At 44.3% G+C, this 143269-nt stretch overlaps 1 protein-coding gene across 1 annotated transcript; it reads left to right on the forward strand.

The window, feature by feature from the left end:
* Window positions 1-39788: 39788 nt before the first annotated feature.
* On the forward strand, window positions 39789-120831 carry LOC129378661 (receptor tyrosine-protein kinase erbB-4-like). The gene is made up of 26 exons (XM_055059051.1): window positions 39789-39863; window positions 45602-45788; window positions 59490-59624; window positions 60843-60908; window positions 62855-62973; window positions 65581-65722; window positions 66096-66209; window positions 67070-67196; window positions 67639-67712; window positions 68203-68293; window positions 68835-69040; window positions 71243-71375; window positions 75620-75713; window positions 78069-78223; window positions 81026-81070; window positions 83488-83620; window positions 90986-91108; window positions 91385-91483; window positions 94700-94882; window positions 105477-105638; window positions 107991-108066; window positions 108182-108328; window positions 110914-111011; window positions 111102-111272; window positions 113185-113470; window positions 113979-120831. The coding sequence occupies exons 1-26, from the start codon at window positions 39789-39791 to the stop codon at window positions 114812-114814; spliced, it is 4077 nt and encodes a 1358-aa protein (XP_054915026.1). The 3' UTR covers window positions 114815-120831.
* The last annotated feature ends 22438 nt before the right edge of the window (window positions 120832-143269 follow it).

Genomic DNA, 143269 nt, shown 5'->3' on the forward strand with positions numbered 1-143269 from the left:
CAAAGGGTTAATATTGTTTGGTTGATCAGTTGACACACTGGTTGCTTGAATGACGCCTTCGTTGCCGCTAAATGCTAAAAAAAAAAAAAACGCCGACTAATCAACAAGTTCTTCTAGTTTTGGCTCCTCAGATCATTAGCAGTTTGTTCTGCTTTCCTCTTCTCACCCAAATGCTTCCTTGACAATTACAGTCATGACTCATCAATACTGACTCGCAATATGTTTGTAAATTTGGTTGTAATAGTGAGCAATTAGCGGCAGATGACTCATGTTTTTTGGTGTGTGTGCGCGCTCTACATTCAGCGTCTTGTGGGTTTTGCGTCACTTCAGCAATATTAGTCAGCGTGTGTGTGTGTGTGTGTGTGTGTTTGGCAGCCAGCTACTGCCTTTAGTGTCAAAAGTGTTTCATTCAGAGCCAGATGAAATCCCTCCCGCCTCCACAGCAGCAATCAGACGACGTGTCGCTGCAGCCGTCGCCGCGGGCTGCCGCGCAAAAGCTCCCTCAGACGCAGGTGGATCTTTGCTGTTTTTATGTTTGCGTGCGTGGAGTCTGAAGTAGGGCGGAGGAGCTTATTACATGTCCCCAAGACTTTCTGTTTTCAACATCAGAACCCCCCCCATCGGGAAAAATCAAAAGAATGAGAATAACTTACAGCACACATTAGAAACTTTTGGAAAACACGAGGGAACGGCAACCAAAAAGAAGCAAGAGGAGCAATTAGCTGCTTTTACAAAAACAATGTAGGTATTGATCTGTTTGCCCTTGGAAATATCAGTAAATATTTACCTGTGTGTAGAGCGTTTCAACAGAAAGTTGGTGAAAACAGAACTTCTGATGCATCAATTAGTTAATATTAAATTCTGACTCTGTAAAAATTGCAAAAGACGAAGCAACACTAAAAGTTCTTTTTCTTCACCAAATTTCAGAGATGGTTGTTTGGAAATGTTTGAGTGTATTAATGTCAGGTACGGTTCATGTGAATTCGCTTGAGGTTGAGCTCGTGGGTAAACGAAAGTTTCAACGCAACATGCAAACAGTAAAGTGGCCATTTTTGTTTTTCCCTAATTAGCTTTTGTCCGTCAGCGGTTTTCCGGGTGCCTCCCTCATCCCACCGGAGTGTGTGAGTGCGGATAAACCTCTACGCTGACAGATGTGTGAGTGTGTGTTTGTATGTCTGAGTGGCTGGCGCGTAATGACCAGTGGCAGGTAGAAAGGTGATGGATTGCCTGATTAGTGGTCTGGCTGGGCTCTCCTTACAGATGGGCTGCTGGATGTGGGCATCTGGCCTTGACATGCACACACACACACACACAGACATGCAGCCACATGCACGCCGCTCACTCTTTCTACACTTGTGCACCCTTATGAGACGTGCATGCACAAATCCAAACATTTCTGTCTTGCTGCACCATCTGCCTGGTGTCTTCCCTTCATCTCCTCCTCGTCCTCCCTTTGCCCTTCTCTTTTAGGGTGCGTGTGTGCGTGTGTATGGGTGTGTGTGAGTGTGTGTGTGTGTGTACGCAAGCTCTTGCTTTGCTCGTTAGTCAGTGTAATTACCAGGGAAAGGGAGCAGATTAGGGTGTTTACGCGCCAAGATGTTTACATGGGCACACACACATGCTGCCCGGATCACCAATACAACGGATTAAAGACACACGCGCACACACACACCGGCAGTGATAACAGTTGAGTGTATATCCATGACTCATGCACACCGGCATTAATGAATGTACTCTCTGATTAATGAGAATTGGATTATGTTTAAAAGTTGCATAAATTAACTTAGAATTGATTGCGAGGCCCACACAAAGAGCTGTGCACAAGTTTTCAACCACATCCTCCTTTGCTTTCAAGTCTTGAACCTTCAGAAGAAAAGATTTCGCCTTTATTGTCCCTCATTTGGGTGCATTTCTGTGCAACAGGATCAAAGTTGCGGCAAATAATATATACATGTATGAAACGAAACAATAAAGATAAAATGCTGGACAGTGACGGCAACATCTCAACATAAATACCGTTTAGTGATCATGTTGCTTGTAATGCTAATAGCAACTAGCCACGGCAACACGTAAGTATCAGCCAATCAGCGCTCTCCGAAGATGAAGAAAATCAGTGCAGTCCTATGTGAAAATGCACATGAACCCTACTGTTAAGCACAACGGAGGCTCTGTCATGCTGTGGGCCCATGTCCAGTTGGGTCAGTTACCTTAACTACTGTGCTTAGAACTCCAGCAGCTTCACTAGATGTTTTCCTCTCCCCTGGCAGCCCCAGAGCATCCTCCGCTCATGAGCAGGTCAGAACTCCAACCAGGTTTTTCCTGCAGGTGAACCGACTCTGGGATTCTCTTTCACCGCAGCCTGCTGCCGTATGTCTCCCATGGGGGTGAAAGACAGTCGAACCCCTCACCCTCCCACGCCCTCCGCCTCCGCTCCACCGAGTCGGTTACGGTGCTCAGCAATGCAGATCCCCACGTTTCACGGCCTCCCTCTCATCTCCGTGCGGGAAGACGATAATGTGATGCGTCGTACGCCTATTCAGGCTCACAGTAATATCATTTGCAGCGTTTTCGTCTCTGCCTTTCGGTCCAAGCTCCATAAAGCTAATCACAGCACTTGGCTCTTGGTTCAGGAAGGGCAAAGGGGGGAGGATGCGAGAGGGCTAAGCAGGGGCTAATGGCATTTTAAGGATTGGGGACCACTCCCATTACTTATTATAATGAAAAACCAATGCGTACAACTTGTGCGAGGCTCAGACTTGTGTATAGAGATAGACGGATGAATGGATGGATGATGGATGGAGTATTTTGCGATTTTATGCAGTTGAAGAACCATCCAGCGCCTTTGACTGTGAAATCTTTCCTCTGGGTGATATCATGCAGAGGACACGGAGCCCTCATTGAGTTAATTAAACCTTGGCGAAATGACATAAAAGAATAAAAGTCTAGGACCGGTCGAGTGACGCTGCTGTAAAAATGCAATTTTCAAGTTATGAAGTTGTTTCATGCACTGAAAAGAGGTTTCATAGGAATTCAAATAAAAATGGTAACAGGCCAGACATCTCATAAAGCGAATGGCTTTTTGAAATCCCGAGCTGGAGAGTCGTTTTCACTGTGCTCGAGACACAAACTCCTGAAATAAAACCATGTTTTTCAAGCCATTTGGCCTTGCTACTACCTCCTTTTTTAATTCAAGACGAGAGCTGACATTTAGGTTTGTAGAAAAAATGCTTCAGACTCCATAAGATTGCATATCCAAAGCTAAAAGATGAAATATAACAATCCCCTTCAGGGGGTGGGGAACGGATAAAGTCACCATTTTGAGGCAATGAATTACAGCAATCACATTATAATAAAGACCAGAAGAGTTTGAGTAATGTCGCTGTGTTCCAGCTGCAGGAATTTATGGGATTTCCTGACCATTTAAGTGCTTATCTGAGGTCAGACACTGATGTTGGATGAGGAGGCCCCTGAGAGTGATGTGTTTTTATGATTTGACCAAAACTAATTGGTACATATTTTTTAAGCAGAAGTCATAAAAGTGTAAAAGGCACCAAAAGATATTAAAATTAGGGCAGAATTTTAGCTTTTGATAAGCCCGAAAAAACATACAGTGGCGTTGTGGGTGTTGGCTTTCTTCCTGCACCACTTTGTTTTGTTTTGAGCATGAAAAATGTGGAAATAAATAGACTTCCAAGCTCATAAAAGCTCTTCTAAGTGACTGAAACACTTCCTCACATGCTTGTATTTCTTTCCACAAACTCCTTCTTTTCCACTTAAGATGTGGAGTTGTGTAAACAATGCGTCAAAAACTGGGTGAAGCGTCCAGAGAGATGAGGGAGCGCAGTGACTCTTCATCTGGCTGTCAGCATCCTCCTCTTTGCCAAATAATACATCTGTGTCCCTCAGTTTTTATCTTTCCACTCTCCAACTGCAGTGCGTCTCCGTTGAGCTTTTTTTTCCCTTCTTCTTCTTTTTTTTTTCTTCCAAGTGACCCCGCTGCAGTTGCTTATACTTTGGTGGTTGTTTGCTTTCGCCAGCTTTGCGCACAGACAGTTCAATAAGTTTCAACAACTTGAAATAAGTAAGAATGACTGGAAAAGATGCTCACCGCTGAGGCTGGATCAGACATTTCAGCCCAATTACTGCGATCCTTGACCTGCGGGATCAGAAAACGGGGAAGCAGCGAAGTGATGAGTGTTTGACATGTCTGACGTCACAGTTCAGATTTACGGTGCATCTCAAATTAGATTTAAATCAATTGGATTTCGAATACAACTTGATCTGCAATCAACCTCGGACAGCACGGCTACTTTTTTGCCCAATTTTTGATTTTAAATATTCTAAAATCATAGCTATGACTTTCATACTTTCCCTTTTTCTTTTCTCATGCAGACCGACAAAAGAAAGTTGTGGTATTTCTTCCCCTATTTATTGAACCCGAAACTATTATTGGATTCAGAAACAATAGATCATTTGACGTCTTTCTATTGTTTTCTTTCCTGCACCTTCCTTCCATTGCACAAGCTATTATTTTTTTCATTAATCGAGTAACATATCTTGCATGTCAAACATATCAGACATGGCAGCTTCATTAAATCCAGCCTGAGAATTATCATCATCCCAGAAACCTACTTCTGTCATGAGCTCACTCAGCTTTTAAGACTGAAGCTAACACCAATTAGCTTCCTTTTCTGAATGTTAAACTTTCCTGGCATGTTGCTGTGCTTTTGGCTACAGCCCAACTACACTTGGCTAAAATTAGCCACAAATGAATGTACAGCTAGCCGCAGTTAGCCAGAGGTAGCTACATGCTCTTGAGTAGATAGCTACACTTGCAGCTGTACATATCGGAACAGTTTAAATAGTCTAGTTTTGGGTACACTTAGCTATGGTGTTAGCGATGCTTCATAGCTAGGTGAAGCTAACTACATTAACCGTTAGCTCCAGTTTACAACACTTTGAGCTACAGGTTAGTTAAAAACTTAGTTTAATTTACAGTTAGCTTCACCTTTAGCTCCATTTATTTGACTCTTTGGTTTATTTTTAGCATTCAGGCACATTTTTTCTTCGTGGCTTGTCTGAATAACTTCATGTTCAAGTACAGACAGATGTAATTACCTACATTTAACTGTAGTTTGAAATGGTAAGCTACAGTTGGCGCCACTGTTAGCTGGAGGCGGCCAAAGTTGGCAAGTCAGAATGTCTGAACACTAAAAAAAAGATTGTAAATTCAACATGCACAGCTGCTCTTGGCCCATTTGTTGGTTTTTAAATATTCTAGCAACATACTTGTGAACTCTTCTGAATCTCATACTTTTCTCACACAGGCCGACTAAAGGAAGTTGCTATAACAACTCGTTTCCAAGGAACCGCCTGTAATGACTGATTCTAGACAGATTGTCAACTTGGACTGCCTTTCTTGTTCAATGTGTTCGTCTTCTCACCACAAGCCTCCTTTCACGTGTTGGTGGCTGCAGATAAAAACACATTCACCTGGCACTATCTGCTGTCTCTGGCAGAAGACCGACGGATTTTGCCCAAACACAGCTGGAGATTTCTGCTGCACCGTCTCAGCTCAACAGTTCAGTGAAGGCTGCTCACACTAGCGTACTATTTCCCAGGCGCATTCACCCTTTACTTCCCTGGTATTGCTCCCATGAATCTGGTTACTATGCAAAAAGGGGTAAAAAATAATGAAAGTGCTACTGTTTTTTATGAAAAATGTTTGTCTGTTGATCCTCAGTGAGAAACTGTTGCTAAATGTTATTGATCCTCCATGTTCTGTGTTTAGACTTTTCTCATCTGTTTGCTAAATCTACGCCGTCTGTAATGGAGATTATGGAATATTTCGAGGGCATAACACTTCCATCCACCCAGCCACTTTGTTTGGGGATTCAAGGTTGCTTTAGAAAAAGGAAAAGTGGATTTATACACTCATCAGAACAACCCTCCCCACCCATTCCTCCTTTAGGAAACTCCGTCTCTATAATTTGTATCCCGGTTCTTCACCCTGACGTTCTTCCATTCTGTTTGCACAGTCCTCGACCTCCGTTGATTGTAAAGGTACATGCATATACCTTGATTTCAAGCTGATCGTTAAGGCTTCAAGCAGATAGTACAGTCAAATTATCCCAAAGGCCAAGGTCGTGAATCAAGGGCCTCTTCTGACAATCAAATCTCGTCAAGCTCTTTGTATTTTTTTTTAACACGGAGAACGTGTGCGTGTTGCAAAAGTTTTGTGGGGGGGAGGGGGGGGAAAGAACATGTCTTAAATTCACCAGATGGGCAGGGCATAGGACCCGCAAATTAAACGCATGCCAATCTCTGCTGGGTATTTCTCATCGTGAAAACACATTTGGCAAGTAGCACCTGCGCGATCAGAGACAGAGAAAACTGGCAGGTCGGAAGGCAAGGATGGCACGGGAGATAACAGGCAGTTGGAAGGGAGAGGTAGAAAAATGAAACATCCGCAGAGCTCGCAGGATGGGCTCTGTGCAGTCATGGATTGATACGTTCACCAGTCCCCGGCTGTGTTGACAGGTGGGTCCAGTGAACCCTTACGGTGTGGTTTTTGCCAAGCGAAGCTTTCAATCCACTGCAGAGCCGCCACGCCAGGCTTCAGCTGTGGAGATGAAGACGAGGGCCAGTGAGTTTGCCCAGTTAAACCTTTTTACAGATAGAGAACACAGACTTTGGACATGATTCAAAGAGCTTAAGGAGTTTCAAAATCTGCCAGGGAGCAGCCGGTAAAACTACTTGCACACATTTGCAAGGACTTCTCCTGAACTTTCGTGAACCCTCGTCCGGTTAAAGCAGAAAAGTGATCTGATCTCAGTGAAGAGAGCAGACTCAATAATTAGCCAGGTTTCTGATGGAGGTGAGAGTTGATGGTGGCATGTTTGTCTTGCATAAAGGGAAGTGATCTCCCAAAGCTTTTTAGACGGCACACCACATTCACCCAGTCGCACTCACAAAGACACGTTCATAAACCGACACATCAGTAGGCAGGCCAGGGTCAGGTGCTTTGCCGAAGGGCACATCCAAACGTGGCAGAAGAGGAAGCTTCTTAGAACACTCCCTGTTTTTAGAACAAGTCTGTACTTCTTCACCTAGTGTGTCTTATTCTTTAGTTGTCTCGATAACCTCTGTTGAGCTAAGTACTACAAGCTGGAAGGGTCAGTTTTATTCAAACGTCTAAGATGGCTGTGAGCACCGTCAAAGAAGCAGAGCTTTCATGCTGCACAAAGTCCTTTATTTTGCATGTTTACAGAAGCTAAAATGTTTTAAGCTGCTAAAAAGCAATGGAGCAAGAGGGTTACTGAAAAAAATTTGATCAATCCGGGCCGCCGGTCAGTCCCTGGTCAATTGCTAAGCCCGACACATACCACCATGTTTTTGCATCAAAAAATGTCCTTTTTTTTCATAGTACAGTTAACTACTACTGTGAACTTATGCTATTTCAAGACGTTGTTGACAATACTTAAACTTGCAACTGGAGAAACCCTAACCCAACTGGAGAAACCCTAACCCAACTGGAGAAACCCTAACCCAACTGGAGAAACCCTAACCCAACTGGAGAAACCCTAACCCTAACCCAACAGGTGAAAAACGGCAAACAAACAAAATCATTCCGTAAAAAAAGAAAAAAATGCTTAAATCCCAATTAGGTAATTAGCCATTGGATCTGAAAATGATATGTAATGCTGATTCCACTTTGAGCTGGCCCAAGGCATAAGTGAACTAAACGGCTGCTTATGGCTCCCCCTTAAGATGACGGATGACCCTAAAACAATTACTGACTGTCCCTGTCGAAATGAGAAGACGTTGACCTTCTGCAGATGCTTTGAGTCCCACCACGACGACTCTCTAAGAATCCGGGCCTTTGTCCTTCTCTTCCTTTTTTTTTTATTGCTCGCTCATGTCTTACCATGAAAAGACACCCTGCTTGCATCTTCACTTTGTATTCTTCTGCATCTGCGAGCGTCCCCCCCCAGAGAAACCAAACAGAGCCTTCCTCCTATGCAAAAACCACTTCATCTCTCTGCGAGCTCATGTGCTCCACACAGCCAGCCACCGGGGGCCTCTCTAAGTCTCTGAGTATCGCAGCCCTCCCTTGATCTTGTTTACTTAGTATTCCATTAGAAGCTAGAAACAAGGTGAAGGATCGAATAAGTTGGTCAAAAAAAGATTGGAAGAAGGAAGAATAACTGCCTCAAACTCCCTTTACAACCTATCCACTTTGCTCTTTGACACTCGAAAGAACTTCCACCCTGTGGTAACTTTTCAAAGGCTGCAGTAATGTCCTTTGAAGCGGCCATCAAAAATAAGTGTTTTTTTCATCCTCTTCTTTTTTTGTCAGGCTGAATCCTCGGAGGGGTTCGATGACTTCTTGTCTGACTTGTGTTGGAAGGGAGGAAGGCAGAAAGACGAGTATTAAAAAAGGGGCCAACGGAGTACAAGGCAGTGTTCTTTATTTATGGACTCTTCCTCTGTTGAGTTCGATTGGTTCTGGAACTGTCATTTCAAAGCCTGAGAGTGCCAAAATGTTCCACTTCATCGTTTGAGTTTCATTTTGGCATCTTCCTGTTTGCATTTGATATTTCGAAGGGGATGTTTTCTACGTTTTCCAAAGCAGACGACACAGACTCTAACGCAGTAAAACTTTGTGTCGCTTCCTGCGGTAGTTCTTAGCACAGCGCCACCACAGGCGTGGAGGTGAACCGTTTTTTTATATTTGCTTGAAAACGTTCCAATTTTTTGTTTGAGTCTCTTGATAATTTTAGTAGTTCTGCTTGTGTTCCATAACTGGCCTACTCAAATTCCTTGCCTCTTGCTCCCATTTTTTCATGTTTTACATATGGAATCTCAACCTGGTCTCTATTATGCTGCATGAAATTCAAAATACAGTGTTCCGCAAGGTTAAATAAGCGATTTTAAGCTTGCTTATAATCAGCAACTGGTGTTTACAAATGATACTTGTGGGAACTTTCACTAATACCATCGAAAATCAGACAGAGAAGAACATTTTATAGATTAAATAAGATTAACGACAGACTTCAGACGTCCAAAACTTGAAGGTTTCTAAAGATAATTACCCACGTGGAGCTAAATTAAATTAGCTAAATTTGGCAGCAGAGAATTATTTATGATAATTACCAGAAATATTTTCTCTGCTGCCAAAGTTCAGGGCAGTTAAAAACAGGTGCAGCTGTTTTGATTACAAAACTGCTGCATTTTCCAAGATAAATAACACAATTTCAGCTGAAATAAAGTAACACTGATAGAAATGCAGACTGAAAAATTAATCGGTTCTTCGTTTTTTCTATTGTTTTGCGTTGTTCGCTCTTCACTTGGTGTAATTGGTTTCAAATATGGAGATTAGAATAGATATACATGAATATTTATGAGCTGAAAGTTAAGTTAGTTGTTACCTTAGTTTAGCATCAAGGATCTTAGGAGGACATTAATGAAGTCCTTTTGCAATAAACGGCCAGTTACCTGAATATATGACTGTACCTTTAACTGACTGGAATCATTTCCATCTTTCATTCTTTCAGTCTGAACTTCTCCCAGATATGTTTTATAGGCTCTTCTTTGAATTGCGTAACTGAAGCAGAAGAAGAGAACATTATTAAAAGTGTAATTACTTGCTGTCTCAGTAAATCACAAGGTGTTTCATCTGCCCGAATCGCTCTGAATGTCACACTGAATACGTCCGCGTCTTTCCCTCCACGTGAGGCGAGTCTTTCTAGGTTAGCTTCGAAGGATGATGAGTTTTTTTTTTTTTAAACTTGCCTTTGTGTTTTATAAAATGAACAGACGCACGGGTGGAATTGGACAGAAAGCGGTGAATTTTCTCATGGACAGAATAAAGCAAAAGGAAAAGCTCCAAAAAAAAAAAAAAAAAAAACAAATATCCAAAAATAACCTAAGAAACCCATTCATCCTTGGATGATTGACCAATCTGTTCAAACATGGTCGCCCTCACAATGAGGCAAATTGGTAAAGCTGGTCTAGGAACTACCAAGACTCAATCCGTCCATGAACTTGATCACCAGTGCCACTCCGGCCTCTAGACCCAGGTTGTGCCAATGAAGAAAAGGAACAAAATGGCCACTTTCAATTTTGTCTTAGTGTTCCAGCTGCCTGCCTGCATACAAAATATGGTCATACTTACAAGGCGCCATTTGTAAAGTCACACAGTAATAATCCAATTATTTGGATTATTTACCATCATGAAGGTTTTGGAGGTCATATTTCCACCATGACATTCTTACATTTACAAGTTTCTCTGTTTCAAACTCAATGTTTGCTAACGTTGGATTGGCAAACTAATTATTTAGCTAGCAAGCTAAAGTTTAGTTTGAAAGCAAGAGATTTAGCTTGTAAGCTAAAAGTTCATTTACGAGTAAATATTTAGTTTTGAAGCGATATTTAGTTTAGCTTGCTTGGTTCGCTTGCTAAATCTTTATCTAGCAATTGAAAATTTAGCATGTTGAAAATGTGTTTGCTAGTTAAATGTTTAGTTTTAAACTGTGACATTTACAAGTGAATGTGTAGCATGTTGAAAATAAGAGATTTCTTTTTTAAAAAATTGGTTCAAATTTTTTTTTTAATGATAGCTGTTTGTAAAGCTGCACACCGCACAGATAAGATAGACATGGGGGTATTCAGTCACAGATATAGGGAACCTAAAAACACTTTACCAACTGTCAAAAATAGCTGTGGCACTGTCATGCTGTGGTATAAAGTAGGATATTGGTAATGGAACAATTAATATGCGTATATGTTAATCATAACTGTGTCTCTGCATCTGATCCAGAAGAGTTTTACCTTCCACCAATCTGTCAAACAGCAGCTGCTCTATCCGTGCACGTTTCCATGTGGGGAAGTTCTGCTTCCAAGAGATGAAATGTCAGAACTGGAGATAGTTTTTTTTTTTTTTTGGCCTCACAAACAGAGTATCATTTCTACTTCACTTACCAGGTTTGCGGGAGAGCCAAATGAGAATGTAAATAGGGGAAACACACACAGCATCAACGCATCTGCATCCTGCCAGTGTGGCTGTGCTCTTCAAATGATTTCAATAGCCTCGCAGCGCTGCATCACTGCTTCTCCAACCAAAGCAACTTTCACAGATGTGATGTTTCGCAGCGGAATGTAATAGCCCGGAGACGGCCGTCGTTTCCGTCGCCTCGTTCCTTCAGACCCGGCGATGTGTTTGCCGTTTTGGCACGACGAGGATCCATTACCGAGAGGAGCGATCTGAACTCCCTTCCATTTATTACCAGCCGATATAATGGCTGATTTATGCCTAAAAAGACAACAATGTACAGTTGGCGTTCGCTCCATCTGCTGCTGCCTACACACACCCCCGCCCCCTAGTACATGAACCCCCACAGACCCCCTCACGCCCCCCGAACTCCTCCAAAGTTGCCAGGAAGAGTTGTGGAAACAAGCGTAGGAGATGGTTCATGTTTGTCTTTTGAACTCCACAGCAGTGAGGGGCTTTCAAACGTTCCCAGGTGCGGATTTTTCTTAGATGCTCGGAGGAAGGGCAGCGAGTTCAGGGAGAGAGAGGGAGAGTTGAAGGAGGAATAGAAAGAAAAGAAAAGTACTGGCAAAAGAAGAGAACTAAAGAGAGGAGCAGCGCAGAAAGAGAGCAGGAGCAGGTTTGTGTAGCCCGCTGGGGGTGAAACGGTAAGCCACTTTCTGTGTTTTGGTGGAAGAGGATTGATTTCCCCTTCGGTGACCTCTGTCTTAGTCACTGCTGTTGCCAAGTGTGGTACAAAAGTGTTTTAGCTGGAGGTGGAAATACGTCGGGCGCTGCGTGCGGATACAATAGTGAGGCGTAAAAGTTGTGCAGATTGGTGGGCCGACAGGTGTGGCCTTTGATCACAGCCCTCCCGAGCCGACTCCACCGGAGCCAACAGAACGTCCAGTTTATTGTCTTCGCCGCAAAAACAAGTCAGCTTGCGGCAGCGTTTTTTGTGAAGTTGTCAGCCTCCATGACATCATGGAGAGAATCCAGCAGATGCACTAAAGCTGGTGAGGAATTGAACTGGCTTTTCCTGGTCTTGGTCACCATTAACTCTACTCCTGATACCACAAACCAGTATTCCTCTTACTGTTTGTTTTAATCAAAGAACTACTGTGAGATGTACGCTGGTGCATTCAGTTGATAGATTGTATATCAATGTGTTGCTAAATTTAATACCTTTAAGGTGTTATTTTGACAGTTATTAAACACCAAGAAGTAGCTTGGGTTGAGAAATTAACAGCGTTTCCAATCATTTTTGCATTTTGCAGTGTACAATCATAAACAACATCCTGAAATATCAGTGAAACTCCAGATATTCAGCCTTAGTCTTGGTTTTGGAAGGTATAGTTTTAGTCTTACTCTTGGTTTAGTCTGGTCTTGCTGTTATTGAAAACTGTTTTAACTTCTTAACTTTCTTAAAGTCCTTCCCTCATACAGAGCATAAATGCATAGTACTTCTATTATAATCTATTATTTATGGCTGAACAAACCGTTCTTTTCGAGATTGATACTTCGATATTGCAATAGCAACACATTTGCATCATATTGGACAGTGGTGTACAGCACACCACCAGTGAACTCTGCAGTAGTGGAGCGAAGCCTCCTTTTCAATTCCTCAGGGATTTAGCTTTTGAGATGTAAATCAGCTGCTCCTAGTTGAGGAAACAATGCGTTGTTGCCCCTGCTACTCATGACAACTGTCTGAAAGCCGGAGGATAGAGCAAAAATCCTCCCAGCTGCTCAGCATCCAAAACAATTATGACCAAAAGTTTTCAATGAGAGCAATTCAGAACTAACGGGACAGAGTTGCATCAGCATGCTGCCACCATAAGGGGCGCTATTTTAGAACAATTGTGGGGACGGAATAGGAAGTTTGCGGCTGCTAAACATAACCTTCCAGAACAGCTTTAGGATTAATTACATTGGAGACTCCGCCCCAGGCTTTCTCGTCCAACACCAGTGTCTGACCTCCTGGATAGACTTCTGGAAGTATAGTGCAAACCTCGCATGAGCACAACAGACGGTGGCGATGCCAGCAGAGGTCGAGGCTGATTTTGCACAACAGAGTGCAGCCCAAACTGTACATGCAGACCAGCTGCAGGGCAAATATATTTTTAGCAAAAATAACGTATTTCCCCTTCCTGCAATTTCTTTTTTCCTCGTCTCATTTTCATTTCCGCTCCCGCGGTGCAGAAACCCGGCATGTTCCCAGACCTCCTTCAACAGGTCGCGTCCCCACGTCGGATCACTGGAACATAAAATTAAAAAAGACTCTTAGCCTTTTGACATCCCTCCTCGGGGCCCCGAAAGTTAATCTGTCCTTTGTTGGATTCAAATTAACTTGACCTCTCCCCGCCCCCCCTGCACCTCCTGAAACCATTTAAACGATACAAGCTGCCCCCAGGACAAACACATGCACTCATCTTTAAGAATAAAGGTGTTAAAGAAGAAGGAGGCAGGATGAGGTCATCACAGGTGAAGGCCAAAGCCTCCCCGGCGGCGGCAGCGAGGAATGAGTGAGAAAGGGAGAAAAAAAGCGGCGGCTGAACGCAGAGCGGGTATAAATCAGCGCGCCGTAAAACCGCAGCAGCACTCCGCCCCACCCTCGTAAATTGGCATCTCCCTGCCAGCCTGCGCTCCGGCGGCCGGCCGGCCTCACACATGCTTTATGACGAGAGGATCAGGCCGCTGAGTGAGCTGAGGCGGGGGGGTCGTATATCTGAGAGGCAGGAAGAGGGGCTCGAGTCGACCGAACTGAAACAAAGAGAAAGTCGAAAGCCCAACAACAACAAAAAAAAAACAGAATAAAATGAGATGAGAAAACTTTTTTACTTTTTACTAAAGAGCATGTGATTCCCCCCACACCTTCTCCTCTCCTCTTCTCTTTCTCGCAGCGCTTCCCATTTTAATGAAGAATAATTGATTCCCTAGAAACTCCTACGACTGCTTTGGTTTAGGTTGTAAACGTCACATTTAATGCCTTCCATATGTTACTGGTGACAAGTATGTTGACGTAGAAATATTTGCTAATTATAAATGAGTCGACTTAAGTAATGGAGCCATTAGCATCAATAGGTGTTGGGGTTTGTTTACAGTACCTGTAAGTGAAAGTTGTAAGTTTTAAATGGTGCTCAAGGGCAGATATACACTGACTGGCTTTAGCATTTAAGCTTGATTTTAAGGACTGTATAGATATTAACTGAATATGAAAAATGTGGAAATTAGGGTTTACTTGCTGTTGTGTCAAAGGGTGAATATGATATGCATGTGCCATAAATAATAAAAAGTTCTGTATTACATTTGGCCCTCTTAGCACAACTAATGTTTCAGCTAGCAGTGTTGAAAAAAGCATCATCCCGTCTGTGTCTTTCCCTCTCAAATCCTATCCTTGGATGTTCTTTCTTTTTTACAATATTCTCCCCAAACAGGTGCTGGCACGCTAAGCAAATGCCTCTAATATGAGACGGCCTTTAATTGAATTCAGTGGCCAATCAATCAGCCATTCACCGTATTGATTGAAGGGAGCGAGACGCTTCATATTTTTCACGACGTGCGGTTTTTTCAGCGTCATCCGCCAGATCGATGCGCCTTTTACTTCTCGAGCGTCTGGAGTGAAAATCCCGGGTTTCCTGCGAGGGGTCCTTTCCTTAACCTCCTCTCCGTACAGAGGAGGGCATTCATTTACCTACAGGGGGCAATTTTGCTCGCGTAAACTGTTCCGCGGCGCCATTCTTCACCCTTTATGGGCCCATTTCATCAAAATCCCTGTTTGAAAATAGATCTGCTCTCACAATCATTTTAAAATTATGAGGCTCCCGCATACAGAAAGCTGTTCCCGTCAGTTTTCCAGCCTTGTGTTCAGGGTCAGTTATGCACCCTCGGAGGCAGATTCAGGGGCAATTTTTATTTTTATTTTTTTCTACTTGCTTGTGTTGTAAAGATTGAAGAGCTGTTGCTGCCTTTCATCTCATGGGTCATGTCAGAACTTGTCGTAGCCTGTAAATCCTTGAAATGCCCTTAAAAGTTTTTAAAAGCTACTACATTGCTGCAGAACTATTGATTTTTCTTCTTTCTATTCTTGTTTTCCGTCTGTTGCAAAGAATTCTGTCAGACTCGCATCTCCCTCCTTTGTAGAACTGCCGTCACTGCATTGACAGTCACCAGACAAGACGGGCTTTGACTAGGCCATACAAATGCATTGCTATGCCGCATGAGCTGAAAGCGCACACAGCCAATCTTTGTCAAAATTGGACGTTTTTTTGGTGAGGTGAACTTTTTAGTTCTGATTTGTCAGATTGCGGCGTGACATTTTTCAGAGTTTTTTCTGTTTTCTCATCCGTAGTGTTTCACCTCATATTTCGTCTTTCTTTTACTCCATCCTCATCGCTTTCCAAACGTTTTCCAATAAAGCTCAAAATCCAACCAAATGAAGAAACATAAAGTCACGATACAAAACCCAGACATGCGCGAATATCTGCAAACTTTCAGGAAAGAAGTGATTTTAATGCCCTTCTCTGCTGCTACTCAGAGCAAGACGGAGAACAGGCACAAGGGGAGGGAAGGGCACATGTGGGCTTTTATGCTAATAATTGTATAAAACTGTTGCATGGCAGCGTTCCCAGTTAGTAAACTGGTCCCTTTGGAGATGACTTTCTGAAACTGCTTCGTGCGCACACTTGTCACATGCGGACTCGGTGTGCGTTTTCCGCGCCGACTGGATCAGTTGATCTTTGCACAGGGCGGAGAAACCCCGAGGGAGTTAGGTTACAACTGTTACAATACATGCAATTACAAGCTGATTAATAAAACATGCACACACTCGCTGCACGGCGCCGTCTCATTATGTTACAGCTGCGGCTGCTGAGTGCAGCGTTTAACAACGGGGCCGATCATTTCCACACCGGTGTGTTCGTTTTGTTGCCGCGAATCATTCAAACTTGTTTGAAATAGTTCGGATTTGAGCGTCCCCACACTAAAATGGACTTCTCCTGAAAACTTGATGTTTCCAGAGGAGCTTGGTGCATCGCTGCCACCTTGTGGTGGTGTTGGCATGTTCAAACGTCGGAGTTTACTTACCTTAACGATTATCACAGCATGCAGCACTGACGGGCACTCTAAGCTATTTTTCGGTGATCCTTTTTTTTTAAAAAAATAAAATAAAATAAAAAAGAAAATCCCCAATCCTGGATCATGTTATGAAGAGAAGAGATTCAGAATCCAAAACGCTTCGATTTTTATATTTTGCGACATTAAAGACACAGGCGTTAATAGAGTTTATATGTGCTTGACTGTTATTTATTTTTTTATTTTACAAACACAAATCTAAAAAGTGCGGCACGCATTTTTGGTAGATTTGGATCTGTTGAGAGAAAAATTGACACCTTCTGCTTAGTAAAGCAGCTCAGTCTCAATGTGAGTGGATGAACTGGTAAACATAAATTCTCTGCTCTTTCCCCCATTGGACTTTGACTAGGCCATTAGACATGTCTATGCTTTGACTGTCGCACTACATTTTCGGGGTGTCTTTCTAGTCTTTTTTCTTTAGGTTTTTTCATTTTTTTTTTGCCCCTATTCCCACAGTATGATGCTGCCAACACCATGTTTCACCACTTGATTTTCTCTCTGACTCATCAAATTAAAACGAACGATGGCAGAGGTGCTCCTGATTTTCTGTCCAGTTTTTTTTTTTTCCACTTAAATCCAACCTACGAATCATTCGTGCATCCTAAAGTCAAAGATCAAACCAGACAGCCTGGAAAAGAACATATTTTGATCCATGAATTTTAATATATATATGTAAGGAGGTCAGTGCTCTTTGCTGTGGGGGAGAAGTTTAAACACCCATGTAGAGTCAAATGATGAGGCAAATCCGATGAGAATTGGTCATGAATTACACAATTCCCATAAAAAGCCCAAGAAAATGTTGTATTTTTTCCAAATTTGAAGCTCTCCTCTGTTGCTCTGTTTGGAACGATGTCCCTTTTAGAGTAAATAATCTCAGTGTGTTCAATTGCATTTGCTTCTGATTTGTCGCCAGCTTCTCCACATTCACTCTCCAGCCTTTCCACTCCGTCTCTTGAGGCTCGGTGACATTCCTGTAACAAGTAGCTTATTGCAGCGTTATTGCCCAAGCATCGGGACACCGCGAGGGGCCTGAGGGCACACGTGACGGCCCTGACAGGTCCCGGGGCTTCTGCCGTCACTGTCAGGGAGCCGGCGGCTCTGTCGGACGCGGTCGTCAACCGGCGGCTCGGCGTCTGTTTGCAGGCGCGTGGCGCGGCGGGGTAGACGTGCGCGGCAGCCTGCAATACATACGCATGCAAAATGAAAACATAATGTTGTTCTTAGCACGGCGTGACAGGAACACACACACGCACCCATACACACACAACTTGGCGAGTCCGTTGAGAGGCCCCTGACAGTTTTGCCCTGAGCTTTCAATCCGTCTCGGGGAGCTCCAAACACCCAGTGCAATTACTCTTTCTTGCTGACTGCACCTGCACAACATAATTGAGAAGGCGACTGAGGCTTTGTCACTTAAGGTAAAGATGTAGAAGTGGGGGGAAGAGGTGCCTCGGCTAAGCTGTGGAACTGCAGAAGTTTGGCGAGTTGGCGTGAGACTCGGAGGGCGTGGAATTAAAAACAAGAGCCCGCTCCTCAGCAGTCGCTAACGACGTTTCAAGGTTCAGCAGAGACCGACGGCAGAAAGCGAGAATGAAATATTAACACCTCATCCGTCGGCGTGAGTCTGACATTAATGCCTCATGAGTCTGCTTTAATGATCAGAGAATTAGTTAAGCTTGCGCTTGGTGCGACTGGGGATCATGTCTGGAAACCAGGGGGTTCTCCTAATGTCTTTGTGTGGCTTTAATAGAACCAGCAGCGGATCATTGTTGGTAATGAGGACACTGACCTGGATCTCATTACTGCTGCTGCCTTTTTTATCTCATTAAATGTGGTAAAGGCTAAAGATGATCTAGCTGGGAGTTGTGACACAGCTTAAGGTTATGTCACTACCTGATTTAAAAGAAGAAGAAGAAGAAGAAGGGGGGGAAAAAGAAACTTGTTGCGTAAGATTGCAGGTTTTTCTCGGTGCTTGTTGTCAATTGACATTTAGGTGGTTTGCTTGGACTGCACCTCAGTTTAAAGGCAATTTTCAGAGTTTCTTTTTCCCCTCTGTTCCACATGAAGAGGATATTGCAGTGATGTTGCCCTGTACTGACACTGAAATGCATTTCTAAATGTATATCTGTTATAGTATCTCTGAAGGGAGAAAATATTACTGGTGTGATGTCAGAAAAACTTGCCCTTTCAACTTTCTGTGGTTAGTTTCCAAACTAAAAGTTGCATTTCCTGGTATTATTTCAACTCAGGTTAGCTTCCATCGTGAGGTGACAATGACAGTTATCGTGTCCAATGACTTGCCACACCAGACAGTGTGTCTCAGACTTGAAATTAATCCAAGTGACCTTTTCGGATTTTGCCGATTTTAGCCAACTGTGTTCAGGATCTCATTCTTTGACCATTGGTGAGGACCGGATCTTAAATATGCTGTTGAGTTCTACCTTGCAGCTCCCGAGTTTTTCCTCTCAAACCACAACTGACTGGAACGGTTTTGCGAATTCAGCAGAACTAAAATCCAGGGAGGAATATATCCCATGACTCGAGATAATGTCAGTACAACATTGTCATGAATGTTGGTGTTCAGCTTTTCCAAAGTCAGCTCTCTCGACACTTTGGCAGTTGTGCCTCAGGGAAGAAGCCGTCACTGTGGAGTTTGAGTCGGTGTTCCAGCCTTCTGGTTCTTTAGTCCAAGTGTTCAAACCGCCTAGGGCAAGATTCTGAACCTGGAGAAAAACTTACTCATAGAGAATAGGAAGAACGCTTGTGAATTTCTCAATAGTACCTGTTAGGCCTCTGTGCATTTACCTCCTCGATTCATTGGTGAAATAAGAGATGTGGAAACACAATATTTAGGAATAGTCACTCTGTAAAAAATGGCTTGGTGAAAATTTGGAACGCACCGTAAGATTAGCGAGAGTTATTACAGAACAGCTTCCAAGAAGGATTGTGATTGTTTGGAAAAAATATTATTTGTCCTCTTTTGCCAGATTTTAAGAGGCCAGACCAATTTCTGGCCAAACGCAGAGGATTAACATCTGGCTAGCCAAGAGTAGCCTAAAAGAAAGCAGATCCTTTCGCATTAGACTGCAGAGTTTCTTGGTTGACTTCCAGAGGTTTATTTTACCACAAAGTTGCTAGGAAATAAGCGTCGTTGCCTGGACTCGTCTCCAAACATAATCTAGCACATATGACTCTGAGCTGTGATGCTTTCTACTGCTAATATGAGTCTTTTTAAGGAACAGACAGCCGATTTCATGTTTCTGTTCTAAGCTCACTGTATCCTGTGTTCAGCATACAGATTTGCAGCATGAGTCAACTTGACTCATAGCGAGAAAATTATTTTGAAACTCCTGTCTTTGGAATCCATCTGTCTCAATAAAAGGGCTGAGTTAACCCCCGGGCCCCTGGGTGACGGCAACCTTACATCCTTCATCCGCTCCTAATTCATATTTGTGCTGCCGATTACTTGACACTGATTCAAACATTTCTTTCGATTTCACCTTGAGCCGTCCATCACTTTAGGATTCCAGTCGGTCTTTCTTTTCTGTCCTTGCTTCCAGCCCAGGCTTCAATTTATTGCGTTTCTGCACACCCAAACCCTGACACTTGATGTTCGCTGAAATGCTAACCAGATGAAAGATAGATTGCATTTATTTCTGCCTTTATATGACTTATCTTGTTGCAGTCTGAAACCATCTGTGTGTCTCTCATCTCTGCCTCTTCTCAGTCGTCTTCCATTTCCGTCTCCATCCATGAAAGCGTGGTAACGGGCGTCCCTTAAAGGCATTCTGAGACTCTTCTTCCAATCTCTTAGTCCTCCCTCTTGGTCTGCCATCCATCTTATTCTCTCTATCATCCGTGCTAACCCTTTCAGAACAGACAAACCTGCCAGAGACACACGCTCCCCTGTCATTTGTCAACAGTGTCAGCTTGGATGGGAAGAAACCTCCGCCCGCTCAGGCTTCTTGATGTCAAATCCCAGCACAGGAGAGTAGGCAGGTGATATCCCCTGTTAGACAGAGAGGAGAGCCCTGCTGCATAATGGAAGTGAAGGGAGATTGTCACATCATGTTAGGAAATGTTCAAAACTCTCCGTTGCCTCGACCGAAAGTCTTTCATAAACGGGGATTCTCAGTTCAAGTCGTGGATTGTCGAGAATACGCCCGAGTGGTAAGAAAGTACATTTCAGGGAACACGCCAAAAAAATGTCTTCTCAACTTTGGACTTTGAGACTATTTATGTTTTTAGATGTTTACCCATGCGAAGTAATTGCCTCTAAACTTTCATCTGTTTCTGGGGAGATTGGTGAATCCTGATCGCGTGAAGCAATAGTCTCATGGGTTTAGTCTTGGACCCGGAAAGCCAGAACCGTTGTGTCTTATCTGACAGAAAATCAGGCCAGATGATGCACACAGCAACTGCTTTTACACACACACACACACACACACACACACACACACACACACACACACACACACACACACACACAAAAAAAAAGGTAGCGGCTCATTTCTTAACTTTGCCAGCGAAGCGTCAAAAGCAATTAAGCCTCGGCATTTGAGGTCCTGCTTTCAAGTCAAATGAGAAGGAGGGAGAGAGGGAGGGAGGACGGGCTGGGGGAGGAAATGAGGAAGGTCAGGATGATGTCTTCACAAAGATGCTGCATGCAGCCAAAAGGAAAACGACCAAACGGGACAATGGCATTGCCGAAAATGTTTGCTTTTCATACAGACTTAATAAGACCAGCTACTTCCTGCAGCTTGTAAAGTCGGAGGTCATAATGTCATGCCTGATGCGTGTACTTTAAGCATTATTCTCTGTATCGCATTTATTTACGTTTTCTTGCACTCCGAAGAGGCGAGGCATTGAACTGACTCAACTGGAGTCCCCTTTTGTAAAGCACTAGGGTCGAAATTGTGATCGATAGGGAAAATGTTGAGATTTCTGTCGCTGGGTTGAGTCGTAACGCTTAAACCCACGAGCACTGCAGCCAAGTTAGCTGTTACGCTAACACTCAGCGAAACAAAACCAGCTGCTATTTCCCAGATGTGATGAAAATCGTTGATCTGAGATGATGCAAGAACAGCTACTCAGAGAAAAATGCAAACCCACGTCACACTTTTGACTTTCAGTAAATGTTTAAGTAATGTTCACTCATTAGCAGCCCAGATGCTCGTGCTACTTCCTGCAGCTTGTAACGTGTCATGTTTGTGTCTTGTTGCCGTTGAGCTGACAGAATTGTGAATCGTTTGCATATTTGCAGATCAATGTTTAGTGAATGACGCAAAAGGCGGCGGAGTCGCTGCTCACTTATTGCAAGGCCTCTTTAAGCAAGATCTGGTTCGAGCGGAATATTTGCTTTGGTCATAAATTCATATGGGCATGTAAAGGTGGGAGTTTAACCTTTTTGCAGTGATTAGATTATTAAGTCACCTTTATTTAAATGATCTCAATGTTTGTTCAGTTCTGCTCTTATTATATGTGTACAATTAATCCCAAAATTAGCTGTAAACTACAGCTTCTCATGGTCTCTCGGCCAGCATAATGTATATGTTTTCTCTAAGCTCAAGCCAACTGTGCAGAGGAGGGAATTACAGACCTCAGAGTTTATTAGCACCCCAATGAGCAATAACCATCACTCACTTAGCACCAAGCGCAATAACCCATTTAATGTCATAATTATTGATCGGGTTTGATAGCCGCACCAAAAGGTCAATTTTTTTTCCCTCCACCTCACTCCGTGAATGTGAAAGCAGGTTGAGCCTCACTGGCTCGGCTGGCTGGTGGCAGAGGTGGAAAAAACAAATAAATGTCTTCAACTAATGCACAATAATAGAAGAAATTGTATCGATATCTGGCTTTATTTGCTGATTCACACTCAGATTTCAGCTATGTGTCTCTCTCCTTTGACATGCTCTATTCGGGGAAAGGCATGTAAACACGTTGCAACAGAGTTGTAAAAAAAAAAAAAGAAAGAAAGAGTGGACAAAATGGAAGGACACCGTCTGATTTCTCTGTCTGCCAGACAGCTGGCGACTCTCTCTGTGGACCCGACTGCCACCGTCCAGCCAAAAATTACAAACCGGCTTAATTATCTTCAGAGCTCAAGAGACCTGCAACCGTGGCTGACAAATATAGCAACTTCAATCGACAGAAGCTAGCACCGGCTGCGTCGAAGAACTTGACAATTTTCTGAAAAAAATAAATAAATAAATGGTGACACTCAGAAATGCGAATAACAAATTTGTAACATGTGCTAATGCTAAATGAAGGCCAGGCTTTAAAATAAATCCTTAAAATATATGTAGCTTCCTCTCTTTCGTGGAAAATGTAGCATCGGCGCTACAGCACCGCTAGCTGACGCGGGAAGCTAGAAAAGCAAGACATTGATTTATTTCACATCATAGCAAAATGTAATTTGCTTTAGCAGTGAAACAGATGAGTACAAAATAAAACTGAATATATATTAAAAGAAATATTTACTTTTCAGTTACGATATAATGATTAAAGAAAATGTTCAAACGCATCTAAGGTCTTAAATAATATTACTCTATGCTTTGGTTCTAACCTCAATCACCTCGACCCATCTTTGGTCGCCGTGCAACTCCTGACTCATCAGATGCTACAGTCAGACACCCCTCCTCCCCCTATTGCTGGGTACAAGGGGCTAAATTATACGCCCCTTTTTAATAAGGCTATGGATTGTTTGAGGAATGACACCGGCACTACTGTTGATTATATCGAAGGCCCCTTGTTTTATATCTTGCGAATGTCAGATTTCTGCTATTTACATCCCTCAGCTCCTGCGTGCCAGCAAATGGTTATTGATTTTGCCAAAGATTAATGGTTGGGGAGTGTGAAATTAAAAAGAAAAAGAATGTGTGTGTGTGGGGGGGGGGTGCTTGAGGAGCGGTATGTAGTAAAGATAGAGAACTTAAAAAGATCTTACAGGCAAAGAAAATAGAAATATCTACAACTAACGTAGCTTTTTGGAACAACATACGATTTTATTAAATCAGCTGGGCGTCCATCTTGGCCTCCAGAGTAAACAAAGTGTTTCTTATTATCGTCCTGGCGCTGCTTTTTTTTTTTATTTATTTTTTTTCTTTCCAAGCGCTTGTCTCCATCGTGGGAGCCGCTTCAGTGCCGTTTGATGCCGTTGCCATGTCTCCATTGAAATGTTTCGCCTACAGCTACAGTCCGTGGTCGAGAGCCAGACTGCAGCTCTGTCTGCGCCAAGGCCTTCATCTCCTCCGTCAGACTTCCTGTTCTGATGCTCCGACCATCCACAAGTTGTCTGGAAAAAAAAAAAATCAGTCGGACCTTCTCGACATCCCGCTGACCTTTGCTTTGTTTTGAAATCAGAGACTCGCTTTATTTCGCAGTCGTGCTGAACAGAGAACACTGATTGACGTCCAAGTCTGAAGCGCAACATGAAAAATTAGCAGAAGCGTGCTTGCACCCGCTGCGCGCTTCACCGGGGCGTCGGTAACAGAGGAAGCTAAAGCGCATAGCTTCATATCAGAAAGAATTAATTGAGCTCTCCTTTCAGCTTCAGTCTTTACTACATTTCAAATTTGTTGGAGGTTTTTTATAGTTCAGGCCAGTTTTTTGTTTTTATAATTCCTCTAAAAGCTAATATTTTGGTATCTCTCAGTATCTGATTCTGTCGGAGCTGATGTTTTTCAGGGTTCCTCTACCCCTTGGAAATTGAGCTTCAGTGTTTTCTCAATACTTCCAGTCCATATTCTCGTGACAACAATAGGAATGGGGGATGGAACATCAATAGTTTATTTCAGCTGGGTGTTGAAGGAGGACCCGGCTCTGCACATTTTCGACAATATCCGTGTTGAATGTGGGGCTGTAAAAAGAAAAAAAAAAAGAAAAGAAAATCAGCTTTATTACCGCAATATCCAAAAGTGTAAAATGAAAAGATGACCGGAGTGGAATGAGGTGTTGGCAGGACAGAAGGAGGGGAGGCGGCCGGTCAGACGGATAGATGAGTGACATGTTAGATTCTCCCCAGACGCAGGCTGTCACCGTTTAGATGGAGGTTCTCATTTGCATCTCTGTGTATGGACTCAGATTCCCAACCCAGAATGATCTAAAAATAACAATAAAATAAAGTCAAACAGTACGCTCGGTGTCCTGACCTCCATCCCGTCTCTGACAGGAAACATTTTAGTCATCAGAGATTTCAAATCTGACTTAGACTTGACCTTCAAAGAAAGGAGAGGGGGCAGAGAATTAAGACTTGGCCAGTACTTCCTGTAAAATTCATAAAAATGTCACTTGGACTTGCTTCTTCTAGAACTTGTTTCGGTCGAGTGCAGCGACGTCCCTCTGCTTTTTCATGATCATTGGCGGATTTTCGCCGCCACGTCTTCGCATCTGTGAGGACGCCGGAGACATCTGCGTGTGCGCGTCTCATTCTCGTCCTGGCATGTCGTGTTTGTGAACACGACTCAAAGCCAACAGCTGTGTTTGGAATAATGGTGACTCCTGCACTCTGCAGAAAAACACACACACACACACACACACACACACACACACACCTCAGAGTGATTTATAAAGTGTAGTTGAGCAAGCTTGAAGAGGCCCAATCAGAGACAGCGACGCTCTCCAGCGTCCTCACATGGAAACGCAGACGCCTTGCAGCGTAAATGTCCTCCAACCTTCCTTCACAATCATTTCTCCCATATGGCTCCTACTAATATTCAGCTCGGAGCCAACACACTGGAACTGACACTCACACACACACACACACCTTATCATGGCGTGTGTGTGTTGAGATCAGAGGCAGTCCTTCTGTGCTACATTAACTGCAAACTTCATTTCCCCACAAAGAGAAGCCACCGGCTGAAAATTGGCTGAGACGAGTCATTAAACCTGTGTCAGACACACACGCATATATACACACACACACACGCGCGCGCGCATCTGCTACACAAATGACCCTGCTTCATACACACGCACGCGTGTGTCAGCGTGCCTGGTGACGTTCCTCACACATCGCTTAAAAATGCCAAAGCGGCTCCAGGTTTTGTTCGGCCGCTGGACGGTTCGGCGGTTTCCGATAAATCAAAGTTCGAGAGCGGTCCCGAACTCCAACCTCCCTCGCTCCAGCTGCTTCTTTAGCAGTTTCCTCCTCTCCATCCTGTCTCTTCTTCTTTATTTTATCAAGCCTCAATCAGCCACTTGTCAGCCTCCCTCATGTCAAACAGCTTCCCGCTTCCCGGCGTGTTTTCTATCTGCCAGGCGTCAATTCCCATCAACGTGTTTAATCAGCAGGCAGTCCAGCTTCCTGAGCTCAACAGGTCTCCAGCAAAGGCCTGTGGTTAAACTTGAAATAGCGATTAGAACAAAATGATCTTTTTGGCACGCAGTCACAAACGCCAACGTGGCATTTGTTTAAGCTGCCCTGGAACTAATAGTGTAAAGGACTGAGATCATGGGCTGTAAACATCCTCAGCTAGAACCAGTTCATCATTTTTTAGGCTATAAATAAAAAGACATGTTTTTTTTTCCATTCGGAAAAACAAATTTTGCCACTTTCCAATTCAAAAATGTCATGAACTGCTTAACTAATGCTTTGATGACTCCGCTGGACATAGTTACGGTACAATCTAATCTGTAATTTTACACATTTTTGATGTTTTGCTTCAGCAAGTTATTCAATATAAGCGAGTCTCCTCACATAGCGGCTTCATATAGGAAGAGCGTTTGCTAAAGTCAGGTAAAGTTAATAGTCGTAGGAACCTTTTTGATTTACTTATCCGTCACAACTCTTACACAACATCAGAAAACGTAAACATAATTCATCCTGGGAATTTACAGTTTTGACGTGTAAGAGTCATAATTCACCGTTAACCGTGTTATTACCAAAGAGCCTCACTGTGTGGCTGAAAGGCTCCCAGACAAGAGTTTAATTTTCAGTATCAGTGCTTTCTGTAATCGGAGGTAATTTGCTGCTTGCGTGTTTCTAATTTTGGGGATGAAAGTCCCGATTCGGGGGCAGCGTGAGCTCCTGTGAGCCTTTAAGCTGCTCCTGCTGCCTCGTCAGAACCCGGCCGCCCGGCGGTGATGGAGACGACGGCGATGAAAGGCGGCGAGTAATTCCAGCTGTTTGAAGCCGGCCCGGTGGGGGGGCTTAGGGGCTGCGAGGGAGGGACGGCGCCGTGGGACCGACCGGAACTTCATTCGGTCAAGAATGACGGCGACAGCAACAAAAAGAGCCAATAAACTGTCGATTTTGAAGCTCGTCTTGCAAAAATGGATCCAGGTGTCTTTTAACCCTTCAACCCCCCTATTTTGAAATATCACAGTGGAGACCAAAGCGTGCAACATTAAGGGAGAAGTTTAGTGGAGTGCAGTAACTGCTGACTTCTTCAACTCCATTATTCTGTTCTCAACTCTATTAAACAGCACGACCCCAAAGTCTGGAGTTTGGACAAATTAGCGCGACTTAAATGGACTCATTTAAATTCATTAGCAGCTGGTTATGTAATAATCGTTAAATGTATTTCCGTGGCTGAATTATCTTGCGGTTTAATAGGACACATAATAATTACTTTGTTTCGAACAGTGCTGCTAGTACTAGCTAAGAAACTTCTTTTAACCCAAACGGAATGTGATTTCAAGAAGAATGTCTTTTTTTTTTCAAATTTTTTCTTGTTACATGGCACAAAATAATCCCAGGAAACCATCATCTTGATTTGATGATGATGGGCCATTTGGCGAAACAACTGGACACCATAGAATGAAGTTTGATTTGGTCACAACGTAACATTGAGGCTCAAGGGCCGCTGGCGTGATGTTGACGCTGCAGCAGACTGAAAGGCTGCTAGCATGTCTGTTAGCAGCAGGCTAACAAACCGCTGTTCATCACAGAAAGTCACGTGTTTCAATACTTCTGCTAATTCTGATTATTGTGGCCGACGAACGCATGTCCATTGCGCTGTATTCAAACGTACTGGTAGAAAGTTTGGTGGAAGGAAAAATGTGCTCACCCAAAGCCAGCTGAGATATTTCTCTGAAAGTGGACAATAAGCACATTTTCTGACATGTTCCTTTAAGAACTGAAACTGGTCAAATACCTGCAAATTATTTGTCATTTCTGCATCAAAGTGAAATAGAAAAAATGTCTATTTAAATGTGTGTGAATTTAAAATGGCAAACTTAGTACAAATGTAACATACAAACCTACTGCATTCACTTGTGAATGGCGATTTTTTCCGAATAAAGTAATCTAGGAGCGTCGGACTTCATGACACAAGTCAGAGACATATGACTTTCTGTGTCATAAAGTCAGTTTCGTAATAATAATAATTAAAAAAAAGTCATTTAATGTCTCCTGTTTCGGTGGGATTTCTGCAATCACGCTCCAGTCACCTTCATCCCAGATCGCACATTATCTCTACAAACCTCCGCAGCAGACGGCGTTGCATCAGAGCGGGGGGAATGCGAGAAGCGTCTGGACGTCTGGATGTCTGGACGTCTGGCCTTTGTGCCACTAAAAACTGATTGCTGCAAACTTCAGCAGGACGCCGGCTGTTTATCGCTCGGACACTCGGGACGTTTTCCCTGCAGTTTAAGTAACAAATAGACTCTTTGAATTAACTCTGCACAAAAGTCACTTCTTTCGAGTTTCTGGGCTGGAACTGAGCCCGGATCTCACATTTTAGTCACCCGGACCCAGAGAGACATCTGCTGGGGGAAAAAAAAAACCTGTCGAGTTCACCGACCCGCACCACACCGAGCTAATGAATGAACCACATGGAACAGGAAGTGATGTCTCTGTATGAGGCGAGCAGGAACAGGAAGTTGGGCAAAGCCGCGTCAGATGGATGTGGACTCTGTGGAAGAGCGCTTACAGTACCGAGAGCCGCAGTGAATGCTAATGTCCCCCACACACAAGGTTGTCTTTCTGTCTTTGTCTTGCTTCATTCTATTTCGATTTATTTCTTTGCTTGGCTTCACCTTGCTGTCTCACCCCAAATCAGTGTGTGTGTCTGATATTGGCTTTTCAGAGCAGCTTTCCCCTCACTTTTCACCTCTCCCCACTGATGTTTTATAAGGACACACAGACAGAAGCCGGCACACACACACACACGCATGCACACACACTCGGTTTTAGGTTTTAATAACAGATTATTACAGAAGCCTGCTAACCTTTCATCTCCGCACACAGATAGAAAAATAAATCCTCATGCACACGCGCGTATTGATCGAGTCTCCTTTCTTTTTGGACTTCCTGTCGTGTTTGGACACGTTCATAACTCGTCTCTCTGTTTGTGTGTGGTCAGCAGATCTCATTTATCACCATTGTCCAGGTCCTATCTTTTTTTTTCTTTTTCTCTATTTCCTGCCTTCCTGTCCCAAACACCCAGCAGCAGCAGCAGCACCGCGGCTCATCGAGCGGACGGAGCCGCTCGTCTTCGCCGAGCCAACGATCCATAAAGCAATATGGGAGTTTATGAGCTTTCAATGTGGTTCAATATGGGACCCAGTTCAGCTTGGCAGTGGCTCTCCTTTCTAACTGAAACAGAGACGACATTCATCAGAACATCTCACACTCTGTTAGGTTAACATTTATGAGGTCATGATTGGGCATTAAAAGGTCGCGAACGAGTGTTTAACAGTTTCCAGGATGTGCCACCGTTTGAACAACTGAGAAAAGATTGATTTTTAAATGTTTTTAAAACTGTCTGTAGGAACCGATTCACCTGAGATCATTAAACTGGTTCAGATTTTGACAGAATTTTGCAAAGTGGCTGAAGCTTTCAGTCAGACTGGAGGAAAAAAGTTCCTCAAGGTCAGTTTTAAAAGTAATATTATTGGAATCTCAAGATTCTGAGCTTTCAATCGATGTATAATATTTATATTCCCATAGAAACAGCATTGCTAAAATGTCATTAGTTAGCCAAAATGGTAAAATTTCCTTGCTTGCTAACTTATTCCACAGAGCATGTTTACACATTGTTAGCAACAGTTAGCTAAAACAATCATGCTAGCCAAAACGCTAACAATTGCTTGACGATTCGTCTGTGAAACTTTAGCTTTCAGCTGAGAATATGTGAAAATATTAGCGAGATGCTAACCTTAGCTTGCATGCTAACATTAACCACCATGATGACGATAATTTGAATGTTAGCATAATAACTATCACTAGGCTAACATCTCACTCTGTCTTGTACGCTACAAACAGTTTGAGCCAAAACTTGCTAATGCTAACAATTGCAGATGAAATAATGGATTTAAGTCATTACAAGATTTACCTCAAAATAATAAGTTTACATGATTTATTCAAGTTTTGTCATTCAGAGATTAATAAAATAAAATAGATATGTGTTATATTAGAATGTATTAAGATGTTTGGTGCAGATTGCAGATTAAAATCAAAGGAGTTTTATCTCAAAACAATCAAAAAATGAATCAAAATTTTTATCAAAATAATGAATATGGCAGAAATACCAATGTAAGCTTTATTAGGATTAAATGATATAGTAAATAATTGAATATGTTAAGATGATGAAATCAAAAAATGTCATTAAAATGGGAAGATTTGAATAATCATAAAAACATGACCGAATTTAAGAAGCCTTTATCTTAATATGATGCCAAAACTGAGTAATCGCAGCAATATTGGAAATATGACATATTATCAAACGTAAACAAGCTCTCCATTGAATTATAATGAAAATAATAGAATATTAATGTGTTGCCTCGAAAATAAATTAAAATATCATAATGATTACATTTAAAGGACGTTTGCTGATGCAGAATGATGTAATAAGTACAACATAATTAAATCATTTCATGTTTAAATCAGCACTAATAGTGAGATAATGAAACTTTAATCACACAAAAAAATCATTCATTAGCTTGAAAATGAAACGATTAAACTTTTATGAAAACAAATACGCGTTGACATATTCAGATATTGAAGTAAATCACTTTTAAATCGCGAGAAACCCAAATCATAATCAGAAGAAAATGATTCATATTGTGAGATAATGACACAGTAGAACTGTCATCATTGCAGACAGGATGAAATAATTCTTTTAAGCTCATTTCATCTAAAACGTTTAATCAAAAGAAAAAGAAATGAAAAAATACAACAATTTTTGTCCTTGTTTTATGCAGCAATAATTGCCTTCAAACATCTGAAACATGTTTTCAATCCGTCCGCTGGGTCAGAACTCGTTCTTTCACAATGAAAGCTTTTAGTTTGGACCGCTTCTCACATTTAATAGAACCGCGAATGAACTTGTTTAAAATGTTTTATTAGTCAACAGAAAACCATCTCAAGGTAAATCTTCACATCTCCGCCTTGTCCCTGCTTCTTCTGTGTCCAGTCTGCCCGGGTACGGAGAACAAGCTGAGCACGCTGTCCGACCTGGACCAGCAGTACCGCACCCTGAGGAAGCTCTACGAGAACTGCGAGGTCGTCGGGGAACCTGGAGATCACCAGCATCGACCGGAGCCGCAACCTGTCCTTCCTGAGGTAGGAGTGTGTGTTCAGTGTGTGTTCAGTGTGTGTTCAGTGTGTGTTCAGTGTGTGTTCGGTGTCGCTGTGAGTGGAACTCTGTGTTCAGCACCATGGACAGAGACAGCTGGCCAGCGGCTCTGACTTCACTATTCTACACACTCATTTAACATTCATATATTTAATAACACACTGAAATGTTAGAGAGCAGATGTTTGCTTAGAGGAATTTTTTTTTTTTTTATCATTTTGTCACATTTTCCATTTTGATTTATTTCGAGTGGTTTATTTAACTTGATTCTTGCAGAATCTGTTATTCTTTTTCCTCAAATGTTTGAATTTGCCTGCAAAACATTTTCAAAATGTTTTTTCTTGCTTTCTACAGTCTGCATCTTATCTTGTTTTGCTCCATATGCTTCATATTAATCTTGTTTCTTGAATTTTGTTTTAGTTGGTGCATTTTCATAGGTTTCATTTTTAATGTTAGGTTATTATTTGAGCAATTTTCCAGCCTCTTTTTTTTTTTTATTTTCCCAAAATGACCAAACAAATTTTCAGACTTGGACAACAATTGTTAAATCTCAGCTTAAAAACATGCTAAGCTAGCATGCTAATGCTAACAAAGAGTTATAGCCTTTCATTTGATGTGTTCTGGTAGTTTTCATGCCTTATTCTATTATTCAGTTCTCCATTTTTATTGCCGCTCGGGTGAAATGGCCCGCGTGTCTCCCAGGACGGTAAACGCCGCGTGACGTCATAGACGCAGAGGGAGGCTCCGCCTTCCTGTGGTCGGGTCTGGGCGTGTTTCTGTTGCATTCGCCACCAGGGCCAAAAGCCTGCTCTCCTCCTCCCCCTCCTGCTGTTTAATGAACTGAGGTGCAGTCTAATTACTGGGCCAGCACTATCAAATGAAGAGCAAAAACAGTCCCATTAGACTCGGCATCATTAGGGAAACAATTAGGCATCTGTGGGATCGTTAAATGAATGTGGAAGAGGTGAGGCGGATCTGGAGCTGCAAACATCCTGCTGGTCACCAGCAACCAGACTGATTCCATCAACATCCTGACGGCTGCAATTAAAGGACGGCTTTTAATAATTCTTCTAAATCAAATGTTAAGGCTAAGAAAAGCAGGCGCACCGTCAGAGCGTCTCCATCTCTCTCTGCGCGGAGGAAAGGACCGGCCTTTAACATCTCAAGTTGCAGTGCAGCGGTTCACTCAAAGTTCAAAATGGAGACCCGTTAAGTCGAACGCATCTCGACACTTCACGGGCCGCCTCCGGACGGAGACGCAGGAGCTCGGGCGGATCTGGACAAACGGAGGGCGGAGGCGGCGCGGAAGGAGCCGGAGGGGCCCCGCTTTTACAGCAGGCGGGGAGGAAAACAGCTGCTGCGCTAAAATTACAATTTTCAGCTACTTTGCCGCCAGGCCTGTGTGTTTTTATCTGCATGGATTTGAATGTTTGAGAGTTTTATGCAGACGGTCTATAGCTCTTCCATCGGTGCACAGCTAGCTTAGCGCTCCACAAAGCCATAAAGCCCTGCTGAGGTTCGCCTCTCTGAGGGGATAGTGTTATTTTAAATCCAGGTAAACACTGCCTGCTCATGAGAGCTCAGCATATTTACAATGCTAATGCTACTGTAAGTGGCTAACAGTCTGGATTGTAGATGTGCAACAATTACTTTTTATTTTATGTTTGAAAAAACATCACCGAAACTTAGCCTGACCAGCCTAGCTAGCATAGCATCAGGCTTTTATTGATTAAAATGTCAACTTTTATTTTGAAGTAAATTCAAATTATTTGCATAAATTCCAACTATTTTTCTATCCTCGGTGCTGATTGGCTGATTCCTCAAAGACTGCAGGTGTTAGCTTCCACTAGTAGGGTTTCCACTGTTAGTATTCATGCATAACAAGCTATATTTGGTGTTTGCAGCATTAAAACAGGCGGCTGTGTGTCTTTAGAAGGCGTCTCTAGTGTTTGTGCCGTCCGTCCGCGTTCACGGACCGACGACGCATCAGTTCACGCGCCCCACGTTTGGAATCGCAATGTTTTCGCCGCATATGAGTCACCGCGCTCTGTCATAATTCACCGTGGGTGTGAAAACGTAAACATTGCATAGTTTGGCTCCAGAGCGGAGACTAAAGACAAGGAAACAGAAGGAAGAGTTGGATACAGTTGGAGTGTGAAGACTGGCGGGCCAACAGGAGGACGACGCCGAAACGTCCTCCTGTGTCTCAGAAACAAGTGATCAAGTTGGACGGCTGCAACCTGCCTCCACCCGCTCGGCTTTCCGGGTGGAGCAGCTCAGAGGAAAGATGAATGACGCAGCTCCGGAGGTGTGTGTTCAGTGTCGACATAAAGACACACACACACACTTTGCTGAAGCTTATCTCCTGCAAACAGCAGCCAGAGGAGACAGGGGGAAAGATGGCGGCTGCAGAACTCTGGTGTTTGATGGCAGAGGAGTTCCTCCGTGGCTGGAGGACCAGAGAAGAAGAGAGAGGCGTCTTAAAGCGACACGTTCCTCACAGCTCCAGGTTTACAGACGGGACTCTGAGAGAAGGAGGTTAAATCCACTGTCTAAAGTTTAGGAATGATGAATACTAAAATAGATTCTCTTCTCTTATCTCTTTATATAAATGTTGCGTCCTGACTTTTTTGCTTCATTCCTTCAATTTATTGTCCTTTCTTCCTTCTTCTCTTTTCTTCCTTCCCTCCATCCTTTCCTGACTCCTTCCTTGTTTCTTTCTGTTTGTAAAATTTCCTTCTTTCTTCCAGTGGAAACATCAGCCACAGATGCTTATTTATGAAATCAAATGAACAAATAAAGGATTTCTTTAGTCCCACATCATGACGCTGCCACTACCACCGACATGTGGTGACAAGTCAGCCTTTGTCTCGACTCACCATGAGATCTTTCTCCAGAAGATGTTCGGCTTGTCCGTGTTGGACGCAACAGTTTTTGGGGTCGTGACCTTTGAGGATGAGCTGCTGGGAGGAATTTGATGATTTCTGGGTTCTTCCTGATTTCCTGCTTCCTCTCCTGTCCTCGCTGGGACGTCCTGAGACCAGCGTTGGTCAGAACGTCTGCTTCTCTTTGACTCGTCGCTCGGCTCATCAGCTCAGTCTGCTCTCTCTTCTGCCAGAGTGGCTCCGTGTCATTTGGTTTCCACTCGGGCAGTAATTCAGGCAGCTCTCTGTCAGACTCGTTTCGCCCGTCTGACCTTCAGTAAAGTTTACCGTTGATCTTTTTTGCTTCAGAAAAGTAGACGAGAAGTGCATCATTCAGCGTTTTGAACTTTGCCAGATTGAGAAAAAAAGGAAGAAAACTCAGAAATGTAAGCTTTAGAGGTATTTCAGAACATAAAGTGTTCAACCAGGGTTCTGCCTGTCCCGGTTCAGTCTCCGCTTTGTGACAGTAAACCGACTCCTTGGTCTTCCTGCCAGCCAGACGTCCTCCCTGCTGGTTTGCCTTCGTCCAGCCAGCAGAGCTTTCACCTGGACGCGCTCCTCTTGAAGCGACGGAGGCCATTGCCCTGCAGACAGAACCGATAGCGCGGCGTAGAGGCGGAGGTCAAGAGCCGCACCCGCTCACCCCCTGTCCTCGCTCTTTATGGATGTTTCACACCAAAGTTCTCCTCGAACGCACAATGTCCTCTCCGGGGCCTCTTCACGCCTCCCCTCTCTCTACACCCCGCGGCGGGGCGGATCGCGGCGTTTCATTAGCCTCTGAACCCGTGGAGGAGCTCATAAAAGGTTGGGACTGTCGGCTGAAATAGGAGGTTGTTAGCGCCCGGCGGCGTCGCCGTAATTACAGCTCTCGACGCGGGAAACGAGCGCCCCGCACGCACCAGCCGGCCAACGCATCACATCCCAGCGCCGCGTCCCTGTGTTGCTGCTCGCGCGCTAATTGTTGGGTAATGACGGCGTCCAAGTCCAAGAAAAGAAAACCATCATCCTCTTTTGTTTTGCTTTTTTTTTACCTGCTGTTTAATTGCAGCTCATCAGTTCTCATGTGAAGCTTTGTTTCCAGAATATCTGAAATATGTTCAAATGAAGATGAGAGTGGACAGTGAAGCCTTTTTTTTCTCTGTTACAGTTGGAATTATAAAAAATTACAATATAAGGCAAACTGAAGCGTTGAAAATGCTGCAAATCTTCCTTTCTCTGATTTGCTTTTTTCAGCAGTTCTGTAAAAGTTGAAGAAATAATTGGATTTCTGTTTTAAAGAAAAACTCAGATTACTGGGGGTTTGCTGAAGTATCTCAGCAAGCTCTAGATCCGGGCTTTGAATAGGCCCAAATGTTTCCATGCTCCTTCCCCATCAGCCGGTCCTGGGTGGATTCCTGGGTCTGCTTTTGGGTCTCGATCGTGCTACAGCTTTAGTTTTTATTCACTGCAGGTCAACAATACAACCAGCCTGCATCATCCAGCATTCACTGTCAATAATGCTGATGTAACTCCTCCTGCTCCTTGTTCTATCAATTTTGCTTTCTCCTGTCCGTCCTACATGGGAATCATATTCACATCCAACCGTCCTCTGGTGGTTTTAGAGAATCTTCACCCATAAATGCAAACAAAATGTCAGTAAAATTCATTTCTCCACTTATATTTGCTTTCCTGTCTGGATTCTTTGCACAAACCACAAACTAAGCCTTTCTAATCATCGGTTTTGTTTCGAACCGACGATTACTAGACAGTGAATGAATATAAAGTGATAACAATAAAGTTATCAAAATAATCTAAAGTGCGCGAGAAGAATTCTATTGGTTTTGAGTTTTAGGATGTAAATATGGAGCCGTGTTTTCCAAAACCTGCGAAAATCAGCTGTCAGTTTTTGGCTTGGGCTTTTGTGGGAGTTGCTGCTCCTCAGTTTGGGGGTTTTGGGGTGTTTTCTACCCTCGGGGAGGTGGACTAGTAGGTGGTACCACCGAGACCCGACTGCTGCTCATTACTGGGCTCCTTCTCGTTTTGCCTGCAGCGCTAGAGAGAGAGATGTTGCTCCTCTGCAGGAAGCAAGAGGAGGAGACACACGTCATGGAAACACACGCGTGTGTGTGTGCGGATCAACAGAAACACTCCCGTATGCAACCTGTGGGTTGGGTGTGTCTGTGCGTGTGTGTGTTGAGGATTGGTTTTTCTGTCTGCTTGATCAAAGCAGACATGGTGCAGAGCAGAGGTCTCTGAGGTGAAATTAAAGCCCTGCTTCTTCCATGGTGGTGGGAGGGTGAGTGTGGGTGAGGGGGGTGTGCACAGGGTGGTGGGGGGAGTGATTACCGTTAAATTAAAAGGTACGGCGATAAAAGCGAACCCCGGCGATTCATCAAAACGATCCCGCGGCACGTCTTTTGCTTATCAAATTGTCGAATATTGTCCGTGACACCGGCGTAGCAGGGGCGTAATTAATGCACTAAATCAATTCCAAATCGCTCGGCGCGGAGAGGCCCTGCTGGGACGCTGTCATTATTGCAAATTATGGTGGCAGATGCACAGGGGCCAGGAGGAACGGGTAGCGCTCTGGCTTCCTGTCCTTTGTTTGTTTCCCTCACCTGCTTCCCGTTAGCTACTGTTCTGCTAGCTTCTTCCTGAAATAAAGACCTGGATACGGTACAAAGCGTCTTAGCGCTACAGCAGAAGCTTCTATAGACTGACTTCCTGAACTACTTTCTCAGTTAAAAATTAGGTGGAGGCTGGAAGGTAAATGAACTTTTTAAGATTTCTAAATCTTATGTCTGTAAGTCGTGCCGGTTAATTGGAAATGTTCTGTGTTCATGGTGAAACTGAGAACTGGACGTGTTGATCGAGTCTGCATCGTCTTTTCAACAAACCGCTCCGGAAAGTTCCAGCTTCCAACCTTCCCTTGAACTGCTGCAGAAGAAACTTTTCTCTGGTTTTCTTGAGCCCCTGAAGACTAGCAGCTGCAGCACTCTTGACGCACAGACGAGGACGAGAACACGCAGCGAGATAATTGAACTCTTGGACGTGAAGCTACATTTCTCCAGTTCGTCGTAACATTTGAGAATATCAATTCAAAGTTGTTTGAATGAATCTTTCTAGATATGTTAAGAACGTGAAATCCTGAAATCTGCCTTGCCCGGAAGCTAAAACATGAAGTTTTCCACATGAAAAGCTGAGAAGGACAAACAATCCCGTATGTAATCTGCAGCTGCAGACGTCTGAAAGGAACAAGGCTTCGGCTCTGAACACAAATAAGTAATAGAGCGTCTCTCATCTCTCTTCCACGGACATTTTCAGACCTCCACATCTCACAGCTCATGAATACTTCCGTTATGAGAGTCGGGAATGTTCGGTTCCGCGTCTGGCTGCGTTCAGATTTTTTTGAAAGCAGCTCATCGTGGCTGCGGGATGTATGCATATTGCATCTTTATGACATCTCCAGAGAGTCTGGGACTCAGTGATTTATAAGACACAATCTGGATGTTTCCCAACGTTCACCTAGCAAGAGACGGACTTGTTCGGCACCGCTCCACTCATTGTTTAAGGGCTTTGTTTGCATATTAAGTCCCACGTTAAGACGATGCCAAAATATGACACATTTTTACTGATCTAAAGTCTTTTATCTTCCATATGGTAATGATCTAAGAAGAAATCTTCAGAGATGTAGACAGTAACTCCCTGACTCCTGTAATGAAGTTGCACCATATAAATGGTCAAATTAACATAGTTTATAACAATCTGTGATCCCGATTGAATAAATAAGCATTAAATTGTGCTTATTTGATCAAGTTATATTCATTTATTCGTCGAGCTCCGGGCGTTTGGCTGTTTCAGCATGTAGGTTTGTCCTTCATCGAATCCTTTCTCCATTTCAAACTCAATTGAATTCAGTGTGGAGGCAAATTCAGAGAACTGCAACGTGCACATGGAAATATGTATTTGAATATCTACAAGAAGGGAAAAATCTGTAATGACAAGATATTCAGCCAGAGCTTGAATATGTAATCTAGCTGATTAAAATAAGACACGACATGACATGGAAAAGTTGTTCTAAGATTATGAAACGCGTCTCGTTATGTCAGTACTTCTCCATTGACTTTAGTTAAGTTGATCTTTTTTAAGGTCACAATCTCTAAAAGCCTGCAACAGTTTGTTGAAATTGTTACACCAATTAATAGCACCAAATAATAACTCATGAGGGAAGTTTCAGAATATTTTTCTCTGCAGAAAACACTTTTTTTTCTCCTTTCTTCCAGTTGACCGCACATTTACATAGATTTATTTGTTGGAATATGTATTAAAATGTAGAAAACTCTCCTAATATGTTCTAATATCATTTTATTTCCTTTTTTTGTTGTTGTTTGTTTTGACAGACCAAAAAATGCTTTCAAAAATCCTTAAACGTCAAAATGAAGACAGTTAAATAATAACACGACGATGAGTCCGCTGCCCTCCGGTGGCCTCCTGTAGGAAGTGACAGCTGGAGGACTCGATCGTCTTCGTGACGTCCTGAAGGGAATGTGATCCTCCTCTTCATCGAGCAAAACCTGCTTTCTCCAGGAAAACGTGACTGATGTCGCTCCGGATCATGAAACGCAGCCCTTCTTGCCTTCCATGTACTTTTTTTTATTTAGCACTAAGACGTAAAGACGCTCACAGCTGAGTTGCATATCTCAAACGTCATAATCTGGAGCGTGACTAAGCCTGGAGAATCAGAGCTTACGCAAATTGTGGGTCATGAAAAGGTAAATGTGAGGAAAATATCCAAGGTAATAAAGTATGGAGATTTTGCCTTACGAATGATGCCAAAATCATTCGCCGGAAACAAAAAAAGATGACCAATGCCTTCCCTTTGCTTTATAAGCACTGGCTTTATAAAGAGACGAGCCTGATCAAATCTGACATGACTAATCAGTCACGCAGCTTTTGTGGTTACCTGCCACAAAGTGGAATTGCTGTTTGCAGATTCTACAGTTTGCTTTTCATTATGAGGGAGGAAAATAGTCGGTAATTGTTGCTGGACTTCTTGTCTGGCGCCGACGTTGCTGAACGTATTCACACATCGTCCTTTGGTCCGAGTTCAGATTTTAGCCGATTTTCCACTCTATGGACTTCAAATAGCATTCATTTATTCATGAACAACAGACCTTGGTGTTTGGGTGTTGCATTGTTAGCTGCATAGTGATTAGCATGTCCAGTGGTTTCCCGGTTGGAGCCAGAACGTTCTCCAATCGGAGGCGACTTCATCCGCAGCATTGAAAAAGCAATATTAACCTCATCTTAAAGCGACTTGGTGCGCTAACATGCATGTTCTCTTTTGTGTGAACGTGTTCAGTGTGTTGGAGGGCAAAGAGTGTTATTGTTTGGAATGAAGGTAACGTCTGTGTAATAGAATAGGAGAATTGTAAGGGTGCGCTGCCCCGCGTGAGGGGAAATGTGATTTATGTCCCCACTGGCCTCTTCTAACACAATCATTAACTGAAACGGCTATTTTGCTTCTATACATTCACATCCTCTCCTCGCTGGAAATTCATGCGTTTTCGTCTCTTTTGCCGTTGACATGAATTTATTATCCAAGCTAAGTCTCGCATTGTCTTCCTTTGGCTGCATCCAACCTCTGCAGAGGGCCCAATCATCAATCACTTGGAAGGGCCATTAAGCACCTTTTCTTCTCCTTGGTGGAGTGAGCTGACATTAGGCCTTACTGGCCCCTGTTTCTCCTCTACACCGACTCTTCGTATCCTTTCGCAGCGCTACACCTCAGAGATGTAGGGGACCGAAACCAGCACTACGTGACCTCGGCAGTGTCGGACATAACGTGGCCCTTGCCTTTTTTTTTTTTTTTTTTCTGTCGACAGTCACTGTCAAGCAAGCAGGAGCCAGCCTGTGGGTGATGTACACAAGCTTTGTCACATAACTGCATTATGTAGGGTCCCCAAAGGCAACAGCATAATGTGATACTCCACTCTGCTGTTGCCGGGTTCCTACAACAGCCTTGCCTCATGAGTTATGCATTAGTGTTTTTATTTTTGTTAGCTGCAGCTCCGAATTCAGACACCGTACGGCTTTGTTTCGGTTTTGTCTCCTAATGTCCTGCAAACCGTCCTCCTCCTCCGCCTGCCTCTCCTCCTCCCTTTGGAAGTTTTTAATTTCACAATCAGGCTCTCGACCATAAATGCGTCTTGACAACGCAGACGGCGATGGTGAAGCGGGCCTATATGAGATTGTCGGGCTGTCGGAGGCGATGAGCGTCAGCGGCGAAAGCCTATGGCAGAGCAGATGCTGGAGGCGCTCCCGTGGATATCGGCCCACATACACACTTCTACACGGCAGCGCTGTCAACCTAAAGTGATCGTCGACGCTAGCTGGGAGTGTTGAAACTAAATCGTGTCCATGTCTTGTATGAGAGGGATCCGGTGAGTTCAGCGGCACGTCGAGTGGCTGCAGTGTGAAACGAGAAGGTTTGAAACACTTCATTGGGCTCGCAAGTCAAAGCCTAACCCTAACCCTAACCCTGAGTTTACATTTTTTGAAATTGAGCAAATCTAAAATTGTGTACATTTTCACTCAAGCTTTTGTGTTTTTATGTGGATTTCAATCCATGGTTCTGTTGATGACCAGGCTTCAGCTGTTGGTCGGATCTCATGTGGCTGATGTTAGCATTAGCATCATGGTCTGACATGGGGCAAAGTTCATCACGGTCCAACTGATGCATTTGAATTATGCACCGTCGGCAGTTTAACAGGAGCTCAGTTGGCATGTGTTTACTTCTGTTCATTTTTATGGTTTCCTGATCTGAAAAACTTTTCGATTTATGAGTGAATAAAAGTAGCCTCCAAAGAAGAAAGTTGGCTGCCGTTAAAAGTTGCCGGTCCAGGATCTCAACCACCTGCAATGCGGCGGGAGTTTAAGCCACTCTGAACAGGAAAAGTCGCATGCAGGTTCACTTCCTCTCACATGTTTGATGTCGTTTTCATTTGAAGTCGGGGAAATCTCCTCCTTATCTCAAGCGCTTTTTTATTTATTTATTTATTTTTTTCTCTTTCTGCGCTTTGTTGATCTCGCACGAATACCTCGGAGCACAATCGGCACAACGTGGCGATCCTTCCTCACGTGAGCCTTTAAAAAAAAAAAAAGAATCTTTGCCGAGCTTCCGGCCGCGCCGACATTTCATCCGTCTGGATATTTATCCGTTTCAAAGTCAACACCTCTTTCTTCTCCTCCTGCTTCGTTTCTCTGGGCGTCTTCAGATCTTGGATGTAGAAACTTCACATGCTCTCTGCAGGCTGGGCCGCTGAACCAAAGACGGTGTGTGTGTGTGTGTGTGTGTGTGTGTGTGTGTGTGTGTGTGTGTGTGTGTGTGTGTGTGTGCGTGTGTGTGTGTTTTCTCACGGAGCTCACTGAACAGAATGTAAACATGTTCCTTCCCGCCCGCTGACTTTACTGCAGCGTGGAGTAGGAGCATGCCGAGGCTTACATGGACCACTGCTCTCTCTTTGACTCACCAGCAAAGGGCTCTATATGGAAATGAGCCATAATGGCCGTAATCTGAGCTCCATCTCTTATATTTTATGCAGCTGTCATCAAAATCATATTTTTTTTTTCTTCTTCTTCCCGTCATGGTGCCATTCCTCTGTCTCTCCGTCTTCTCCCCGTTCTTCCTGACATCCAGCTGACAGGAACAGGTGCCCTATTAAGTATGCTTTAATCTATATCTCCCCTGTGTTCCACCTTCTGTGCAAACTTCATCTCCAAACTTTAGAGGGTTTTTTGCTTTTGATCTCCGGGCGGCGTTGTCATTTCCTGGGTGCCGTTCTGACAAAAAGGTTTCGCGCGACACGGAGATCCAGGCGTTGGAAGAGGAGGAAAATAAAAGCGGATATAAAAAGCTAATATTTAATGCAGATTATAATACCATATGGCTTTAAAGCCGTCGTGGGATACGCAGGCGGGCTGCAGACTTTTAGCCGTCAGTCACAGTGCCTGCGTAAGGTGGATCTTGTAAAGGCAAAGAGAGCTGCTTGTGTTTGAAAGGATTTATCAAGAAGACAAGAAAGCATGTAGAGATGAAATAAAACCTTCCTCTTCGGATTGGTCTCAGCTCTAAAGCCGCGAACACGTTTCCGATTCCTTCAATCCGATCTTTAATATCAGCCAACTTCTCAATTATTAGACGCATGAGATAATAACTCAGCTCCGGTCATATCGTTTATTAAATATTAACTTTAAATAATTTTTGTGGTGCTTATTGCAGAGGAACCCAGACATCATCAGATTGTATTTTTTTGTTTTTTTTATGATCAAGACAAATATCTCATTATTTTCCCCTAACAAATCCGGGACTTCAGAGATCCAGCTGCTTCGACCCAAATCGGCTTAACCGGATCAAAACAAAACAGCCAAGAAGAAGAAATCTGGACACGTCTTGTTTCTTTTTAAGCATATAAATGATTAAGGACCCTCACTGTCATGAGCAAGCGGCGACACAGTGGGAAAAAAATCGAAGCAAACTCCACAGGTTGGCAAAAGCAGGTTGTGCATATTCGTGTCTAAAGTTTCCAGATCAGATATAGAAGAGGCTCTGAGTTGATTCTCGGAAAGACTCCTGGAGGAAAGTGTGTGCGTACCTATTAACTGTGTTTGGCGAGGTTTCCCCCGGGTAACTGCAAAGTAGGCTAAATGAGTAAATTACAATAGACGCACAGGCAATTAGACTGAAAACATCATACACTTTGTTAGATTTGTTAACATAAGTGCCTGGAAGTTATGTTTCAATTACAGCCGGAGGATGCCAAGCACTGGGGGGAGTCGCTTGATGCTTTACGGCTTCAATATTAAACCTGGTTTTATCAACAGCTGCTGAGTTATGGCACTGCTGACTGCAAAAGCAGAGAGAGCCAATCACAATGATCCGTTTTAGAGCATTAAACAGCTGTTGAATGGGAACATGCAGTTCCTCAAAGGGCGTCAACGAATGGCGGGGGGTGGATTTCTTTTCCCGTTTTCGACACACCCTCAGCTGTCCAACAGCTGAGAAAAATGTTTGTCAGCGCTTATTTGTAAACAATATCTTGTTTTCACTATTGTTTCTTGACCAGTGTTAGCATTAACACTTTGGCTCAAATTCTCCTAATCAATATTGACAATTCAAATATATCTGTCTTGTGATTGGATGGAGAGTTTCCTAACATATTTTACAATTTTAGTTTCAGATAATTATGTTGTGCACCTTGTTGGTGCAAATTAGCCCCGTCGCTCTCCTTGCTGGATCTATTGAGCTTTTCTCTTTTTTTTTTTCTTTTTTTTTTTTGTTCTTTTTGAGAGAGGACACACTTCCATCCGCATCTTGTTAAATTTGAGCGCCTGACCCGGCGGAGCCTCACGGCTCCTGCTCTTTTTGAGTTTTCGCCTCCGAGACGGAGCCGGGTCGGCGTGGCAGGAAGGGGAAACGCAGGTGCTGGTGTTCACCTCCCTCCCTCCGGACCTCTCCCTCCTCCTTGTCTCGCACAGGAATGCAGATAAATATTGATCAAGAAAGCTTTCAGGACAGAAAAAACAAAAAATACCGCAATTGAAGGAAATTAAATAGTGTCAAAGTGAAAAGAACGAGGAAAGGCAGGGTAATCCTTTCATTTAATTATATAAATTACAACAGAATATCCTTTCAAAATCTGTTTTTCTCCCTCCTCTCGCTTGCTGCACTCTTCCCTCGCCGCTTCTGCTGGAAAGGCTTTCCTGCGGTTGCTAAGAAACAGAGAAACGTTTTTTGGTTTTTTTTTGTTTGTTTGTGTATTTCTGTGTGTGTGTGTGTGTGTGTGTGTGTGTGGGGTGTTGGATTTTGGCCAGCGGGTCCCGGAGGCTGGAAGGGAGAAGGGGGCAACAGTGGAGGCACTGTGGCGTCTGCCAGCAGCCGAGTGCGGCGCCACAGCTGGGTCGAGTCATGACGCCGCACGCACCTGGGGGGGGCAGACGGGGGGGTCCGGTGGGGAGGGGGGGTCATGGTTCACCCGATGATCGCTAAGCTCGCCGGGACTCGGCAGTAAACATCGGGTCGCGGTCGGGTCGGAGTGATGAAACAGCAGGACTTTGGACCAATCGAGGCACTTCAAGACGATTCTCCAGAGGGAGCAATAAAGACCTTTTTCTGTGCACTTTGTGTTTAGCGGCTGAATCACAAGCTGGAATTAGTTTCAGTAAGTCCTGCAAACAAATGGAACTCGGGGAAACGTATGTGACGGAAGATGATTTTACCAAAGGGTTTATGACAGGCCCCACAATGGAAATCATTTTCCCAATAAGTATGCTAATCAAAGGTTCCTCTGAAATGGATTCTACTGCTCTTTTATTATGTCGCTCTTTCTCTTTCCCAATGATTGACACATTGTAATCTTGCTAATAAGCACCTCCGCTGAATGTTTCCTTCCTATTGTGTTTGTGTTTCAATAGGCCAACTTGGCAGGTGTGCACTGGTGTTTGCTTGGCACTCACCATGGAAGCTAATCTCAGCTACCTGCTATTATCCCAGAATACAAGGCTCCCCCACATGCTGTCAGTCTCCAATAATGTCCCCCAGGGGTCAGCAGCCAATCAAACCCCACATTACTCATTCACTCCTTCCCTCCCAACCAATCATCGACATCATTACTGGCCTGTCTCAGGTCATTAAGAGGAGTCTTGAGGACCTTTTTTTCCACTTCCTACCCTGTCATGGGATGTTTGAAATTCACCTAAAATAGGACTTGAATGGTCATTAAGGACTGACTTGACTTTATGTCCTCTGGAGAATGAATATATCCATCGGTTATTGCCAGACTGCGGAGACAAGAGCTGAAGAGGAGTTCCCCCCCCCCGACCACGGTTCCCTCCTCCAACTCATCTGGGTCTTAAGATATCTGTGACATTAAATCTTTCATGTGAGTTTAGGAGTTACCCCGAGGCCTCTTTCTAGAGACTCTTGTCAAACCTTCTCTCCAGGAAGGCATCCAAAAGGGATTTCTACCAGATACCCGAACTACGGAGGGGTCACAGCTTAAGGGGAGATTTCCAGAGGCAAGCTACCCCCACTAATTAATCTTGAGGGACTTTGAGTTGTTTCTAAACCAGGTGTGACATTTAATCTTTCGAGTGGGTCGCCGATTTCTCCCAAGGTCTCCTAACGCTGGATAATCTGAGGAGGCAAACAGAAAGGTGTCCTTACGAGTCCCCGAAACACTTCCACCGATTCCACTCCTTACTTTTCTCCCAGACGTGTCGAAGGCACAACAGCTGAAGCAGCTTGAACTGAGTTTATCCTCTCAGTAGCTCCGGTCCCTATAGGGCACATTGAAGGTATTCTTACCAGATGACTAAACAGCTTCTGACTTCACATCCAGCCGCTTCCAAAAACAAACGACAAAGGAGCTGACCTGCGTCGAGATACCTTGAAAGTAGAGTAAGCCTCGTTACGAGGGAGCTCATTTGAGATCTAACTATGCTTCTCTCTGTCATGCTATGAATGGAAATGAAGAAACGGCTGAGGAAACCGAGGTAAAAGGTGCTTCGTATTTAATTTTATTTTGCATTTATTCGCTGCGTTTATTTAGTGGTGACCCAAGGTTGAGTACTACCACTCTTCTTGAGAATTCAAATGAGGATATATATATATAAAATAAAAATAAAAACGAGCTCATTTTGCTCCCGCTCCTTCAGGTCGACTCTGCAGCTGAATTAATTTGCCTCATCAAGTCCAAAATCCAGAGATAATCAGCTTGATTTTTTATAGGGACTTCTGAGAAGGTCAGCTGCTACACGAAGAGGCAGACGGTCGAGGTCTTCTGATCTGTAAAGACCGATTGCTTCGACTTGAATCAAAGCCAAATCGTTTTCTCCTTTTTTTGTTTTTGTTCAGCGTGAACAAAATAAACGCCAAGTAAACCACGCGGAGTTTTAATTTGAAGTTTTTAGTAGTTGTCGGAGACTCCTTCACCTGTCCTCTCCTTTCCCGTGCAGTCCATACGAGAAGTGACGGGCTACGTGTTGGTGGCGCTGAACCAGTTCGAGTACCTGCCGCTGGAGAACCTGCGGATCATCCGGGGCACGAAGCTGTACGAGGGCCGCTACGCTCTGGCCATCTTCCTCAACTACAGGCGGGACGGCTTCTACGGCCTGAGGCAGCTGGGCCTGCGCAACCTGACGGGTAACTTCCTTCCTTCTTTCCTTCCTTCCTTCCTTCCTTGTAAAAAACTGTGCAGGAAATGAGTGTTTCAAATCCTCTCTGAGGTGAGAACTAAAGCAAAGGGGAACAAAAAGGAAACGTCTCCGAACAAATCAAACGGATTTGATCGTCTTTGCGATAAATCGGAGGCAGTAACTGTAATATTTAGCCGTTTAAACTCCCCCTCACAATGAATTATGGGCTCTTTTTTAATTTGTGCTTCCAACACATTTTCTTTTTTTTCTTTTTTTTTTTTGTTTTCCTCCCACACACATACACACACACATGCACACACACACACACACACCAGCAGATTTATTGCAGCTTTAAAAGCTGTAAGTCACAGAACTGGAACTTTGTAAATAAGCTGCTAAATTAGGAATGTCGGGCTCAATAATGAGAGATTTTCCCCTCAACTTGATTCTTTTCCCTGTCAGAAGAAAAAAGGCTTCGGAGGCACGTCGCGTCAATGTTTTACATAACAGCTGCTGTGTTGGGCTTTGTTTGGGCCATGCGGGAGCGCGACGCTAAACAGTAGCCATTTGTTAAAGGGACATTTAACGGCGGTTCCGTCTGAAACAGGGAGCCGCCTCACGGCGGGATAATTATCGTACTCGGCCGTCTTTTTGTCTTCACCTTGAACGTTTCCAAGAGTTGGACGGACTCCTGGGTTCGGCTCATTTTCTATGATTTACACTGTAAGAAGCGGCTGCAGAACCACACACAGATCAGCACTTAGAAACACTGTAAGATCAAATGATCTGATTTAATTAGTGTAACCACTTAATTGTCATGACAACACCAGTGTTTCCATGGACCCACTGAGTTACATGGAAGTGTTTTGAGGTGACAGTTGTCTGAAAATGAAATGATTAACTGAGGCATTGTATGTGTGTATTCACATTTCATTATAACATAATATCCATCATATATTTATTTATTCTGTGTTTATTAACTATATTTTTGTGTTTTTACTATTTTTTTATTTAGGTTATTTATAAAATTTCACTTATTTATGTATTTTAGCTATATATGTGTGTGTTATAATATTTATTTTTATTTTTATATGTATTCTTTTTCATTGAATTCTTATTTTTTATTTCTTATTACGTAAAAAAGCTGTAAATGTGGAACCAGATGACAAATGGAAACTTGTCCTACTGACTAAAGGAAATAGTTTGGGATCCAAGTCATCTGAACATCTGCTTCTATTTGCTTCATCCAAGTTCCCTCCGTATTGTAATCGAAGGAAACGGGACGCCGTTTATTTATGTATTCATTCGATGTTCCTGCTTGCTGACGATCCTTAGAGAAAAGGGGAAAATCCTTTCTGGTCTCTGAACAGCAGTTACTTTGTCTTTAATCTTGTCGGTTTTTGGAGGAAATGTGCTGGACGCCTTGATGGCTGGAAGAACCACATTCGCTGTCGCGCTTCCAGCACCAACTGAAACCGAAACGCTTTGGCGCGCGCTGCCGCGGCCAGGCGGCAAACATCCCGTCCAACACGCACGTCGCCCGAACCGCCGCCAAAGAACAAAGAGGAAGGCGTCGGAAACGGCCGCTTTCTGTCCGAGGTACTCCACTGTATTTGTCATGATTTGTCTTTTTTAAAAAACAGACGCATTGCTGCGTGTTTCTATTCAAAGCCAGCTGCCACATGGAAGAGAACAGCCATCGGTGCAGAAAAAGTTTCCCAGCAGGAATTTACTGCAGGCCCGTGTCGTATTGACTCTGCAGCGCCGCTTTGGAGATTGATGGTCGGGGAGCAAACAGTGATCCATATTAGGCCCCAGATTTATTGTGATAAGCAGCGTTTTATGGAGTCTGAATGCCGTGATAAGGCACTCCTGAGAGCTGTAAGGACGTGTCGACATCCAGCAGGGGATTTTAGGCGGGGCTGGGATGGGGGCGCCTGTTTGACAGCCCCAAAGAGGCAAGGAAAGCCTAAATGCACCTTCATCGCTGGATGACTCACCAGCTCTACTCCACAAAAGAAGCAGGAAAATGCTGCTTTTCTCAGCTAAATGAGAGATTTCCCTTATTTTTACCAACCTGGAGGACTCTCAAGGTAAAACCGGCAGGAGGCACGTTTTGCTCAGCAGCTCAGTGGATGTGTAAGTTTAGCATGAGCGCTGCGCCGCACAGCCACAAAGCCTCAGCAAGCATTCGTCTCTCGTCTCTAGTAGGAATGTCTCACTGCGGCTGAAATGGAGAGTAACTTTCCACCAGGAAACTGGAGCGAGTTTCAAGGCAACAATTTAGATTTGTTCAGCTTGAACTCTGGCGCGCACACTTTAGCGCGTCACCACGGAGCTAATTACCCCACGTTGAGCCGCAGCGGGTGCAACAACCATCTGATCTTAAAGGCCATCAGAACCGAGGAAGTGTTGTGTTTGAAACGCTCTGATCCTGCTCCTGACACTTTTTTGTGTTTAATCCTCCTTTTTTTTCCCCCTGTCCATATGGATGCAAACCAAATTGTTTGGCAGATATGCTCCCATATCCCCACGTCCAGCAGTCCTCCCTTGCCCTCTTTTATCATTCCTCTCTTCTTTCATGTAAATTGCTTCCACCCAGGCTCACCGGGGCTGCGGCTTCCTCCCCCGATTGGAAGCTAATCGTGTCGCACTAATTGCGGCATTCGTGTGGGCATTTTCGCAGGTATTTAGGCCAAATTACCAGCAGCAGTTGCCACTGAGATAAATTGATTAATAGACCTCGTTATAATTAACCCCGTGTGCATCTTCATTTGCGAGAGCATGACTATTGATTCCACGGGTCGCACGCGTCTGCCCAGTCAACAGAGAAACCTCAGAATGTCCCTCATTTTAAAAAGAACTAGAGCATCGATGAGGAAAACAAACTTCTTTTTTTTTTCTTTTATTATTGTGTTATAAAAGGATAAAATAAGACAAGAGCTGCAAATTTCAAAATAAACCAATGACACTTTTAATGCTAAGTAGACCATTTTAATGGACTTTTAATGCAACTTTGCATTAAAAGTGTCATTATTTACCGAATAACTCTTTATGACAGCAGTCAGAAACATTCATGAACACTCCACTGTCTTTAGGTCAGCTGCGATGTCATGTTGATGATGGCGTCGCCGCGTCAAAGTGTCGCCAAGTAATCAACGCGCCATCTGTCAAGCGTCCAGGCGGAGGCGTCATACTGCGGCACAAAGCAGCAGCACAAAGCAGTTCCACTTTTTTCAATGGAAAAAGTGGAACAAGATCTGAAATTCCTCAAAATGTCCGACGTCCGTCAGCTCCGAGAGTACAACGTGGGCACAACGCAGCATCTCAAGAGGGTCAATCAATCAGTCAGTCAGTTTTATTTGTGTAGCACGTTTCAGCAACAAGGGAGCTCAAAGTGCTGTACATTGTAAAAATATGAAAGTCAACAACTGAAACGATACGTTTTGTCAAATGCCGTCGTTCCACATCAGAATGTTGATCAATGCTTCACCGATTATGTTTCAAAAGAAGCTCTGAACAGGTGAATGTAAGCCTGGATTTATTTATTCATCGTTTCGGAAGTTGATTAGAAGCTGAATGCTGCTTTTCTATGTATCGTACAAAAAAAATACCTCAGTTAATGAAGCTATGTAATGTCTTGTAACAGGTAGAGTTTGAGGCATTTGATTTCTGAGCCACAAGGGTCCAAACAAGAAATAAAGGGGTGAATGATTGAGTGGAAGTCTAAATATGGAAGGCGTGCTCCTGTGGGAAAGACTGCGCTTTAAGTTAGAGCTATATGTTGGGGAACGTCAAATATGGCGGAGGAAGTCTAGAGGTTGTTTTCAAACATCAACAGCTGGCAGCTCATTTTTTCAGTTCAACAAATAATTCAAGCTATTGCATGAAGCCGAAACTGGTTTAGTGGTTGTGAAGGTTTCACACCATCCAAAACTTTTTATTTCCTCAGATTTTCTTCTCATCATCGTTCAGTCTTGGTGCATCGGCCGTTACGCGGAATAAGCGCGTTATGCAATGCCGGCGACCGAGTCTGAGGAACACGGCGGTGCTTGAGTTTTCACATCAAAGATGGGATCTGCTCTGTCATATTTTTTTTTCTTGAGTGAAGGTTTTTAGTCGAGCAACTTAGCAGCTTTGGCTAAACGCAAGTCGGATTTCAGCCAAGTGGTGCAGCCCGTCAAGTGAAAGTGCAGCTGTTGCACAGATTGCCAGTCAAGCGTCGGACCTTCCCTAATCACTTCTCGACGCGTTTCGCCAGCTGCTTTCAGAAATCACGCAGACTTTCCGGATGGAAGAACGTGGAGGAGCAAAAGGAGTCGCCGTAATTGCGTTTGGAGTTTGTTTAGGCAAAAAAATTCTCCCTCCATTGCCTCTTTACTTAACATAAAGCCCGTGGTGTGATCTCCAGAAAGTGGTGTAATTACAGGAAGATCAAATAGAGCAAAAGCGGCTAATGCTAATACGCACTCTCGATCTGCACCGTTAGAGGAAAGAGGGAGAGAGAAGAGAGTTGGGGCCCATTAATAATGAATCCAGTGTCATCATTAAGGCACCAGATGATTAAAACATATCTCCCAGCTTCAAACGCTGCTTTGCCATCCTAGGAAATGCTGCAGTTGTGAATCTGCAAAGCAAGAGAGCCCTTCAGTCTGCTTGTGAAATAAAGTTTTGCCCTCTTTTTTCTTCTTCTTCTTCTTTCATCTCTTCCAGCTCCTTTTTTTTGGAGGAGCGAAACACCAAAGCGCCAACGTTCCTTTCTGAAAACAAAAATACGGCTCCGGTTCAGCATCCCATAAATCTGCGCAGACGTCTGAATGATATGAACCGTTACACCCAGCTGCTGTAAATTGTCTTTGCCGCAGCTTCTTGAGGCGACTAGGTTATGTCATCTTGATGTAGATAGTTCCAATACAACACCTTTAAAGACTGATCACTACTCAGACTGAAGAGCAGACGTGCTAAATTATCTCTCGTTAATATTCATGCTCAGGACAATGCAAAGCTTCACCTTTGGCTTAATTTCTGCAACCAAGCAGTCATTGCCATGCAGCTCTTGTGCTCAGGCTTATTGTTGTGCTGCAGCGGGAGTCTTTTAAGTCCATTGACAGGGAGAGCTAAGGGGCCCCTGGTTTGTCTCCATTAGGGGCCGTAACGCTCATGGAGGGAGGAATAAATGATCTCTAATGGATCGGAAGCGGTCCTCTGAGGGCGGTATGTCCGCCGCCCTGTACGTTAAGGTTACCCGACTCCGGCTGAGTGAACCGACTCTGCACCTTACATCACCTCAGTTAGCAACTCCGACTTTTGCTCCAATCAATTGTCTGAAATCAGCTCCAAACTCAGCCTTCCGGATCATTCTTCAACACTTTGGGATTCGATACTCTTTGGCAGGAGGAGAATGACTCATCGGGCAGACACAAGCACTCTCAACTAACCTTGATGACGAAATCTCGCCCTGCAGAGTAAAGGGAACTTTTTTCTCCATAAGGGACTACCGGGGTTCAACAGATGTGAAACAGCTTGTGTCCCTAAATCTGCTGACCATTTATTTTGGCTAATGACAAATTTCTTTTCCCAGAAGCAATTCCTTCTTTGACAGGAGCTGTTTCTCCTGCTCACTTTAGACTTGTGCGCCTGCTTTGGTTGCATTTACCCAGAATGCCGTGAAATCAAAACCACTTTTGGTGCATTTATGTTCATTAAACTACCAGGGTCAAAAGTTGACTTTGTCCTTCAGTAAACAGTGCTTGAGACCAGGCCGTCTGATGACTGGAAGTGTCCATTTGACAGTAATTACACTGAGACCGGCTGATTGTTCTGCTCTCGGAGGCATCCACTCATTGGCATTGCCTCCCATCTGCATGATTTAGGGTCCGGATGAAAACAAGAGTCGTCCTCCGGGGTCTCCGGACACCTTGGCTCCGACGCGCATCGACGACGTCTCTCGGCTCTCCGAGTCCCGTCTGCAACTCCGAACACTAATCAAGCACCTCCAGTCCCTATCGCCGATGAATGATGATGTGTGCTGCACATCTGGAGTAGTCATAAACCAGAGATGGCCAAAATGAAAAGACGTGAATTCTTGTTGGAGGGGAGAGGGAAACTCATCAAAAGTCATGTTAAATATTCTGTAGAGCCAGATGGAGGCAATTTAATGTTCCGAGTTGGTTTGTTGGTGTGTGTGTGTGCGCCTGTGTCCTCCAAATTATCCAAGCGTAGGGATGAGTGCAGCAGCTCTTTGCCAGAGAATGACAAATTGCCCATTTAGCCCATTGTAAGTGTCAATTTTAATGCAGAGAGGTTAGGTCTGTTTCAGCACTTGCTAACCATTCTGCAGGGTGAAAATACGGTTTAGCTTGAACTACAACATCCGTGTCAGGGCGGAAGAGTGTGCATGTTTCCGACCCGCAGACAGCAAAACACACACACAGGAAACTTTCTGTCTGCGTGCGAGCGTGTAATAAGAGCTACATTTTGAGTTCTGAGGCCGGCGGCTCAGCAGTTTTCTCCCCCGCCGTCACGGCTCCCCCATGGCTCGTTCGCGGCGCCCTTTAAATTTCAGTTTGATGTCGCAATCTTGAACAATTGTACCCAAACACAATTTCCAGCTCAATCTCTGAGCGGACCCCGGCTCGTCCGCTGTAAAACAGCCTGTCACCACCATTGTGGAAAGAAAGGGGGGGAAAAAAAAGACAAAAAACACAGCGCAGCAATTTCTCGGAGGGTTGTTGACCACAGAGAGTGGCAATTTATTTGATGAGTGAGTTGCTTGACCTGGGGGTCAGAGGGAGCTATTAAAAAATGGAGTAAAAACCTCAAAAAACAAAGATATATATATATATATATATATATATATATATATATATATATATATATATATATATATATATATATATATATATAGGGAAGCGGGCCTATTAGGACAGGAGCCCATCTGGCCCTGTAAATGCGTCGTGTCTCCAGCTCCATTTTCATTCGCCTCCATTATTGAATTTACCGGCTTCTGGTTCGCAGTGATTGCATTTTGTGTCACCCCTAAAAAAAATTAGAGGTGATTAAAGAAATACCCCCTTTGGTGGCAAACCTTTTGCCACCAAAGGTAGAGTGACACCCAGTTCTTTTGTAAACATGGCTGCTCATCAAGAGGTATTCAGATGGAGGTGGTGGCAGGGATTCATTTAGCCTACATTGAAGGTGCTGGTGGTGGGGGGGTGCTGTCTCCACCCTCCCACCGATGCAGCATCCATAATCACCTAAGGTGAATCATTTTTCATTAGGATTCACTGCAAAACAATATTAGTCCAGACTGCTAAATTTAATCTAGCGGCTTTAAAACCCGATTACTGTTATCTGAAGGGCCACGGCGGCCGGCTCTCGGTGGGCGGGGGTAAGTCAGAGAGACGGGGTTGGACCTCCTCCGCTCCGTCGCCCCTCACCCATTTGTCACCCGCCGCAATATCTCCTTGGCTGGCAGGGGTAATAATGGAGAAGAGGGGAAACGGGACTCGGGAGAGCCGCCTCCACGGTGCAGAGGCGGATCCTCTGAAGTCAGAGGATCTCACTTGGAAAAATTGTATCGTTTATAAAAGGGAGCACAAACGGCTTTGGCAGCTTTTTAGCCGAGTGACTAATACGGCGCACCCGACGTTTCCCTCTTAACTTCCTGACTCGCACCGTTAGGAACCCGATTTCATTTTGGTCACCACAACAACGGAGCGTCTCTCCGACGGCGAAGCAGCTCCTGCTTCCTACCTGCGCGCTCGTCACAATCTGCCGCCATTTATCCGGCCGACTCAGCTGCATGCGGGAGGCGAAACACTGATTCATAGAATTTGGGAAGTAATTTTCACTTACGTGAAAATGACTCTCTTTCTCAACAGCCCGCTTTGATGTAAACACATTTGGAGGTGTTGGGGAGGGGGGTTTTCTGCTAGTTAGTAAGGCATCCAGTCACAACAGAAAACTAACTTCTTCTATAAAGTCCTTGGAAGATCTTAACTCACACGGAGTTCATATCCATATTAGTTTCATAAATGTTAAATCCCCTGAGTAAATATATACATATTTTTACTCTATCACTGTTTTTCTTTTTGGGAATATAACATAAAAAAGGAGCAACTTTAGCCCAATAAAAGAGGAGCAATAAAAAATACTGACCTTTAAAGTTTTCTGCAAAATGCAGCAGCAAAAAAAAAAAAAAAAGAGGAATATAATATTCTCGACACTTAAAATGGCCACACATCAGGCGTCATAAATCAGCATTCTGAGGCAGATCTACATCCTACAACATAAGAATGATCCAAAATACACCCAGGCCTAGTCAAAGCACAGGTCTTGATCACTTTGAGATGCTGTACGCTGACTTGAAGCAAGAAACTCCTCAACCAGCTGAAAACGAGGAGGCATTCTGATCTTAGAGATGCCAGATGGTTTTGTTTCAACAATTTAAATTAAGTTAGTTTTTGTTGCTTAGTTAAATCACTGTTTTGCAGGCAAAAAAAAAAGTAAAGCTAATTATAATATGTAAAATGGCTTCGTGTTATCTGCGTCTCTTCAACGCAACAAAAACGTCCTAACGAAGTTGATAACGTTGCCTCAACTCTCATAAAACAGAATCAAAATAGATCTCACACCTTGGTACCAGAACCACCAGCTAGACAACAATATAGTCTGTTCATTTAAATCCACACAAACAGATCACAACAATTTAACTTAGGATAAATCTTCTTTCTTTTGTGTCCATTTTCCTTTTTGGACACTCTTCACCCAAAGATTTCTTCTAGGAACTATCATTGTTTGGAAGGATGTAGAGGTGGGTTTGTCGCCTTCAAAATAAAAGCCACAGATGTACAGAGTTTGTCAGACTCTGTTTCTGATTGTGAGTGGAGGACGCTCACAGAGCGGCACATCTGAGCTGCTTCCTGTTGCCTTTCACTGAGTTCGACTGGAATCAAAGCGACAACAGGAAAGCGGGCGAGAACCGGTGGTTTGAGTGTTTCTGAAGGATGATCCTGATGAAGACGAGCAGGAGGCGGACGCCCCGGGCGCCCTGCGCTTTAGCTGCGAGGAAAGCGGCACGCCCGCCGCTAAGACGAGACAATAAGGGTAAACGCACGGACTCATCAGCGGAGGACAGATCGCAGTCGCAGCCTTATTCATCAGGGTAATTAGGCAGGGGAAGAGATGCGGGACAAGTGGCTAGCAGCACTGATGAAAGCTCATCAGCAGGCTCTGTTCAGAGCCGCGGTCACTGATTGGTGCTTTGGCTATCATTGCCTGGAAACTACTTCAAAATAAAGGACCGTGCTCAGCTGAATGCCTATGAAATGGGCTTAATTGGCTTATGAAGGCAGACGGGCACGGAAATGGTTTTTACTTTCGCTAACAGTCTTTTCCCCATTCTGGGAATGTTGCTGCACAGATGAGTGTTGTGAAGGAAGCTGCTCTTACCTCGTTTGGTTTAACAGTGATAATCAATAAAATGTCAGGACACTCAGACTTCCTACCCTGACCCTCTGCCTTAGAAATCTCTCAATCTGTTCACTTCTAGCGAAACTTTCTTCAAGGATGAAAATATGTATTTTTTTCTGGGTACCGAGTTTCTTTTCAGTTAATTGTAGCATGAATTCAAAAATGCGTTTGGTAGAGAGATAGTTCAAGACTTCTTACGCCTCCCGGAGGAATCAAACAGCAAGTAATTATTTCAGAAATTTAACGACAAAAAAAACCCCTGAAGTATTTCAGAGAATCGGTCTGATCAAGAATCAGACCGATTCTATGCATCTTCCTCAAAATTAAAAATAAAATGAAAAAGCAGGTTAAGGCCAAATGAACGGATTGTTTTTGTATTTAGCTGACACACATAGCTCCATAATCCAAAAGAAATGGCTAAACACCTCATTTTAATACAGTAGGGGTATTAAGTTGATCTTTCTTTTTAAATATTTTGAGGATTTCTCCCAATCCTTGCCCACATCGTGTTCCACCGCACGCCTTGGCTCGTATCTCTGATTCAACCCGACACTTCAACCTCCGCTCGCCAAGAGTCTTACTCCTCCATTACGCTGAGAGCTTCTTCTTCTTTTTCTTTTTTTTTTTTTTTTTCCTTCCAGTGCCAAGAGATCTGTAGCAAAAACGCCACACCAGAAGCAAAACATGACCTGACCATATGGCAGTGGGGCCCTCGGCAGGCTTGCGCGCGCATAAAACGGCTTGGCGGGGGAGCAGAGCGCCCGGCGGCGCCGTGCGGAACATACAGAATACCAGAAACGGGAGATAAAGGCTCCAGATTGGGGCCCACTTGTAAAATGCACCCAAGCTCTGATTGAAACCAAGAACTTTGTGGCAAATTAATGTGAAGCTTGCCCAAAAAAAAAAAAAAAATATTGAAAGAACGCAGCGTCTCGAAGTAAAATTACTAATTATATTGAATTTATTATTTGTTCTCTAAAATAAGTTATTACTCAAAATATTGCTCGACTCAGCAGCCAAACGGTGTCAAGTTCAACTATTCTAGGTCTCGTCATTTTTGCAGTTCATTCAAAAAAATAAAATAAAATATAATCAGAAAACCTTTTTACTTAACATCTTTGAATAATTTGACTTTTGGAGCTGGTGCTCCTCTGACCACAGTTCATTTGTTTTAATTCCAGGTTTTATGATTCAGCTCAATTTTCCCGTTTTGAATTTTGTAACATTTGAACTTTTACACAAACATATTGCCAAATTAGATCAATATCATCATTCAATTGTGTTTAAAATTGATGAAGAATAACATTTGGAATTAGTTGTCTTTTTTTGTGTGACTATTTTATCCATTTAGTTTTTGTGTGGGTTTTTCATCTTTTTTTTTTTTTTTTGTCTTTTTTTGCATGTCAGGCCTTCCATAGAGCATCAATTAGTTTGACGTTGATTTGAGAACAGCTGTTAAAAACACTCCCCGCTCCGGTACAGGCCCTGAGCATCCACCAGCGATGCGTAGAGCTGGTTTTTTACGATGACCTGTGAATCAAAAGGGAAGCCGATCCGTCCTCTGTGGAAACCTGGAGTTGTGGAGTTATAGCCGGTGCTGGAGTGCCGCAGCCGGCCGCGGACCCAGTAATGAATGGCCACCTGGTCCAGGCTTGTGGAAGAGTTAGCGCCCCTGCTTGGACGGACAGCAATTTGTGTGCTGGAGTGCGGCCGCTGGCATTTACAGGAACATCTGGGGGCCGAGTCGGGCCCTGACAGAGGGACGGCTCTCCAGAAAGTATCAAAATCCATTATTTCTGCCATTACCCAAAGGTCCCAGGCGGGAAAGGTAGTTCAGTTTGTCATTTTTGACTTTTTCTGCTATTTACTTTTTCGGTTGTCTTGGGAACGTGAAGCCTCTCCAGCACTTGTGCTAAGTCAATAATGTCCCTATTACCACCTGCTGTCCTGCTGGACAGTGGCTGGACCTGCAAATCATCTCCTTATATTTATCGGTTCACCTGTTTTACGACAAGATCGTATGTCACAGAATGTTTTTTTTTTTTTAATAAAACGTCATAAAAATTCATTTTAAATCAAAGGAATTGGAGAGATTTCATTTGGTTGTGACATTTCCTGCAATGCAGTAGGAGCTGGGTCCAGAATCTAGAGGTGGAAAAACTATGATAGAGTGCAGAAAACTATTAGTTTGAAACAAAACATGAAGTATTTGTGCAGTAATGTCGACGAAGCGACAGAAGCTGCATCGACTCACCGGGAACACCTGCTGAGTTTGGAGTTCCACCTAAACTCAGACATGGTCCTTCGGAGCTGGCTTGAGGTCACCTCGGGTCACCCATCCGTCTCGCGCCGCATCGTCTCTTCTAAGAGCGTTCTTTGCGTCGTTTTGAACGTTTCTGCTCGTAAACGGGGGGGCGTGCGGTGATGGATGCTCGGCGCTGACAGGAACATGATTACATGAACCGGGTGCTGCAGGCCGATCGGCACGCAGACGAAGCGCCATGTCACCTCTAAAGAGGCTGTGAATGAATGTCCCTGTCTCCACCAAGGCCCACTTCCTTAATCAGGGTGTCGGATGGTAATGATTAGCTTCCCGTGTTCGGTTTCCCCGAGCTCGCCGAGGCGTCCGCATAATTCATACGCCGTTAATAATCTGCCCGGAGAGACAATGCCCTGCTTTCCTTTCCGAGTTTATCCGTCTCTAATCTGAGCCGCGTTCCAACTTATTTGAAATTAAATTTCATTTATTATGACAAGTGCTTTCCTGGAATAAGGCTTCGTGTCGGAGGATGCAGGGAATGCGAGGTGATTGCATCTAAATCCCCTCCCTCCGCCCTCTTCTGGAGCTTTAGCGGCGCGCCGGGTTGCAGCTGCAGAGGAAGCGGCGACGGCGGTGGATCTCCCGCCGCAGGTCACGGCTCGGGAGGGAGGTGGATTACCGCCGCATCATTATAGTCAGAGTCTGTGTCCAAAACCTGGATTAGTAACATAGAGAGGGATTAGGCTTTATTATCCTACTCTGGCATCTGTTAAGGCCACCGGTCCTTGAGAAAAACATATTTTAGCTGTTTCAGCCTGATCTGTACGGGGATCCTGCCTTTACGGCGGCGGCGGCGCTAACCTTCCTGGAAAGTCACATGGTTCAGAAATCCGCTTTCATTAAGCAGCTGTTGTTGTTCTGAGCCGCAGACACAAACCTTCGTGTGTTCTAATGGGATTTTATGCCAGGGAAAAAAAAAAGTTTTTATATTAATGTGAAATATATGTCAAAGTAAAATCCAGTACAGAAACCAACCTATGGGAACCCTAGAAGAGGGGGTGTTGAAAGTGTGGGTCAGGGGCCGATTGCAGTACCTTGAATGATTTTGTGCGGCCCTGAACGACAATTTAAGAATGGCAACTTAAAGAAGTGATGCAGGCGCAGGAATCATATCACTCTGCTTGTTTCATCAATATATTATGTCTTTAAGTCATTGTCAAGCAACTAAAATTCTTTTAAAAATGTTCTAATTGATCAGTTTTGATCAGGTTGTTAGACCTACTGGGTCATCTGGAACAAAAGCAACCCACCAAGTTACCAACTGAGCGACTTCTTAGGCAAATCAGTCTCTCAAGAGTTTTAAAGATCACTCTCAACACCAGAGCTGGTCCAATCCACACAATTTCAATAAAATGCGTTTGAGTGGTTTGGCATCTGAAAACAAAAAAAAACCCCAAAAATCTGAAAAGACGCAATCTGTAAGAAGAACCAGCCTTTAGTTGTAGGAAATTGAGTGTGTTTCAGATGAAAGTCAGCAGATCCTCTACATGCATCAGTCTCCTGTCTCCGCCTGTCGCTCGCCTCCCAGACTGAGGAACCCTGCGGCTAAATGAAGTCGCTTAATTTTCAAATTACGCAATATATTCTCCTTAAAAGCTTTTGTCGTTCAGCTTGCACGTGAAACCCACCCAGCAGCCTTTAGTTGATTAGTCTCTTTATTCCGCCCATCAGTGTTTGTGGACGTGACATTGAATTACGGCGCGCATTTGTCAATAGCATTTACCTTCACGCTCAGACGCGCTTCAAGGGAACGCCGCTTGCGACGCGGGGCTCCCACACAAAAGAACCATAAGAGTTAACCTTGAAGTATTGATTTCCTGCCACGGTGTACATGTGCCATAAATCCGCCATAAATCCGCGGCTCTCTGCTCATTTTTCTTCCTGTCTCCCTCAACCTTTTCCCTCCCCGTGCAGAGATCCTGAGCGGCGGCGTCTACGTGGACCAGAACAAGTTCCTGTGCCACGCCGACACCATCCACTGGCGCGACATTATCAAGAACCCCCAGGCGGAGCTGTTGGTGGTTCCGTCCAACAACAGCAACAACGGATGTGAGTAAAGTCCAAAAGCCTCCCTCCCCGCTCCACCCCGGACCCTCATGAACATTCCTGACCTATCGCTTTTATTTCATTCTGTTTGCCTGCTGGGGATTTGGAAGCGAAATCACTTGGTGTTAGATCAACATGTGAACCTTTCCAGTGGGGTTGAAACCGGCGCGGCTTTTGCAGCAAAGCCCGTGGAGCCGCTGTCGGCTGGGCTCTTTGTAAATCTCAATAAAGCTGACAGCTAGTTTGAAGTGGCGCGCTTCCCTCTCTGTCCGGTGGACATTTGGTGTCAGACGAACTGGCAGTTGAAGACAGACTCTTGCAAACTTTTCTGCTTTCTGTGTGTGTCACCCTTTGGATGAGATGATAGGATAAACTATCAGGTTTGTCTGGACAATTTAACTTGAATAAATGATCCTCACTACTATGACCACCTCTACAGAGTGAGACACAAACTGGAGTTAGCAAAATTCTGCCTATAATAAAATCAATATGGAAGGGGCTTTATGACACTTAGAGATATTTGTCATGAGTTAAGAAAACATTGAAAAAAGTTGCCAAGCTTCAGGTTCATTCGAGTCCCAAAGGGACAAATAAAAACGCAAAATAAGACATACAACCAGACCTCATGGAGAGCAGGTTGCTGAAAGACCAAGAAAACCATTTTGGGAGAGACCTTTAGATGCAAAATGTGTGAAACATTGTTATTTTGTTGATTAGATGGTGCTGATGGAGGCGGCGGTGGTGGGAGACGGGATGGGGGGGGTAAAGCACTAAAGTGTGGAGGAGGTGGGCCAACAAAAATGACAAGAGAGTGCGTGGGAGTGGAGGTTGCCAAATTGGCGCCCGTTGCCAAGATGTAGTCAGTATTTAACATTAGGGACCTGTGGTGGGAGTGGCTGAAGGGGCCGGGTGACAATCGGCGGCGTTGTTCCACTCACTGTGTAATTAACCCATAGTCAATTAAGTCTTGATGATGGGCCACAGCCAGATGAGCGCTGTCAGGTCCCACTTTCCCTGACAGAAAGGGAGTAGAGGGCCTGTTTTCACGCTCCTCTTCCTCACCGACCACAACCGCTCTATTGTCTCGTCAGCTCAGGAGTTTCCACAATTGTGTCCCTGTCACCAGTCAGGAGAAAGTTTCGGCGCCGCGCTCCCGCCCGCGACGTGTCGCTTTCTTCGGAGTTGGTCTGACGCGTTTGCTCTGTTTTTTTTTTTTTCCAGGCAGGCGCTGCCATCGCTCCTGCATCGGACGCTGCTGGGGGCCTCAGGAAAGCCAGTGTCAAACATGTGAGTGTGGACAGTTTGTATCTGGATCTTCTCCCCCTGGCAAACCCAGACCTGGTTATTACTAAAAGACTTGATGCACATATGATTTTTGTTTTTTTTATCTTTAGCTCTCTAGACTTTTTGCCTTTCAAAAGTTTTAATTTACTCACTGAGTCACAGTCTGCCAAGTAGACCAAAGACAACCACTATCTGGGAAATTCATTAGATACCCTATATTATCAGGCTCTCATATGGGTATTAGGAGGATCAGTTTAAAGTGGCTCCTTCTCCTCATTCAGAGAAGATGAGCATCAAATGTGACCGAACAGAATATATGAGGGCCTATTTTTACCCACATGGCCCCCATGTGCAAATGTTTGGAAACTAGCATGTGTATGTGAATCCTACGTGGATGGTTTTCAGGATGAGGTGTGGGACCCATTTGGAACCTTTGTAAGCCTTAGCTGGGTCTCAGACGGGTCTGACGGACACCGATTGAAATAACTCCATGGACATGAAACCTAAAAGGTATTCAGGGCGGCTGCACCTGAGTACAACGTGGAACAAATGAAAATGTTGCCTGGCATTCGAACGGAGTTCTTGGATCTCCAGGTTTGACCGTAGAGTTAAACTATCTGGCCAACTGTCGTCGGCCAATCAGTGAACGCAGTCGAATCACCAGGGATGGAACCGCACAGGATCCGCCAATGGAGACGAACCGGCCAGTACTGGCAGAACCAGTCCTACTCGACACGTAGGACCAAGTGGGGTTATAAGTCATTCTTGATTAAATCTGTTGTGATCGCTCAGAAAACAAGCAAACGAACCACTGTTTCAGAGAGGATTTTCTTGCTGCTCTTATTGAATGATTAAAAGCTGATAATTTAATAAACCAATATGTTCAAGAAGTGAACCCATGCGAGTGCCAGCGGTTTGTAGAATGAATGATGTTTTTCACAGATTAATGAACTGCAGAGGCTTGTTGTTGTTGCTGTTCCACATCTGGAGCGTTACGTTAGCAGCCCAGCAGTTATTAATTCCTCCAACCTTCTGATTGTTGGCTGCGGCGTTCTGTCTGGTGTGAAACGACTTTTTACCTCCAATGTGGCACAGAAAACAGCATTAAGAAAACGTTAATGTCTAAAGATTAGGACACAATCTGAGCTACGATACTTAAAAAGATAGAGAATAAACCAAGGAATAAAACTTTGAATTCTTGCAATAATTGGCTGAAAATGGAGAAATGGAAACTCCTGGCCTAGTCAAAGTTAACAAAACCCTTTTACATCTCACAGCTAAAAGTGAGCTAAAGATTTTGATCTTTTCCTCTGCAATAAAGCATATTTTGGCTGTAATTTTTTGTTTTTCTTTAATGAACAAAAACTGGTTAAATATTCTAGAATATAATAAAAACATGAGATAATCACATTCTCACAGGGTTTCGTAGCAACAAAAGTTTTTGGCAACATTGCTTCTGCTTGGCAAATAGAAAAGAAAAAAAAATTAAGCTTCAGCATTATTATGGCAACAGATAAACACAGTTTTCTTGTTTTCATGGCAAGCAGAAGTCTTTTCTTTCCCTTTCTCGGGAGAAGCTGCTGCTTTCCCTGCAGTTCCGACATGCCACCTCTGATTCCTACCTGCCAAGCACAATTTTCAGCTGATCGGTTCTGAGCTGAGGCTGGAGGAGGAGAGTCTCCCTGGCAGGTGTTGAGTGAACCAGAGGGCGCCTCACTGGGTTTTTTCCCCCCTCTCTCTCTTTACGTCTGTCTAAGTCTGTAAGTATGTGCTCACAAATCCACTTGTCTCGACCTTTAGGAAGCAGAAGCCGTTCATTTCATTCGTGTCACATAACGGCAGCCGAGGCTGAGGCTGGTGGTGGTGGAACATTGTCTCTTTTGGGAATGTGGGTGTGTGTGCGTGTGTGTCAGACCTTTTAAAATTCGGTCTTCTCGCTTCTTGGGCAGTGACAAAATCGGTGTGTGCAGAGCAGTGTGACGGTCGCTGCTTCGGGCCTTACGTCAGCGACTGCTGCCATCGAGAATGCGCCGGCGGCTGCTCTGGCCCCAAGGACACCGACTGCTTTGTAAGTCTGCTCTCTGATTCTTTAACTTTTGAAACAATCCCCTTTGCTTCCAATGCTTTTACTTAAAGTGTAACCTTGTTGAATAAAATGTTGTCACATTTTATTGGGATAAAACCACCAACTTACATTACTTATGTTGGAATTCATCGAATGAAATATATTGCAACAAATTTCCTGCAAAAGTTATGAGAGGAACCTGGTGAAATTCAACACCAGCAGCAGACAGGTCAGGGAGAAAGTTATGTGGAAGGTAGACATACAACCAGAAACATGGAGGTGCACCTCAACTGAGAAGTGCAAAAAAAAAGACTGTTGAAAGAATGCCCACTGCAAATTTTCCAAAAGCACGTTGGTGGTAGTAGCATCGTTTTTGAGGGCTTATTTTATTCAGCTAGGGAAAGAGAAGCTGATAACGGTTGATACATTTTGGAGGGTCCTGCTACTTGACGCGCTATTGGCTAATGCCTTTCGTTTTTCTTTGCGCCGATTGGCTGAACCTCGAGACTGTAACTATTAGCTTCTTTGGGAGCCCTCAGACTCGTTCTGCTGCGTGAATGGAGGAATATTAAGGTATTTATGGTGTTTGAGTTATTAAATTTAGGCAGGCAGAAGCATCTTTAGAGGATATTAGATATTCACTAGCCAAATATGCATAACTAGCTAGCTACTTTACTAGCTCGCTGGCTAAGTAGCTAGCTTGTGACGTAGCTCGCTGGCGAAGTAGCTAGCTTGTAACGTAGCTCGCTGGCGACGTAGCTAGCTTGTGACGTAGCTCGCTGGTGAAGTAGCTAGCTTGTGACGTAGCTCGCTGGTGAAGTAGGCGTTCACCAGCTCGCTGTTGTGACTTATTAAACTTTTAGACGCGCTAACGGCTGGCAGACTATTAGCTAGTCTAACATTAGCGGCGTATTCATAACTTTGCTTTCTGCCTTAGTTAACACAGAACTTCCTGTCACACTTCAAAATAAAAGTGTCAATATAAATGACCGTTTTAAGAATTAATAGTAGTGATTTTTTTTAGAGATGTTAATTAGTACGGAGGGCTAAATATTTTAAGAAAAATCCATTTTGGTTCCTGAAATAATGGGCAACTGACACGAGCATTAAGAACAAAAAATAAGGGAATAAAATTTCTGTAATATTTCTGCAGCCGGAACTAGCCAATCAGAGTTTGTGGTGGAGAAACGCCCACTTTGAGTCACAGAAAACCCTCCTCCCATAACGCTGCTCCATTCTGCCTCTGTTAGAATGGACAAGTCAAAGTCCAGTTCTAGATCCAATTGAGAATTCATGGCATATCTTGGAAATGTGCCTCAACACGCTTAACCTCCATCTAAGACATTCAGCTTTAATTGCAGCCATATGTCACTTCTGCTCTACTTTGTGTCACTTCTTCAGATTAAAATTAAACCAGTTTGTGGTTGCGATGTGACAAAATGGTATAAAGTGATTTGCCAACGCTCCGTGCTTGCTGACAAACCATTTTACAGGCTTGTAAAAGTTCGACGTTATCAAATTTGGGATTTGGCCTTCCAATTATGATGGTTTTTATCACCCCAACTTCTTTTTTTGTTTTGCAAACTTGCGCGTCGACGGAGTGGATATTGCTGCTGTAACTCAGCCAAAGGCCCGTCCAACTCAATTACCGGCAGCCATGGCCGTCAAGACGCTTAAAGGGGGCTTTATGGGAGAACATTACGCCGTTTATATCATGGCCTTGGATCAATGGCTTCAATTTTTCTCCCATTTGGCATCCGCAGAGACGGGAAGCAGCCGCATGATTCGCATGTTGGAATGCGGCGTAAAAATGATGTGCTGTTGTAATTCTCCTTCCCTCTCTGTGACTGATGGCTCTCACCTCACCAGCAACTCCACACCTTTATGGGAGGAGATGCAAGCATTTCAAGTGTGTTCGTTTATTTAATTATTTTCCTCAAGCCGCAAATGATCAATACACTAAAAACAAAAAATACAGACTGAAATATGGCATTTAAATTCTATTTAGCCCCAATTTATAACTATTTTTTTGGTTATATCCAAAAATATAAGCTCAGTTTAAACTGGGTGTTTGCCCAGGGCAGCATTGAAAAGGAGGTCCATGCATACCACATTTAAAATGATAACATTTCATTTCCCTGAAGAGGTTTTCTACTCTTAACTTCCTCTTTCTTTTTTACCTTTTGGACAACTGTTTTGGTGTGTAACCATGGCAACAAGGTATTGTTTTTGGGAACAGCTAATTAACATCTTCTAAACTTAAATATTCCTTGAAATACGCCTCCGAATCCCAGAAAAGTTAAAAAGAAAGCTTCACGGATGAAGAATCGTTTCCTCCGGCGTCTCTCCTGCGGCTTCCTATCCATGCGACCAGACAGAAATGGAAACCGGTGCAGCAAAAGCAAAGGATGTTGATTAGCAGAGCTAGCTAACAGCTGATGATGTTGTCAGGATGTGTTGGTATCATAAAAAGCCAAGGGCGGGCCACATTCGGCCTGCGAGCCTTGAATTTGACGCACGTGGCATAGAGACGGATTTTATGATGTTGTAACAGCCACTGCTGCCAGCAGATCACAGTGACCACACTCTGACACATGTATTATTTTGCAGGCCTGCACCAACTTCAACAACAGCGGCGCCTGCGTCACCCAGTGCCCCCAGCCATTCGTCTACAACCCCACCTCCTTCCAGTTGGAGCCCAACCCCCGAGCCAAGTACACCTACGGAGCCTTCTGCGTGAGGAAATGCCCCCGTAAGTCCGAGGCGCTGTTGACGCTCATGAAGGTGTTAATAAAAGTCTTCCTGAAGACGCGAGCATGCTCTCATCTCTGCTGAAATTACACTCCAGGCGATTATTGCGAGACAAGATAAGTGGCTCCAGCCAAAACAAATGGTGTATCTCAATTAGCTAAGTTGCCGCACCATCTGGTTGGACTGATGTCGGCGAAGAAGCAAAGAGCAGCTCTCTGTTCTCGGCGGCGGAGGGTCTGCGTCGCAGGAGCAATTAGCCCAGCGTGAATTAAAAGTCAGGCGACAGATTGCATATTCGGAATCCACTGATCATCAGATGAGATTTATCATCCCTCAGCTCTGAGTCTGTGTTGGCGGCGTCTCGTTTCTGGCAGATAACTTCGTGGTGGACCACAGCTCCTGCGTCAGAGCGTGTCCCAGCAACAAGATGGAGGTGGAGGAGAACCGCATCAAAATGTGCATCCCATGCACCGACATCTGCCCTAAAGGTGAGCCACGTTGTCGTCCAGTTCTGGAGTTTCTGTGATCTGAAAATTGTTTTCTGGGGAACGTTCCTCTCCGGAGGAGAAATGCGGCGTCAGTGAAGGTCGCACGTTTGATCCCGACATCAGTCGGAATGTTAATTAAGAGAAAATAGCCTCCTAATGAGAAGCGGCTACCTGAAGTCGTTTTGCTACAGTGGCGTCAGCTAACGGCCCGAAATACCTGATGTGGAATTAAGCGCCATTTGCTCAGTAGTGCAGATTATCCTCTTTATCATGTTGTTCCCCACAAAGGTAACCAATCTGCCCTTTCTCTTCAGAGAGGAAGGCAATAATGTTTTCCTGCAGGCGGCGCGCGGCGGCCGCCCCGTCAGCCGATTGGCCGATCCCCTGATTACATCGTCACGTCACAGGGACGGGTTAATGAGGGATAGCCCAAGGAACTGTGGGAAATGATAACAAATTAACATTTCAGATATGGAATTGGCCGGTATAAATCACTATCAGAAAGTGGTTACACCACTTAATGCCAGCCCTATTCATCATCCCTCCCTTCTGCCCGTGTCAGAAACACTTGGCTCGCACCGGGCTGAGTGTAATTAATGCAGATGTAATGAATTCATTATGGAGAGGGAATGGATGGAGATTGGCCCGTGCTTTCATCAAAAGAATTCAAATGCGTGCAGCAGGGCCACGGCCCCGCCGGAGCACCAAAAGACTTTATTTTGATGAAAGAGAATCGGGGGGGGAAACATTGCAAGGGAGAAGAAAAATGGCTTCTAGCGGTTCTTACAAGGACACCTCGGACACCTCGTCCGGGCGACGGCAGCTACCGGATTGACGGGCGGCTGTGTTTGCGTTGTCAGTGTGCGACGGCATCGGGACGGGCAGCCTGCAGACGGCTCAGACCGTGGACGCCAGCAACATAGACAAGTTCGTCAACTGCACCAAAATCAACGGCAATCTCATCTTTCTCATCACCGGCATCAAAGGGTGAGTAACAAGATCAGTTATTTAGAAATTTATGTATGACCGGAATGCAGAAAAAAACCCAACAGAATTCCAGCCAAACAAGAAAAATAAAACTGACTGCAAATGATCAAGCACAGCGATGTAGGAGTGATGCTGAGGACTTGTTTTTGCAGCCAGAGTCATGAAGCTCTCTGTGAGAAGGTTTGGATCATTCCTGAAGGCAGCGCCGCAAACTATTGAACCTTAGTGTGTACTTACTTTATAGAACAGGGTGCTTTGCTAGTTTCTGTTTGGATCTCGTAGAAGATGGAGAGATTTCCACCGGATCGAGCAACAGACATGGATTATACTTTATGTATAGGTTTATATCAGTGGGGAAGCTGCAGAACCACAATGTTCCAGCTGCCAGGCACGGTGGTGGAGGAAGTGATGGTCTCTGAAGTGACTGCTGTGTGTTTCATAGGGACATGTACCACGGCATCGGACCTTTGGACCCGCAGCGTCTCAGCGTCTTCCGCACTGTCAAGGAGATCACAGGTGACCCGTTTGGTTTGTGTTCACTGTATGTGTGTGTGAAGGTTTCCAGAGTGTGTGTGTATGTTTATGCATTAGCTCTTACAGCCCTGAAGGGGCTTGTCTACAAACCGCTTTTCTTCATATTAAACCACAAACCAAACGGCTAATGGAGTGAAACTGCATTTTCATTATGAAAACACCAGCAATAAAAAAGAGCAATGGCCGCTCCACCCCCCGCCATTTCCTGCTCCGTCCCTGTTAATGTCATTTCCATAGAGGCTGATCTGATATAATCTGTCATTAAACGACAAGTGCAACCAGACTGAATGTGCAAAGTGTGAAATCTATTCTTATAATTAGTGCTGGCTGCTTTCTCTCTTTGTCTCCACCTAAGAAATAAACCCTCCTTCCACTTCCCCTTTCATCATCCTCTTATAAGAAAGACAAAGACAAAGCAGCGGTGAACATCTGAGGAAAGTGTAAAGTCAAAGTCTGTGTGGTGTGTTCTCAGGATACCTGAACATCCAGTCTTGGCCTGAAAATATGACGGATCTGAGCGTTTTCTCCAACTTGGCGACCATCGGAGGCCGATCTCTTTATAGGTAGGATTCAACTGTGGCGACTCCGGTACCGGTGGTACCTGGTATCACTCTCTGCTCATTGGTTATGCAACAAAAACAGAATTAGCACAAGAAGTAAAGTTTTTTTTAACATGAAGTTGTTCTTTGTGGTAACAATGTTTCTTGGTGATGCATCAAGTAAGGCTGACGCTGCTGTTTTAGTAGAAGTGAGAAATACTGCCACCTGCAGGTGGGAGTAAACAGTCACTTAGATCCAATGTTTCTCACCATTTTTGACAAAAACTTGCAATAAACTCACATTTAAGTATTAGTGGAATAAAGTGCAGGGATTTGTTTTTTTTGGGCAAGAAACTAGTGGAACTGATTGATGTAATTTGGCAGCAAACACATAAAAACTGCTTTGATCTGATTGATAAAATAATATCTTGGTGGTTCGATTTATGCGTCCCTTTATAGTCTAGAGGGATACATTAAAAGCGATACTGGGCCGGATTTGGCACATGATGATGATGATGGCACCAGAGTGGCCAACACAACCATGAGCCGTTCTCTCCTCTTGCAGTGGGACTGGCATTTCTCTGCTGATCCTGAAGCAGCTCTGGATCTCCGCCCTCCACTTCCAGGCCCTGGACGAGATCAGCGCCGGGAATGTCTACATCATGAACAACACCCGCCTCTGCTTCTACAACACTGTCAACTGGACGTCGCTCTTCAGGACCTCCAGCCAAAAGGTCGTGGTCCGCAACAACCGGGACCCCAAGGAGTGCAGTGAGTAGCTGCATTTGTGGTTTTCATTCAGCGGGTAGAGAATCCAGAAGTTTGACTACAGAGTAAAAAACGGTGGATAAGTATTCTGAAATTCCTACATTTGATCTAAATGATTTGATCTGTTTTGTGTCCATCACAGTTGGCCTCTTGTGACCGGATATTCCCCGCAGCGGAGCGGCTTTGCCGTCAACATTAAAACCAATTTTCTGTTGGAGTGAAGCTGAAGGCAGCCGCTCTCCGCTTTATTAAACCTGGAGGAAATTATAATCCAATTGGTTCCTTAAATTTGTTTAAAGCGTTCCCTGATAAACAGCTGCTTTAATGAACTTTCCTCAGAAACTCTGCAGCCAATTAGCATTCATTCAAAGGTTATTAAAGTGGTCAGAGAGGAGGGGGTTTGTTTCCAGGCTCTGTATCAATATAAACTACAGGTATGAGGAAGAAAAAGAGACAGTCTGGCTAATTTGGATTCTTTTATATATATATATATATATATATATATATATATATATATTGAAATGAGCGTTTTAATAACTCTGATCTTTACTCAGCCCTGAATAGGATGGAAAAAAAGGAGGAAAGTAAAGATGGTAACCGACTAAACTTTAAAGACTCTCACCCCTGTTGGTGATGCGTTCAAAAGACAGGCATTCCATAAATCGTCAAGGAGACGCACAGAGACTGTAGCCTCTACGCATGGTAGACTCATTCTCATCATTTTAATTATCTACAGCTTAACTTGAATAAATGTATTGAAATTAGAAAATGATTTTTAAACTCCCTTCGCTTTCCCATCAACAAGTATAACAGGAGGTTTATGTGCAATTTGGAGGTGTGTGCACTTCTTTTCTGTTTCATTGTGGACCACCTACTGTGATAAAAGATGAATTGATATATTTTTAAACATTTCTAGTAGATGTGAACACCGTTTACTGTGTATTCATACACAAACATGAGAATGTTTCTGCACCGCCGTCTCTGGTAGAAGTATATGGGGGGCATTTAGTGCAAAAAACTAACTGAGCAAACTTTTTTGTGTGTTTTTGGAGTTTTGGTTTCAATACCAGTTGCATTAAATACTTATTTCACAGAAAAATCTCCTGCTCACTTTTGAACATAAGGAGTGTGTGTGTGTCTTTTCCCGTCCCAGCTGTCTTTGTTAGTCTAACAGCCTTTTAAGCTCTTCACTCTGTCTATAGTTTGGTTTTTGATGCTTTTTAGCGTTGCGGTTGTTGTTTTCTTGTAAAGCACTTTGTTCCAGCCTCTGCTGTTGGAAACGGGCTTTATAAATAAATATGGCCTTGACCTCGGATGAAAACGATACACTGTGTTCCGATAAAGTCAAAACCTACATTTTTGTCGAGCACAAACACAAACTGAAACGCCCGGGTCCATGGCAACAGGATCAGTTTTCGACTCTTACCAGCTGGCTGTGAAAGGCCTTATTCAGCTTCACTGTGAGTTCAAAGCCCTGAGGTGGGTTCAGTTATTACTACGTTGTTTGATTTGATTGTTTTCCACTCTAGGTGAATAGAGATAGATCTTATGGGTCCGGCAGATCATTTCTGTCTGAGTTTGAAACTGGATCCAGAGTTCCTGGAGTTCTGCGTTGGGTTTAGGTGCCGAGCGAAGCATTTCAGAGGATTGCTTGTTTGCATTTCGCATAATCACAAACACCCTTCACTAGACCGCTGAATTATAAGCTGGCTTTAGCAGATGAGAAAATCCAACAAACCAAATGTCTTGTGCAGAAGTGGAGACATCTAGAAAATCTTCAGAAAAGTTTAAAAATCTTGGCGTCCTGTTTCAAAGTTAATCTTGAAACAGCACTCATTAACGGGTTAATGAGTCCTGTGTGTGTGCGTGCGTGCGTGTGTGTGTGTGTTAGGGCTTGATCGATTGGAGCTAATACAGGCCCTTATTAGGCTGAGCCCTACTGTCTGTCATTGACTGCTCTGCTGTTGACAGAGGGTCTGGCCCCCCTCCAGGCGGCCCCCAGGGACTTCTTATGTCACTCACCGGATGGGGGACCAGTGAGTCCAATGAGGTGGATTGATGGCTGCGGTTAGACGGGAAAGAAGAAACGGGCGCCCAAGATTTCTGGATTAGGCACTCTCTGCAGGCGAAGGTGTCGGGAATACCGATGAATCCCACACTGCTAGGCTGGAAAAATGACTCCTTCATGTCTTTACTCCTCTACAGCTCAGCACCGGATGGTGTGCGACCGCATGTGTTCGGACGACGGCTGTTGGGGGCCGGGGCCCGACCAGTGCCTCTCCTGCCGCTTCTTCAAACGAGGCCGCACCTGCGTGGAGTCCTGCAACTTGTTTGACGGGTGAGAACAGAGTCCAAAACACTAAGAGAGACAACTGCGTAGATCGTCCGCAGCCGACCATTATGGTTTATGAAGCCACATTCATTTCTCTCAGCATGTGACAAGCAGCTTAAGTTGATTTAAGCTGCTTTGATACACTAACAATGAAGCCAAAACATCCTCAAGGGCTCTGGAGGAGGAACCTCTAATTGCAGATTGGTGTGAATGTAATGAAGTGAGCCAATAAGGAATTTCACAGTGTGAACCGTCAAAGGAGCATTTGGCAGGATGTTACAGCCATCCACTAAAATCAATTGAAATGTATTGTTGAAGGATTAGATTGAAAAAGGCCCGTTTGGACCGACTGAACGAATGTTTGCGGCTCTGAGCTGAAGGCTGACTGCAAGGCAGCGAAGAACTGACTGCTTCATGTCTGTTGTGCTCATTGAAATGTCAGATTTTTTGGATTTTATGTCTGTTTAAGGTTGCTGTAAAGAATCTGAAACACATCTAAGTCTGGAGTTTGACTAGGCCACTTCACACCTGTGAATTTTCTTGTTGTTTGTTTGCATGCTTGGAATCGCGTTCCTTGATACGGTGCTCTACATGCACTTTAGCTAATCCAAAGTTTTGGTTCAGGACTTCAAACAGTTAGACATTTATATTCATGCTCTTATTTTGAAGTGGTTGAAGACTGATATAGAAGCAGTAATTTTTTTGATTGGAATCAGACCAAATAAATGAACCAGAGAATTAGGTTTATTACATGTGATTCCTGATTCACTACTGCTTTTTTTTCCCCCTTAGACAGCCAGGTTGGTTTGGAGTATTTTAACACGTTTGTGCACCAACAAAACCTTCTGTTCTAGATGTTCCCCTTGAGTGGATCCTGGCTGAGTGGAGGAATGCTTTGCATCGGGTCTCTCAGAACCATCCGTCTAAAATAAAGCTGCGCTAGCAGCGCCTGCCGAGAGATAAATCAGCCTTTTTTTCCCCTTTTTTCTTGCACTGAGGCAAAAGCGGTGATGTCAGGCCTGTGTTTCCCTCTGGAGAGGGTTTATGAGAGCATGCTACCCTTGGTCATGTTGACTTGTTGTTGGTCCTTTTTCCGCTGCTGTTTGTGTGAGGGAGGCTTTGAAGTCGCCGGCGGGGGGGGGGGGTGCACAGCTCAGAGCGAAGCTTTAAAGAAGACGAGGGAGAGGCTGATGGCTGGGAGCTTCTGAAGCACGCTTGCTTCCTTTACTGTAAATACAGTCAATGCATGATACTGCCAGGAATATTCATAAATCTCTGCTTGTTGATTTGTGTCACTGGCCTGAACTGTCTCATTAAAATATGTCCAATTTAAAATCAACAAACGCCTGGTGACAGAAAAATGCCCAGATATGTATTGAAGCTCATTTTCATATGCAGCATTCAGGCAACATGAGTGGCTTTGTGCTGGTGGTTATGTACAGTTCAGGTGCATCTGAAAAAATGAGATTATTGTGAAAAAGTTCAATATTTTTTTGCCATTGCTATGTTATATTATTTCATTAAGCAGTGAAATATTTCTTGTAATATTGTTTATTATGGCAAATTTTGTGTCTCCAAAAAAGTATAATGTTGTAGAAAGTTACATTTTGGAAGTTCATGGTTTCCCACGCTAATGAACTCAAAACACCTGCCTTTATAAAAAGCCTTTCTCAGTCTGGGTGTCAATCGTCATAGACACCCCCCACAAAGAGGGGCTGGGGCCTTGATAAGGTATTGTATTGTATCATTCAAGCATATTCATAGAAAATTAAGTGGAAGGAAAAGGTGTGGTCGAAAAAGCGAGAATCACAAACTTGATATTCTTGATTATCAGCCAAAATCCATTCAAGAGAACCAACATGGATTGAGTTCATAGGAATTAACATTCTTTAAAGTAGTCTAACATTTTTGTTCAAATAATTTTTTTTTAGTGACCTTGTGTAATGTTTTTATTTTTTAAGACAATAGATCATCAGTCTAAGTCTGAATCAGAGACAAAGACAAAAAATGGGGAAGAATAGTGAGCGCATATATCCCACTGATGTATTATTCTTAAAAACATATTTGTACAAATATTGCATCATCTGCATAAAGACGAATCCAAATTTTGCCATCCCTAGTCCTTCCTCGTCTATTTTTACCAATTTTTATCTCAATCTTTCTATCTTAATAGCCGTTTCTCTGGATTTCACACCACTATTTTAGGTTATACTGAGTTCACTCCAGATTGGTTTAATATCTTACTTTGTTCTGGGGCTGCAGGAGTCTATATCTCTGAAGAATTTAGCGCACGCTCATTAAAAATGTTTTCAGGTTGGTGATTTTAAATCTTAAGATTCCTCACTCTACTCTTGTTCTGTATATCCATTCTTAATGAGCAACGGCACTAATTCCCCTCAGTTTATAAGTCTGTTGAATAAAACAAAGGCAGAGCAAAGGCTTGCGCGAGAGGGGAAAAGGAAAAGACTTGAGATGGTGTCCGCTGGGGGTTAAGTGAAGGAGGGAGGAACTGGGTAAAGGGAGGTGCTGAAAATGCTTAATTAAAAAAGTTGCTCTGGTGGGTTGACCATGCTCTGGTTCGCTGGATGTTTTGAGGTCTGAATGGTCGGGGCCACAGTCCTGCTTAAATTCCTGCTAAAGCAGGGATAATCCCCCATCAGGTCATTCCCCGATGGGGCCCCTGGCACACACTTTCAGCCGTGAAGAGGGCCAATCAGGAGGAACGGCTTTGACGGAATGGAAATGACCCTGGAGAGCGCCGCCACAGTGGTCTTTGTCTCTCACCCATCCTCCTCCGTGTTTCTTTCCCCATTCAGCCGACAAAAAAAAGATATCTGTCCACCGCCTGGCCTTCTTTTAAATGATTCCCCTGGACACGGCGTCTGGGAGACGAATCTAATTTATTTCTGGAAAAGGGGGAAAGAAAGACAAAGGAGAACTGCACTAACAGCCTGCTTTTGAGTCCTGTGTAAACATTTTCAGCAATGGAATCCGACATGTTGTATCTTTGGATGTTTGAAACAAAGCGCCCCGATTAAAACGAACCAGTGAGGACAGCTCGAAGAAAAGACATTCCGACATCAAAGCTCAGCAAAAGAGAACACTGGGATTTTATCTTCACTTTTATCAACCTTTAATATGATCCCGCTGAACCCAGGAGTGTCAAGAATGTCTCTTTTCTCTTTCGGGAGCTTTCAGAGGTGCTACGTCAAAAAGATTTTCACTTATATTCACCACATGAAAATGAACGAAACCCAAACGGCTGCAAGAGGCGGGAGAGTTCTCGATGTCCGATTGTGTGGAACCGGATCAGGAGGCGGAATCTGAAACCTGGAGCTAAGAAAAACAAACCGATTCATTATCCCGACGAGGGGTCCGACGCCTGGCTCTGGGCGAATCCTCCTCCGAGGGCGTCCGCCCTCCGCGTCGGCCAATCGATCCCTCTGATGTGAAAAGCGGTTTTGATCGGACGCGGTCGCTATCGACAGCAGGCGTCTTCCATCCGCCAGAGACGCCTCGCTTCAAACAGTCATGATAATTCGCTGAATCGGGCAGTGAGAAAAACAGTCAGAAACGTATAGATCGGATGCCAGCACACACACACACACACACGCACGGCTGAACACTGAGGCCTGAGGCAGTGCTGAGCTCCTGCCACTGTAATTGCAGTGTATGTACCCAATATTGAGCTCTATTGTTTACTGTCTCCTCCTTTAGATGAAAACAAAACCAACTATATTGCTTTAACTGGCTGAACAAAGGCTCTGGCAGATCTGCTACAATCTACAGAAAACAGTAACCATCTTTTCATAGCGGGGATAAAGAAGCAAACATGTTTTCTTTTTCGCTTTCAGTCTACATTTTCAAACCTCGTTATCTCGTCCTAATGCGCTCGCTTTGTTCATTCCCTTTCACTCTCTCCAGAAGCGTATTTCTTCATCTATGAGTCTCATGGCTGTTAAAAAAGAAAAAAAGCTGCTTTTGTTTTTTTATTCATCGGTCTTGTCTCTATGCATGTCGGTTAAAATAAGCATCCAGGCTGACCAGACTGTGACAAGCGAAACCGCCAGAAAAAAGACAAGTCGACGGCAGAATACACAGCTGCTACTTCAGTGAACAAGCCAGGCTCATACTGATGTAACAGTCTTCATATAGCCTACTGTAGTGTTCTCCCGATCAATATTTCAGTGTGAGTACACTCAGATCTATAATCCATGCATCTCTGTTTTCATCTTCTCGCCTTCCGTCAGGGAAGCGCGGGAATTCGCCAACGGATCCGTGTGCCTGGACTGCGACAGCCAATGCGAGAAGATGTACGGAAACAGCCTAACGTGTCTCGGCCCGGTAAGACCCGCCGGATCGAACCGGACCGCCTTTTGTTTTTGTGTTTTATTGTCTCAGAACGCACTTGAGGAATGCGGAAATGGACTCCTCTCATTTGTCTGCAAAGATAGTTTCATATCTTCTGAAGTGAACTTATTTTGTTGGAGCCTATCTGTTCTGCGCATGGGGTTTGAGTAAGTGCAGGAGCTGTTTGCAAAGGTGAGTGGAAGGTAATGGGAGAAATGATGAACTACTACTCCTGTTTAGCTCCAGCAGGCGCACATACACGTTCGACACAAGCAACAAAAACGATTATGTCGTAACCTTCACATAAAGTAACTTTGCGAGACTTTCTTCCTGCACTGAGAAAGTTAGCAGGCAGAGTTTACACAAGAGAAAGCGAAGAAACCAGAACTGCAGGTTTCATCGCGTTCCAAGTCCGTCCTAACTCCGCCTCTCCACACCTTCAACTTTACAAAACAGGACAGTGAAGCACCACATCCTCTGTTTATGTTAGACAGTTTCTGTCCTGTTACAAGATAGAAAAAAAAATTAACCACCTATAATAATAGGAAGTAGGAGACATATTAGCTTGCGGCTTCTTGACTGACTTGTGACAACTAAGTTGATGACTAGAGTTTTGGGTTTTTTTGTTGTTTTTTTTAGCTTTAGTGGCCTTTAGTTGAAAGTGATGAAACAGGAAAGTAGGTCATGAGACAGATCGGGAATCGAACCTGCAACAGTTGAGTTGAGGACTAAGGCCTCATTATGTGCAATGTGCTTAACTTCTGCACCACCACAGCACCACCAACTACTAGTGTACATTTTGTTAAAGAATCCTTTTTCCATTATTTTAGCTAACGGCTACCAGACTAAGCCATAAAGTAACAATTGTTTTACTTTTAGCCTTCTACACTGAGTCATTGGACAAATTAGAATAAACGACAGTGAACTGTTGACCATTGAATCATTACATATTCTGTATTTTTTTAATGTATTTATTAGAAAGTTCAAGCTTTGTTTCAATTCACAAACATTTGTCCCCAGCTGCCCGGCCTGGGCAGGACAAAAAATGAGAATATTCAGCCGTTTCCTCCTCTATTCTCAGCGACTCAAAAAGTTTTTCGTAGAATCGGTGCAACATATTGTTGACAGTACACCAAATGTGGACATGATATGTTTATATCCACAATACCCAGGTCCATATTTGCAAAGTTGCATTACGGGGAGACGTAGCTGATGTCCTGCATGGCTGATTCGGGCGAATAAAGTGATTCTGTGTGACTAACCTTTTCCGGCCGCCCCGCGAGAAAAGGAACAAGAGACGGAAAGGAGAGCAGCGCCTCAACACCGTGCGCACGCCGCCGACTTTGAGATGCTGCTCACATCTGAGCAGTAAATAACACCAGAGTCAATCATCCGGGCACCGCTCCAGCGTACATACGTACCCGACTACATTGAGACATCTGTATGCGCCCGCACTCGCGCCGACACGCACATGCATGCGCACAAACATGCAATGTGAGAGCAATGTTTATTGATGGCGTGTGGCCGGATTTGTCAGACTTGGAAAGGCTGTCCATCAGGTCACTGCGGTAGTCATTAGCAGCAGAGCGTGGTGCCAAAACTCCCTGAACTTCTTCCAGACAACGGCTCGAGCATATGCATACAAACTCCGCTGCCTCCCCAGAATTGTAAGTCAGGGGGTTTTTTTTGTTGTTGTTTTTGTTTGTTTTTTTTTTTATTCGATTCCCCGACACTCTCTTTCCTTCAGACGCGTAAACACACAAAGAGTACAGTCGGGTGTTTTTCTCCTCACTTTTATCCCTGCTCACTCTTCACTAGCCATCTTACTTATTCATGATGCGGCTGCGGCTGAGCTTTTTGCTCAGTTACCGTTTGTCATCTCCTCCATCACTTTCACCACGCACTGCTTTTTGACATGACCTGATTTTTCATGCATTTTGGCAATTTCAGCGAGGCTGCCTCAGAATACACTCTGGGTAATTTTGCTCTGCACATTATAAATCGCCGGATGGAATTCACGCGGGTTCTGCCGGGCTAAATTAGCCGCGATAGGAAGTGAGCAAAGCTGACACAATTTGCCGGGTTTTGAATTCGATTTTGCTCAATTTTATTCTCGCCGCTCATTTCTCATTCTATTTCCATCCCTCTTCTTTTTTTTTTTTTCTCTGCGTTACCTCTTCATCTATTGTTTTTCTCAGCTTGCCTTTCTTTGTTCGATTGGCCCGATAATCCTGTTACTGCACCCGCCACCCCTTTGCTCTTCATTTGCCCCTTGTCCACTGCTTCATCCTCCTCCTCGTCGTGACTCATCTTCTCATCTCCCTGTTTCTTCCCCTTCTAAACTCCCAGGGCCCAGACCAGTGTGTGAAATGCCTTCACTTCAAAGACGGGCCCAACTGTGTGGAGAAGTGCCCCGACGGACTGCAGGGCGCCAACAGCTTCATTTTCAAATACGCCAAGGCCAACAACGAGTGTCATCCCTGCCACGCCAACTGCACCCAGGGGTAAGAGAGGAAGGATGCGTGAAGATCGGCTTCATATGTCTGAAAGTTTATTCGTTTCTCTTATCTGTTCAACTGCTAGTCACTCTCAATATGTCGCCCTGGCCTTTCAAGACATCACAAAAGAGAAGTGCTTTTTCTCCGTTGACCTTAATGGAGCAAAACCGGATCAACTGTTAGCGGAGGGGCAGGTTGCAGACAAACAGCAGGAGGAGGGGGAGATATGAGCTGAGGAAACCATAAAGCAGACGGCTGGCTGCAGATAAATAAAGCGAAGGGACAATTGGACAGGAGCTGCATTCAGTCGGTTCAGAAGGGTCAGATTTAGCTCATTATCAGGTGTTATTGTTGCTGCAGGACTCATTTCTTATAGAGAAGACGAACCGGAATACTAAAGAGGAAGTGTTGTGCGTGATGTGAAGCCACATTCAATGTCCAGGTCTCACTAAACACGTGTGTTTGTGAGGACGACAACACCATTAAAGATTACCAGTGTGGACATTGTCTTTGATATTTTGAAATTGCCATTTGAAGTCAATTGTTGACATAAAAAATAAATAGCTACTGTTAATTCAGTGTCGTCGTTGGTGACCTTGTCAAAAGTTAGCTGGATGAAGACCATGTGAAACACATTTGTTGTCGAATTTGCTAGCTTAGATGACCTAGCTAGGTGCTATGATATGATAGCTTGCTGCTATGGTATGTTACTTTGGCGTTTTGGAAAGCTAGATTGGTGCTATGGTATGCTAGCTTGGTCTTATGTCTGCTAACCTGATATTATGGTACGTTAGCTTGATGTTGTGGTATATTAGCTAGGTGCTATAAAATACTAGTTTGGTGCTATAGTACCTTAGAATTGTGCTGCATCTACTCAGGTAAAATGCTCTTACTTGTTTTCATAAATATGCCAGATTTATGATGCTTAAGGCTCTGATTAGACTGAAGCTGCACTTAAAGCTTTTTTTTTTACTTTGTATAAAAGTATACGAAATGTTGATCAACTCAAAGGATTGTTCTCAGCTTCTTGAACATTTCATTAATGAAGGAAGAGCGCTAACTTCAACATGATTTGTAGCTAATCAGCCCGATTGCTAGGCTGTTCATTTGACGACGAGGCAGCTCTGACAGGGCCTCAGTTGTCGCCAGTTTAATTCCAGACTCAACCAGCTCTCCTCATTTTCTGGCCAATTTGTTGTGTTTTGTGTGCTCTAACGCAGTAATTCCAGAAACCTTCTCCTGCGTCCACCCTGCTGCTCAAAAGCCACAACACACGGATCGGGATTTAATGAGCAGTGACGAGTGCGCTCTAATCACTTCCTGCGCACCTGCTGTTCCCATCACTTTCCACTGAAACACCTTTCATCTGAACCACCCTCCAGCGGCAGAGGTTGCTGAGACAGATAGGAAATAACATGCACATCGCACACTTTTTCAAATTAAAACAGCTTTTCAGTAAAGGCTGATTATTTGGCAGTTTAATATTCATGAGGATTCATTTGGAGGATTCCCTTCCTTCCGCTACTTGATCAATACGGACTTTGCATTTACCTCCCTCTTAATATCCACTCCTCTTTGGATATTAAGGTCATTTCCTGAAATGTACGCAAGTTGAAACCGCAGCGGTTTGTCCAAACACCGAGCGCTTTCATCGAAACTTAACCTGAAGTCAGAGTTGCCAGGCAACACTCATTAAACACGCCTTAAAGCCGCGCCCGACCATTTTGAAATGGTTTGAACAGCAAACTTAAGGTGCCTGCCAGGAAAATAATAATAGTGTTTAACATGGGAGTATTGAGGAGCACTGTATGAAAATATTGTTATGCTCTGTAACTGGCTAATGATGTTGGAATATGATTTGTTCACATAATATTGAATGTATTTCATTATCTTTACGTTAAAGACCAAATTAGCTGAGATTGTCCAATAGGAATTCACCCTGAATACAGAGCACAACAATAAAATTCATTTTGAGGTAAAATCCCCGAATGCCAAGAAATGAACATGAAATTCCCTGATTGGCTCAAAAGCCAATCAGAATCAGCCATCATTGACACCGAGAACAAATCGCCGCAAACACAGGACTTTCACGCCTCCAGCGAGCTTTGAAGTGGGAGCCGTATTTCTGGGAACTTGAAGGAGGAAAAGCTGAGAGAGTGGATTTATCTGCAGTCGCCATGCGTCGTCACTCAGTAATATAAAACAGTGATTTAGAGCTTCTGATGTTTATTAAAAACTAGAAATACTGTCCTGCTTTGTGCATGGAGAGTAATCTCGACTGTTTCTGTGTTTTATTATTGTTATGTAATAAAGCATGGCGTAAAAGGAGCTAAATAAAGCGGCGGCGGCCAGCAGGCTGCAGTAAACCGTATCGCACCAGAACAGATGAGTCTCCATGCCACCTACACTGACCCGTCTGCACCTCCAACACGACCTCACACTGCGGATCGTTCAACCTCAAACCTGCTCTTCGGGAAAGGAGGATTCTATCACCTCCTTTCTGAATCCTCTACATACGTAGATGTAGCTGCGGAGGATATTTACATCCTCAGTTTCTTCTATTTCTGTGCTGCAGCTTTGCGTTGCTGACTGCATCTTGTGCGGCCACAAGCTTTGACATATCCCACCAAACAAAAGCATTGCCCTCCAGCCCAAACACCTCTTCCCTGATACCTTGACAAGTGGTCAGCCCTGCTTCCATTTTCCGCCCGGAGACGACTGATTGATGGGGAAGAAAGACAACATGAGGTCTGCTCACAACCTGTCCCTGATTTAATAGATGCTCTCTCTGGTTTCTCTACCCTGCAGGTGCATCGGGCCGCGGCTCCAGGACTGCGTGGGGATGATGGACAGGTGAGCCGTCTCCCGGTGCATTTTGGGAAGCGGGGACCTGTGGTGGGGACCACAGTCAGGTTCTGCCAGAACTCGTTAAAGTTCCTGTTAAAACCCGCTTCTCTAGATGCTCGTTAACAAGAGGCTTATGTGACCCAGAATTTGTGTGTGTGTGTGTGTGTTTGTGTGTGTGCGCGCGCGCTTGCACCAAACTTGTGGTCCAGTTAGGAAGTAGATGTCTTTCCGGATTTTCAAAACAAGCTTTTCTTTGAATAACGGTGCTTCCACAAGTGTTGTCTCCTGAATCTGATCATTTCTCACAATTTGAAATACGACCTTAAGCTGGAGACGTACTGCACACTGACATAGATCAGTTGTAGAAACAATGCTGATAGCTTGGATCACCCAATACAATGAAGACTGAATATTAACTACTTTCGGACTTCTGCTTTACAGTTATTTATGGATCGTCTTAACAATGGGGTTTGCCTAATCTAACATAGTATTGCATAAGTTGGCTTTAAATGTCTGCATCCATAAATCCATCTAAGAATGGATTTATGCAGACAGCAAAGGGTTAATATTATATACTAGTAAGTTGAAACTGATTGTTGTGTGCCTACTATTGTGGACAAAATTTAAAGAGCTACATAGAAAAAAGACAAATGTTTTTTTACATTTTGCTACATTGACACAAATGAAACCGTTCCCTCAGGTTGATTTTGTGGCGGCTCTTTTCTCCGAGTTCCTCCAACGCTATCATCCCATCGGTCTCATCCACTGACCCCGTGTCACTCTTCCTGCTGCAAACCCATTTCGTCCTAATTTCGGGAGTCTTTTCTCTCATCCAGCGATGCCTCAGCCTGTTATTCGATGTCTCGCTGTCAGCTCCGGTTGTTTTCTCCAAAACCCCTTCCACTCTTTCGTCGTAGATTTTACAGACAATTTTTGGGGGGGAAATTCCCCTTTCAAATCAATTCCCTCAAACGTCAGCGTTACTGCAGCACGTCGCTGCGTGTGTGACAAATTTCCGTTTCCCCCTCCCTTAAGTCCGCCACAATCGATGCGGCGCATGCGGCGGCACCTTGCTCCGCCGTACCAAAGCAGGACCCCCGGTCTTCCATTAGCCGCAAATGGCTTTTACAGCTGATAGACTTTTGAACTTTGAGTATCGAAGCAGGGAACGTTCCGGCATCGGAAAGGGGTGAATGTGGAGCAAACGGGAGGAAGCGAAGGGGAATCGCCGGGACAAAGAGTAATATAAGGGTGGGAATTAATGGTAGCTTAACAGTATCTACAAGTGCAGTTGCTATATAAATGGCAAACGCATTAGCAGTGTCATTAGGGATGACAGAGCGCTTTTAGCACCCAACCTTTTACTCTTCCCTACAGCTGGTTCTTCCTCGTGTGGCGGGAAAGCATTTTGAGAAGGAAAGGTACTTTTGATTACTGGATTATTAGAGTGTTTCTCCAGCTGAGGGCAAGAAAAATGACTGGAGTTTTAAGTTTTTAGCTCTCGACGTTTCCTGGTATTGATGAAGTCATAAAGAAGGGGAGAGCTGGGGTAATAAAAGCTGCTCCTCCTCCGCGGACGAAGGAACGAGAAACACACGGCATCAAACAGTTGCAGTCAAAAAGTTCCAGTGAAAGGTTCTAAGATAAATAAACCTTGTCTGCATTTTCTCAGACACAATCAAAGCTGAAAAAAGCCCAACTGATCAAACAGCTTGTTTGATTTAAGACAAAAAAAATAACTGAGCAAAATATCACCGAAGCACGTTTCCCTTCCTCTGGAACATCAGATTGAATGCACTTTAACTGGTAGACTGCAGTCCAAAAGCAAACTACTCTGCGAGTCCTTTTGATTTAGGCAGGAGAATCAAAGGAGGCGAACTTTTGGTCCAGGATCCTGTGAACCCCAATCCGTCACAACCGGATCTGAAGGACTTCTCGCCGCTGCAAACATTTACAAGCGGGCGGATTCTTGCCACAGGGCTGTGCTGCCTTAGTTTTCCCTTTGTGCTTCATTTGCCTTATCTTTGTTTGAATCCTTAAAAGACTAAAAGGAAAAATATTAAACTCATTTTAAATATTAATGGCGTGTTTTTAAGGCCGTTGGGGAATTGGCTTTTCAGCACAAAATAATTTCTCAGCAAGTTTCGAACAAGACGCGGAAAAAACCCCAACAAACCCTTTGAATCTTTGCGAGAAGCTCATTCTTAATGATTCTCTTGCAGAGTTAAATAGAGTAGGAAGTATTGCTAAATCAAAAATTAGCACAACAAAGAGCCGAATCGTGTTTTTAACTCTGACTGGTTGTACCTGCTTCTTAAACAACAGCGCTGACAGAAACGGGCATTTCCATTCGTCGACCGCAGTTGGACGTTGTTTGAAGACGTCCGGCTGCTCCGACAGTGTTTTTACCGTTCTCTCTCCAGGACGCCGCTGATAGCAGCCGGCATCATCGGGGGTCTGTTCATCGTCGTCATCCTGGCGCTGGGCGTGGCCGTTTACGTTCGACGCAAGAGCATCAAGAAGAAGAGAGCCTTGAGACGCTTCCTGGAGACCGAGGTGAGAGTCGAGTCCTTCCATCCGTCCCATCTCAGCATCGGGACCTTCTCACATCCTCAACACGTCCGCTTGTCCTTTAGAAAAACTAAAGCGAACAGCAAGTTATTAAAACTCCAAAGTTTTAATAAGGCGGAAAAAAACAAGCTGCTGTTTGGCCAAATGTAAACATTTAGTTTTATTTTTAGTTTGGATGTTTGCTTCTTTTTAATTGGGGCCTTTTCCCTCTTAACATCAGCAGACCTTCAGACATCCAACCTTGAGCAGGTGCTTATCCAAACTGTGTGAGCGTAGGATTTTATTTTTTATTTTTAAATTATGCATGTCTGCCATTGCTCATCGATCTGGCCTTGAAGACGGTTCATTTCTTGGAAGCCTCGGGCGGGCGGAGTGGACTTTATATTCACAGGAGAGAGTCAAACATGGCCGTGCCAGGGACTGTGGAGTCGGCTTGCGAGGCTTTCATCCTCTCGCGTCGCGCGGAGCCCCGGCAGTTATGTCATCGGTGTCGTCGCCGCGGCCCAGTCGGGGCAGGCCGCCTGTCGCTTTGCATTAGTGTAATTCACAGGTAGAAGGCTTGGCGTTATAGACAGCTGTCAGGGCGGAGACGCGGGAGGGGCGACCGCGGGGCACTTCCTGCCTCATCCCGGCCGCATGCATCCATCTTAATCAGCTCGGCTGTGTTCCGACAACAGCTTGACCTCGAGGGGAAGCGGGTCTGCTAATGCACTGTCACGGAGGAGGAGGAGGAGCTGGGAAGGTGCTGGCCGACAGGGATTCCTTTTGCTCCTTTTGCATCTTTCTCCCTTCATCTTGTCCTGAAACCGATTTAGATTTCCAAAGCACGGGCGTCCCTGTCCCTGTCCTCCCAGGATGCCTAATTGTGGTGTAAAAGCAATTAGGCCCAATCAAATCCTACAAGCTCTTGGTAGGTCAGCCTCGGGGTCGTACCACAGGTTTAATCATCTCGACGGCATGCATTGAGAGACATTAGTGTATAAATCCTTAATGTGTCCGGCCAATAGGAGCATTAAGAGAACAGGGAGGACGGGGAGTTGTGCCTGAAAGTGACCTGTCAGAGCTGCAGCCTGCGGCAAAAAGAAGGAATAATCTGTTCCAGACATCTCAGCAGAAGGAGGAATAGTCCAGATAGATCTGCTTCTCTGCTCACTTTCATTGTATCAAACCTGCAAAGGATTCATTCCACTAGAACTTTTCCACATTTTGTCACGTCACAACCACAGATCACATAAGCGGTGAACGCTGTGCACTGACAGCGCGGCTCATTTATTTATTTTTGCTTCGAGCTTCGAAGCCGTTTAGCCCACCTAGGTTATGTTTGCAGAAATATTTTTGAAGTCTTGAATCACTTGGTTGCTTTGTGAACATTTCTGTTGAACATAGTTCAACGTCTGAGTAGAAGTTGTGGTTCGTCACTTCTTAATAATTCAAGTAGTTTAAATTCATGCTGTCATAATGAAGCGGGCGGAGTGTAATATCCTTATTTATGGAACAAAGTTTCACTTTTCAGCCAACATTCAAAATACTGTGTGGCAGAAAACTTCACAGTTTTGGATAAATCAAATAATGTGAGAACTGCATTCTGGTTTCTGATGTGAAAGTGACAACAGCAGAGTTGAGCCATGTGTCCCAGACACCAGGCAGCGGTTGTTCTAGGAATGTATGAAATCATGCCTCACTTTTTGATTTCTGAAACCATTTATCGTCTTTCCTGCCAGCCCAAGTCTGCCCTATCACATTAACGTCTCGATAAAGCTCTGGAGTTTCTCAGCTATGATGCGGCTCACTGTGTGGGAACGAACGCGGTTTCTTCCTGAAAGGCCTCTCGGCGAGCGAGGGGCGGAGAAAGAAGCGCGGCCCGTGTCAGACGTTCCCGCGGCTCTTCTTTCAGCCTGACGGAGACGTGGGCTCTCTATTCAGACGTATACAATAGAGCTGACTCGGTGCTGGCGAATGGAGATCAAGCTTGTCTGGATGAGGGATTTTGGTGCGGCGAAGGCTCAGGGACACCCCCCCACCCACACACATCCCTCCATCCTCTCCTCCTCGTCTGCCGCGGCTGTTTGAAAGAGAGAGAGAGCGCACCTCTTGTGTCAGAGCGGGAAGAGATGCCTCCAGTTGTGCGCTGTCAGAACACGATCTGAGCATATTTCCATATCAAGGACACGTGCGAAGGCTGTGTCAGTGTTGACTTGCAAAACACACTCCTAAAACCTCTCTTTGTTGTTTTTTTTTCTCCCCTCCTCCCTTTCTTAGTCTCTCTCTTTTTTTCTTTCTGTCTTTCACCTCGGAACAGAGAGACACCCAGAGCCCCGTTTGAAAACGTCTCATCCTGTTGTATCTTTGTAAGGAAGGCCTCCTGAAAACAAATTGCTTTTCTCCCTGGAAAGAACGCGGCAAGCAGCCGCCTCGCCGCTGCGAGCTCTGAACTTTGACCCCTGTACAATGAAGCGGGACTAATGCGCTCAGAATTGCCCTCTCCTTACTTCCTCAAGGTCCTCCTCCTCCTCTTTAGCTGCTTTGTGTTCAGACCGGGGATGTGGACAGCTGTAGCACTGCTTACATGGATTCCCAATGTTTAGGGACAATGGACAGGATCCTGTTTGATGGACAGTGTCCTCCGTCTGCAGTCTTACTGAATTGTAAATAGACTCGTGACCAGATGCAGATCAGTAGCTAAAGCTGGGGGTGTAAACCGAAAACTCACAAGACAAGACGAGACACATGTTGTTTCTTTTAACTCTTCAGACACCAGGAGAGGGTTTTCAACCAACCATCCTCTGTTGGTATTTATCGGTTCTACCGGAAGCCTGAAATGCTGCCAAGCAAATGCTTCAAGAGTAGTTGGGGCAACTTCTACTGCGACTTCGTCAGCCGACGCCATGCCGACCACTACCGGGTAGTTCTCACGATTTGGCAGTCTTATTGTATGACGAGATCTTGACAAATGCCAATCTGGGGCAGATGGGTATGTGACGGGAGGAAGCTGACACTGAACCGACGAGCTTCCAACTGCGAGACCGCTACCCGCTGAGACGCCGCCGCCCCGCTGCCTTAAGGACCCGACACATGAAGAAAGGATGTTTCTCCTTTTCCATTTTATTTCCTGGGCAACGTCAATGCAGAGACGATTGCTTGTCGTCCTCCAGTCAATCAGTCGGGGATGTTTATCCATGTGAACATTTTAAAGTGACACAAGAAAGTTCACACTATTTCTGACTAGATGTGGAAATGAACTGGAGACCTCACAGTTGGACTTCTGCCATCTTTGCCAGCTGAGAGACACCAAATGTATGAATCCGTTCATTTTTTTTTTAATGTTCTCGCTGTTTTTTTTGCTGTCGTTTTGATTCGCTCGGGAGGCTTAGAAAGATTAAATCCACAACAAAATTTGCGCAGCTCGGCTTTGGACACATCCTGTCAGCATTACGTCGAACGCGTGTGAAGAGGGCGACTTAGTGAGTCCACTTGAAAGCTGCAGCGAGGTGCCGTCGCTCAGCCGGACCTCCGGAGCTGAGCGACGTGACTCGTGCTCAACAGCAGATGTTTTTCTTTTGTGAAAACAGAACTACAATAAAACAAAGGCAGCGTCTGGATGTTTTGACGAACAGCTGCGTTGCTTCCACCCTGCTATGTTGGAAAAATCTGGAAATTGGCTTCACATTTACCGTTATTCTTACAATTTGTAGCTTTCATTTGAAACAGAAACTGCCATTTATCACAATAATAAATTATATCATAGATATCTTTGTATCTATGTCATCAATCAGAATATCAGGGAATAAATGTGACATATTAGACATTTCTGGTTCAAAAACAATCCCATAACTTTTCAGCTACTGTTCTAACTTCCTGCTGGGGTTGGCTGTGTGACATTGCTTCATTTATGCACAATCCATTTCATTTTAGCCTGATTATTAAAAGTACCGTTGCTGAAACATTTTTCGATCGTAACCGTCATTTAATAATCATTTTAGTAAATACAGCTGTGTTTGAATGCTTTCCCTGAATGCTAGTTTTATTCCAAACGGATCATAACTAATATTACTCTTTGCTCCCAGCTGCTGGCTGAAAGGTTTCTCCGTGACAAAGCTGCTTCACTTCAGTGTGTTTCAATTACGAAGCATGACAACGGCAGCATTTCTGAGCGGCTAATGTGAACATTAAAGTATCCACCCGAGGGGCTTTCAGAGCAACTTGATGTTTGAAGACACTGTTTACTTCTCCGGCGCTCGGTAATTCTGGGAATGTATGCTGGCCGGGAGGCTCAAACGCGGCGCTTATTTGTCCAATGTAGCGTCGGCGTCCTGTCCGCGGCGCCACCGGTGCAGCTCATTTGGCGGCGGCACTGCGCGTTATTAGCTGGTAAATAAAGTGGCGTGGCGAGAGCGCGGGCGAGAGAGACCTCAGGAGAGTTTTACTGGCCTTATATGGATTTAGTAGAGCTCTCCTCTCGGTCCAGTCCAGCCTTGTCCTAATGAAACAATAACAGCTACAGCCTGTCACCATCTGCTCTTATTACCGCCCCTCCCAACCCCCCTCTTCTCCTTCCTGCAACCCTTTTCAGTCTCATCCCTTCCTGTCGGAGCTCCTCCATCACTTTCCACCTTCAGCTGCGCTCGTTTCCATTGCAGCCGTGCAAAAACGCTCACAAACACACAGATGACAATCATTCGCTTCGCTGACGCAGCCTCATACGATGATGCGAGGAATAAAAAAATACAGGTTACTTGATGGGGCGTGCATAAGACTGACATTACAGACAGGATCTCCAGCAGTAGTCGGTGTTCCAACGGCTCTGAGGAGGCCTCTGACTGAAGACTGTTGCTGATTACAGTCTCATGAGCGTCATGACACGCTAACGGCTCAGTATCCGGGCAGCAGACATTATATTCCACACTGACGATGTCATGATGACATCACCGGCTGCTAGCTAGCTCGCTCTGCTGATCCACCTGGTTTTGCCACTCCTCTTCAAATCTCTGCCTGTTGGTGTGATTGGATCCTCCTCGACCTCCTCTGGGATGTGGGGGTCAAAGTTCACATACTATTGGAGCATCTGAGAAGCTAATCATCTGCCTCCTGATGACATTACAAAAAAAAAAAAAGGAGAAGAGCAAGCGTCCTTCGAGACGCGCAGCATCCAGGACCAGAGGGAATATTTGTCTGAAGAAGCGAAATTGTAAACTTTGTCAAATCAAACTGCAAATTTATGCAACTTTTGGCTGCTTATTCCCTCCATACAGATCAACGCTGAACAAACATTCAGCTGCATAAACATACGACTGCATGAATATGGAAGATGACCATGATTAGAATTAGATTTAAGTGAGTAAAAACTTATATTCATATAAGCCTAATAAATTCTTTATATTAACCAACCTACACACACACACACACACACACACACACTCACACACACTACCGCTTATACAATATGCATGCATAGATAACAGCTAATCTGCATTGAAATGCCCTGTATGTTGCTTATGTTTGCATTCCAATGAGAATGAACTTTTGTTCAACTGTTGACATTTTAAAGATTTGAATATCTTTTTATATTTCATCAACAAGCAGTGAGAGTTTCTCCAACCAGTCCGACTGAAGCTCCTCTGCTTCCCTTGACATCCGTCAACGTTTTCCTTTGGACCAGACGGCGCCAACACATTTCAGCATTTCGTATTGAGACACCAAGAATCCAGCCGACGCTTTCGGGGAGACCGTTTGGGGTTAGATGTTGCTGCAGATTTTTTAAGACAACGCTGTCAGGTTCTGCTCATATTCATTAAAGGTCATATTTATAATAAAATATCAGGTAACGGAGTGAAAATTGCTGGATTACGTCAAACCGATTCTCAAATGAAAACTTTGAGAATTGAAGCCAAATTGTGATTTCATTGAAATTTATATCAAAATAGAATCTGACAAGTGGTGGGGGGAGGGGTTGTGTTGATTCACAGCTTGGTTGCCCTAGTGACATGGGTCTGGACCAGTGAGCGCGCGCCGTGGTCGGGCCGAGCCGAGCGGCTGATCTATGGCCTCATTAGAATGTTGGATGGCCTGCGGTCTGCTGGTGATTATGCCGCTGATGGAGCGCGCCACTGCAGGGACTCGATAGGCTGATCGCTCATTAAGACGCGTATCGATCAGAGCCATCGACGCCCCGGGCCGCCGTGTGAACAGGTGCGTTGCGCTCTGGCGGCTCCGCGCTCCTCTCACACCGGGGGCGGAGCAGGCGGCCTGTTAAAACCCTGACCAGAACGTTTTCTGTGAGCACAGCTGCCGGGCTCATCAGACGACACCAGATGTCTTTAAAATCTTTTTGTTCTCGTCTTCCACTGTCGGCCGTTTCGACAAATTCATCACCTGAAGCGAACTCTGCATCTTTATACTGCAGGATTTCTGTTCGAAAGAAGAGAACGTGACTCTGGCTCCTCCTGAGCCTGAACTCTACCTGCTTCTGGATCAAGAAAAGACAAAGTGTGAAACGTGCCTGCTGCTGTTTTAATTCATTATGTTTAATAGAGCAGAGAAGCCTCGACCTTCACTCAGTTCATCTGCTACACACGGTCCATTTTCCAAGAACCAATCACTGCAGGGGAAAAAAGTTAGCTCTCGTCTTCAAAAGCATTTGTTTGCTTTGGTTTTGACTATGACTGTTGGTTCCAGGTTTTAGGAGTCCGATAGCGGACAACCTCTGTGTCCACAGGGACCACAACCACTACTCAACACATAGAGATGCATATTTTCATAGTTCAAAAACCAAATATGCATTAATATGCTTCAATAGGCACAGTGGAAATGCCTACAATATTTCCCATTTTTGCTTTTAGGGTTTCAGCCAATCAGAGTCAAGGAAAATGAATGGTGTTTATCGATTGGCTGCTTTGCGAACACCAACCAGTAGCATTGCTCCACTGTTGTTTTAGTGTCAAAGAAATCTCCAAATAGACACATTTTAGGTTAATAATTTGGTGTTAAGCTACAGAGGAATAATGGTGGAAAGAAGAACCGTCTCCATGTCAACGTCTACTTCCTGTTTGTTGCAGCCCTGCGTAGCGTCGACGTCTGTCGAAGTTAGCTTGGACTATTCGCTCCAAATTAGAAAGAGACACGCCTAGCTCAAGTTTTGTATTTTGCAACATTTTAAAAAGTTTACTCAAACTTCACATAACCATCAAGGAAAATCTGGCCAATGACGGCGTCTGTAAGTTTAGCTGAAGAACTGTGATTGGCTGAGCTCAGGTGTTTCTACTAGAATATACAATCTGATCAGAAATGAATTGTTCCTGTTTGTCTTCCCTGCTAAAGTAAGGAGTGTGTTGTGTGTGTGTGTGTGTTGTCCAGCTGGTGGAGCCTCTCACCCCCAGTGGCACCGCCCCCAACCAGGCTCAGTTGCGCATCCTGAAGGAGACGGAGCTGAAGAGGGTCAAGATCCTGGGCTCTGGAGCGTTTGGAACTGTCTATAAGGTCAGAGGTCATCCGGCTGCATTTTGTTCCATCTGAATTTGAATAACATTAAAATGTGAATATTATAAGTACAGAATAAAACAACGACAACAAAAAAGTTTGCGATCAAGAATAAATGACATTTACATTCACAATTCAGTTCAGACTTTCGTATCAGAAAACATGGAGAGCAGCCATTAAACGCCCCTTGTCCCACCGCTGAGTGTGTCAGGGTCAAGGTGTGTGTTCCTGAGGACAAGCGGCTGCGTCTTCATGTCCGCCGCTCGTTTGTTTCAGGGCATCTGGGTCCCGGAGGGCGAGACGGTGAAGATCCCCGTCGCCATAAAGATTCTGAGCGAGGCCACGGGTCCCAAGGCCAACGTGGAGTTTATGGACGTGAGTATTTCCGTCTCTCTGGGTCGTCGTGGTTCAGTTGCCAGCAACTTCTCACGAGTCTGAGTCTGAGCTGGTAATAAAGAGAAACTCACAGCGGCGTGCAGCCAGCACGTATTGAACAAGACTCTATTAAAGAAAAACAGCTCCTGGCTTATGAGATATGGCTTTATTGGAGTCCAGAGTGATGGAGGGAAGTGGAAGAAGGAAGTAAGCGGTGGAGTTTCTGTCAGCTTCACTCCATCAGCCACGCCAGGTTTGACCTCTGAGGCCATTTCGCTTAAACATCGTCACATCATTCAGAACCGGAGAGACACTTTGATTCTCCTCCTTCTCAGTGGTTCTGCTGCTTATCATTCTAGTGCCAATAAACCCATTTGCACCCTTTTCTAGACTTCAGTTCATGATGTTTTGGTTGATTTTTTTTTTCTTTTCTTTTTGGGACAGGGACGGAGTTAGGGGTAACTCAAAAATAAGTCCAGTATTTTTGTATGGCACTGAATTCAACTGAACGAAAAGGGACTCTGTTCAACTGTTTTTGCCTGCTGCATCACCTGTGATTCAGTCTCATCACCTTTTCCAGATAATAGATCCATTAGTCGTACTGAATGTCTCACTAAGAGGCTGTCTTGGTGACATTTAGGAGCTTCACAAAACACACTGAGCGTCCAGCCTCCTGAAAGCAAAGTGTGGCGAATTTGTCACGTGGCAGCCATCGTTCGCCATCTGCTTGGAGGGTTTTATGCAAAAGAGGAGATGCAGTTGCAAATATTCCCAAATCAATGTAATTTAAAAAATAAAAATAAAAAAGGCTTTAAAAATTAGAGACTTATTTCAGTGAATCGATTCAAACAGTAGAAATGATTCTGAAGATTCCATCCATGCATATTAATGGAAAGTTAAGTGGAAGGAAAAAGTATCAGAAAAAAAGCTTCCAAACATGAATGAATGTGGCATGTAACTAACTGAAACTCAAATTCACTTTTTCTGTTAATAAAAAAAAACGAGTGATGAAAAGTTTAGTGGAAAGAAACACTGCAACCTTCTTTGTATAAAATGCCAATTGTCTGAGACACCTTAGAGACGACGCAAGGACTCAGGGCCAGAACAGCAGCAACAAGTTGTGATGCCAGCCTGAAACATGAAAGTATTCATCAGTTTATTTATTCACTTTTTGAACTTAAATATTGAAATACATCAACTTTTCCACAGCATTTCTATATATAGAAGCCCCAGTATGTCTGTTCTTTCCTATAGAACCTTTTTTTTGTGATCCCAGCATCTTTCCTTCTTCCTCTGTTTCCTTTTCCCAGGGTGTGTGTGTGTGTGTGTGGGTGTGTGGGGGGGCGGGATCTGTCCATCCAGAGCCAATATGCTCTGTCTGTTGGCTTGTTAAACAGCAATCTAAAGGCAGGCTCACACTTCGCCACTGAGAAACTGGCCACTGGAGTGCCGACTCCAGGGCACACTCAGAAAATCCACAAAAACGCGTACCCACACATTGACGCACGCACACACACACACACACACACATGCAGAGAGCAGATTCTTCATAGAATGAAGCCTCTGCAGGGTTTGGATGTGAAGAATGTGGGGCGAAGATTCTCTTGTGTTGGCAAATATGAATCAGAGCTGATTATTTGACATGTGAAATCCCTTCATTTAGGATGCCCCTATGCATGCGTGCACTTGCTGAAATATGCACCAGTTTTGCAAAGCTCTGCAAGTCTATCACTCAGCGTATGTGGCCTAAGTGCGTGTGTTTGTGTGTGTGTGCGTTTGAGGGGAAGCAAGCAAGGGAGCAGGATGGTGAAAGTCGGGTCAGCTGGCAGTAATGGAGGTCAGCGCTGAGGGAGATGAGAGAGAAACCAAAACACACACACAGACACAAAAAAGTCACACACACTCGCAGGAGTCCTCAAACATTTGCCCGGAGCGTACAGAAGGTTCAGCCGGACTTAGTTTATGACTCCAGGGCCTCTTGGGATGACAGCGAAAGAATTAAAGCATTCAGATTCCCTTTTATCTTCCTCTGCTGAGCTGATGCCTGGCTCACGGAGTGGAGTTGTTGATAGAAAGTGTGTTAGTTATCTGCATAAAGCATGGAGTCGTCGCCGTAAAGAGTGTAGTTGTCTCCGTAAATCACGTCCATCTCTGGATAAAGTATGTAGTGGTCTACTCAAAGCCTTGAGTCGTTGGCATAAAGTGTGTAGTCATCAGTGTCGAATCATCACTGTAAAGCGTAGTCACAGGTGTAGTCACCTGTTGTTGGTGTAAAGCGTGTCCTCAGCATACAGCAGGTGGTTGGTGGCGTCAACATGAAGGTGTCGGCATAAAGACTGCAGTCATTGGCATATAGATTGTAGTGTAAAGTGTGGAGTCATCGGCCTTGGTTGTCATGATGCTACTTTTAACTGGAAGCCTCTAATGTTGCCATAAACGTCTTTATGCAGCCTGTTAGTTTTAATCTACTCCACTCTCCTTCTAACATTCATTTTCTGAATATAAATTTTCAAAGGGACCTCGTGTTTGTGTCCTCTGCCCTGAGGGCCAAGCCCGCATCCACATACGCCTCTCCTTGACCACTTGCCATATGCAAAGAAAGCCAGTGTGAGTCCTTGAGCCGAGCAGAGAGCTACTGAGGGACTGCGCCTCCATGCTTGAATCTAAGCGGGAGAGCGAGAGAGGCGAAGGGAGATGAGAGCGAATGAACGGACGAACGAACGGAGTGCTTTCCACCGACCACTGCAATCGCAGCTTCTGCCACAAGTACCCGTCCGCGCAATCATAACACTTCATCACCGCCACGCGTCCTTCTGCTTTGCAGCTCCGCAATAACAATTACCCAACACTGAGCCCCAACTGTTCAAACCTCTACGTCCATCTGCTTCTGAGAGGGATGGAGGGAGGGAGGGAGGGAGGGAGGGAGGGAGGGAGGGAGGGAGGGAGGGAGGGAGGGAGGGAGGTTAGGGAGGGAGGGTATTGGTGGGAAAAACACATTTGCACAAGAGTGAAGGAGATGAGACGGAACAGGAGTTAGTGTCATACAATAGTGCAAATATTGAGTCCAAGCAGTTGTGATGTGTTCTGATTACTGATGTCGATTCCATTTTGACCCAGTCCTATTTAGTCCAACGCAACCCATCCTGAAATGCATAAAAGGTCCACTGCTGTCCACTTAGTCCCTCTCTGTGTCCTCACCCCCCTCTCACCCAGGAGGCGCTGATCATGGCCAGCATGGAGCACCCCCACCTGGTGCGCCTCCTCGGCGTGTGCCTGAGCCCCACCATCCAGCTGGTCACTCAGCTCATGCCCCACGGCTGTCTCCTGGACTACGTCCACGAGCACAAGGACAACATCGGATCGCAGCTGCTGCTCAACTGGTGCGTCCAGATCGCAAAGGTAAGCGGACGCCGTCGGGTTATAGCAACGCTCTCCTGCACTGCTGCGGATGGGTCATATGGACCTGTGTTGATTTAACGTAGAAGAGTAAACATCAATGTGATTGATGGCAACATGTAGTGGGTTTCCACCTCCAGACTGACTGAAAACACTTTTGATATTCCTGTTTTCAAAGTGTATCATCCATTCTTTAGTGTTTTAAATGTCCCTAGCATAAAAGCTCTGCTTTTCCTCAAATTTCAAACCTTTCCTTACCTTATAATGCAGGTTACTTTCATTCCGAATTTTCCTCTTCATTCTCATTATTGTGCTGAAACCCTTCCACTGACCTCCTGTCAGTGATGTGAAGCAGTAGACACGCCTTGCCGACTTAAACTCTGTCCTCTGAGCTCGTCTCATTACTCTCAGAGTCTTAACGACTGCAGGAAATGTTCGAGTTAAGGGCCTATCGGCTCCAGAACAAACAAAATCTGCTCTCGCTGTCTTGTGTGCTTTTGCTTTTCCAAAGAACATTTGGGTTGTGTTTGCTAATTACACCACTGTTGCCAGACTGCGTGGTTCTGCGTAACTTCAATAGGTTATGAGTTATGTTACGCCGGGCGACTGTGGTTCAGTGTGTAGGGTAGTCGACTTACAGTCTGAGGGTTGGAAGTTCGATTCCAACTTCCTCCTGTCACATAACCCCAAGTTGTTCTCCACAGTTATGATGTTATTGACTCGCTTGGCTGATTAATGGAAATCTATAGAAGTAACAAACATGGATGCCGCATTTCATTTCCAACAATGAAATGCGTTGTTGGTGTTCTGGAATCTGGCATGTGGGAGATTCCTGATTGCGTTGGTATCAGTTGTTGGCCTGCCTGGTCAAAGTTGGTGGCAGACAGATGGTTCATTTCCTCACCTGCCAAGCGTTTTCAGAGTCTCTTTTCCTTTTCCTCACATTTTCCGCGATTGGGTTCCCAGATGGTCGTCCAGCACAAACCATCTGGCACTCCGGGGTTGGTCAAATGCTGGTTTAAACCGCTAATCTGCAGCCGAAACTCAAAACTACACAGAGCTACTGTAAGTCCCGTCATTGCAGGTATATAAACCAGGTAATACACTTGAAAAGGCTTAACAGAGATTATTTAGAGGGTGGCCTGTTTCGTAGGCCTCCTTCATCAGGAGATCGGTTGGGATTGATCAGCCCGGGTCGTTAAGAGCGCTGTACTCTTGTTTCGTTTAGCCAACAGTCACTTGTCAGCAATAGGAGGTCAGTGGGGGAGAAATTGGGGGGATTAACCCTTCATCCCACCATGATGGATGATTCTGGAGGTTTTAACTCGATAGGAAAACGTTGATACCCGAGGTAGAGGTCTGGCCTGGACTCGACCAGGCGGTTCAATAAACCGGCTGATTGTGATTGAAGGCAATCTGCTGCAATTCACGCTTGAACTGACTGAAAATGACAAACTGATATATTTTCAGACTCTTTGGGGCACTGTTAGCCTGCAGCGGGACGCGGCTTCCTAATTAATGGGTTTAATGACATGTTGATATATTACGTTGGTGTACAATATCCTGAGATTGGTTTTCACCAACATAATTTGTTTCGTTCGATTGAATCATCTATTTATGAAAAAATATGCTATTAAAAATGTATTACTGAAATTGAGGCTTGAGAAAAATAATATTACAAGTTGGCTAGTTTATGATCTTATAATTATGTCTAATATTATGACTATTTTAATATTTCAATCTGTTCATATCAACTCAGAACAAGATTACATCTCAAGATCATAAAATAATTACATGTGTCTGAAGATAAACTAGAGATAATTTATACAACTATTTAATCATATTTAGCGTCAAACGGAGATTAAAGTTTGGGTCACATGACTTTACCACTTGGTGCGATTGGACGTTCTGGTCGCTGCGGCCGGGTAAGCTGATGACTGCTCTCAGCCTCACCACAGAGCCCCTGTTTTAACTCCACGCATCCTGCTGCTGCTGCGTCGGAGTAAAACATCGGGAATTTCCTTCCCATATTTCCTGAATGACGAATCCCGGCTGCAGCAGGAAGTCCGTTTAGCAAGATGGCTGGCAGTTGAAATGTTCCCAGCAGGAAGCCGGGTCGCCTCCATTTGTCTGCCGGATCCTCCTTACAGGTTCCTCATCGCTTCGCTCCGGGATATTTATTCACCCCGAGAAAAGGACATCCTTTCTCCGTGGTGTGTCCCAGAGCGTTTTTCGTCAGCGTGTGCGCGTATTCGAGCACGCGAGCCGAATAAATAACCGCCGGCTTCGTCTCTGAATGATCTCTGCGCTCTCGAGGTAATGACGGGGAACCTCTCTCCAGCAGCGAGAGCATTCTTCACGAGATGCACAATTTTCTGGCTAAGGGGAGAATAATTTGCTTTGCTCTTCAGTTAGCTTTGGAAAAGGCTGCAGCAGAGATGGAGGAGGGAACCCGGAGAGCAACGGAGGTCGTGTGTTCGATTCTGTTCGCCTGTACATGCAGCAGGAAATTATTTGTTACCATAAGTTATGGATTTTACTAAGTAAAAGTTTCTGAAACAAAAAAAAAAAGAAAATTTTCCCGTCTGTCATTGGTTTTAATTGGGGGATTTTTCTTTCGATTAAAAAGTTTTTATTGTGATTCTTTGCTGATTTGTTTGTATTTAGTCACACTTTCTGTGTGTGTGTTTTCTGCTTTCTGCTGTAAATGTCATGGCAACCGCAGCCCACCCCCCTGCCCCCCCTCCTGTATAACAGCGGCCGTATGTGGGCTGTGACCCGGGCAGGTGACTGCAGAGCCACAAATTGATTGGCCGAGGCCTGTCGCCAGGCACCGACTCTTCATCACTGAGTGTTTTGGGCATTGAGATAATGGCCGCCATTAATCTCGAGCCACACTCAGGGCGGTTCACACACACCGACACACACGCAGACACGCATACCTAGCACCAAGCTTGCTCCAGATGCAGCTTCTCTATTTGCTATCCTGGATCTCTCCTTCCTTCTTGCCCTCCTTTCATGTCTTTCTGGTTTGTTTCTCTCTTTTTTTTTTGTCTCTTATTGATTCTAAATTTGTAGAAATATTCATAAATCTTTTATTTTGTCACCTTACCACTATGTAGATCTGAAGTGGGGGAAAAGGTCAAATTTTTCACTTTTGGATAAAGCTAAGACATACTGAAATCTGAAAAGTGTGGCATGATGGATTCACAGCAGAGCCTTCTGTTGTTGTCGTTTCAGCTGCAGATATTATGGGATTCGTCACACATTATTGCTGCCCTTCATTTTATGCAAGATGAATCAGGCTCACTTCAAAAGTCTTGCCACAGATAAATTTTGGACTTTGACTAGACCATTCTGACACACGTGACAGAAACTCAGCGCTCCGTCGGATGAAAACAGATCCGGTCCAGACGGCCAGCTCTGAACCAGAACCAGGACCCCCAACTGGCTCTAAGCTGGAAGCGGCCGGGCTTTGAATAGGCCGCTATTAGCCGGCTGCTGCCGGTTTCAGACAGTAATGATGAAGGCGACTCTGACCTCAGAGTTTCTGCTGATGCTGAGCTCAGAATCCCACCTCATCTCCTGCTGCTGCTTAGTAAGGAGAACGGAGAGATTTCAGATTTTCCTACTGATCTCTGGCTCTGGGAGTGTGTTAATATTCTGCACATCAGTAAGCGTGTTTGTGTGTGCGTGTGTGTGTGTGTGTTGAGATTTGCATCCCGCGGTGTTTCCCGCCCTGATCCGGCGGAGCTCAGAGGAAGACCTCGGTGTCGCTCACTTCCCCACAGTGTCGGGTTTTGGTGCTGAGCAAACACTAATCTCACCTGCTCTCATTAAACAGGCCTTCACTCTTCTTCCTCTTCCTCCTCATCCTCCTCTTCCTCCAGGAGGATGACTTCTGTCCTTTGGATCAAACCATCAGGAGGAAGAACACTGCCGTTCATCATCCTGATCTCTCATAGATCTACAGATCTGCATCTGAAGAGTGTTTTTGCAGGTTTTACTTGAAATTCTGTCCTAAACAAAGAGGCAAGAAAAATGTTTTTTTTTCTATTTACATTTTTTCCTTGAATTTGACATCGAGACCAGGACTTTTGTGATCATGACTCCTAAACAATCAGGAATGAATCTCATGGTGAAGCTGCAGTCTGGCTTCATGTCGCTCTCGTGTCTCTCTGGGTTATGACATCAGCAGTCAGAGTGATTGTATCAAATATCATTTTCGGCAGGATTCCCACTCTGTATCATGACTCGCCCTCCTCCGTGCTTCACAGTTGGTGTCAGGTTCTTCTGCTGGAGTGCTGAATTTATCGGATGTGATTCCGGATGATCCATTGAGCTTTGATTTTTTCTCTATGGATTCATAGCTGTCAGCAGGCTGGCCGTGTTTCCGTGTTATTAATAATGCAGACTCGCAGCGTCACGCCGGACGACCAAAAGCTGCCGCCGAAAAAGCCGCTTTCCGTGACGACCCGCGAAACAAAAGCAGCTAGAGTGGTCGAAGTGGGACCTCTGGAGGATTTCATGTCTCTGCTGACGCTGCAGAAAGAATGCGAGTGTGTGTGTTGGTGTGTGTGTGAGTTAAAGGAGGAGAGATAATCCTCTAGGGTCGTTCTAATTATCTGTGAGGATCAGCGGGGGAGGAAGGGGTGGTGGGTTGCAGGGCGACTGCCTGATCCAGTGGATATAAAGGCCTGATCGGATCACTCCTCATCAGTCCCATCATGGCGTTTCTGTGGATTCGCCAACAAACACAAACAAATTCGATTCACTCGGTCAAGTTTTCCAAACAGCCGATTAGGAACAGGATGGACCCGAGCTCCACGAATCCATTTCTGCTCCCAGAGTTGGACCTTCAGCAGCCGTCACGTCAGACTGGAGACAATCGGGACTCGTTTCCACGCCGGTTTTTTTTTTTTTTTTTTGAAAGACAATTATTTTGTTCCCAGACGCCTCATAAATCATTTTATCTGTTGTTTCTGTTGTTTTGATTATTCATTTGTGTAATGTAAATGTCTTGCAGTTCCAGCGTCAAATTTTCTCTAGAATTACATTATTATGCCGTTACCGTGGTATTGCTGGAAAATGTCTCAATACGACTATATTGAGGAATATTGAGACAATATTTACCCCAGAATAAACTTTTGGGACAATTTATTGACCAGCAAAATATTGTTATTGTGACAAACCAAGTCCAAGCCCCAACTGGATTTGAGAAAAAAAAAAGGAACGCTGTACGTACTGATGTATGTGCTGCGCTGCTAATTGATGCTCAGATTGTCACCGAGGCTTTAATTAAGCCTTCTTAATTAATCCCAACCAAGAGGCTGTTGTTTCCCATAATTACCTTAAAAGAGCACATTTTTATGGCACTAATCAAAGAAGTTTCTCTCATTCCGTGCCGCGGCAGCAGAAATTATTGACATTTGCTCATGTAAATGTGCCAGCGGTGCTCTTTCATCGCAGCCTGTGACATTTTGGAAGGAGCTGAGATCATGGAGACGGAGCTCTGGGATTTTTTTTTTTTTTTCTCTTGAGGAGAGGCGTAATTAAGAGCGGAGACGGCGCTGAGAAGTTCCGACATTGTTTTAAGCATCCACTCCTGCCAGCGGGAGGATCCCGGCGCCGGCACACAGAAACGCGTTAGGCTGGGGTTGATGGATAGGCGGAGGTTTTCTCGCTCCGCGGCAGCGGATCGGCTGAGCGCGGAGTAAATGGGCCTTCACCCGGCTGCCGCGCCGCCGTTATACCTGTCACATTATGTCACATCCGCCTGCTGCCTTCATTAACTACCCAAGCCGCTTGCCGTAGCCGTCCGGAGCTCATTTTGTCTTCAGGTGATAATTCCGATGCAGCTTCTCCTCGGCGTTCAGCGCCGATAATGGGACCAAAAGCGGAATTTGTTGGGCCGTGGTGTGATGGAGGAGGCCTGCCCGCTTCACACAGGCAGCAGACAAAGCAGGCGCCATGCTCTGGAGGCTGCCAGCGCGCTGGGAAATGCCCTGCCTTCTATCTGCGGCGCAGCATGTGGCGCATGACGGACGGCCACCTGCACCAGCTGCACCACCTGCGCCCAGCCCATTGTGCGCTCGCCTTATCGCGGCCGTCCCAGTTCCCGGCTCCGCTCTGCTCACATTGTCGCTGCCCGTTGAGCTGTTTGGAGGCCCGCTGGCGACGTGGTGCCTGCTTTCAGGGCCAGCCACTTATCATTCCCTCTGGAAACAGACGCCTCACCTTTTGGTTCCCTTCACACTCAGCCTAACGTCTCTTTCTTCTGTCTCTGTCCCCCAGTATAAAGTTTTGCAGCCTGTGTTGGCACCAACTAGAGAATTTTTCATGAAACCCCATGAAATTAACTAGACATAAAGACTTAAATATGTTAAAAGAAATAAGAACAAACAAATTATTACAACGTTGACCAGTACTGCAATACTGTTCTGATTTAGACTCTCCAAAAATACATCCTCTTCTGACTTTATCCAGACTAAACCTAAACTCACTCTCTACATTTTAGCTCTGCAGGTGTCTTCATTGAGATTAGTCGGCTTGAATTAACAGAGAATCCAACTGCATTCTTAAAAGAATCAAAGCATTTCATGTGAGCTAAAAAGCGTCCGATTCTGAAAAGTTGAAAACCTGCAATGTATCGAGAGTCCAAACCTGAGGAGCATCTCGGCTCCGTCTGTGGTTGTGATGGACTTTGAATGTGACGACGACTTTGGGAAAGTTCCAGTCACCCTAGTCAGACCTCACCAACCAGCCAATGAGGCACCGAGTGCCAAATTGGCTGGTTTGGCACTCGATCACCATCGTTAATGAACTGGTGATCGGTGGTGTTCAACTTTTGACCGACACCAAGTGAGGGTTCCAGCCGGCTCAAAAAACCCGGACCAAGGGGAATCCAATGTTCTGGCTCAACTACCCATCCTTAGGCCATAGAGGTGATCTGAAGTCATGTTCTACATTGACTCTCAGTTCTTCATTCTGACTCAGTTTCACCGTGTTGCAACACAGAGGGAAGAGAACCTGTCGGACTTAGAGACACTGAAGTTCCTCCCAAAGCATGTTGCCTCTTGAAGAACTCTCCTTCTTGTACTGATTTGGTTTGGGTGCCTTCAAACATCGCCCGTTTGCACCAGATTGGGGAACCATAACTGAGGACTTCAACGTTTCCACTCGTCTTTTCTTTCTCACCAGACAGAGGGAAGCTGCGAGTCATAAATAAATTCCTGATAAACTCTAATATGCATAAATAGAATGAAAATGTGTCGTGTTGCTCAGAAAACGAGACAGCTGTAAGAATCCAGAATCCATCAGAAATCTAATTAAAGTTGATCAAACTTTTTGTTATGAACTGTTGCTATTTTGTGATGCTAATTGCATTTTTGTTGTCGTTTTTCTCTTGACACAAGCAGCTTTCATGTCGTGGCCAAATTGGCCTAATTATTTCTGTGCTTCAATGTAACTAGAAACAAAAGCAGCTCAGTTTGAACTGATGTCAGTTTCATTGCCATAAATGTTGGTTCAGTCATTTAAAACCAGCCGGTAAACATTCACTGATTTGAGAACGAGACACTTGAATAAACCACCTTTTCTGCCCCACGCCGACGCTTTCAACTTGGTCTGCGCTGCCACATTAATTTCCTTCCTACTGTATGCCATCGTGGTTTGAAATTACAGTGACATGTTCAACCCTCACATCACAGCTGACCACTCGGATTGACTCCAAACGAAGCTCATTTACAGCGTTGGAACATATCCTCTTCCTCAGTGCATTCAAAACCTTCCAAAGACTCGCCTCTGACAAGAGCATTTCCTGCCGAAACTCTCATTGCTCTGACTGTGCACTTCTACTCTTGCTCCACTCACATTGTTTCCTTTAAATAGATTTAGCTTTTAATGCTTACAGCGGGCTTTCTTGCTGTGCTGAAGCTGTAATGCTTCTGCTGTTCACTTGTAAATCACTGTGAAAGCAATAGTCTGCACAGTGACCAATATACATTTAGATTAAATTACAGTCCAGGGACTGTAGAGTTTCCCTACATGCTACAGCAGTGATAGGAACATGCACTTGTAATGGGCATGTTTTTATTTTTTTATTTGTTTTCCAACACCAGTGAGTCAGATAGCCTCGTTTGCTGGTGGCTACTAAGCTAACGGCAGAGTTTTGAGAAAGCCACTCCAGAAAGTTATTGTTGTGGATTTGGGATCGGTTTACCTCAGAAATATTTGCAAGGAGTTTTGCAGTATTCATATGTTTGCACAAAGATAAATGTGATTTATTGGAAGGCTGAAGCAGCAGGGGAGTAGAAATAAGAAACACCGCCACCTGGAGGTGGAGGTCGGCGTCACTTTAAACAATTTTTTTGGCCATTTATGCAGAAAATTTGTAATGAGCTCAGAATAATGCATTAGTGTCAAAAAACATGGGGATCTGTTGTTTTAGAGTGAATTCCCGTGACCATCTTATAGACTGTGACTTCACATCTAATCAAAAGCTGGACGGCTTAAACCGGGGAACATAAGGAATCTTGATTTTCCTTCCCAAGGTCTCTTGAATATTTCTGGAATCTGTCTTACTTTTGGTTTTATGCCTGGAAACCGAACAGTTTCTGTGGACTCACTAATGGTTGGCATGCTTTCTCGACCTTGGCGGAGAGCGAATGTGGAAGTCATGCTGCTAAAGGACTTTGGTCAGGAATGGAACCCTGGACATACAGAGTGCCAAATCTTCCACTAGGACGCCTAACCTATGAGATGAGAGACACGTACGAAAGATAAAACCAGCAAAACCTTAAGAAGAAAGACAGAAATTTTTGTCCAGCAGCCTTCGTTTGTGCTAAATAGACTTGGTGGTGTTATGACAGACCAAGGAACTGATCCCGTATTCAGCTGAAGGTTCTGCCGCAGAAGAACAAAAATGCCAGTCAGAGATGTTTCTTTGAGATGATGATATACTGCGGTGTCTGCTGCTCTGGGAGGCTGACAAAGCAGGCAAGGCCGGGCCAATTGGAGTGTATTAAGCTGGATGTTAAACAAGTAGACGGCACTTTGCTGGTAGATCAATGAAAACACCTTGGTGAGAAGCGAGGCAGACAATGAAAAATTTACACCAAGGCCCACAACTCGGCTGGCGCCAGAGAATCATCAGACATTTGAAACATTTAGGTGTGTGTGTGTGTGTTGGGGAAACTGTAAATACGTGTATTGCCGTTGTGTCGAGGCGCTCGAGCTGAGCCGGCTCTCACCGCGGTGGCCGCCCCTCTCTGCCTCCCCTTTCCTCGCAGATGAATGTGAGGATAAATCGATAGCGCCGACGTCTTGACTCGCCGCTAGCTGAGCCCTCATCCATCATCCTCCGGCCTTGCCGGGAGTGACACTCACACACATACATAAACACACACGACATGACAGGGACATCCAAGAGACCACCAGTGCTGAAGAGCAAGACATTTTCCCAGGGCATATGTGCAATACATCTATCTGTCAGTCTGTTTGCATGGTTCTCTCTTTTATCCACCAAGTTGGATCACTTCCTATTCGCTGTTGGGCTGAATTCCCCGATCCAGGACACAATGTGCTGTGACAGGACTGCAGGCAACACCCCCGCCTGGCTGGAAGTGTGTTTAAAATAGATTGCTTCTCAGGCGATCAATAACAATGCTGATTACAATAAGCCCAAAGACGAGCGTGCCACGCAATATTTATCTCCGATGTCGATGTCGAGAGAAATTAGGAATCAATGGGCCACACAGCCCATTAATACACTTCGACTTAAAGTGACGGGGCAATGAGGTGAGGCCGTCGCACCGACTGCAGGGGGAATGTACAACAGCTCAAGGAGCCAATTAATTTCCAGCCTCCTCGGGAGGTAAACAGCGGCGTCCCGGTGGAGGACGAGGGCCACTCCAGGTCGGGGCGGTGCTGCTGATTGCTCTGCTTTAAGACCGCTTAAGTGTCACACTCCCAAGAGTGTTTGGGTCGATGGAGATTCAGGCAAGATTGGATCATTTGTGATTACAAGAGCAAGTAATTATAAGGAGTTGTGAGAATCGAACAGCTGGGAATTTTCATACGTCTTCATTTTTGTTGGGCAAATGTGCCAAAATACAGGTGCAAGTTCTCCTTCAGTTGAGCCTGAATTTTTAGTCTGTGAAGTATTTGAACTATAGTGTGGTGAGAGGAAAAATGTTAGATATTAACTATAAACTAAACAAACCCACGCTGCACCGCCAACCTTCTCTGGTATCTAAAGAAAACAATGCAAACATGTTTCACTCTCCGCAATCCCAAGACCTGTTGGGATTGAAAAGGCTCACAAAACTTTCCCTTTGTGGTTTGCAGGTGTGAGAATAAACTTTCTGACACTTCTGAACTGCTTAGAGTCATGCACATGAGATATTATAGCGATTATACATCAAATCTAAATGTCTGCATGGGTGTGAAGTTAATGCTGATGACAGTTATGACAATAATTTCACGTTAGTGCTGACATTTAATGCCTCAGCGGTCTTAGGCTTGAGATTTAAAAAGATAAATGGCTCCACGATAGGATTGATCATCGTCTCTCTGTCTGTCTTCCCCCTCCTCTCAGGGGATGATGTACCTGGAGGAAAGGCGGTTAGTCCACAGAGACCTGGCGGCTCGGAACGTGCTCGTCAAGTCCCCCAACCACATCAAGATCACCGACTTCGGCTTGGCCCGGCTCCTGGATGCCGACGAGAAGGAGTACAACGCAGACGGGGGCAAGGTTGGTGTAAGTGGAAACCTGAGAACGTCTCGGTGTGGTTAGACAGAAAATAGTGGGTACAACGTTCCCCAACGATGGGTGATGATTCTTCATAAGCGGATACATCATCACTTGTACATAAGATGCACACAATACCTCATAATTTGGCAGCTTGTAGCTTGTAACATCAGATTTGCAGGTGACCCAACTGTCATTTTTAATATCTAAGATGTCAAGAAGACAGACTGACCAATGGACAGTCTATCTGGAGGTCATCCGCTCCTGGAAAGACTCCTGAATCTCCTAGAAATGTCTTTCTTTGTAGATTTGCTGACTGCGATGCGTTTGTAGCACCTGAGCAAACGTTCTGGCAGCACAAAATGGGATAATCTCCGAGGTCATTGCTGTACAGCAGAGTGTCGGTACCAGATTAAGAGATTTAATTCTGAATAAAGTCATAATATCATGACAATCAAGTCAGTAGTAGAATAAAAACATGTCATTATCAGAAGAAAGTCATGCAATTCTAAGAAAAAAGTTGTTTTAAAGAGAACTGAGCTTCCAGTTCTTCTAAGTAAAGTCAATCATTTCAAAGTCCTGGTAATAATTTGATGCTAATGTGTTAAAACATGATTTCCTCACTTGTAAAACTGATACCAAAGTATAACTTCACAAGATGCTCACCATTAATGATTTATGGTGTGTGTTTTTTTGTGTAACCTTCTCATACAAATTTTATTTCGACTTTTTTCTTCTCTTTTTTTTTTTAACTCTGCGCTTATAATATTCTAACCTTATTCTCGAAATGTCATGCCTTTATTCTTGTGTCTTCACGAAACCTTCATTCTTGAAATAAAAAAAAAAACATTTTCTTCCTCTGGCGCCAACACTCCCGTTTATTTTCACGGCCAGGAACAGAGGAGAGCTGTTCTCAGATGTCCCGCCCAGTAAACACTCATTTTGAGTGTCAATACGACCAACGACCCGGCGAGACTCTGTCTTCTCCCAGACGACCTTGCGCGCACAGAGCCGTGATTTTCTCCCGACATCCTCACGCAACGGCGCCGCAAATTACTTTCCACGTCTCTTAACCGGCAGCGTTTATAACCAGCAATCAAATAGCTATTTTCTGCCTGCTCAGCGGCACGGAAACGGAAAAATTGTTAACAGCAACGGCCGAGCCGCGGAGCTGTGTGTCGCCTCTTTCTCGGTGGAAATTAATTGTAACAGTTAGCCGCCTGAAAGGAATGAGCAGAATGGCAAAATTTGGAAGGTTTTCTACTTCATATCCAGAGTTTTATCAAGTATTCAACTGTTTTGACTTTGCTTTTTAAACTGTTTTCATCCTGTCGAAATTGTACATATTTCATATCCAATATGACCGCAGAAATAAGTAAAACCGTATCCGTTCTCTGATGGGAGAATGTCGGAAACAGTTTGTTTTATAGAATTTCGAGGCTCTTCGTCCCAGCAAACAACGGAGTCGGGTTGTTTTGTTCGCGGACCGCATCAATCAGGAGCCCTCCACCCCCCCACTGCTTCAGACCCACTACGCAAAATTGCCCTGATCAACTCCCGTTATTAAATTGGCTTTTCATTGCCACATCTATTCGGCTGGAGGCCCGAAAGGCTCGCCGCCGCACGTCGAGTACGGGCTGTTATTGCTGACGGACGGGGGGCGCTGGGGGGCGACGGGGGAGGGGGGAGAATGATTTCATAACCAGAGCGAGTCGCAAGCAGCCATCTGAGTGATTGACTCCATGTTGGTTTTCACTGATGCCTTGATAAATGAGAGCCGTTGTCAGCACATCTGCATGTTCTCGGTAAAAATAGACGCGACGCGGGAGATCCATCAACAGGAAGTGGAGGTGCAACCTGAAGCTTGTCATTTCCTTCTTTCTTTTCCATTTCCCTAAAGAGAGTGCGTGTGTATGTGTGTGTGCCGGGCAAGGAGGTTGACGCCCCAACATGAAAACATGGAAACGGGGAGCATAATTGGCCTCCTGTGAGTTTGGGAATCATGTTGCTGTTAGGAAAGGTGACCGTCAGGAAATCCGTGAGCGACGTTTCCCACCAACCCGTTGGAAACGTTCAGGTGAACTGGGAATACATAAATGCGTAAACCTCCTGCAGCCGTGAAACATGCATGTTCGTAAAACGCAGACTCAGCTGAGTTCGCTCAATACAAGGGTAGCAGAAAAGTGGTCATTCAGATTCAGACGGATTTTCCTTTCCTTTTTTTTTTTTCCTACATTTCGCTAAATGTTTCACACGAACACGCTGGAGTAAACCCACAACATCCAACCCATACCTCATACAAGAGGAATGAATTATTATTGAGTTAATAATCCTATTCTATTGATATTCCTATCTCCTCAGATGCCCATCAAGTGGATGGCTCTGGAGTGCATCCACTACAGGAAGTTCACCCATCAGAGCGACGTGTGGAGCTACGGTGGGTGCTAAACGCCAAGTCCTGTTCCCTTCGTCCGCCTCACCGTGTCTCACCTCTCGTCTCTCCTCTTCCTCTCCTTCTTGTCCGCGTTTTCCCGGATGCGTCGCGGCGAAAGGAGTGACCATCTGGGAGCTGATGACATTCGGAGGCAAACCGTACGACGGCATCCCCACGCGGGAGATCCCAGACATCCTGGAGAAGGGCGAGCGACTGCCGCAGCCTCCCATATGCACCATCGACGTCTACATGGTCATGGTGAAATGTGAGCGGACGCACACACTCCAGAAAACACCCGTGATGAAATGTGTGCTTCACGTGAGGCAAGGCGGAGAGTTTTGTCGCTGCTTTTAGCCTGGAAACAGAAAAAATCAATCAGTAACTGAAACCACAGAGCTGTAGGTTAGTATGCGGCTGGTGTCAGCACTTCTAGAGACCGCTAATTAAAATTAAAACGTTACATCTGGAGTAATGCAGGAGTGGCTGGGATTACATGCTGGATCCATGGCCGGAGTAGAAGCTACTTTGATGATGTTGTCAGGCAGCTAGTAGACAGAGAGTAGAAGAAGTTGCTGCTGGAAGATCAGCAGAATCCAATGAGCTCAGAAAAGTTTATTTATTTAGTTCTGACTCCCAGCAAAGGTCTTCAACAGGGTTCTGTCAGAATGTTTGTTCTTTTGGATTAATATATCTACTGTTATCAGAGTCTTTAAGTTAAATGTTTGCAAGGACAAAAGTTTGCAAACCGTTTTTTTTTTTTTACCCCAATGCTCCTTTGCTGAAGTTGTTACAAATCAGTTGGACTTTAATAAAAAAATAAAATGTTAATATTCATCTGCTGAGAAGTCGTTGATGAGCCGCTGCCTCCTAGAGAGGCAGCCAGGATGATGACATGCTGGTTTAACTCCGTGACGGACGGGCCGGCCTCACCAGAGACTCCGGTCCGGTTCTTTGTTGGTGCCATCCTCCATCTGGAGCGCCACGCTTCCTCGCCCCCAAACTTCTCTCCAGCTCATACCGCCCGTCCAAAGCCTCATCCGATCCCCCCGCCGCCACCCTCCAGGCCGCTTCCAGAACCCCGGTGCTTCTGGGCCGGGTTGCCGACTGATCCACCCTCCCATATTTCCAGGAAGCGCTCCAGACGCACGTTGCCAGGACATGCTGCAGGCTGTGCCAGCCACCGGCTTCTTGGCCGGATTCCCCCGTGCCGTCTGGTCATCACTCAACCCCGTCTGAACTCATCCGTGTCTGAAACGCCCCGAAAAAAATCAATCCATACAAAATGTGTTCCTGGTTATCTGGGCTTTTGTCGCACAGTTACGGAAACCTGAACATTCCTCTTGATTCTCATGAAGGTAAGCTTAGACAGAGGTTCTGCTCTGATCAAACAGGAAGTTGGAGTATCTGACGGTGTACAACGAGTTTGACTGGACCAAGGCAGAGGCCATTTCACTCCCCTATTTCTCACACTTTTATTTTCCCTCCTTTTGGTTGATACTTTCCTTTTAATTGATGCATGGAATTGTTTTTCCAGCAATATTAGGATCAGAAAAACACAGTAAATGTCTTATTCAAGAAGCTGTTCAGGTCGATGGGTTTCCTCCGCATGTTCTTTTTAGTTTGTTTTTGGGGTTTTTTTTGACAACAGATTCTTTTTACTAAGCTTTTAAGAACTTTAGCACGCTAGCTCGCAAACAAATTCTATAAAACTATCAGAGCTTAAAAATAAGCAGTGAACATATTAGCATGTGCACTAACGGTGCACTCCACTGAAATGTCTCCCTAGCCTATTAGCAGGTTCCAAATTAAAAAGCAGAACACGAGCAAAGTGCTGCTTTCCAACACCAACACATCTCAGCATACTTGACTGATAACTCTCTTGTTCATTCTTGTCAAACGTCAAAGATCAGAACCCGGCTTGGTTGTTTTTCTGGATCCAGAACCTCTGATTTATTACTGCTCTTCTCAATGGTTTTAGATGCTTTTTTTTTTTTTTTTTCAAGCCCAGTCAACTCAACATGGTTAGCATGATATTTCTATGCCTGGAGGTTTGAGCGTGAACTTAAACACCTCCTCAATAATTCAACTAAATACTAGAAACCATTCTGAAGTAGTTAGAATGTTGTATCCAGAAGAGTTATTCACCTTCAATTATTTTTCATGACGTGCATTGTTTTTTTTAATTTTGGAGCAACACTCGGCTGTCAGAGTGCTGGAGGAGGTAATGGAGGTCATGTCAGTGAAATCAGCAGCTCTGCCCAGTCGCCACCTGCCGCTTTCGCTTCCTCTTCAGGGATTAGCTGTGTTTACTGCGGCTGGAGACTGAGGGAGAGAGAAACACGGACCTTGGACTCGACGACGAAGTAAAAAGCAGAAATATGCTTTACTCCTCCTTTTAACTGCCTCTTCAAACGGCCTTGAGCGGCACACTTCATTCTGCGATTGTGCGGGACTCGATTAAAAAAAGGCATCGCCGCTGCTCAACTGGCGTTCTGTGGAGAAACGAAGGTCGAACTTATACTGGAGGAAAATGAAATGGAGGTTGTGTTTGTTTTGTTCTCTTTTTTTTTTTTGCATCCAGGCATAAATTTAACTGATTTGGGGGACAATTGGGTGCCTCCTGTGAAAATACCCAAATGACATGTTTTCATGTGTCCCAATTTGCAGAGGAGCAGCAATGAATGGGCTGTGAAAGCCAGAGAAGGTCAGCACAAGTTTGTTTTGTTAAAGACGGTGAAGAATCTTTAGAAAGGCCGAAGTGAAAGAAGCAGCAGATGGTTTCTCTCTCTCTTTCTCTTTCATCTGTTCTGATGTTTCTGAGCTTCTCTTTGTTGCCTGCTTTCTCCTCAGGCTGGATGATCGACGCAGACAGCAGGCCCAAGTTTAAGGAACTGGCTGCAGAGTTCTGCAGAATGGCCCGTGACCCCCAGCGGTACCTGGTCATCCAGGTACGCCCACTCATTTCGCGACGGCTATTTTCACAAACCGGATTTAGGAAGAGATTACGATCTCCGTTCCTGTTTCCGTCCGGGTGCCAGGGAGACGACCGCATGAAGCTGCCCAGCCCCAACGACAGCAAGTTCTTCCAGAGCCTGCTGGACGAGGAGGACCTGGACGACCTGATGGACGCCGAGGAGTACCTGGTGCCTCGAGGTTTCAACATGGCCGCCGCGTCTGGCTCCGCGAGGCCCCGCGTCGACTCCAACCGAGTAAGAGCTCCTCTCTCGTTCGGCGAGACATCTCCAGTTTGGTGACGTGATAAAACATCAGACCAAATGTCTCCGCAGTCAGACATGAACTCGGCACCAGTGAACGGATCGGCAGGTCTGGCAAACTGTACCTTCATAACCCACAACCTGTAACATATTACACTGGAAGCTAGCTACAATCATAACTCCCAACACGTAATTTAACAGATAATAATCGATAACCGTGAATGATCAGCACACAACATATTCTGTTGCCTACCTTCTGGTTTCTTCTGTTTTTCCTTTTTGTCCAAATGTCTCAGAACATCAAACAGACTCAATTTGTTCCATTTGTCATGGAGAAAAACGTTCAGAGCAACCCGGCCCAAAGTTAATGCGAAAACATCACAAATGAATGTTTCACCGTCTTTTGGTCTATTTGTCTCGTCACACTGAGTCAGACCTGCAGAGTAAAGAAGCCACTTAAAATCAGTTCCTACTGCGGCTGACAAAACACCAATCTGCTCAGAGTTACATAACCGTCGATACGTTTTGGACCATTTTTCATCATTTGCCATCAACGCACAATAATGCATTAGTCTGGAATCATACGAGGGGTTTTGCTAATTTTTGTGTGAATTTTGGTGAAAAACTGCTAACACTTGATAACACTCAACTCAGATTATTAGCCGGAAAGTTGGCTTCATCTGCAACACACGAGACAAACACTTTCCTGCATTAAAAACATTAAGAAAACGTTTTTCACAAACATTTAACAGACAAAAACTTCAAACTAGATCATTTGGGTCAGTTCAAATATTGGTTGTTCCACCAAACGTCTTCCTTTCTGAAGATTTCCCTCTCTGTATTTTGACCTTCCTGAGCCACCATAAGGACTCTGAATGGTTCGGAGCTTGGACTACAGCAGGGATTTCTTTTTGCGAATGCGCTGCCTGTTGCTTCATTTCCATTCCAGCAGTCTCCCTTCAATCTGGACTCTTTATGCTCTCGGCTCCCCAGGCCCCCAGTATTACTCAGCGCTTTCTAAGCAAATAACACTTCCCCACCTAAACGGCCCGAGCCGTTTGGTAATGGACAATAACAGCAGGCTAATGCAGTATGCACCTCGGGCTGCAGGAACATGCAGTCTGCATGTTGGAGGACTGCAACTTCTCCTGTAATTGCTGCTCAGCATTCAGCGCTTGATGAAGTGCAGAGAGCCGCCAGTCAGCCCATGGTGAGCCACGGTGGTGCGGCTTTTCTTCTGGGTTCTGGTTTGATGTCGGAGTGCGAAAGTTTCGTCTTCAGCCGGCCGACCAACCGTCTCTCACCACGTCTGACGGAGGGAGAAAGAAAAGACTGTGAAGGATTTACGCTTTTCAGGCTTCCTGCAAGATCTTTCTGTTAAAATCACATCAGACAAACGACAACAATCGGGTTGAAAAAAAAATGGATGGATGAACGATAAAACATCAGTTAGTTAGTTGGTGGGTCGGATGGATGGATGGATGGATGGATGGATGGATGGATGGATGGATGGATGGATGGATGGATGGATGGATGGATGGATGGATGGATGGATGGATGGATGGATGGATGGATGGATGGATGGATGGATGGATTGGATGGATGGATGGATGGATGGATGGATGGATGGATGGATGGATGGATGGATGGATGGATGGATGGATGGATGGATGGATGGATGGATGGATGGATGGATGGATGGATGGATGGATGGATGGATGGATGGATGGATGGATGGATGGAATAACCAGTTTATCCCTGCTGTTCATTAACTGTAACATTTGAAGTTATGATTGTGAATTAATAAGAACTTGTGGTTTATTCAACATATATTTAAATATAGTTATTAACCTGCAGCGTAAGCATCTGTGTTTCTATCATTTAAGAATGCCAATGTTTCCCTCAGAACCAGTTTGGCTATCGGGACGGGGGCCCGAACACGATGGAGGGGTCTCTGGTGGGGGCCCATGGTGGAGGGAACCAGGAGGCATCCAGCAGCCAGGGCCCGGTTCTGGAGGACCAGCGCTGTAACGGGAGCCTCCATAAAAGCAGCCAGAGCCAAGCCGGGGCGGAGGACCCCGGCGCCCAGAGGTACAGCGCCGACCCCACCATCTTCCTGGGGGACAGGACGTCCAGAGGGGACACCGACGAGGTCGGCTACATGACAGCCATGAAGGACAAGAGCTCCTCAGGTACTAGAAGCAGAAGCAAAGCATGATGGGACTTCCCATGGTGTTCCTCATCGCCTCGCCGTAGCATGCTTCACTTCTTCATTTCATCTTGGCTTTATTGATTAACATTCTGAATGAGTTTGCATCAACAGCGGTTTGTGTCAGCTCCCACCACAGAACCATGCTCTGCCTTTGATCATAACTTAGCGCACCAGGCCTTTTCCTGATTCCTGAGCTGCCTCAAATGCAACAAAGCCCCAAGCAAAACGCATCTGAGCGGAGGCGAGAGATCGATGGAAGCAGTGGAGGCTCGTTGTTTTTTCCACTCTGACCCCAGCAGATGGAGCTGCCAGGGCCAAAGAACTGCTGGCGTCCTGCCCATCTGGTCCTCAGCAGCCGCCATGACCAACCCTCATTAGTCACTCATCTCTTTCCTTTAGATTCCATTCATTCGTATTTCCTTTTCCTTTGATTTCATGTCTGTCTGTCTGATGAGTTCACGGTCTTCTCCTTCTGATCTGTGCTGCAGAGTACCTGAACCCCGTTGAGGAGAACCCGTTTGTATCCAGACGTAAAAACGGTGAGATCCATGCCTTGGACAACCCGGGCTACCACAGCACGCCCAGCAGTCAGCCCAAAGGAGAGGACGAGTACATCAACGAGCCCCTTTACCTCAACACCTTCCACAGTCCTGCTGAGCTGGGACTGGAAGCCCTGAGAAGGAACGGTCTCCCCTTACCCAGCATGCCTCCGTCCTCCATCTCAGCCTCAACGCCAGGCTCCCACCTGCCGCTCACTATTCAGACCAGTCTGCCCCACTACACCCTATCCTCAGCCCAGCCGTCTCCGGCCGGCCTGCCCTGCCTCCATGCTCCAGCAGCTCACATCCTCCACGCCCATAACGCCATCAAACCTGCAGGGCTGACTGGAAATCCAGGTGGCTCCATCCCTCCCAGCCAAACAGGAACTTCTGCTCCAGCCCCGGTGAGCCAAACAGGTTCCCTGTCCACCTCAGCCACCCTGGGCCACGGTAGCCTGCCAGCCTACCAGAGCTACACCACCTCCCATCCCGGCAGCCTGCTGAAGCATGGAGGGCATACGTCAGGGAAGGCTAGCGGGAAGAAGCTCAAGGTAACCTTTGACAATCCTGAATATTGGCAGCACAGCTTGCCTCCAAAATCCTCCTTACAGGTGGCCCCTGAGGGAGCCCAGGGAGGCCCCGCCAACGCCAAGCTTTTCTACAAGCAGAATGGACACATACGGCCCCCGGTGGCTGAAAACTCTGAGTACATGTCTGAATTTGCCCTGAAGTCCGGCACCGTTCTGCCGCCTCCACCCTATAGGCAGAGAAACACTGTGGTCTAGATCATCCACCAGCTCTAGCCTCCTGCCACCCAGACATCCTTTCTGGTTCCACCATCAGTGGCGTCAAAGACCCGCCTGACTCTTTCCAGAGATTGCGCCATCTGCTGTAGCAACATCCAAAGGAGTTGGACAGGAACAACCAACTCAGACACCTTCCCTATATCCAGTCCATTTCCGTTTTTTTGTAGATAGAGACTATCTTCCAGCGCATTGAGACGGCCGAGGCAACAAAGATCAGGCGACGAAAGATGGAGGCATTCTGTGATGTTGGCGCACAACTCTCAGACTTAAAAGGATCAAACTCTGGGGTCATGAACTCACTGCCAGCCACCTCAGTGTTACTTTTGTGAGAGAAACACAAGGTTTTCTGTTATTTTCCAGCAAAAAAAAAAAAACCTTACAAAGCCAGAAGATGAGCAATAGATTCCGAAACAAGAAAAATTAGTCAGGTTTTGCGATGAAAGAAAGCAAAACGAGGGAAACTGAGGCAGAGTTTGGTTTAGTTTTTGGAGAGAGCAGCAGAATCAAAGCTATCAGCTATATTCAGTGTTTTTGCCTTCCGGATTATACCGCGTGTTCTTGACTTTTCCATTGAATATGTGAAACCCATCTAATCCTACTGTTACTGTGATACTGTGACGGCCAGAACTACAGTGATCTCTTTTATTTGTAGTTCAACCACAAACTGTAAACTAATCGCCTGAAAATCTCCTGGGCAACAACAGCTTTTTTTTTTTTCTTTGTTGTAAACTTTGGAGATTATGATAAGAACAATGAAGGAACAAAAACAAAAAAAAAGTACACTGTTATTACTTTTCTATACACTGGTTCCAGTGCGGAAAAGCTGCATTTTTGACACTGGTTTTCCATTCACACCGCAACGCGAACTTTGAGGAGTAAATGTTGTTATGGAAATTGTTGCATCCAGCCAAAATGTGTGTGAAGATCGTCCAAAGAGGGTCAGATCTCAAAGTGCTGATCACAGAATGTCAGACATCTAGTGGGAGGATGAGGGAAGCCGACTAATGAAGACCTCAAGGAATGAAGAAGGCAGCACCAGCAGAGCACAGACTACTTTTTAATGTGTGGATCTGGGTTTGCATCAGTGTGACTGGGATGAGTGCGTGTGTGTGTTTGTTTCAACAAGCCAGCCTGGCCCCTTTGAGAACGAGAGAAAAACAAGTTGCAGAAATGAGCCGCAGTGTAATTGACAGCTACAGATATCAACCAGCAGCAGGCCTAAACAAAGGCTTTTAGATGTACGGATAATGAGAAATCAAGGGTCAACCGAAGGCTCTTAGAGCGGGCCAGTGCCAACAAATCTCAAGAAACATTTCAAAGTCCCCGCAAATCTGCTTTGTTGAGTTCAGGAACGCGAGGTTTCACACTGGATCTGTCGACAAACCCTTCACAGGCATCGATTTGGTCCTGAAATGTTGATGGAAGCCATGTTTTTTTTTTTTTGACGTTCTGGAAGCCGTTTCATGGGTAACATAAACTACGTTACTCATAGGACACCAATACCTTAAACTCTTTTAAGTTAACCTACCAGCTATCGGGTGGTGTAGCATTGCGGTTAGCTTGTTAGCTTTAGCAACATGACTGACCATGTCTTCACTTTGTAACTTGAAGCTCTGTACACACTTAAACTCTGGCCACACCAGCACTTCCTCAAGCATCTCCTTAAAATTGTTGAGGTAAAACACCTTGGTGAACCTCAACACCGGTAACCAAACCACGCCTACTTCTTCTTTCCACTAGAACAGTTTTTTTTTTTATGTTATTGTTTTTACCAAAATAATTAGAAATTTTTGTACCGATAGTGCTTCCGTCTTTAGTTGGTGTCTGTAGGTCTATAGGTTTCTTCACAAAGTGTCTCCTAAATAGACACTTTGTGTCTATTTAGGAGACCAAATGACAACTTTGGTTTATTAAGCATAGTTATGATGACCTAAAAGACCAAGGACATTTTCTGTTAAGCATGTAATTTGCTTAATATTGGTTTAATAAATGAATTAGTTTGACTGGACTCGGACTAAATGGTTTAAAAAACCTTTACATATTATTGGCCTTGATGCCATACAGTCCAACCGGGTTCCTAGGGCCTTTGGGAGAGAAGCTAGCCCACAGCACCATAGATCCTCCACCGTATTCAACAATGAACATGAGGTGGAAATACTCTTGGTTTATTTTAGTTGTATGTTTGGCATAAGTAGTTGTGTAAAAAACTGGAATTTGTAATAGTTAAACCTTTCACCTTTAATTGGGGTTGCTTTTACTTTTTTTTTTTTCTAACATAACGTTGGTCTCCCTCCCTCAGAAACTGTACATATTTTTAAATTATTCAGCATAGCCTCAGTCCAAAAAGAAACCCACAGAAACAGAGCCGTTTGATCAGAGCCGAAGTCAAACGTGGCGAAAGCTTCAGATTTTCTGTTATAAATACGCAAAATCAAAGCACCACAACTGTACCGTATTATATCAACTGCTGCCAAAATAACCTAACACAGTGATTAGTAACAATGACTTTTTCACACTTGTTTTCAGTTTTGAAATTAAGACTAATTAATAAAGAATGCTAAGCTAATATTTTGAACAGATTTATACGCACATTTTACGTTCTTGTAGCGCCATAAGTCATTTGATTGATTTGTCATTTATTTAAACAGATAACAGCCTCTAGGCAAAATCCACGGATCCATTTCAGCGTGTGTTGACGGCGTCATTAAATGTGTCCCCCTGTATTGTTCAGAATACCTGTGAAAAAACAATCGGTTCCTCTTTCCTCTCAAGAAAACAGTCGTTGAGTTCGACAACGATGCCGCTTCGGGCAAACTGCCACCAAGGAAGAAGAATGTTGGTGTTAAAAGTTTTTAAATGGCTAATATTGTTCACTTTGTATTGCTCAGCATTAAAACTGCCTTTTCAGGTGGTGGAAAACTCCATCTGAGCTATTTTCTTATTTACCTTCCTGACAGTTGTAAGCTGACAGGATTTGACGATGCACTTGTGAAAGCCTTGTACGTTTTTCATTTCCCCGGAGCGCTTTGATCAGAGACGCGGGTAGAAATTGTCTGTTTCCATCTTGTCCCACTGAAATATTCAACATGTTTTTCTGCGAGTTTAACACGTAAGAACTCAAATGTTTAAGCTTGAATTTGAGGAAAGTGATGCGTTCACTTTCCTCAACGTCAAATGTGTGAGGGGGTAAAATGTTCTTGTTCCAATGTTGTTGTTTTTTTTATGTTTAATGTAACCAGATTATGACTAATTCATAAAGTAGTATCTTGCAGCCACTTTTGGAGCTCTTAATTGTATGGAAAAGAAACTGAATTTATAATCAAAGTAAAAAATTTATAACTTCTTTCAGCTTATTTACACAGAGCAAAGGAAGCAACACTCAGTTCCAGGATTTTGAACTGAAAAAAAAAGACTGAGTGCAAATGAAGACATGCACTAAGATAAACTTCAGGAAAAGGCAAAATATATAAGAAACGACCAAGACCAAGAGGACAACTTAATTGTAAAAATACAGTGGCTCTATTTTAACCCAATCCAGTTTTTATTGACGTGGTGGTCTTTTCGGAGCCCGGCTGGACTTTCAGCGTCGATGAAAAAATTATTTCTTTTTGTGAAGGAAATGATTATTTTCGCTACACGTTTCAAATATATCTTGCTTTGATCCGGGGCAGTGTTACCTAACGCTATGGCCGGAGCATTCGGGTGACTCAGAGCAACAAAAACAGCCCTCAAACCGATGGGTTTATTTAATCCAAGTCCACACGTACACATCTTTTTTTATGTAACTTTCTGTATGGCTTCTTATTTGGGTTTTAGTTGCAAAAATCCTTGAAAAATATTTTTGAGCAGTTGGTTTCGTTGGCACAGAAAATGGGGAGCCCCAGAAGGCACCTTTGTGTTTTTACAGGCAGATTTTTTCTGTTCGGACAGATTTCTTTGTTATTTTAGAACACACTCGCATGTGTGTGAATCTCAATGTTTCTTTTGGAAAACCTGGTTTGTACTGCTGGCATGAATAACCCAAATACGATCTGTTGTTTTCACGGCTGGAGTTTTTTTTTTGTTTGTTTTTTTTCTCCAAAGTTTTCTTCCAGCCTAATTTTTATCTCGTGAATTTAATTTTATGTTACTGTTTAAGCAACAGCTCAAAGGCACGTTGCCTTGTTCCAAACAAAATAGCTTTTTAACACTTGCATAAATTCACCAGTTTTGGCTGTTGCCATTAAAAACCTGAACACAGGAAGGATGGATACGGGTAACGTTTCTTACAAACCCAATAATGTCTGTATGAATTAGTTTGAAGCTATTGTACCATCTAAGCCGATTTGTACTTTAAATATGAAAACCAGAAGATAAAAGATTTCTGCTGTCTAATGCACAGAAAGGCAAACAGCTGTGCTTGTTCACGAATTTAGCGAATGTATATTTTCCATATACACCAATTTTAAACGAAGGCCTGATGAAGACCTTCAACGTATAACTAATATTTTATTTAATAACTTAATTGTGAGCTTGGACCATATTATTTAAATGAATTTGTACAGTACGCCCAGAAGGCGCGAAAGACACTTTTAAAAAAAAAGAACAAAAAACATCGTTAACAAAATATTTTATTTATTTTTATTTAATAGTCTAACCATGTACTGTATGTGTGATGGAGGCATAAACACTGATTTTTAAAATATTGTTTCGCTCTACTGATAACCTGAAGCTACGTAGCAAAGGTCATTTCTTGGCTGGTTTTCTCCCATTCAGAATAAAGCAGAGTATGATATGTTGTAAATAATGTTTGCTTAAAGTGGTCGAGAATAACCTTGACATTGTTGTCCAGTGCACAACAAATTGAACGGATATTTGAGCAAATTCGACAGCACAAACCGGGACTGGAATATTTCAAGAGATGCCTGTGTGTGTGTGTGTGTGTGTGTGTGTGTGTGTGTGTGTGTGTGTGTGTGTATGTTTTCTCCATGCCATCAAGGACACGTAGTTCATCCACTGTACATTATTTAACATGTTTGTAAAAAAAAACTCCAACTCCCAAACTTTGATTTATTTATTTTTTTTAATCGCACAATTTGTCACGTGAATGAAAAGCCGCGCGCTCTTTTCCACAATAAAATACCAGATGGGTGAACCTGTACAGAATCTTTGGGGAGGGAATCCTCCAGAATTTATCTACACATACTACCACAACAAATGTGAATAGTATTTTTCTAAAGCACTGTAATGGCCGACGTGGTGAATTTGTACATAAAACGGGAGGCGACGCTTTGAATTTACATCGGCCTTTTCTCCGACTCTTGTTTTTTTTTTCCCCCCCTCCTGCTCATCACTACTTGTACAAAAAGAGACGTACATATTTGCTTTCTGTGACTGTATCTTTGGGATGGTGGGGATTTGATTTTCATAGTGCTTGTTGACCTTTTTATCATGTGAAACTACGTTCGGTGGCCCTCCTCCAGGCCTCAGTGGCTGTCCTCATGGATTTTTTTGTTGTTGTTTTATGTAGACGCTCAAACTCTACAAAAGTGACGCAGGCAGGCTAATAAGTGTAATTTAATATTTCCGTTCACACCTGCCAGGTTAACCCACCCATACTTACAAACATATTTTCCTTTTATTTAGCACCATAACTGTGAAACCAGTGCTGCCAACTAACCTAGACAGTGCTACTTGCTCTGCTTAGTTTCTACTAAATATATTACTGAGCCAAGTTTAACTCCATCCTTTCCCTGAAAGGCAGAGCACATCTTTCTCGACCACTTTGTTTCCCGTTTCATTTTTTTGCATGCTTTTCGAGGTGATGTGAAGGAGAGAAGCTTCTCGCCTTCGCCCTTCCACGCTTTCTCCTCTTCTCGAGCATCTCTCTCTTCAAGTCCTTGGAAATCACGCCCAAAGCTTTATATCAGAGAAATACCCTTCCTCATGTTTGTTACATGAATCTGTCAAAAGTATATTTTTAATTTAATATAAATAAAGATTGATTCTGTATTGTTTGCGGTCATTTCTTGGCGTGATTCTTTCCACGTGTGCTCACATTTTGACTGGTGGCTTTCTTTTGGAGATTTGGGGAATTCTGGTAACTTTGGGAAGTGGAGTCTTGGAAACACCTGGAATTTCCAATCATTTAAATCTCCTTAGCTGGGAAACGAGCCCAAGTGATCACCTCCACACCACCGTGGATCATGGTTTGTAGGAGCTAACGGAGGCTACGATTCCTTGTCCTAATTTTGGCAAAACATTTTTATGTTTTTTGTTTTCTTTTTCCTAGGCGCTGACTTTCAGGTGGATTTGTTTCCTCCGGATGTTGATCTCAGAGAAGCTGCGGTCCAGGTTCGAGCACACCCCACACCCCACCTGACGCGCCGACATTCAAGCTTCAACAACAAAACCCAACAGATGTCGTCCGCAATTAATAACACGCCACGGTCTGCTTCCTCTGACCCGACGCCTTCAGATCAGCGCCGCAGATGAAGACCACGCGCATCAAACGGTCTGCGGCGGAGGAAGAGTCAGCCGCAGCCCGGCGTTTTGCTCTCGTTTCCCTCCTGCCCCGTGCTGCGCTTAATCCACTGTTTACCCAAGCGTCGGTTACGTAAACTGGCATCGGCAACATCGTTTGCTATGCAGCGCTCCTCCAGTTCTGCTCTGGCTTTCATTTCCATCATAAATAATACAAAACTGTCCAGTGGCAGAATACGAGCTTTCTGAAGTCGCTGCTATTAATACTAATCAGGCAACGGCTTGCTTAAAGTAAACACTTTATGAACAGAAGCCTCCCTCCCCTCACTTTCTTCTCCTTTTTATCCCCTCTATTCATCTCCTCAGAGCACTGAGACTCAATTAGCAAGCACATCTAGTTCCACCATAGTGATATAGGATAGGAGGGGTTGTTCTGCTGCACTGGGACTCCATTTCAACTTGTTCCCGCTATACGTCTTTAGAGCACATTCCACATCTCCATACGGTCTGAAGATGAGACAGACATTTTCTTTCCAGAAATGGTTTATTCAAAGCCCCTTCCTTGCCTTGCTGGGGTCACAGTTTGCACTTTCTACTTGCTGATAATGAAGCGACCTACGAAGCCAGCTGGTGGAGATGGATTTTATTTTGGGGTGTAGAATGAAGACAGCATTTATTGTCATGCAAGGGGAAATTTGCCAAAGCAAGCTTGTGGTGAAAGCAAACTGGAAGAGCGTGTGGAGCCAACATCTACTGTCTTTTCTCCATACATCCCTTCACGGAACACATGGAGATAAGACAGTACATGGATAGTATGTGGTTAGCGGTAAGATGGTATTTGGCTGTCATTGGCAAAAGATTATTGATGGAAAAGTTTCAGAAATGAGACGTCCTGGTTTCATTTTCTTCGCGAACTCCGACGTCGGTTCCCTTCTGAGATCTAACCGCGTTCACACAGATGGATACTTATTGGAAGTCATTTCTCACTTCCAGCCGTTTCATGATGCTTTGCATTTAACACTAATCTTACGCACCCTCCTGTTGCGTCAAAAATTAAATACAGAATGTGTCCGCTACCATGTCTGGGTAATGTGGTTAAAGATATGAAACATAAATCATAGTTATCTCCCAGCAGGGGGCCGCATTCCCCTCTGTTGTGCACATTTTATCATGCAGTTTGTTGGGTTTTAAAGCACAAGGTGCTGGAGTGTTTTGTAAAAACGCCGGGATTACTTCCTGTAGTCAATCGTCGTTTACTGTAATCTCTCAGAAAATATTCAATAGTCAGTCAATAGTTCACTAATTTGATCTTAGTACAACCAAGACAGAGGAATAAATTAGCATTTTGATTTTCAGAGACTGCAGACTCCAGCGTTCTCCCTCTGACTTGATGAGAACTTGTGGGACGCGCTCGTCCTCCAGCCCTGGCCTGAGGCTGGCACCGCAAGACGAGAGACCCGGCGAGACCCGTCTGCAGCCAGACGGCGCCGGCCCGCTCCGCGGCCCAGGATGACTGTGTGGAAGAGGGAAGAAAACGCTTCCCACGAGGCGAGGCGACTCTTGCCACGCAGCATAGCAATCAGAGCTGAAATGACGGCTGAGGAAGAGGAGAGGCCAAACCGAGGTAAAGGTTGGACGCAACAGCCGGAGGCAGAGCGCGGCTCACCGTCACCTCTGCGAGGGTTGAATACAATACTGATAAAATGAATGCTTCTCCACAGAATTATACAATCACTAGGCAGCTGAGTGTGGATAAATGCTGCCATGACCCACTCAAGAGACGATGAACTCTCTAAACTGTCTTTAGGTTTATTGGCAAACCACAGTTTAAGCTGAATAGAACCGACATTTCAAGGATGTGATCCAAGTTCAACTCTATATTCTGCTTTCAATAAGTTGTCTCAAAATTAATCTTCCCTCTAAATAATCTAATTCATAGAATTTTGCAGTTATTAGGCAGCTGGTATTTCCAAATCGGCACCCAGTTGAACCAACAACAGCTGAGTCGAGAGATCCGCTCCAACTCTTCTGAGAAGAGATCATTACCTTGAACCAACAAGGGAAGGGATAAAACCGATATCAGAGGCCCAGGTTGTCTCCAGAGACGATGCTGGAAACGCAGCTTTCAGAAAATGGCGGCAGGAACTTCGGGGACCTCCAGGTCCGTGTAGACGGATAGAAAAGGTTTCAGAGGAAGTCCTGGTGGCCATCGTGAAGAGTTGACTCATTCTGAGATTGCCAAAGGGATTAAAACTTGAATTTGGAAAAAAAAGCAGCTGTGTGTCATATTAGCTGTTGCACATCTACGTACAGCAGCATTTTAGAAAAGTGGCATTTTACAAAAACTGACAGTGATTTTCAGGCTAGGCATCTCAAGTAGCCATGTTTTTCTATCTGTTTGTGCTTTAACTTTAAATGTTGGTGCTGATGGGGGTTTTTTTGCTACCGGTGGAAGAGTTCCTTTCATTTCATGGTACACATTTTTATAGAGACGATTTTGTCTTTTCTGACCTCAACCTCGAAGCCTCTCTCTTCCTCTAAACTCAAGTCTCTTTGCTTTCTTCATCACAAAACTACACTTCCAGAAATTTTACCCAGATTTTCTTTAAATATGCGGTTATTCTTTTTTGCACGTGTCAGCAGCAGAGGTCTGGAAACGGCAAACAAGGAGGGGAGGGGGGAAGAAACGAGAATTAAAGGTGCGCGTGATTCCTGACGAGATCATTACGTAACTCCACGGTTTCTTCCGGTTTCTGTCTCACCCTCCACCTGCCCACTCCATCACACGGCCCTTTGGGTAACAGCATCAGCTAAAGAACCAGATGGTGTGCAGCTCCTCTGCAATTTGTCAAAGAAAATGATTGCTGAGCGGTGTGAGAAATTAAGCAAATCCAGGCAGAAAGTTCTCACGAGGTGACGGGGCGCTGTTTGATTTTAGGCCTCAGACTCGCTGGAAAGTCTGGCTCCACTTCACCTCTGTTTGACATCAGGCTGCAAAAGCACTTTCGAGCCTCGCAAAGCGATGCACAAAGAGAAAGAGCTCCTTCTGTTTCACCCGTTAAGTCTGGGGACTTTGATGTGGCCGTACGGAGTCGAGAAGGCAGTCTGCCGCCGCCTACCTTTCATCCAGGAGTAAGCCTGTTAGCCTGCAGAGAGACATTCCCACAAATACCAGAGAGTGGCTGTAAAGTTACGCTTTAATGAACGCCACAGAATACTTTAGTGTGCTAGAACTATGTTTTTTCCCCTATCTTTTAGTCCTCACTTTGTCCCATAATAATAATAATCATGTACTTATTGTCTTTGTGCCTCGCCGTTGCATAAATACACGTTTACTGCCATAACTCCTCCTTATAGAAAGCTGCTCACACTGATGATAATCATCTGCATCCCGTGAACTTTTTCTTTCTTTTTGTTATTTTTTACAAACCAAGCGTCCTGTTTTCTTCAGATTTTTAACGTCCCGACATCAAAAACCTTCCAACTGAAAGCGCATCTCTCGTTTCTTTTCTTTTTTCCCCAACCACGACTATAGATGGGGGATATGAGAAAGGTGCCTCATAAGTATGGATGTGTGTGTTTGTGAAATGTGGCGGCGCGTTTGTCCTCGCAGCCCCGCGGTGACTGAGTGTCTCTAATTGAGTGTGCTGCCTGCTCAGACAGGAGGTCTCAGACAGTGTTGACATTCAGGCAGTGGAAGGCCACCATTGGGGATGACAGCTGATCATTCTTCCAGCCAGCAGTCTAATTACACAGAGATGGAGAGAGGCATAAACACACACACACAAAGGGAGAAAGGGGCTTTTTTTTTTTTTTACAAACAGGTTCCGGTTGCTTCCAATCAAGCCTCCTGTCTTGCTGTTTCATCCATTCATAATGGCCGCCCCCTCCGGTGGTTCAAACAGCAGCCAACACCCCCACCGGCTGGCTTCCTGCTCCCAGACTAAACTCCTGCGACCGCGCTGCCGCCCCCAGCTCTCCGGCCTGGCAGCTCTTTTTTACCAATTACGCTAAAGCTGAGTGGAGCTTCGGCCTTCCCCTCGCCGATCCGCACCCAGACGTTTTCTGATGTATGGAGTCAATCAAACTTGGCTGGACGGTGTTGCCGTTGCCTCAGGATATCGGTGAGTTTGCTCCGCGCTCACCCAAATGATAAACTCTTTATGTGTCCACAGGCTTCTGTGAAGCAATAACAACATCCCTGGTCTTCTTCACCCTGCACCATCCATTTCAGCAGGAGCTCCAACGATCTGCAGTCAGACGGCGCAAAGACCTCCGAGGAGTGGGAATGAATTTGGACGGCCGGTTGTGACGGCCGGTTGTGAACAGAAGCCAGTGAGCAATTAGCCGATGTTTAGGTCTTGATGAGCATCACAAGCACAACTCCCGTCTTTCCCAAACCGCCTCAATTCTCTTTGGATACTTCTGATTCCTAACAGGCTTCTTGTTGCAGGCGTCATTGTTAGAACCTCGTCGTTTCAGCAGCGACTTGGATCATCGACTCCGAGGAGTTCAAGTCGAGAATTCATAACCAGCATGCGTCTTTTCCTGAATCCCCAAGGTAACGTCCAAAGTCCAAATGTCTTAGTCTGGAGTCTGAATTTAAACTGGTATTGGCTGACTTTCTGTCATTTTTTAACAGTTATCCTGGACTGGTACGTTGTTTCTCTCCCATTAGCACATTTAGCAGGCCATACATGAGGATGACTGACACGTCAGGATGTTTTTTTATTTTCTCTCTCCGGTTCGCGTAAAAACTCGTCGTCTTCAACAGCTTGATCAAATATTACGCTCTGATATCTGTATGATCCCACTTAAGATTCAAGAGCGTTTAATGAGCGTCTAGCGGGTGGGGCAGAGCTCCTGACCTCGTCATACATCACAAGGGAGGCTGCGGCGTGACAGCGAGGTGACTGTCAGCCCTTCTGTAAATACGCACTTAATCACGCGCATAAAAAAAAAAAAACTTTGGACAAAATCGACGCTAATATCTCTGTCGCGGGAACGTCGGCGTCTTCCTGAGAGCCTTCGCCATGCTTGTCAAGTGCTTGAGCGGCCCAATCTCTCACCTGCCATCCGCTTGGATAAAGTGACGCGCGGCCAAACCGAACGGACACAAAGACGGAGCGGAAAGCATTGCTATGCAGCTCATCTGCGCGGTTCGTCCTGACCTGTCTGGGGCCCTCTCTTCTACGCTGACTCTAATGAGTTCCCGTGGGAGGAGACTTCGGCGGCCAGCGTCCCGGTGATGCTGACGGCAGAGGGACCAACACAAACCTTGGCATGCAAATACAAACTTGTCGAGGCAGCAACAAACAGGAAGACCCTGTTTGGGCCTCCTAGTGTCAATTCATTCTGGCATTTTTATCCAAAAACTAAGCATTTAAGCAAAAACCTGTCACTAATGTGCCTGGAAAGAGCAGATGTTACAACTTTCTGTGCAAAACCTACATCGTCAATACACTTATTTAGTTACACATATGTGTAACAGTTTACCTAACATATTTAATGAATATGTGCGATGTATTTAGTCTTTCTTATTGTCCACAAATGTGCAGTGAAAGTACATAGTGTGAGGCAGAAAGTACTGTGCATTACTGATAGGGGGCAGCACAGAGCTCCGTAGACACAACACGCAACAGGTGCTCTTCTTCTACACATTTGATGGACTGAAATTCACTTTTTTTAAAATTGTTGCTTAGTTTTTATTTGTTCTGCACCTGATCTCTGAATATAAATTGAAGAATAATCAGATTTCACCTGCAGTGGATAATTATTGCTGTGAATTCACGTTAAAGTGCATCATTTGATTGGAAATCGCTCTGTTATCTCCGCACATTAATCAGAGAAAAAGTTCAACTGTAATTCAAACAATGTATATTTATTCACAATTTTAAAACTAGCATGTGAAGCTCAGTTGTTAAAGTCATATTCCGTCTTTGCAAGTGACTTTTTATTTGTTTTTGGTTTTAAACCTTTACTTATCTGCGGTTTGCTGCACTGATATCAAAGGTTACACGGTAAGGAGGCTGATCAAGTATTGTCTCTGCTAGACAAGCTCATTAATGTGTCACAATTCATTATCAAAGCCTTGTCCTCACCTTGTCAGGTGGCTAATGGGAATATCAATCATAGGCCTCCCCATCACGACCCTTCTAACAACGCCGCTTCGCTTCTTGCCTCCGTTCGCTCCTCATCTCGAAAATATCGCCCGTCCCAAGCAGATCCGTCTGGAACAAAATGTCAAACGCGATCCTTTCTCGGGAGTAAACATCAGCAAACGTGTCGACAAGGTGACCCCTGGTAGTTGGACATGAATTTCAAACTGGTTTTAGTCACAGGCTAACTCCTTAGACCGGACGAGCTTTTTCTTTGGCGACCCCGACATTTCCGAAAAATCTGCCGCTGTTCGGTAGCTATCTCAAAGTTGAATTAGTATTTACAGAAAACGTCCTGGAGGCAGATACTTAAAGGCTGAGTGCGCCTCAGTAATTAATAATGGGTAATTATAGCAGCACGTTGTGTGATTTGTATTGTAATAATTCCCTCAACACACTGGGTGTGTTGAGGGAACCGGTGAAGCTCTGCTCCTTCTTTCCTGCTGGTGTTACTTGAACGTTACATAGAATCCTTTCAGCTTGGTGGCAAAATGAAGAGGTTTAAAGAGTACCCTAGATTCTGTTGTTATTATTCTGTGTTTCCTCAGTTGTTTTTCCCTCCCCCCCCTTCACTTTCCGGGTAAAAGGAGTTCATCGACGCGGACAGCTCGATAGACGGCGATGCCTCCGAAGCTCCCGCTCTCCAAATTGCCTGTAATTTCATTTTTGAGTGTAAATATGTGTTTCTTGTCAGGTGCGTGGTGGCGAGAAGAAGAAGAGGGGAGGGTGGCGGCGGCGGTGAGGGCAACAGGCATGCAGACAGCTCTGACAAGCAATTACACGGCAGCTTGTTTAGGAAGACAGGCTGCGATGAGCTCGGGTCCTCCGGCGGGGCATACGACTGTACGAGACAATGACCAGAGGTAGAGCGCTGCAGAGAAAGCCTCAGGCTATGGACTTTCAGTTATTTTAATTCCTATCCTAGATATTGAGAACATCTCGAGTGATTGGGAAAGCTTATCTGTCACAGTTCATAAGGGAAGAAAAAAAAAAAAGTCATCTTTCTGACACTCTGTGATAAGACGCTCCAAAACAGATGTTACATTTGTGAAAGTTTCATTGCTTTCGGCTTTCAACCGTCTAAATAACATCTAGGTGTCGCTTTCAAACGAATCTGCTTCAGTTTTCCAAAACTCATTGTTATTTTTTGTATGTTGTATAGTTTATCTTTAACTCTAAGAATTAAAAAATTATAATTACTCACGTTTTTAAGCTTGATATCAGGGTGAAAACAAGTTAGATAAGCTAAGAAATTAGCCCATCTTCTGTCTTAGATAAGCTAGCAAACAGCTTATTTTAAAAATAAGCTATTTCTTAATTTTAAGAACAACAAACTTTAAAAACATTCTGATAAAAACTTTACCATCATGGAGACTTACATTTTTAAAGATAGCAAAAAGGGAGTTTGAAATCTTCTTTAGGCTCAAAAACCTTGCTTGATCGTGTGATTTGCATGCCTACAACCCAACAGAGTTGAACATACTCCCATTTTGAACCGCAAAAGGAAAAAAAAAAAAAAAACGCGGATCTGACTGCAGTTTTTCCTGCAGGTTAGACGTCTGATTTAGCACTTCTCCAGGGTCAAAACCTTCGCAGCCGCGCTGTCATCAAAGCTCGAATCACTTGAACAGACTGCAGCAGTGCAGCGGAGCAGGCTGGCAGTGGTTACATCGGATACATAACCTTCCCACGGCGCGCACATATGTGGACGTCAGGGTGGGCGGCTGGGGAGCAGGCTCTGACAGATTGGCAGGCCTTTCTCAGCTGTCTGAGGTCGCGATCCGGGAAGCATCCCCCTCAGCTGGGGGTCCCAGGGCAATCTGAGGTGGGTCTGTGGGGGACAGTACAGCCAGTACATTCTCTGGTCCTCCATTAGCTTGATTAATGGCCTAATTACTGGCAGTAAACAGCAGCAGCAGATGCAAGGCGGAGAGTTTGGTGAGAGTGGTGAATTCCTCAGCTATTCTTATTGTTTTCTTCTGCTTCAGCCTCTACCTTTCACCTTTCTGGAGGTTTTGTTTTGTTTCGCCTCAGGCGGCGTTGCACACATCTAAATCTGAGCGGTGCTGAAAGCCGAGCTGCTCCACTGGAATCGTTTCAAAAACATCGCAAAATTTTTATTTATTTATTTTTTTGAAAAACAGCATCTGATGATTTAATGGTGGCCAGAAGTTTACATACACTCACGGCCATTTGTTTTGGACGTCTGATAACTGTTATTTATTCAAGATGCAAAAAGTTATAATACCTACATACAACCATGATGTGATTTGGTTAAATGTCTCTTAATCTGATTGGCAGACAGGTTCTAGCTTGTCTCTACACTGCCCCCTATGGGCTTGGCATATTTAACGCTGAGGGGTGGATTTGTGTAAATGAAGACTTCTCTGAAACTGATCGTGTGTGTATGATATTTTTGTACATGTGGGCAAGATCTGTAAGCTAAAATATAATAAAAGGCAGGAAATGAGATTATAGCCCGTATTTCGCTAATCTTTATCGATATGCCTGTATTCAATGGGGCAAATTTGTATGAAAATTAAATTTTCTAAACAGAAATTGTCAAACGTTTACACTAAAGTCGCTCTATTTCTGAACAGAATAAGGTGAGTCAGTTCAGCCGAATGAAATAATACCATTCATTTGTCTGTGCCCTGTCTGAGTCCAACCCTATGGGGACGTCCTGGACATGTCCTCAGTCTGCTTTGGTAGTGAAAGCTACATAGTTTCCACAGGGTGGACTGACGACATGAGAAGAGAGACAGAGCAGACTTAGGAGGACCCGACATAAGACGTATAGCAGAGATTGCCAAAGGCACTCACAGATAAACAGACCTTGTTAAAGGGAAGGCCTCGCTCTCTTTCTGACGGTGTCATCATTCGGTATCAGGAAGTGTGCTGCAGCATAAGACTTCTGTTCTGTCTGCACATACGTGGCATTTCTGCATGGGAACGTCGGTGATTCGCGGCTCTCCGCTCCCTGGCGAGTTGAACTGGGAGTCGGGAGTTCTGGGTGGACCCGCGGGTCACTGTCCTCCATTGTCCTCCGCTCTTTTTAAAATCCAAAGATTTTAAAAAGAGCGTTTTTGAACGAATTCAGGAACCTGATGCTGACATTATACTTCAAAAGACTCCGCTGTAAATTCTACAAATTGTTTCTTTTTATTTACTCAAAGTTGCTTATGAAACCAGTTTACCCCCAGGAGTAAACTGGCTGTCTGGCGCCCCGGCGCCGCCCGGACCTCCAGGTGGGCGGTGTGGCCCGCTCCTCCCCCTCGCCCTCCCGTACCGCGGTGGGTTGAGAGCGCCGCCAGGCCTCTGCTCCCCTCCGCCGAGCCAGGCGGGGAAGCGGGCCTTCATCCTCCTCCGCACCAGTCTGAAACGCAGCCAAGTTCAGCGAGGCAGACGCGACCCCGGTCCTCTGCAGCGCTCACAAGTAGCTCAGAGGCAGCTTTCGGCGCCGCCACGTTCAGGAAAATGAAGGCGCTTCTTTTTGTGCGCAACGTGGCCGGAAAATTTCATTCGCCGTGCTGCAGCAACCCTCCAGTTAACGAGGCTGTGAATACGTTTGACGACAAAAAGTCTTCGCGGGGCCTCCGAGAGCTAACGAGCTAAGAGCTAACGAGCCCGTTTCTAATAACGCCTGTACAAAATGAGACTCCCATCCGTTGTTGTCATTGATTCCGCCGCCTTGACGTTTTGTGAAAAGCTGATGGGGACACATCTGGCAAAATGCATCTGAAACGCATGAGGAATTCACATGTTAGTGTTTTGCTCTTCTCCACCGAGTCGCATTTAATTCAACCCCACTTAGTGGATTTAATATTAAATTACATTAATGAAGTTTAAAGGCCTATTTTCATGTCCATAACCTCAGGCAGAATGTATTCTGCGTGTGTAATGAATGCTTCTCTCAGTTTGTTTTATGATTTACTCTAATAGTAATATCCACATCCTGCCTCCGGATATGGTTTTGTACACCAATCTGATGATGTTAGCTGATCAAGCTAACTCCTCTTGGCAAGAAAAAAAAATATCTGCAGTTCTTTTATCTAAACTCAGAACATTCACTAGTTGTGCAATATTATATATCATCAAAAGTGTAAGTAAAAGAATATTTCTGTCTGTGTAAGCAGCAGCCATTTTGGATTTTGGTTCAAAACTGGTGAGGATTTGCAAAAGGAGACAAAATTCACTGTTTGTTAGAAAGCAGGTGGATCTAATAAAGTGGCCAGTTAGGACATTATACCATACCATTAAATGCCAATTAAAATATTCATATTTCATATGTGTTAACATTCAACACATGCCATAAAAACCCATTACCAAGAAACACCTACTGGCAGAATTGTCATTAGATTTGGAGGAAAGGAATGTTGGGATTTCATCAAACCTTATTGAAACTGTCACTTTTGGTTATATTTGTCTTTGGAGGAAGATGATCAAATGTGCTTGTTTGGAATGTGAAAAAAAAGACGGGCAAAAGAAAAACATGCGGCACAGAAGATTAATATCTTCCGAGACCTTTCCGAGGATCCAGGTAATTTCTGCTGGAGGCTTTCCGAACCGCAACACATGACAGACCCAGTTAGAATTAAAACCCGCCACAAGTTTCTGCAATAACTGCGAATCACTGGACAGTCACAGACAGACCAAGGTGCAGCGGTAATGATAGCTATAGTTTGTGATTAGCAATGCCTTGTAAAAGTATTTGCACCCACAAACTTCTGTGTGTTTTTTATTGGGGTTTTATACGATAACACATGAAGTAATGCTGAAGTTTTTCACGTTTTTATATCTGACTGCGTGTTGGCACACTGTCCCTACTTTAAAACCTGGTGGTGGCAACGCCATACAAATGTTTGACCATTTACTTGGAACAAGTATTTGTAAAACAATGGGTCGCTCTTAGGACCATGTAACGGTGGGTCAGCTCAGACTGAGTGACCTCGGTCACCAACTTTCTCTAGAGTTAGCGGCTTCAAACTTCATATTGGCTATAGATTAGCCTTACAGCAATTCGTAGAGAAAAAAGTGTTGGTGTGAAGTGCAACGGCTCTGGACTCGAGGGCAGGAGAGTCCAAAGGGGCTCCTGACCACTGGTCATCAATATGTGGTTGATGGAGTTAGAAACCTTTAGTGCAGGATTTTCATGGACCTTTGGGCGTCATTGAGCAGGTATTTGGCTTTCATATTGATTTCATATGAAGCAGAACCACAACCGTTGAAATGTTTATTGTAAGACCACAAACATGCAGCTGAATTCTTATGGTTTTTAAATATAATTGCGACTACCCAAATACATTTGACTTACAGAAAATGGACAGCTGGATTGTCATCCACATAGCCAATAGAGTGGAAGGGTTCCATCAACCCAATAAAGAACATTGAGATGCATTAGAGTAGCATCTTGTCCAACTTTAGTGTCTGGCCTCACAAATGCACATTTCCAAAAGCGTTTGGGCAAAACTCCCAGGAAAGGTTGAAGGTTTTGCGTCTTCAGAGGGTGGAGGGGTTGGACAAACAGGTAGCAGGTTTGAGTTCTTTCACAAGACGTTTTCAGATGCTTTTCATGAAGCGGTGCATCCAAATCACCTTTATTGGGTGTTTTATTGTTTCACTGAGTTTAATCAAAGAGAAATGGAGAGCACAGCGGAGCGACAGATGGCTGCTCACAGTCCCCTTGTCCCCAGAGCCCACTCAGTGACCAGCACCGTGCCGCCACTCCGGGCGACTGAATTCATTAGCGGGATCAGGCTGGCATACGGAGCTCGGACTCGGCTCGACTGGCGAGCGAGCCACTGAGTCAAGAAATGAAGCCACCTTGAGGTGAACGCTCTGCGCACCAAAACAAATCCCCTAGAGAAGCCCCGGTCCTTCCCGGGACGTTCCCCAACGCCGGCCGCTCCGTCACGGCCACCAGAACCAGAGGCGGCAGTAAATGGATTGAGGAACCAATTCACAGTAGGATAACCTTTCACCGGAACACTAACCTTGTTGGCGGCAGCTTCCCAGCCTCTTATGTTTGGCCTTTTTTTTTTTCTTTATACAAATCACATTACAGTCTGTTGGCCTTTCGGGGTGATATCCAATTGAAGACTGAATTGGTCTAAAGCAGAAAACAGGCATCCTGGCAGTCAGGTCATGGTGGTGGTTCTGTCCTTTTGATGGCCCTTTGGGAGAAAAGAGCTGCAGGTCCGGGTTAATAAATGCTTTGTCCTGGGAGACATTTTCTGGACAGACTTTATGTCTCGGATCATGTATATGTATTTTTTTTTTTTTTTTGAAGCTACTCATTCTGGCAGAAAGCAGTCGCTCTCGGAGGTAATATTCCTTCGTCTGCCTGTTTCTGATTCTCTCTGCCGTCTGGCAGGATTCAAACACCTCTTTCTCCTCGCCGCATCTGGTATTTTTTTCTCTTTTTTATTATTTTTTTTTTTGCCTAAATTGGCACTGGACAAGCACAGTTGGTCAGTTTCTATTTCTGTCCAGCCGAGTCTGTTTATCTGCGCGTCTACGACTCTGAAGGAGAGGCTGCGGCTGTGTTTCTTATTACATATTCTCCCTGAAGAAGTCCTCACTATGTTCACTGAAAGCTCAGCCTCCTCCGAGAGTTGGACTCTCTCTCTCTCTCTCTCTCTCTCTTTTGCAAACAACATGACTCCTACTTTGCCAAACCTGAGTGGAATTGCTAAAAAGCCTCCATCTACACACAGATCTCTCCTGATGTGTTATAAAAACAAGCGTTTATAATTTGTGCTGGAAAATGTGTTTCTGTAAAAGAAAAGTTTAGATTTGAAATAGAAAATCTGCTCTAAATCCTGCACTGAAAATGGCTCAAACCCTTCTGCAGCCAAGTAGAATATCATATATATTTATATTTTTATGTTATTTCCATTCCAATCAGCCTTAGATTAAATAATGATTTCCCTCCATGCATCTGTTTGAGTTATGCTGAAATGCATTTCAATATGCATTTTTTTTGTTTAAAATAGCAAATTAAAAGCTCAGGTGCAACAGCACCACTATCTGGCCATGTTATGCAACTGCAGATTGTTAAAAGAAAGTTTATTTGGCTTAGTTCTTTTTTTTAAATGTAAATACAGTTAAATGTCTGTAATTTCAAATAATTAAGTAGGCAGTGGTATTCTTGTTGTGAATAGAAAGCATAAGGAAAAGTCTGGCCACTTTCTGAAGTTTCTCTCTAATAAGCCAGTCGCTGTCGTTGCTTGTGCAAGAGCCACCATTACGAAATGCCAGGTGATGCAAATTTCAAAGCTTTTATAGATCAAACCTGGTCTTGCCAATCGAAGCAGCTCCCAGGAACTCTGAATCTAAATAATTAATGCCTACAAAGCAGGAGAAGGTCACCCGGAGGCGCTTCCAACTTTTTAAGTACAGAATTGTGCGAAAGCAAACCTTGCGCCATTACATCCCAATCCCACGATTCATGTCTTGGCTTTTTCCAACACGGCTCCTGCACAACCTGGAACAGAAGGGATTTGGTAGTTTTTTGGGGTCTTTTTAGAATATTTAGAATAAAGGATGGAAAAATTTAATTAAATATGACAAATGACCTGTATGGTCAGCTTCACTCAGTGTGTTTTCATGCTGGTTTTTCTATTAAAGATGCACATTGGAGTGAGATCAGTGTCAGGTCTAAAAATGTACAGCTGTCTATCGTCTGAAAGTTGTCATTTCATTGGATAAATAAAACCATCAAACAAAGGACCTGAGATCTCTTTGATATTAAGAAATTGCCTTTTGTTCGGTTTTCTATAGGACCGGAACTGGATGTTCATTTCTGCTCCTCAACCGATCTGATTGGACACTGACAGACTACTGTTGTGTTCAAGTTGTGCTAGAAGGACTTAGCCTACCAGTGAAGCTATGCTAGCTTAAAACAGCATCTCAATGCTAAACATGTAGCATCAACACAGATGTCCCCAATGCTAACGTCAGGGATGAAAATATGGAAAATTGATGGCTGATCCAAGACCTTTAACCCACGAAACTTCGCGACACTTCCACTAGCTATCCTTGCACCTCTGACTCATCAAACTTTATTTTTGATTTGAGTCCCTGCCTGCTTTACTGTTCATCCTAAAATCCAAAGCAAACATCATCTCCGATTTCCTCAGCTTTTTCCTCCCTTCCCGCACAACGGAGAGAGACGCATCCACGCACTCCTGTCCGTCACCCCTCACCACCAGGGTTGCCACAGACATGCGCTGACATCACAATTAAACCGAGACCGCCCCGGCTTTGCACGGTCATCCATCACATCCAACAGCCTCTCAAATACACACACACACACACACACACACACACACACACACACACACACACTGAATCCAACAAAAGGCAGTGGGCAGGAGACTCTCCCTGCATGCTAAGAGCTTGACAGAGTCTTGATTGAGCCGAGTTGTTTCAGTGGGATTTCCCTCAAAATTGACCCTTCTTTTGACGAAAACAAACATCCCAGGAGATCTCTTGATGTAAATGTAACTTTTTTTGCTCTATTCGCAGATACCCCCCAATTAGAGGCGAGCGGCAGCACAAAGTACAAAGAATCCCCTGAATGTTAAGGTGAATGCCCTCTTTAGGGCCTAGCAGCCCCCTGGTTCTGATCTCATCAAGCGAGCACGTCCGCCTCCATTAGTCTCCGGCATTGTGCTTGAAAATTGCTCTAACTTGTCGAGTGATTACCTCAAATGAACAATTAGGCAGGCTGGCTGTCACAATAACTCGCTCTCCATCCGCCAATTGACTCGCCGGCTTTAACAGCCCTTCCGCCGCCATCAAGGTGCTCCAAATAAATGATCCGCTCTGGAGGGGAAATGTCAGCCCGTAGCCATCGTAATGAATTGATGAGCAACATCAAGTCGCTTTCACTATAATAAGATGATGGCAGACATAATGCTGTTATGAGGCAGAATAAGTTGGCAGAGAAAGTTTCTTGATTGAGCCTTGAAGGAATTAGTCTTTGGTGGATGCTAGAGCTTGATTGATGCACATTTTTTAATCTTAATATCTTAGATTGAGGCCATTTACTTGAATTATCCTATAAGTTTTTGGTCTCTCTTAATGTATGATCAAAACATTCTTCTGTAATTCTAGTAATTTAGTTATGAAGCTATTTCAGGTGGCTCGAGGAATATTGGGGTGTCCAAACCTAGCAAGCTCTAGTGTTATAGTTAATGTCTCATTATCAGACCTTTTCTAATTTTACCAATCATTTGATTTGAGGACCAGGGTTGGAGTTCCCTAATGTTGGGGTCATTTGTAGACCCTCATCCTTTACGTCACATAGTGGATAAAAGAGCGACGGGAAAGTACTATAAACTTTGTCCTGGCAATGATTTGGAGATAAAACATGCATCTGCCTATTTTCATGTTTTGTGAAAGTGCAAACGACCGCTTCTTTACCACCTGGTCTTTATTGGTTGAGTGCCACCTGGTGCTGATCAACATCCTAACGTCAGTGTTCTCTTTTGACAGAACCATGGTCCGAGCCAGTTAAGCTCAATTGGAGACAACGACCTTACAATAGATTGACAAGTTAACCAAATGTAAGTCTTTAGTTTTATTCTTTTGATTTACGGGCTGATCAGCAAACATCAATAATTTACTGTATGTAATCTACAGCCTCCTTAAGATGTTTGTGCTGCTTTCTTTTAAATAAATATAAACAGTTCTGTAGACTTTTCTTCGAAACCCTCCTGCCCTTCTCCTAATCCCTGGGCTCAGATTGAGCTCTGCCATGTTGAGGGAGTCGTCAATAGCTGCAGCCATCCAGCTCAATGAGGCGTAGCCCTGCATTGGTAATGTAAGCCGAGTCCTTTTTGTGTAGTTCTGCTTCTGAGAATCCCCCTGAAGGAAATCCTGCGTAAATTCAGAGCAGATTACCCGATCATAGTGTGACCAATGTCAGGGAAAGCTCAGAGCGGAGTAACGGGGCCTAATGGCGAGACGAGGCGTGGAGTCTTTAATGGTAATGAATACACAATGTGGGCCTAAAGCGGGATGAAAGGGATAGTGAGGTGGAGGGGAGGCGTGACCAGACTTTAGAAGTAGGACAGATTTACACGCTTTGTGGGAAACGGGAGCATGGTGGAAGGTTTGTGGAGCAAGGATGGGAGGCTAAGTTGGTACAGAGCGTTCACATGTGCAGAGGCAATAGTCCCTGAGGTGACTGACCTGGGTTTGATTTGCTGCATATCTTCTAACTCTCTAACTCACGTCCCTCCTGACCAGCCCTCTCCTCGGTGAAATTAAAGCTGCAGTATGTAGCTTGTATTTAAAAAATTATGTTTGCCATTTGTCATTATGTTGCAACAGTACGGCATGAGAGATAATCTGTGAAAAATCCATTTTCATTTTTTTGCCAGTGCTAGCTGGAAACAACCAATCAGAGACAGGAGAGTTTTAGTGCTGTCAATCACAATCTCATGTGGTTGCTCATCCCTATGCTGCAGCTAGCGTAGCATAGCGTAGCCTGTTGTGAATGCTGTCTGGTTAGCATAGTTAGCAACGACAGCAGATAAACATGTTTCCTGTATTGATATGTTGTTTTTCCAGCATTAGCACATTTAGCAGTGAATGAATGAGGTTGATTGACAGCGCTAAGACCCTCCTACTGGTTCTGATTGGTTGCTTTGGCTGGAATGATGCATTACTGTTTTGCAAATTTTTCTTGAATTGTCCACCAATAAATTTTTTGTTGGCATTTCAATCAGACTTTTTGGGTTTAATGTCAAAAATCCAGCAACAAATCCACCGTCAGTAGAAATCCAACAGCCATTCCTGTAAAATATTCAAATATTTCAGGCATGACACTTATAAACTTGTGCCACACATCGTGCTGGACAATGTCTTTTTGTGAAATGTGTTCCTTTCATGAATTTCGAATTTAACACGTGAAACGGAGAAAATGCTTAAGTCAGTTTTGACGCCTTTCCGGGATCTGAGCCCCGACTTCCAAGACAAATCAAACACAGCATTAATCCGTCCACTATTATATTAACTGGGACAATTAAGATTCAATGACTTATTTGGCAAAAGAATAAAAAACTCAATGTCCCTGAAAGAAGGCTTAACTATGCCTAACAACAATCAATACAGGATGGAAACCACAATGCTGGACGTCCATATTGCTCTCATGCAGGCGCAAAAATTGTCATTTTCTTCCCCAACTGCCTCTATATTCCTCATTTGTGAAATATAGCCTTCCAAATAAGAACCAATTTCAAACATTATGCTCCTTTTCCAGAAAATTCCATTAAAATGTCAGCAAAATAATCCAAACATATAAACCTGTCTGCTTCATAATTCAAATTGCTTTATGAGCCGCCGTAAACATCAGATGAGGAAATAATGGAGGACTGCAAGCCGAGCTTGTAACGTCGTATTTTTCATTAAGTGTTCCTGTCTGCCGTGTGCATAGCCTGTCTGTCCCCGTGTGGTAATTTTCTGGCTTTGTGTAACAAAGGCTTCGTTCAGTGGCTCTGCCAATAAAAATGGGAATTAAACATGATCAGAAGGGCTCTTCTTCACCTTCCTCACATCCCCCTGTGAAGGCCCGCAGGGACTCTGTTTTAGTGCCGGTCGGGCTCTTAGCAGCTGAATTTTTATGCCTTTTTCTCGTCTCACTTATCTTCAAGGCTTTCTCAGATATTTCCTATTAGTGTTGGCGTTTTTGAGAGCGAACTTGATTGTGTCTATCTGAACTCGGAAACCGAAATAAACGTGATGGCAGTTGCAGCGCTTCGTGGAGGCGGGGATATCTTTTGACATGGCTGGAAGAAGAAAAGATCCCCGCCTTGGCTTCCATTTTGGAATTCAGCGATTTTTAGGAAATGAAGACGAATTATTTTCGCGAGTTCTTTACACCTGGTCTGACAGTTTCAACATTGAAGGGAACTAGAGCGTCACTTCTTTGTCTCTGCTCGCCCTTCACCGACACCAACGAGTCACTCATAATTTGACACATCCCCCAAAGTCTGTGCAAAATCATCAACATAAATGTGCCTGGAAAGATGCCATCGTTCATGAAATGGAGTGACTAAGCCAGAGTTCCATCATCTTTTTTTTAGATTTGGATGACCAACCTGCAAAACACAGAGAAAAAGATCGTCAACCTGCATCTACAGTTTGGTAGGTGCAAATTTAATGTAGTAATCTTGCAAGTATAAGTACATAGTCTAACATATTCTTGTTTTGTACGAATTTCCTGTATCACATGGTGCTGCACAGAAGCACATTTTTTCCTTTGAGCCCTCCCGTTGTTTAAACCTTTGTAAGAAGGTAATGGCAGAGAAAGCAGATCATGCAGGAAAAAGCGGCACCCTGTGTAAGAAAATTTCAAACATACTGATGCCTTGAAGTGTCTTTGTTGCCGTAGGAAGTCCATTATTTGGATGATTACCTTCATCTCCTGAGCCAAGCTGCTGCGGCGAGCACGGCCAACCGCTGACAGGACGGACTGTTGAATCCAATCGGAAGGTGGAATCTCCCGGCTAACTTGTCCTGTTCCGACACACGACCTTAGATTACAGCCCATAGATTACAAGACCGGGGGGGAGAGGCACTGCCATCAGCAGAGTGTGGAGTGGAAAACGTTCGTGTCAAATCTGCTCAAGTCTGCTTAAGTTTCAACGTTCAAATAATGATGAATATTTAATGCGCTTTAAGCAATAAGACTGGAAAGCAAAGCATGCTCTTGAATCCTCAAGCGGCAACGTGAGACAGAGAAGAATCCGTTCCCGTTGCTGACGGAAGCAATGGCTCTTGAAACATGATCTGCTGAGGTTAAGAGTCCAGCAACATTTGAACTTTATTGGTAGGCCGATACGTTTTTGGGTGAACGACCCCTGATGACCCCTCAAGCTTCCAACAAAGTTGTTTTCTATCGCTTCAGGAGCTTAGACTTTTTACACTCTACTCTTTGGGAGTCGGCCAAGTTGCACCAGTTTTGGATTTCTGAAGGATCATTTCCCAAATGTGAGTCATTTTAACCGGGGGGATGTCTGGTTTAACTTTAAGTGCTCTGAAGCCACAAACAAGACATTTAGTACCCACTCTGTCCCTTCATTTTACTGCTTTGTTTTACTTCACTCCCATTCTCTGGATATCATCTGGCATCATTGACTTTTTCTGCCTCTCTTTTTCGGGAAGGTGTCACCAAGCGAGGCTGGTTAATAATCTCATTTCCCTCATCAGGAGAGAGAGAGAGAGAGATTGAAAACATCTGAAATCAATAGAGAAGAATCAAGGAAGACTCTTGGGTTGCCTCTGTCTTTATTCACATCAGCACAACAGACGCTTCGCTTTGGCTCTCCTGAGTCCCGGAGGCAGGAAATCCTTCAGGAAACAGCTCCAGGCTGCTCAATGTGAATAACTCAACCACTTGCTGATCTCAGTTGAGTCTGATGTTCAGTAAGCTTTGGTTTTATTCCTTAAAACACAAACATTTTCATCCAAAATTCTCTGGATTTCAGTCTTTCGAGTTGTCACCAAATTCTGAGTGGAGTCGGACTGCGTCCTACTCTAATGTATGCAGGATTTCGTTCGAGGACTTGGGAGGGTCTCACGGAAACGCTGGTGGGAATTTGAAAATGCAACCCCGGCAAAAACTCTGCTGCCCACAGCTCCAAAAAAAAAAAAAAAAAAAAAGAAGAAAAAATGACAGAAGTAATTAAAAACCATGTCCAATTCAAATACATGCTACGGAGCTTCGAAATGCCCCTCAGACCTTTCAGTGGAGTTCTGGGAAAGTGCCGCTTCCACAGGTTTCAGAGCTGAATCAGCCAGGAGTGTCTCTGCTGACACAGCGGTAGCAGAACTTGGACAAAACGAAGGGGGACAAATATTTGGACTAATTTACTTTGTATGTCTTTTAAAGACATGTTGATAAATCATTATAGTATTAGCATGGTAGAACCATCAAGTGATAGATGAAATGAATCATAAAGGAATGTTAAAACTTCTTCTAAAAGTGAAAATTGAAGCCAAGGTGGCAAAAATTATTTTTGAAACTGAATGTTGTATTTAAGGTGAATTTGTATGTCTTGTTGTAGTTTGTTTTGGTATATAACGTTAATTTGACTAAAACCACTTTGTGACTTGCCACTATCTGGCACGACTAGCTGGCTAACGCCCTGTTAGCTGGCTAACGCCCTGTTAGCTGGCTAACGCCCTGTTAGCTGGCTAACGCCCTGTTAGCTGGCTAACGCCCTGTTAGCTGGCTAACGCCCTGTTAGCTGGCTAACGCCCTGTTAGCTGGCTAACGCCCTGTTAGCTGGCTAACGCCCTGTTAGCTGGCTAACGCCCTGTTAGCTGGCTAACGCCCTGTTAGCTGGCTAACTCCTTGATTGCCTAGCTAGAGCGCAAGCTATTTAACGGCGTTGCAAGCAGAAACAAGTGGAAACTCAGTTTGAGCTGATCGTGTATTAATATTTCTGTTTTTCTGTAACAGTGTGACTTTTTCAAAGTTGCTTTGTTTCCATTTTTTTTTTTCTTGAGTCACTCATGGGAACAAAAACCCAACGGCAACAAAACAGTCAAAGCAGAGGCTCCAGAAGCAATAAGGCTGGAATAATCGCTAACAGAAATGTATTTTTCTGTCACCTCCCCATATGTGAGCACTTCACCGTCTTTTGTTCATTCCTACCTTTGTGTGCCTTTAGGTAAAAGGCCCTATTGTGAATCAGTGAAGTGGTTCAGACACTATTGCGGCCCTTGCTGACAGAACTCTGATATATGGGATCTTTTCAGCGCTGGGCTGCCTAACAGTGGAGCCCGCGAGGAATGGATGGAGGAGTTAGAGCCCTGTCACACGGGCCCAGCGGGGCGGCAAGCCTCCACCGGTTCTGGTGTCAAGAGTCCCAGTGCCTGCAGCTCTCGCTAACCAAATTAACTCATTGTGTTTGATTGTTTTCCTCCCAAAGCCGTGCTAGTTGAGTCTAGAATTTATCAGCCAACGCTCACAGATTTACACTGTTTCCCAAATTAAATTTGGCTTCTTACACTTCGTTGCCCATGGGAAGAAAAATCGTTGCCTAAGTGGCAGGGCGACGACGCGGTTCAGACGAAGCTCGCCAACGTGAGAGGATGTTTTTGTCTTCTTATAAGCTTCACGTCGTCTGCTGTTATGTGGAAAAATATGATAAAAAGCGGCATATGTTCTCCGGATTAGTTCCGTTTCACAGCATCCAATAAAACAGAGACGGAAGATTATTGCAGTACTGTGAGTGTTCAGTTTATGTACGTAAATGACTCATTTTAAGAAAGTCGTGACAAATCGTGACATGTATAGAGAACAAAACGGCAGCAGTTTTTAATGTGGGCACTAGCCCAGGGCGGCATTGGGCTCGCCACACCATATTTACAAAAGCAGGATTTTTTTTTTTCTTCTTTCTTATGCATTTGCTGGCACCTCTGTATGTTGTGTAGTCATCTCCGGTTGAGGTCAGTATAGGTAACACTGACCTCATATTGATTAAGGTCCAAGCGACTCTATCGTCTCAGCATAATTACTTCGCGAGATTCAAAACCAGGAAATTCTGTCTCCATGTGTCACATTTGCATGGTTCCATGAATGATAACCACTTGAAAGCTGAATGTGTCGAACAGAATTTTTGAAGAACGGATTAAAAGTTGAGCACAAAGGGGATTTTGCCTTGAAAATGTTGCTTATTTTGACAGTATATTGTTTTCAATTCAGAAAAAGAAACAGGAAACAAACTATGCTTTTTCCAAAAATGAAGCGACAGAAGTAGCTTTAACATTTGATGCTAGTTTTTGATAGAACTGA

This window comes from Poeciliopsis prolifica, unplaced genomic scaffold, assembly GCF_027474105.1.
Source record: "Poeciliopsis prolifica strain line A6 unplaced genomic scaffold, Auburn_PproV2 SCAFFOLD053, whole genome shotgun sequence".
Lineage (NCBI taxonomy): Eukaryota > Metazoa > Chordata > Actinopteri > Cyprinodontiformes > Poeciliidae > Poeciliopsis > Poeciliopsis prolifica.

Coding starts and splice junctions, on each gene's coding strand:
- LOC129378661 (XM_055059051.1), top strand. CDS start 39,789: ATGCGTCTTGACAACGCAGACGGCGATGGTGAAGCGGGCCTATATGAG. Junction 67,197..67,638: donor CTCATCACCGGCATCAAAGG/GTGAGTAACAAG, acceptor TGTGTTTCATAG/GGACATGTACCACGGCATCG. Junction 108,329..110,913: donor CTACATGGTCATGGTGAAAT/GTGAGCGGACGC, acceptor CTTTCTCCTCAG/GCTGGATGATCGACGCAGAC.